General features: G+C 46.9%; 2 protein-coding genes across 10 annotated transcripts; one reads left to right on the top strand and one right to left on the bottom strand.

Moving 5' to 3' along the window:
• Positions 1-32272: 32272 nt before the first annotated feature.
• LOC120897993 (hemicentin-1-like) lies at positions 32273-131871 on the bottom strand. 9 transcript variants are annotated; one of them, XM_040303281.1, is made up of 12 exons: positions 131749-131871; positions 131609-131661; positions 98094-98977; positions 73493-73609; positions 61720-61920; positions 49148-49288; positions 48881-49012; positions 42675-42772; positions 41756-42136; positions 40694-40902; positions 39272-39330; positions 32273-38828 (listed from the first exon to the last, which is right to left on the bottom strand). In XM_040303281.1, the coding sequence occupies exons 3-12, from the start codon at positions 98455-98457 to the stop codon at positions 38698-38700; spliced, it is 1833 nt and encodes a 610-aa protein (XP_040159215.1). In that variant the 5' UTR covers positions 98458-98977; positions 131609-131661; positions 131749-131871; the 3' UTR covers positions 32273-38697. The 9 variants fall into 9 exon arrangements, with proteins under 9 accessions (XP_040159215.1, XP_040159223.1, XP_040159234.1 ...); XM_040303289.1 differs by having other exon boundaries at positions 131754-131871; XM_040303300.1 differs by having other exon boundaries at positions 98094-98974; positions 131754-131871.
• Positions 108663-111266, top strand: LOC120897980 (flocculation protein FLO11-like). The gene is made up of 3 exons (XM_040303254.1): positions 108663-108798; positions 108881-109130; positions 109197-111266. Exons 1-3 carry the CDS (start codon positions 108754-108756, stop codon positions 111149-111151), a joined length of 2250 nt encoding a protein of 749 aa, XP_040159188.1. The 5' UTR covers positions 108663-108753; the 3' UTR covers positions 111152-111266.
• Positions 131872-144179: the final 12308 nt, after the last annotated feature.

The following is a 144179-nucleotide window of genomic DNA, read 5'->3' as shown; positions in this document are numbered from 1 at the left end:
TTATTTGAATCTTTCTTTATTCTAGGTAGTAATTATTATTATCAACTGTCTTCTCGATTCTCGATTCTTTCCCCGAAGCCCTCATTCGTCTACTTCAATTGAGACGTAATCACAAGGGAAGTACTTGTCGATTCGAATAAAGCTTTAATAATGAATAATAGAGCTAGCTGTGGCTAATCAACCCGTCGTCATGGGCACAAAAATAGCCCAATATAATGTAGTTTTTCCCGGAAAAACTAAACCTACACAGACATATCATCCAAGTAGGTCTCTGTCGGAGGAATTGCTGTACATCCCCTGCTCCTATAGACGCTTTGATAAGGCAATGGTTCAACTACAACCTCCGTACACACGCAGCACCTCGGTTGAAAGTAAGTTGTTAGCAAGGATTTTGTTCCCTTCCGGTTTGTCCCCGTACCCGGCTGCAGATACAAGCACGGGACCGGGGACGATAAAAGCACGAACCAAAAACACGAGCATTATGGGTGTGGGGTGACCAGGGACAGGGATGGTGGTCTTCCAGCGGTGTGTAGTGACACGCTAAGGTCATAATTAAATACGACGAAATTTGATTTGACGACAGCAGGCCAAACTAATGGCGCTAACCAAACGCGCACCGGGCCCGTACACGCTAATAAGACAAGTGATGAATTTTTAATGAGATTCTAGCACCCCACCCGCAACTACCCGCAACCAAACGGACCGTGAGGTGTCGCCACAACCGTGCGGTCGTCTCTCGTGCTTTCGGTAACGGTGCCGGCCCGCAGCCGAAAAGGGCGCCGTCCGAGTCCTTTTGCATATTCCCGGCGGGTGCGCGGGTGCTGGAACCGCCCCGTCCAAGTGGTCGGTTGAGTCCGGGAAGCCCGGTCGGTGGTGTTTTGGTGGCAGTCAAAGTTTGCTCGTGAATATTAAAGCGAGGGAAAACAAGTTTCCGAGCAAGCGAGAGTGGTTTTGTGCACGAGGACACGCCGTTTTGGGGAGTGGAGAAGAAGGGTGGAAAGTTTATTCTGTTCGCTGTAGGGAAGGGATCCTTGTTTTTGATAAATATTATCAGATCCCACCATAATCAAGGATGATAATTTTATCATCTCCCCTGACGGTCCGTTCACCCCAATCGCCAGAGAGCCGGGGGCGGCAGACGGACGAAGCAGTCGCCTGACAAATCGAACTAATTGATCCGGCTAAGCGCGCTCGCGCTACGATGTGTGGCGGTGATTTCGGGCAGAATAATTATTGCATAGCAATGATCGATCGACTCCCGGCCTGGTGGCGGCGATGATTTTAATCCATTTCATTTCATCCTTCCGGTTGGGGTCGGAAGGGCGCGGCTGGTGGATGGCGGTGGTGGTCTGCCATTCGCAAATGGACACGCAAAGCTTAAACCAAGCCCAAGACAAGCAACCGCTGGCAAGACGGCGGTCCGAGGCGTAGCGAAACGTCGAACCGGACGTTGTTTCACAAAAGGGAAACATTAGTGTCAAAATTCATTTAGTCGACATGACAGCCGTATCATCCACAAAACCACCAGACACCGTCGGTTCGGGTGAGCTTTTGCCGTGCCCGATTCCTCACCACCGGGAGTCGCTTCCGTTTCCGCACCGGTACTGTACCACGCTGCCTTGCGCATTCATTTTGTTCCGGGCCTCCCTTCGGAATGAAGCTGAGAAATCGGAACGGTTCGCTTGTGACACTGCTGGTGGACACTCATTTGCAGGCCTGCGTGTTTGCGAGCGGAAGAACTCGCCAAGCATGGTTTGTGGTTTTTGTCTGGTGTTCGTGGGAATATTCTTACCCGTACGAATGAGAGGAGCGCAATCGAATGGAGAGGTCTGCGGATAAGCACGGTTTGCACAACGTGGGTATGATTTTCGAAGCGTGAAACATGAAGGTTCAGAACTGTATACACATTTTGGAATCTGAATATTATTTACTCAATTCTTGTTGGGTTCAACTATTTCTTTTGGATAAACATATTTTTAGTCACGCACTACTTTGCATGTTTTGCCTCTATCGGATGTCAATAAAAAATATTAAAAATTGGCGCTGAATTGGTGCGGTGAAAGTTCTGAAATTTTTCTTCTTTAAAGAGATAAAACAGAGACAACTTAAAAGTGTTCTTATTTATAACTTAATAAAGATTTTTTTTGTAATTTAATTATGTTATGTCCAAATAGTAAATCAAATAAAAAAGTCTAATTCAATCGGTCTAACCATTTAAATGGTTTAAATTTAAAGAAACACCTATATATTGAAAAGCTTTACCTTTTGTTGCGCTGTACGGTTTTGGGAACTGAGTCAGAAATCTTGCGAAAGTTATAACTTAATTGTTAATAAACTTTTAATAAAGTAGATGGACTTGATGGCCTCCAACATATCTGCCCGTGTTGATTAATGTGTTACAACCGTGCTTGAGATGATGTTTCCTGAAATAATAAAAAGCAAGAAGAAAATGCTTCGCACTCCACACTCCAGGCCACAGCTTTCCTCCCGCTTCTGCTGTCATGCCTTCGCGCGTTCTGTGCCCAGTATGACCACTAGCTCGAACGCTTTTTGCCATTTGCACGCCCATATTGCCTGCTCTCTCTCTCTCTCTCTCTCTCTCTCTCTCTATCTGCACACACTTAATGGGTTGTTTTCTTTGGACAGATCTTCATTATCCTTTCTGATTATGCGAAAAAGCTCACTTTGTGCCGTGTCTGCCTCATCAGCGCTGGTCCATTCGCTAGGGCTGCTGCTCTCGGTACCATCCATCATCTATTGGCTGTGGCATGTGTTTTTTTTGCTTCACATTCTCTCCTTTGCCTTTCTTACGTTCTCTTTCATTCCTTCCGAAGCTACTAGATACTGTGGATAATCCTTGAATTCTAGGATCGTTTTGCGGTTCGGTTCGATTACAAGCGGAGAGCGGGGCTAACCACAGTTCCCTGCACACCGGCAAGAGCGCTACCACTTGGCCGTTGGCTGCAAAAGTAAACGGAGCTGTATGATGCAGCATTTCTGTGGGTTATTTTTCTTCGCACCGGATGTAAGGTTAAGGTGCGGCAAACAAGAAAAACACTTTTTTAATGAACGCTTCCCTCCACCCGGATGGAGCGTTGGCTCGGGTTCGGTAATTTAATATGCTTTATGACAATATTTTCTCCCCTCTCGGCGTTCGCCGTGTAATGCTATTGTTTGCAAAATTCAACCAACCATCATCGACAAGCACGGGGAAAGGTGTTGTGGCTCATTGTTTTTTTTTGCTTGTTGGCTTGGTTTGCGCAGACTAGAAGCTTCACGGGTTTCGGCGTGTTGGCGTGTTTCTCAGCTAGAATAGACAACATCAACAATGTCGCGCCGCTGGCGTGCTGAAGGAAGGCGAACGCGTAAGAATGGCGATGGAAAATCGTTGAAAGGAATCGAAGTTTATAAGCAAGCCGGGTGCCGCGTGTGAGAGGGGGGAAAATGGAAACCACAGCACAATGTGCGAGCAGCGGTCGAACGATGGGAGCGTGGGACAGCACTGTTGACAACCGTGACAAGGTAATTGACAGGAACCGGTGTTAATGTCAGAAAATAAATTAAAAGGTATTAAAAATGTGTGTTAAGAGTTTTTGCTTCCGCATTCCGTTCGTTGGCTTTAGAGAGTCATGTAAGCAGCGTTGCTGGCAAAAAAACAGAAGAGGAGTGTTTTCATTGTGTTATGAAACATCATAATGAGGTATATCTATAACATTGTAATTTGCAGTTATTTTGTTACAACTGCGCTTACAGAAGGATGGCCAGAATTCAATATAAAAGCATGTTTCAATCACAATCTAAGATTTCCGATGAAAATCTCCTCGCAAATCAATTCATATATTATGTGTAACATTTTTCACTCTGTTTCTGTTGCCTTTGAGAAGGTACGCTTTGTTTCTCGTGTAAGTAATTATCGCTGGAATTGAGCAGCTAATGGAAGCACTTACATGATGAACATCAATATCATATCGAACGTTGGAATGGGGGTGTAGGCAACTTTTTCCACCTGCACCAAGGGTGGTAGCAATAAAATCAGAAAACCAATCTTCAGCTATCGGTTTGCAATCGGAATTACCTCTGAAGAGAAGGGACGAGTGGCATCGAGAAATAAATTCCCAAGAAGTTGTTGCCCTTTTCATCTTGCCCGGGGGAGGCGATACAGGCTGCGAGCAGGCACAAGGCACATAACTTGACGCTTTACAATTCTGCTACCTGATCTGGTTTGTCGTTTTTATTGCAACGAGCTGCAAAATGATGAGTTTCGTGAATGTGTTGGGGTTTTCCTGCTTGTACAGGAAAATTAAACGAACATAAAGAAACGGACGCAAAGAAGAAGAAAAAAAAAGACCGAGACATCGCCCCAGTAGGAAACGGTTAGTAATAAATTGAGCTATCACTTTGGCGAAACCTTTTGGTACACTTAAATTAATTAAATTTCTACACGATTATCTTTCACTTGTACAGATGCTGTGTTGAGGTGTAGGCTGGGTGTAGGTGGTTGGTTCCATCTTCGAGCGCTGTGCCCGTGTGTCTTTTCTACTGGAAATGGGCCAGTTTTGCTGACCAATCAGCAAAGCCGTTCATGGGACGGGTGGGCGCGCAGCACATTATCCACCTCGGCCGTGTTCCAACTGACCGTACCACACACGTAGACAGCCACGCAGGATCGTTATCTCGATCGTTTTTCTCTGTTTTTTTGTATGTTTCTTCTGTGAGCGCGTCCACCAACTGCCACCGGCAGGCATGTACGCTGGTCACATAAATACCCAAGTCCAGGATATTCCAGCGATTCGAAGTGACCGAACGATATAATTAAATTAGGAGTATAGTTCAGAAACGATCCCTTCAGTAATCTATATTATGGGGTGGTTTTTCCCAGCGAGGAGCGAGAGCTGAAATCAAGAACCTTTTTTGGGATACGTTTCCATGACGGGTGAGTCCTGCGAACGAACGGATAGAAAGGTGGACCTTTCGGACTGGGGGATGTGGACGAAAAGGGATGGAAGAATTTTACTTTACCGCAGCTGCTCCAACACACGGAGCAGGGGAAAAGATTTAAGAAATGCACACACTTACACACAACCGATAAAAAAAACCGATAAAAATCAATCGCCCCGAGAAACATGAGCCCCGAGCTCAGTGAGGTGGAAATTGTAACATTGGATTGCGATGCCATTTTTTGCACCTTACTGTTGAGTGTGTGTTTTGTTTTTAGCTAAGAAGCCGTTTTTCTTTGAGTCCTTTTCCGCGCCAGTTTTACTTGCTCGGTTTGCAATTGAATGGGTTTGTTGATCCCGGTCGAGGAGCTGTGGCTGAGTGAGAAGTGTCGGACGTACCTCAGTGCTTTCGTTGTACCCTGTTTCTCTTCTAGTGCGGCATGAATGCTGCAAGGTGCTACGATATTTCCTTTCTGAAATGGTGTAAGGGGTGCTCTTTTCTCGCCAAGGGTACCTCCGGCTGAAGTCACACAGTAAGCTAGGTTTCAGTTGATGGAAGTACCGCTTGTTTAGCCTCCGGTGAAACACTTTCCTCGTGTGAGCGAGAAAAAGGAAAGAAGTTAGCGCTGGTAGTTTTTTGTTTGTATTCTACGCTATTTAGGATATTGCCATTGACCGAACTGACCGATTTGGAGCCGCCAGCAAGGAAGGAGTGGAGGAAAGAGTGGCTTAAATGCGATTAAAATTTATTATACCATAAACAGTCAAACGTGGCTACGTGGCAGGGAAAGCAGCGGGACCTTTGATATCATTAGGAGCGCAATTTGTTGCGTGCTTGCTCGATGGATCGTTCGGATGATGCTCCCTCTTTTTGGATGCGTTTGATGCTTGAGTAGCTGCCCTGAAGGCAGTGATAGCTGTTTGGGCATATTTAAGCAGCAGATTAGCCGTGGAATCGTTGTCCGATCCGATGGCAGTTAGAAGGGATGGCTACGCAGATGCGATTATCCGTCGTAGTGTTTGATGTTATAGCTGGTCCGTTTAGGTTATGATGGGTCATGTTACGGTAAGGGTCAACAGCCGAGCAGTGAAAAATTAGTGTGCACATTTTCTACTCTAGTTTCTTGATAAGAATATTTGTATAAGGAGTTTCTGTTGTAAAATGGCAAAAACTTGATAGAAATGAAACATAAAACTTGAATGTGAAGTTTATATTTGTTTGAGTTTGTTTTGTTGGTCTTGCTCAATAAAGAGAAGTTTTTATGATCATATTTAATATTATTTAAAAGGCCTCTTCAATGCTTCAATCCTTCGAGGCAGTTATTGGACTTTTGGACACCGTGATTACAATAAGCCTTGTAAGCCAATCTTAACTAAAGCCTGTGTGCTTCCTTTTGTCTAAACGTTCAGGGGACATTTTTAATTAATGATCGACTTCGAATCCCTCACACAGTTTCTGCAGCGAAATAGCAAGATGAAAGTTCATTGCGCTGGATATTAAAAATGGCCACGATAAACAAGGCTCCAATTTTGTTAAATATAATTAGCGAAAGCAGTTTTCGCTTGAAGCCATACGGTTGCGTTGGTGACTTTTCTGACCATCTAATTGGGATGACTTGATTTTTTTTCTCCAACCAGAATGTTTGTCCTTCGTTTGTGCTGCAAGGCCCTTTCTTCAGTGTATCTTGACTGTGGAGTTTAAACGAAATCACTTTCACCACCACCACCAACAATATCAGCTGTTGTGATATTGGGTAGCGAAAAATAAAATTTAAAATTAGCATGATTGACCATCTTTTTCCAGGAAGAACCCATCTGTACATGTAAGAGTGTTTGTGACATATCCAGCAGGATGTTTGTGAGCCACACGGGTGGCAACAGTGAGTGTGGTTTTGGGGACTGTCGTTTGCGACCTTTAATTGAAACACTTCAAGTGTTTGCCAGCATGAGCAGGGAAAGGCTCGTGCCCAGATCGCGGCAATTTACAAATGCTTCCATCGAAAACAACCCATCTCCGCTCTCCTCGAGGGTCGGCTCTTCTGCATTAGGCAAAAAGCGTTTCAGCTGTGTGCGTACACTTGAGAAGTTAATTAGGCGAGGAATTTAATTTTACCAATTAGTTTCGTAGCCAATATCGCCAAGCTCCAAGAAATCACTTCAACCGTCAGCAGATGACGAACTGGTGATGGTGGTGGCGGTGGTACCGGCGAGTGGTGCAAGCACGAACAGCAGGGCAAGTCCCAGCTACCAGGGTGGCTGGGAAGCAACAGCAATCCTTTACTCAAGACGAAGAACGACGAAGAAGGTGAAGAATTGTAGTTTCGATCCGATTTTCCAAGAGTGCGCTCCGAGTTGTTAGATTGTAATTATGTAAAGTATTCATCGGTTGCGATGTTGCTGTGTTGGCTCGAATTCGGCGAAACAACCACCCGAAGACGGTTTCTTGTAGCAGGTTTTAGGGGTGCTTTTCCCCTACAGCAGTAGTGTTTGATTTTTCCTGCACGTCCTCAACGCGAAAGCTTCTTCACCGTGCAGCATCGAACCAGCCGTGATGCTCTGCGCCTAATCTCTGGCGTGAGGACCGGGAGGACTAAGGGCGGGAGGAAGAAATTACACAACGGCGGATGTGGGACGTTCACTTTTCCCGAAACGATTGGTGAGCAGCAGCAGGGCACTGGCACCGCTGGTGCGGAAAAGCCGTAAAATTATGAATTTGCCACCAGTTTTGCCGAGCGCTCGGGCTGGTTGGCGCCGGCTCAAGACGAATCGATCACAGCACAGTGGCGCCGGGAGGCGGAAAGCGTCAACATTAGCGGCGGCATGATAGCGGCAATAAATTTTGATCCTATTCATAAACGTGTTCCGGGATTTTGAAGAGTTCTTGTTGCGTCGCGTAAGCCGCCCTGAAATGGCTGTCGGCAGGAAATTGTTCCGATGAAGTGGCTCGACGATGGCGGTAGCGATGCTGATCGGTCTTCAAGATGGTTGGATGACTTGATTTTCGTTGGCTCGGAGCTAGGAGAATGGGAGGCAGGAGGGCAGGAGTTGTATTTAAGGATAAATCGTACACTCATCCACGTATTAAATTAAAGCATAGCTTTGAAGTACGAACCACGGTGCCTTTGCAACGCGTGTGGAATACGGAATTTGAACTTGCTAATTTGGCTTGGCATGATGAAGGAAAATTAACACGTTGACCAAATTACAGTTAAAGCTTACACTCGGAAGTGTTAAGTTGGTAAATGGAAGAAGTAAAGAGAGCCTTCAACCAATAACAAAATTAGCCAAAAATGTTTTCCCAACCTAGTGGAGTAAAAATGTTGGCAAATCAAAAAAATTTCTTTAGAGTACTTATTTGCATGCTTACTTATTAAGTGATTATTGCCCTCTGTAGGAGTATCCTTCGTCTGCAAATCCATTTTGCTGGTCTTAATGGCGGACAGCTATTGGCACCTTAATTTGGGATTATTACGTCCTTTCTACACTTGTGAGCTGCTCCATGGCTAGCCCTCTGGATTTCAAACCATCAGTTTGATCTTTGTCTCGATTATCTGGATTCCGAGCTTCTCTGCCACTTGGAAAGCTTGAGCTACATAGGAGAGTCGTAGACCAAAGATCATCAGAGTATGACAAGACTTGACTTATAGAAGAAGGCTCCCAAAGTCTCGACCATTGTGCCTCAGAAGGCTAGAATATAGTTATAGTATATAGTAGAATAGACGACCCTTTCCCCTACGCATAGACCCATGTTTAGATAGTTTGACTTGAACAGTAGTAACTTCACGTATAAATTTACGTACGATTTATAAGAAGGATTTTGTGCCTCTGTAAATTACACAACTTGACTTTTCAAGAGGTTTAATTTTGTAAAGGTAAAGAAAAGATGTAAAATAAATAAAGTAAAAAGATATACCAAAAGAACCTGTTTTTTTTATTCTATTTCCATTGTCTAAAGAAAAACTTTGATCAAAACTCATATTCTCTGGATTTAATTTCTTTTGCAATGCATTGTCTTTTTAAAGTGTCCATAACCACTAATGTACTGACCTTAACGCGCGAGACACAACGCACCGTGTCCAGATGGGCCTCAAGGGTTAGGCTAAGAGCGTTTTAATTTTAATGGTGTACTCAACCGATGCAAACAGCAAATCGGAAAAGCGTACCTGTGATGCTCTAGCTTCTTTCAATCTGTCCATCGCTAACCCTCATGACTGAAGGGTATAATTCCCCGTTGGGCATTGGGGAGTAAGGCGCACACAAAAAAAAAAAAAACTGTAAAAGAAACCATCTTGACCAACTTGCCGGCAGCTGGCAGTTCGCTCACCCTGCGGGATCTTTTTTGCCCCGCTTCAGGTGATCACAATCTCACTCGATTGTTTGCAGCCCGCGTGTGGGAGCGATAAAGAAAAGCACCCACCGGTGCAGAGCCGAAACGCAAGCCACGGTCGCTCGTGGTGTAAGCAGAACTGGGTATCACTTTCACTCCCAAGACTAGTGCGGCGAGGTGTTTCGGCAGTAACGAACGCACACTTTCCGCATGGAGCGCTTCAGTGAAATGTCTTTCCCTGTTTTGCACCGATTGGCCACTTGGCAGTTCTTCCCTGTACAGATGAGGGGAGGTTGGGGGGGGGGGCGGTAAAAGAATAGAAAAAGAAACGAACCATTTCGTGTGCAAAAAAAAGGATGGAGATTTAAATTCTTTCCCTTTCGCTTTTCTTCGCTCGATTTCCCTATCCCTTTGCTGACTTCTTTTCTCTGTACTGGCCAAAGACTTGATCCGTCGAGAAAAAGGAAGAGTGGGAGAGAGAGAGAGAAGGAAAAACGCGTCAAGAACAGCTAAAAGATGGTTTCGGTTATCGTCAGGTTCGTACACCCTGGAGGAATATTTTATTTGAATATCTTGTACGTGCTTTTCCAGCTAACGATTAGTTTTCTTTTAACGCGTTTTGCGCAGTTAATGCCCTCGGTGGGGTGGGCAGGTTCAACGGGTGGTGGCGGTGCTCGGCGAACGGTTTCGAGTTGTATTATTTCTGTACAAGCATTCAGCCCCGTATAGGTGTACAGGTGTGTGTGTGTGTATGTTGGGCGTGAGCTTTTTATTTCGCCACGTTTCCCTCGCATTGTTCACCGTTTCGATCAGATTGCGAGGGAACGCGGCCGGCGGCTAAACAAGAGAAAAGCCTGGTTTCTTTATCTTTCCCGAGCTTATATGCTGCGGGCGAAGCTCGTTCCGCGTTCGATGCGTTGGCGAAGGTGAAAGTCTTTGGGAAAAAAATCCCATCGAACCCCATTGCCGGAAACCCATTGCTGCCGTGTGAAAAATAAAGGTTCGAAAAACAGTTCTCAAAGTGAGCTTACAAAAAAAAAAAAAAAAAAAAAAGGTACGAGAAGCATTAACACTCTTCCTGTCCGAGAGAGAAAAAAAGGCACAGAAACTTAGGCTTGTTGGTCTTGTCAGCTGCATAACGAATGAAGCTTTTTCCACCTGGTAAGCAGGCGGTTCAAAGCTGCTGTTCCCGGGATTTACGGGACTCGCAAAGATATCGGTTCTGGAGGGAATGGCGGTGAATGTTTTCGATTGGTTTGACTTTTCACAATTCACAGCTCGATACAAGGCAACGAAATTTGCTTATCCCGCAGCTACCGTTTCAAGAAGGAAGCCATCTTTGTGTACGCCAACCAGAAACCTCTACCAATTTCTTTTTCCACGCCCCGGCTCCTCTCGTTTTGCCCTCCGACTGTGTGGCAAACGGAATGATTTATGTGCAGTATGAGGTAAGGATTTTCGGCTGGCTGATTGGTGCTGATTTACGATAATTGCGTGATAGCGATGATAAATTGAAGAGCCGCGAATATATTTCGTTTGCCGAAGATGGCACCCCGACATCCACCCGGAATGGCCCAGCGAAATGGCCCGGCAGGACGGAAAGGACTTTTGAACTTTTTACGTGAGTTCCAGCGCGTCGTGATTTCTGTTGCGTGTCGGGCAGGGGTGAATTGTTGCTTGTCGCATTGTTTGGTTCGGTTGTTCTGTGAGACGAGTGGGGGACTTTTTATTGGATAATATTTCCGGTAGTAAAAATAAAACCTGGGCGATGTGCAATCGTCATGCTTGTTGGTCGAGCTGGCACTGGTGGAGCATCCGCTAGTAATTGCTTTGTAATGTGCGTGAAATTAAATTTTATTGAACTATACCAAGGCAAAGAAAAAAGCTTTTGCTTGTCAGTGCGTTTGTTCAAATTTGTAATATGCTAACGACTAGCTAGTGTAACCTTATCGGGTGAAATTTGTGTACAATCACGCTGGCAACCTGAAACAAATGCAAAGTTTTTTGGCAAGCGTGTGCTTGTGGAATGGAAAATAAAAATGAAAAATGTGTCGAATCATTATGAAGCAATAAATTGAATCTATTTTTCTTTCCTTTCTACCTGCTTTTTTCCAACCTCTTCCAGCAAGAATTTTCTATGGGAATTGTTGCCGAAAGGGTTGCGTTTGTTGCCGAAGACAAATTACCACCCAAATAGAATTGAATGCTTGTGGGCCACCCCACTGAGTGGGAGATTCGGTAATAACGCATACCCACCCGCACACAAACCCACAAACACACAATCACCCACGTTCAATATTTACAAATCATCACCGAGCAAGCCTTTTTGGTCAAATCCAAATGGAACCTTTGACCGTGCTGACCACGGCTGCCAGCAAGGCAGCCACTCCCGTGCCCCCCCTTTATGCAAACTAATGGCAATGGCAAATGCGAAAGGGAAAAGGTTGAGCAGTTGAAACGAATAGCTGTAAATAAAATGTGACAAAAGGCAACGTGTGATCCTTCCTTTTCGAGAAGGGATGAGAGAAGTATTCAAGTTTGTGTGTGTGTGTGAGCTGAGTTTTATGTAAACAAATTTCAAAAGCCTTCTTCTTTTACCCCTCCAAATTGGACCGTAAGCATCGATTGATCTTGCCCGCTGTGACGTTGCCTCTTTCTTTCCGTCATTTCCAATTCCTTCGTGTATTGGCCAAACGACCGTACCGATGGTAAGGTGACATCTGCACGGCAGTGGCCATGGCGCACCATACCTTCACCCAATTGGTCATCCATATTTGGGGAAAAATGTAAACTCAATCGATTTACGTCGGTTCGTTACCTTTCATATTTCTCTCCGGGCAGCCCGCGCAGTGTAAGTCCCCTTTTAGGCCAATTCCGTTGAGATCGAGCAAAAAAAAAGGAGACGTTCACAATTTGCGTTTGGTCCGATCCAAAAAAAGAAGATGAAATTGTAGTTATGGAAGAATAAAAATACCGAAACGGGGCAAGATAAAAGCGGCATGGAGCTTCGGAGAGCCCTCCACTGCACTCGTTTCGTGGTATCGCTTAACCCTTTCGGCTTGTTTTATCTGCCCGGCCAGAGAAAAGGACCAAGAGGTGGGAGGGCTCTGGGTGGGGCGGTTGGTGGTGGGATGGCAAAGATAAATCCCCAGGTAACACTTATACCTTATTCAAAATTCACATATTTCCTTGTTTCCCCCCCCCCCTTTGGCAGCAATTCTTTGGCATGCTTTATATGAAGGTTTACTTTTAGCCCTGACCAACGTTCGAGGTTGGGGTTCGGTGAGGAGGGGGTTTTTGTTTGGTTGTGTGTGTGTGTGTGTGTGTGGGGCTAGTGCCAGGCAAAGGGTTGCGCAGGGAATCAAAATCCCCGAAGGCGTGAAGGAAAAGAATGGAACAAATGTTGCAACGATGGAATTTCTTAACCGGATCTTCTTCAAAAGCTTTCCACCGAGTGTTTGTCCCACTGCTCTCTTCCACCACGGACACGGTCGGTGAAACTTTTAGGGAAATCAGAAGACATGAAGGTGTGTGTGTGTGTGAGTGAACCTTTACCTCTATTTTCTTCTTCTTTGTAGACCCACAAAAAAGAGACGTGATTCTACAAATCGAATACTCTCGGTGATTATTCGTCCCGGCGGAGGCTTGCCGCTGATGATGAAGATGAGCTAATGGGGTGTGCTGGGCGGATTGGCGAAACAGGTGAACAACATTTATAACAAAAATATTTTCCGAATCCTCCACCTACTAGTCTCTCCCCCCATCAACCCATACACACACACACACACACACACACACACACACACACACACACACACACACACAAACACACACAAACAGGAAAGGATGAAATGGAACAGTGCTTCAGAAAGTGGTGCTTTAGCGCTTGTGAGCTTGAAGCTTCGAGCTCAACATTCCTTAATCACTCGCGGAATGCTCACCCGTCGGTTGCAAAAGTAAGTAATGCGTAGCTGTGGATGAAAAGTTATTTTGGTTTCCCTCCAGCTCCCTCCCTCCCCCCCACCCATTTGCAAGCGGTAGCAAGGGGCTGAATTTTTCTTGCCTGCTTACTAATTCTTTACACCACCGGGGAAAGTCCTCTACAATACCAAACATATTTGATATGCTTAACGGAACGAGAGAGACCGTGAGGGTGAGAGAGAGAGAGAGGGAGAGGGCATGAGAGAGGTGTGCTTCCGTGTGATTGTGTGAGTTTGTACATTTTGTGGAGGATTTTGTTTACCGCAACGCTTCAGCAACGAGTCACGCGGCAAGCTTATCATACGGTAGCAATCGTTTGGTGGAAAGGACGCGAGTGAGAGAGAGATGAAGTGAAATCCGTGTTGCGTACGTATCGTACTGAAGCGCAGGATTACTTTTGTCCCACCCCAACCGCTCCCACCATTGGAACGGGGTCGAAGGAAGGGCTACTTGAAGCACCAATTTGACTGCCGATGTTTGTCGTTCGTTTGAAAGCTCACCCTGATGGGCGTGTATTCTTTTCATTTTCATTTTAGCTATGGGTTGTTGTTTTTTTTTGCTCCTCTCAATAGCTGCCTCAAGAAGGAAACGTAGACATAATAAGCATTTCTTCGATGATACAACCGAAACAGATTTTTTCCTTCCCCGCCGCACAGTGCTGACTAATTTCGTACGAGAAAACGATCCGCCGGTACCCGGGAAACACAAAGCACACGCAAAAGATAGAGAACACAAGAAGAAAGAAAAAAACACGGATACAAATTAACGTTAATCCCGCTTGCCTGTGATGCTGATCGAGGCGGACGAGGATGCAAGGATTTGTGCCTGGGTGGCTTTGGACGTTGTTTCAGGGGAGCTGGGATGCAGGGAACAAATGTCACCAGCAAGGATCAGCGAGTCCATTTAAGAAGAGCACGGCTTCCGCATTCTAAGCTTGATAGGGAAGAGCCCGCAATGCATAATAATTTAAGGGATGTTTCGTTTCAGTTCATTTGCTTCTTACTGGTGGGTGTAGGGCCCACCAGTGCTAGATAATGTGGCGGTAGATGGAAGAATCCGATAAATTGGCTATCGATAGCATATTGCGTTTTGGATGAACAACTCCAATAAGCGAAAATCTGTGGCAGGGCTTTGAAGCATCTTTGGATTCAGTTTCTTTGTTTGTCGGTGTTCGGTGTGTTAATTCCTTTTTCCATTCATTAGTTTACACTGGAATCAAGACTACAAGTTGTCTGAGGAACTATTTGAATGAACTAATTTATTAACTTCTTATACATAAATTAGGTAAAAGTTTTGTTTTCTTTCATTCATTGACTTTCAAAACAATCCCTTTTGTGTTGCGATTGCATTATCATAAAACAAGCCATGAAGCTACCGCTCATCATGCTTCCACCGCACACAAATCGAAGACTGCCGCGAAAGCTACATTAATCATCGGCACTGGATCGTTGGCAAGGGAGGAGTAAAATAAGTCAGCAAACCGACGGTCGTTCTTACGCCGGTTACGGATAAGCAGAGAGCGAGAGAGCAAGCCTGTTACCATCCCCTTAAAATGGCAACATTGGTGCAGCCTATCTTGAATCTACCCAAATGCGGCATCTCATGGCTAAGGAGAGACTTTAGCCATAATCCTACCATTTGGCAGGCTCATGTTTGCGTTTTCCTCGGGCGTATTTTTTTCCTTTCCACCTCCTTTATTTGTTACTTCTCGCTCACTGGTAGCATTGTGGCGAGGAAAATATGAAAAAGTGTAAAATAAAACTCTGCAAAAGAAAAGAAATGGCAAAGGTTTTTGGTATCACACCAGCACGCCGGAAACGCCGCCCGTCTGAGAAGTTTCTCGTGTCAAAAGGTCTTTTGGCGATTTGTGCTGCCAGAGCTATAAGCAAATTTTGGATGCTCGGATTTGAAAGTGAGTAGAAGAAGCAGTGATAAACTGTGTCGTTGTTTTTTTCTCTCTCGTCTAGCTCAATTGAACCAAATAAATAAAAAAAAACAGCACATAATACAAAAGCTGAAAGATTTGTTAACCGTTTGCTCACTTTTTAGTCGTTAGTAGTGGATTGCGAAAAATTAATATCTGTTTCGGGGAATCTGCCGCTGTGGGTGAAAGTTTGCCGAAAGGAACAGATTGTTTCGCAAGACTCCTTAGGCGAGGGGGCAGATGGGTTTAAAACTGATTTGAAATACCTCTGCATGAAAGTTTTTCAACCGAAAGAGAAGGAGATGAGGGTTGGAAAAGGACGGTGAAGGGGTGCATTCGAATGTGAAGAGGTTACTGACTGCACGGTGCTTCTTCGCAAACTCAACGAGAGAGTATAAATCAACGCTTTTAAAACTCGTTCCGATTGTTATCTAAAGTAACAATGCTGAGTAAACAGTGCTCTTTGAATACCTTTCACTAGAAGCAATCCGTAGAGTGAGTTGGAGTTCTTCCATTTGCTATGAACTGACCTAAGAAATAGACAATTCTCACAATTTCATTACAATATAGTGTTTTGGCCGTGCTGCTGACTTCTAGTGTTTGTTTCACATTTCGGATGTTGTTTACTGGTGACAAATTTGTCTGTGCATTCAAACGGATCATCTTGACGCACACATCTAGTTAGGACAATCCAGCGTATCGTGCTTTTGAGCACCAACAGACACGCTGACCCTACGCTGGGGTGAATGAAATCAGCATGTAGCCGAATGAACAATCAACTCCTATAAATAGGAAGACAATGGGGGCAGCCGGCCGTAAGCGGAGCGTTTTTGTTGCTTGCTGACGCACAAACAAAAGAGCAATGTCTCTGTGTGTATGTCTGGTAGTGTTTTCACGTTCCATCGGTTGTATCCACCTTGGATACGTTCATCAGCATCCTGAGCTGCTGCATCACTTGTGCTAATGGAATTAATTTGCTAAAAAGTTCCCTCATCTTTGATACGCTGACTGTTTCTTGCCCGGGATGACAGTAAATTTCTGTTCGACTTCAGTGTCGCATTGCTCTGCTCACTGCTATTGCTGCTGCTGTTTGGTTTTCTTTAGTATAATGCAATTTAGGTGGGTTCATTACGGGGTAGAATATTTGCTAGAATTATTGTGCCCTTTTGGCATCGGTACTGAATGGGGCTGAACCTGGGGCACACACAATTTCAGACTGGTGAAATACTTGGACCATTCCATTCCCTCACCTCAGGGGGCCCCAGTTAGTGAAAGATGAAAAGTTTGACTTCAATGGTGAAATTGTTTTATCTGGGTTGCAAAATTGAATTGCTGCTTTTGCTGGTACCGGGCGCCACCGTAAAGCACTGTGCAGATACAGTCAATCTGCTTGTTCCGAAGCAATGCTTCGGCAGAATCTGTTATCAGTTTAGCTAAATTAAGTGAAGCTACTGGATCGAGATGCGGCCGGCAAAAAGTTGTCTGTTTCCCTGGAAGCATGGAAAGTGTGGCTTAGTTAGTACAAATGAAATCATTAAATTCATCTGCTAGTGCAAAAACAAATAAAGTGAACTGGCGCTTCAGTTAATTTAGAGCAGTAGTGAGAGGGTAGTGAGATACGCTTAATTATTTTCAAGTGTTGGGTTTTACCTGCTAAAAATGTGTTTTCCCCGGCAAAATCAAAGGTTCGAAAGGTACCACGAACCAGGCGCCTCCATTGCACTTGTAAGCCAAACGTTTGACCTCAGTGTCAGCACGTGCATCGAGTTGCAGTGGAAGGATGTAGATACAGGAGAGCAGCGAGGAAAAGTTTTGCGATGAAAGGTGGTAATGATGGATGCGACATGAGCAGGGACGGCAGTAAGCACGTGAAAAGCCCTGAGGTTTTCGAAAAGAAAGTTAGCCCCTATCAGTTACTAAACTTGTTCATTTCGATGAACGCTCCGCATGGTCTGCGGTTTGAAAGAGAGCCAGGTGAACAAGGTGAGATGCAATCAACAGCAAAAAAAAAAGATGAAAAAACTTCGTCAATCACGTGCTCCGCAAAGGTTCGTTCTACAGCAGTTCTACCAGGCGCCTCCAGTAGGATGTCAGTGCAACGCGCACCGTAATGCATGCATGAAAACCGCGAACTTATTCGAACCGAGTATCGCAACCACACACATACACAGACGCACCGGAATACATGTACTGCTTGCGGAAACCATTCACCATCATTGGCCCGATAAACCGTGTATCCGGTCCAGTGGGCTGACTGTTTTGCGTTGAGTGGGTTCGGGTTCGGAGTATGCGGATTTTCAGCACACGGATCTCCTATCTTTCTGGCGGGGTTTCCTTTGCACGCTGCCACACCGCTTGCTTCTTCATGATGAGGTAGAAAAAAAACATACACACCCATATAAACTCCGACAACCAGTATCGGATATAAATATCGCTCGAAAGCTTCCGTACACTCGAGCGAGGCGCCTGGTCGAAAATCGCTGAGCCCATGAAACGGCAAACTTATTACGTGCTAAAATATGGAGAAAATACAGTTAAAGATACACTGGCGCGGTCGCTTCGTTCGCACCGTTACACGGGATTTGCATTAGTTATGGGGGTAATGAAAGCATAAATTATGGATTTCATCTCCCACGTCAGAACCGTGGGCATAGGTTGTGTTCGCCGGCTTACCGGGCATTTTCTCGATGCCCCCAACCCTCACCCAACGCGGGTGAATGGTAGGCAGGGCGGGCGAAACGGCAATGGGTACGAAATGCTTTTGAACCGGCAGCACTCAGGGCGCTACAAATAAGGACGCGCTAAACACACACGCTCCAGCTTGGTACGAAGGCCGCAACTTTGCTTCCCAAAGCTCGCTCGCGAAAGGATTCGCGAAATGCATCCGAATTGGATGCTTCGGGTGGTGGGTTTCGGGGGGTTTGAAGCGCACGCTAAATTGAACATTTTAAGATGAGGCAAAATTCTACCTCTACGCTAAATTGAGTTATCCAATCAACACACTCGCGGGTAAAAGTGTTACGAAGCCGAAGCCGTGTGGCCGTCTGCTCTGCCGGCGTACACCTGTGCGAGGCTCGCTGGCATGTGTGCCGGCATGTCGGGCTCGCATCGAAACTTTCGCGAAGCTGTCTGAGAATGGCTAATGGTTTTTGGGTGGAATATGCTGAACGGTGTTTAGACGGTGGCATCAGATCCGCTTGTGCCGAAAGGGAAACTTGTTGCAGATCGTGATTCGGGGGAGGCGATGTTTTTGCAAATGAAGCCGAAAATAGTTAAACCTACTACTAGGCTAACTTTAAGCAAGGCAGAGGTCTGGTGGAATGGGAACGTGTGTTGATGCTTGCAGTTTGCCTTATTTGCTGCATAAACTGTGTTTAACATATAGGTAAGGTGAAGTGTATCTGCATTTTTTATATTTTATTTGGATTATTTGTTAGAAAATATTTTTTTTTTACAATTCTTTAAAGCATGATCAAATGAAAGTGTTTTTTGCAATGCATTTTTTGTGTGTGTGTGTGTGTGTGTGTGTGTGTGTTTTATTTAATTTTGAAACATAAAATATTTCATATGCTCTGCAATAGCACATTTAAAATTAAGAATTATAAAATTGCAATAAAAATCACATCATTTTATATGTTGTGATGATCAGCACGATTTGTACCTTACCTAACCATTTTCATCACCTTCAGTAGACAGTGGACTGTATGTATAAAAGCAATTACATTTTATACGATGAATGGAACCGAACGCTTGGCTTGTTCAGGCGTTATACAATTATGTTGTTAAGTGCGTTGTATGGAAAACAATGATTTTTTGCTTGTAATGAAAGCCCTCGCTGCCTACATTCAGCTCTTACATCGTCTTAAATTATATTTATTACAGCTGAACATTAAATGACGTCCTACGCTTTACCGTTTAATTGTGCAATTTAATATTAACCTCCTCCTTTCCCTGCCTGCAAGCTGGAACTATCGAATATTCCCGCCCAGCTCTCGCTTATTTGCATTTCGCTTATTTCCAGCCGCTTATTTGCATTTCACACTACCCGTCCAATTGAAAGCAAGGACATGGTTTCCCTTTTTTCCAAATTGATGAAAACTGAAAACTCACTTGAACATTCCCTCGCGAGCTCCTAACTATTGCAGTGCTCCGTGAAGGTGAAACACTGCTTTTTATGTGTGTGTGTGTGAAAGCGTTTTTTTTGCATTTCGAAAGGCGAAGCCTGTTCCACTTGGGTGATGATGAGAATTCATTTGCGCTCCTGCCACCGCTTCGCAAACTAGACAGCGGTTTCAGCGAACAACGAGCGCCCGAACCGAGCGTTTCAATAAAAGCCCACAAACCGTTCTCATCCTCATGTGGTGTAGATAGGGACCCACTTCGTTTCGTTTGTCGCCTTACTGTCTCTCTTTGCATGCCGCTTTTGCACTTGCCCACATCGGGGCACGATGAGAGTGGAAAATGGAAAGCTAAAATAAATTTAATTTTCATTTTAAGAGCACCGGAAAAGGTCCCGAAGATACGATTGAGACACTGGGGGTGAAATCCAAAATTGTAAGCTGTCAGCGGCGGTAGGCCTACGCCGAAGGAGCAGCTGACCGAAGAAGCCAGAACCGTACCGACCCTATCGTTTCGGTAAGCGGCCAGGGGAGGTGCCGCACACCGGCAGAAACGATTTGAAAGCTTTGTGACACTCGAAGGCAGTGGCAATAATCTGAACGGGTTGATGCCTTTTCCCGACAGCAGCCGGGCCAGCTCGCTAAACACGGTGCAGGCGGAAACGGAACCGGGCCTGGGCGGAATTGAACGTCCGTTGGCTGGGAAAGAAAAGTGAAGATGCTGTGCCCTCGTTGCTGGATCGAGTGACATGCAGCAAATGTGGGCACGGAAATGTGCTCGAGCTGGTCGCCCCCACCCGGGCAAAACTATCAAAGCGAATGGGCAAGCCTCGGCAGTGGGTTGCTGGTGCCAACTTGAGCGTCGAGCGCTGCAGCTGCGGCACTCCACACTCGACGACCATCTCCAAGGCGGCTGTTGGGTGTTGGAACGTCAGCGAGGGGTACGGCAAGGTATTCACAAAATCCTATCTTTCAGAAATAATTGAATTTTAATTGGCTGTTGTCTGAGATTTTAATTAAAATAAAATTCAATTTGAGCCAGCAAAATCGTTCGCTACTGTGAGTGAGGGAAACATCTTCCCGTAGAGAGTCCGTTGCATCGCATCGGTGCCAACTGAACAGGTGACATAGGATGGGTGTATGTGTGTGTGTGTGAGAGAGTGTTTGGCGTAGTAGAAAATAAATTGCTCTATCGATTCGTTAAAAAGGCATTGGTCTTGCCTGTCTTATTGGAAGGAATGTCCACCGATAATTTGCACCAGATTAATTTCGGAAGCAGATGAGCGTTGGTGTGCTTTGGCAGCATAGCGCGCGATGATATGCTACCAAAATGCAATGCAAAACACAGCGAAGAAGAAGAAAAAAAATGCAACAGTTTAATAAATCCAACAAACCATTACCTATTTGCTTGCTCACTTTTCACACCTTGCGGTTAGGTGACGGTGGCGCAGAGACGCGACTGTAAACCGTTTCGAACCACTTTTGCCCATTACTCGCTGATAGTATTGACTGAAACACGAACCGTCCCATTAGCGTTAATATGCCGAGCGAGCAAACAGTGAGTGGGGTAGCAAAACAGAGAGAGAAAGAGAGAGAGAAAAAAAACCCATGGATCCTCCATCATTCGCCCGCGAAACGCAGGGATGGCTTTCGGGACAGCCGACAAGCAGCCGTAAGCAAATGTGACGGCGGCATGCAATATTAGCATTATCATTACCGTTATTTAATCATTCTTATCAAAAAGCGACAGCAGACGACCGCAAACCATGCGCCCGTGGGCCCGTGATGGGTGACGGAAGCCCTGATGTCCTGGCACACGCACCTGCTGCTGCCCCCGTACGTGTGTGCACATGCTGTGGGAGATGGGCGTCGAAAAACGACCACCTCAGCACACTGGGGACGTGTTCGCGTCAACGTGGGTTGCTCGATGTCTTTTGTGTAAGTGCGTGTGTGGGTGTGTGTGTGTGTGTGTGTGTGTGTGGGTGGGAAGAGCTACAAAAGGGGTTGTGGTATGAAACATAAACTCCCTGCTTGGTAAGCGGTTTCAGGCGTGGAAGAGGTAAATTAGCTGCCGGAGACTGAGCACGTTAAGAGAAAGAAAGGCAAAGCTGTGTTGTGTGGATTGCATACTTTAAGGCAAACTTGGACAGTTAGGTGTTAGGAAGAAATATTTAGCACGCTCCTAAAGCTATACCTTATTCCCTGCAAAGCTTTACTTTTAAGAGTAGCTGTGCGCTTAAGAACAATTACATGAAGGACACTTTTTTTTAAACATTGGAAAAATCTGCACATTGCACACAGTTTTTCCATTCATTATTGTCGCTCGTAACCCACACTGCAAGTCAAACAGCGCAGTCCGGACATTCGTCATTCATCCGACCTGGTGTGGAGAGAGAAGCAGATATGGGGGAGATTGTCCATCCTTGTGGAAAAAAATCCACAGTCCACACCGATGGTCGGCAGTGTAGAGTGTACAGTGGCTTCACAAGCCGCGTAAATGACGTTCAACCATCACGCTCCGCACCACGGTCACATCACACCACCCGGCACCTCAACGGGGCTAAACGGAGCCGGGAAAATGTCACCCTCGGTCATTTGACTGACCCTAGCGACACTAGCACTCGTTCGTCCGCCACCAACCGGTGAGAAGTCGGTGGAAAATGTATGCTTTTTTGTTGCTGCTACGCGCCCTTCGTCACTCATTATCCCACCTGCCGGTTGCGCAACCCTCGTGCGCCATTTGTAATACGCTATAATTTATTCATCATTACAAAGGACATTCTGTGCGCGTTCTGTGCGGTCGGTCACCGTTTGGAGGTGGGGGAAGAGGTCCACGCCCGGACGGACGGATGTGAACGATATGCCCTTTTTGCAGGATGGTGAAGCCACGCCGCTGCACTGCATTGTTAGGAGTAGAAACGAAAGGGGTAAGCCACAAAATGGATGTGGATGGAGCAGCGAAAAAAAGCAAAGAATAAAAAAAAAAACAACTACCCCATCACAGTGCCAAGCTTTCCGCGGACCAGTTAGCGGGGAGCGACTTTAGCGACAGCGTTTCGGAAGCGCAAACAAATATCGCACATGATGGAGCCAGCAACCCTGGTAGTGTGTGCGTGAGTGTGTGTGTGTGGGAACGGGAATTCCGGACGGATATTTGAAGTATAAAAGAGAGGATTTTGATGCACTGCGGTGGCTGGCAGGGGACAGGAAACGGCACGGGAAAGTGGACGCAACCGAGCGCGCGCGCACACACAGTATGCAGTTAATCATAATTTCCTAACATTATTCATCGCGTACCATCGCGCACAGCACTCACACCATGTCGCCAGAATGTCAGGGCGTCTTCTGGGCGCCCCTTCCCTGCTGCCGTGTCCTCCTGTGCCTGCGTGTTGGTGCCTTTCGCATGAATGTCGCTGTCAGCTCAGGGCGCGTCCTGGGCGAACCGAGCCATTTTCTTGTTAGTGTCAACCGAGCGGATCCCGGATTGGATGCAGCGCTACCGCCGTAACGTCAACTTCAAAAACTGCACGTGAAGCTTTCCCAATATGACGCCCGCCCCAGAGATGTCCTTCGTTTGAACTTGCCGGGATGGCTTGGGGCGGCTGGCGAACTGGCTGCAGCTCCATCATCATCCATACGGGTGCCAACCAAGGGCGAGAGGAGGGAGAAGAGGCAAAAAGGGAAGATTGGGTGAATTTATTAAAACTTGTGTATATGACACAGCGCGCACGACACACTCGTGCGGATGGCGGATGCACTGCACCGTGCACCGCGCGCAGCATTCTGGTGCATGTCTGGACGCGGTTTCGGTTGATGGACTTTCAGTTCAAATAGAACGGATTAGGGTGGATTGTGCGGGATGATTAACGAAAGATGGAGTCGAGTTGACTCGTCAACTCGTGGCCTGTTTGAGGCTGGTGCTTTTCGCTAGGAAATGTAGCGCTTGCAAGTTAATTTCGAACGTATTGTGGGCAAGAGCAGGCACAGGGAAGAGTGCTTGGTACATAAAGCATTAGGATTTATCATGAAAATGGGCATCAATGTCCAGAATGTGTGCTCGGTACTTGGTTTAGATTGTTTGTTTTTCCCCTTGAAACCGGTCGGGCTGGTGTAGGTAAAGGTTTGAGAGTTTCTGCATGGTAAATAAGAACCTCCTGACAAGCTTGTATCAAGTTCAGCTTCAAGTGTTGTAGCACTTGCTCAGTGTCCGATTTTGTATTACCGAACAACCATTTTCGTAACACGCTCAAGACGTGAGTCAAGTGCATCCGATTGCTAGAAGCGAAGGAGAGTGGAAAAATGATTCACAAGAACCTTGCAGTAAGGCCATGGTCGCCATGGTAAGGCCATACACGAAGCTGCACAAACTATGATTCCCGGGGATTTGTATGAATATTTTAAAACCCTTTCATCCCATTCGGCAACACTATCGGGCCGGGCCCGATGCTTGTGTATCGGAGAAGTATTATCTTCAACAAGTTCAATCCCAGCCCACCCTCAACCCATCTTTCCCCACAAATACGCTTCCAGCGCTGCAAGTGGGTCGATCTGGAAATGGTTTCCGTTTTCGGGACGGAACAGCTTTCGGAATTTCTTTGCTTTTCCCTCGGCACTGCTGCTGCTGCTGCTGCTGTTTTCTTTGCCCCATTTCAGCAACGAAAGGCATCCGATGCAATTTCTGCACCATTTCATCGTATCATCATTTTCACGCAACCGGGTCGCAACGTCTTACCCGTGGTGGTGCTGAATTCCTTGCACAGCGAGCGTGCGGGCCGGGAGAGGGTGCGGGATTCTCTTCCGCTGGAAAAATGTCCACATGATTGCACATTCACCCTTACCATTGCTCCCTGTATCTAACACACACACACACACATACACACACACACACACACGAACACAGTTCGTTCCGCATTCTTCCTCCCCTTGTGTGTGGAGCCGTTTTCGGTGCCTCGTTACGGAGGCGGAATGAGCGAATGGGAATGGTTTCCGTGAGCGCTTTGTGTCCGAAGGCAAGGCGTCTAAAGGATCGTTAAAGTTCACTCGGCTGTTCAAACATGGCTCGACGCTGTGGACTGTGATCTATGGAGCCGGAGCTGGGTGAAGCTGGGTTGGCGGAGCGCTAGAAGGAAGCGTGCGTCCGGAGTAGTAATCTATTTATATTTGAACATCGGCAATATCTATACATGAGTGTATATGAATATGATGGGACCGTGCCCTTACATATTTGAATTCCATGCCCATGGGTGAAGTGGAGTGGGGCGGCTCGGGAGGTGTCTAATTTCTTCTCGTTGGAGTCGTGTCACTATTGCTGTTTCGGGTGACGTCAGCTTGGTGTGCTAGTTTATCATACCGCAGCAGATGAATAAATGAACTGACAATGACAAGCATGCGAGAAGACAGGAAAAGGGTCACCTTTAAAAAGAGCTTCATTATAGTGTCGGCAACCGCAATGGCTTTAAATTACAGCGATGTAAACAGATAAATTCGGCCGGTCTTGTGGTACAGTCTTCAACTCGTACGACTTAACAATTTGCCAGTCTTGGGTTCAAGCCTCGGATCGATCGTGCCTGCATACGTTGGGATAGTGATCGTGCTATGGACAATTAGTAAGACACTGAAAGCCAAGGCGACTAGTGGTACAGACAGGCCTTGACCGACAACGGTTGTTGAGCCAAAAAAGCAGAAATAAATAAATGTTACCAAGCTTCAAGGTAATGATCGAAATGTCGTGCTGTATTGTGTTGAAGATTATCTTTAATAAGCTATACAAAAAGATATTGGAGCAATACTTGCGGAATGATTAAAATTATTAAAATTATTATTATTACTATTAGAAAAATAATGGTGTTAGTCTAGTTTTGAATGGAATTGGTACACCAAGGGATCAAACTGAACATTTCGCTAGGTTTGCTAGGTGTGAACTATGCATGAAGTAGGAGTTGAAATACAAATAGATACTGAGAATGCTTTGTTGGCAGCAAGAACATACCAAAACCTGTGGTAAAAATTCAATTTCCATTTCGTTCTGTTTGATGCATCGCTTGGCACGCTGATGTACGAACCAACAACTATGGTGCAAATCCTTTTAGCGAAATAGATGACTTTCCCAAACGTTTCACTCCCGCGTGGAACAAAGATATCACAAAAGGAACTCAAGGTATAAGCTATATAAAAGAAAAGAAAGGAAAAACAAACTTTCTAAAGACGATACTTCATATTCCAGTCGCTTGTAAGATGTTTCACTAGCCCATTTCATAGTTTTTCAGCTGATAGCGCCGTTCCATTTGTGGCGCAGCATAAACCACCCAGCCACCGGTGCAGATGGAATGCATTTGTTTGACTCTCGTAGCAAATGTAGCAAAAGCAGCACGAAACAAAAAAAGAAGCGTGGAAAAAGTTAACACGAAACTACCACATCAAAAGTGCTCTCCATCTTCGGATCGCGGCAGACACTCCGCAGCAGCCATCGCGCATCCATCTTGCAGGCACCCGCTGCGTTTTCGGAAATTGATATGCCGTCAAAGACAACATCCAACCCGGGGCAGGGCACGTTTCGGAGCGCAGCAACAAGAATCAACACTTCCCGAGAAGAAAGAGCGTTCCGTTGCGCTTCGCATGTTGTTGGACGGATCGAATCGACGCCCTGAAAGCCGGGATCCGTCACCAGCGCCAGCCCGCCGAAATATGAAGTCGTCTTTCGTGAATCCACCATCGTTTCGGTTGTGGCGATGGTCGGGGTGGCAAGGTAATGTTGTTTTCGCAGAAATATTCAACATTTCATCAACACGGGGGTGTTTCCTGTGGTGCGAAAGCGTGAAACATTTCATAACATCATCAACCTGAATGTGGCGGTGCGCAAGGATAAACCGAGCGGAAAGACGATAGCGAGCGCGGAAGATGATCCGGAGGACAAGGCGATCTGCTCCACCCGCTTTATGGCAACCACCCACATACATACACACACACCCACTTGCTCTCGCTCGCTCCGTCTAATGTGTGCTTTTCGTTTACACACATTTGGATAATGTACAGCGCATAAAGGTTGTGCTTTCTAGTTGAGTTTTGCGTAAGAAACAAGCACACACACAGACAAAAAAAAACTTCAAGAAACGACACCCCACAGAGCAGTGGATTGAAGTTTTTCGTCGATAAAAGTGAACCGATGAACGTGTGCCGGTACGATGTTCGTCCTTCGAACTTCGCTGCGCTGCCAGAAACAATGGCACCATCGGGAACGGTACTATTTATGAGCATTGCCCGGGACCAGGGTAGATGGGGCAACAGAACTCTGGCAGTGTTCGAACACTCCTCGGTACTCCGGGGGGAGGGGCCGGGGCTGGTTCGAAAGGTTGAACGGGAGCAAGTTGGTAAAACGCTTCAAATTATGTTAAATTTTATGGCCATCTCTTCATCCTTCATTGAACCCGGCTTGGGTGGGGCGATGGGGGCTGTGGGTAGGATCACTTTCCATGTGTGCAAACACATTCCCTTTGCACACCTGTCCGCCGCAAAGTTTCGTTAACATGAGTTTCGGAGTTTGTGTCGGTTGTGCATGTGGGTGAGTCGAGAATGATAAGCGAATTCGCCCGCCGATATGCTGTGGGCCGAGCACGAGCTGGATGCATCTCAGCGCCCGGGGTTCGTCAATCCTGGGCCCTTCTCGACAGCAACCCGCCGGGCACCGGGAAAAGTGCGTTCGGATAAAGTTTTGCCCCGTGCGGGCTTGGTTTGCGTACTTTTTTCTCTGTCTCTCTCTTTCTCGCTTGTTAGTTGATTCTTTCCAACGACGAAAAAACGATCGAGCAAGGGGCTGGCGCGTTAGGATGCTGCTGGATGGTAAACATGCAACGAGGACGTTTTGTGCTGCACAGTCAAGCAGGCACAGACGCACACGCCTCCACACATAAGCATATGCTAATGCTATAAGATATTCAATTTCTCCCTTCTGAGCAGTAGCGCTGACGGTGTGTGGTTTCGGTTTCTTAAGCAATTCCGTGCACGATGCGGGGAGTGCCGCACTTGCAGGCATGCAGACGCCAACGCCCGACTAACGGGATGATCTTCCCATCCCGAAACAAGGATGGTTTGCATCTCGGTGGTGGTTTTCTTGGTCACTTAAGACGTGCGGACGATGCCCGGATTGTGCAAACGGTGAACGGTGGCTTATGGTGTTGCTGTGAGGCTGGCGCTGTTAAACAACGGTCTTTGTTTTCGTGTGAAGCTTCTTTTTTAAAAGAAGGTCCTTCTAGTAGCCTGTAGTGTACGGGCATTATGTTTGTGGCGATATCTAGCCAGTGAGGCAATGAGTAATGAAGGTGGTTAGTATGCAAGAAGCGCAAGATAGATTAGCTTTACATCTTAGAAGCTTTAGTTTGATTTTTGGGCCAATAAATGTTGCGGAAGTTGCTTTGATAGTGGGCAACAAAAAGTCTTTCAATAGTAAAGCGTCGAGAACAGAGCTTTAGATAACAACTATACGAAATACTGCTGTATTGAGCCAATGAGTAGCACTTTATATTAAGTATCTCAATTGTTTTATCAGTAACCAATCAATCGTGAGATTAACAGGTGATTCAACTCGTTTAGTTTCATTCAACATTTCCTTCAAAATCCCTTGCAATCCTCAAAAACCCGTCAATGCATCGTTTGTGCTTGTCGAAGCCATCACACTAGGAATGCCTTATCCGATTGTTCATGCACGCAATTCCAACCTCAAATCTGTCACTTGAGACCATTGGTGCGGCACCAAGGACGGGACGGGTCATCCAAGTTCGTCGACTGAAAATTGGGATGCCAACAAATCCTCGCTCATTGTTCGTGTGCTGGCCCGAGTTTCGCCGGAAGTTTTCAGATTAGCGCTAGAACCGGTCAAACGCAACCACTCGAAGGCAGACGAAAGTGGATAGGATGCACATATCAAAATGCGTCCATTAACCATACCCGGAATGCTGTGGGGCAAGAGCTAGTATGCCATCAAACTGCGCCACAACCGTGAGGTCATGTGCCTTTGCTACTGACCCGCAAACCACAAACCGAGCTTATGGCATTTGCAGCCGGAAAGCAAGTGCGCCACACACTTTCCCACGTGTGTGTGTGTGTGTGTGTGTGTGTGTGTGCATATGTGTGAGTTGTTTAGCAGAAGCAGAGAGCCCCACTGCACGGTGATGCAGGAGATACAGTGCGGTCGAGGGAATAGCGAAGAATGTCACTTTCGTGTCCTCTCAATCACAAGAACACAATTAACTCGGCGGACATAAATTCTGGAACCTCCCGAGCCAATGCGCGTCAGGCAACGTGCTATTTTCATTTATGATCCGCTTTCGCATCAAGCTTACGTGCTTTCCGGCCAGTATACTTTCACTCGCCCTGCCATACGCTGTGGGAGGCGAAGCAAGATTTCATTCGTCCCCTGCTCTTCCGTTATCTTCCACCCCCTTCCACGCGCTGTGTATATGTGTACCAAACCGTGACGGTCTGCTTCCGGTGCCGGCTTTTTGTTGCGTGCCGAAGGAAGATTCCATACTGTTGCCCGGGACTCGCTAAGAGCACCAGCACATAAGATGTGCTCTAAGTGGTTTCACCACGGTCGTCTTTACAGTGCCCGCGTCACGCACCACCCTCTCGGTCGGCTTACCTTGATCTCGGGGGCCCCGGTCTCTTCGGCTGGAAACGCGCCACAACCCAACATTTCTACCGTGGGCTGAGGCTTTATTTTATTTCGTCATACTTTGCTCACCGACGCTGGAAGCAAAACCTGCCACCGTCGCGGGGTGGTAGAAAAGAGTCCCTGGACACTCGTAGGCTTCTTAGCGGGGGGAAACAGCAACGAGGGTAGAGCGAAGAGGACCCATAAATTCTCGAGATGAAACGCGCTCAAGTGCGCGTACGCGGCAGGAAACAGATCTTACACGTTTTACGTGCCGGACCGTGTGCTTTTGCGTTGGTAGGGTGAGGTTGGGCTTTTTTTATGAGCGCTTAATTTTTCATTCGCCAGTGGAAAAGCGGCCTCGGTACCTGGTCCGTTGTGGCCGCTGCAGCCTGGCCCGGCTAGTTTGTGCGGTTGGAGCTGGGCGTGATGAACCGTTGCTGCGGAAGTGTGCCGATACCCGGACGTGGAAGTACGGTCCGGTGAGATCAATTTGAATTTCGATGAAATGGTGAGATTATCTGGGGATGGGTTGTGTGAGCTGTTCGGTACTATGGATGTGCTATCACCGTAGGTGACGTACGCGTATAAGTTTGAGAGGTAATTAAGGTCATATCCCAGCCACAGTACCACTGTGTGTACCAGTACTGTGTATCAAAGTTTATGCAAACCTGAGCGAATGTCTAACGTAGTATAGCACTCAAAAGTAGCATCATGCTGTAAACTGTATCATTTAAGGAGATATTTGTACTAAATAACGCCTAAAGTTATGCATTTGAATGTACATTTTAGTGCTTTTAGGCAGGAGTTGACGGTCAAAACTACACTATCTAATGCTACATTTTCGTTTTTGAATTGAATAGCATTAATACAGAAACTAACTGGATTGAACACATTACTGGGTTCGTTTTGCCGATACAGCCGAAACACCCTGCCAGCCCTTCAAGTGCGTTCTAGACATTTGTCCAAATGAAAACAAATGATACCGGCGCAATCCTTACGCGCCCGCGTAAGCACTCCGTGGGCTTTCGTATTTCATATTTTCAATTTCACTCTCGACGGCGCTTATGAAAATGAATGAAACTGGAAGCTCGCATTTATCAGCCGTAGATTACCAGCGGAGCTTCCGTGGGCGGTTTTTCTCTCAACGAAGTGGTTTATAAAATTTTCAAACCCAGAAAACCGAAAAAACGAAAGCAAAAACTCGGTGCGCCGTTTATCGCTACCGGGCCCTACCTGGGCCCCTCCAACACCTTGGCGAGCATAATCCATAATAATGTGCAAGAGGCTGGGATGGGCGGCAGCAATGCAAGGGGACCGGGCAGCGGTACAGGCACGGTAAAATCCGGTAAACGAGCGCCGACGGGAAGTACACGGACCGGCACAGCAACGCACGGGCGATAAAGCGCTCGGGCCGCTCTGCATTGTAAAGAACGGTAATCTCTTAAATAATTTGCTGAAATGTGACAGTCTTTACGATGCGACGCGTATGCTTGCGGGCCCGATGCTAGCAGCATGTGCCAGGGGATGATGGGGTGTGCGTGGAAGGTGAACGAAAAAACATGCGAACCAGGATGAGATTGTCAGTGTATGTGTGTGTGTGTGCGTATGCGTGTGTGGGTTCAGAAACAAGCATTCCGTTCCACTCATTCCTTTGTTGCCGGTTCGCCCGGCAGAAGGTGGTTGCGGTTGTTGAAGCGTTTCGTTTCCTGCCAGTCGTTATCACCCTTGAAAAAATTCACGACCATCCAGTGTGCCATGGATCACATTTCTCCGGGGTGCACCGACACTAGGGCGTTGGAAGGAGGCAGCAAAGGAAGGCGTAAAAAACATGCCTTTCTGTGGAGCGAAGTAGCACAACGAAAAAAAGCAGCCAACTGTTCATAAATTGTCTTTTGCTTAGTGGTGTCGCGGGAAGAAACTTGAAACCGAGATCAGAAGGTGAACGTGAAACAAGCGCTTCTAATACTTTGTATCATGCGAGAGCGCCTGAAGAAACAGTGGCACAGGTCCTTCGTGCTTAAAGACCGATTAACCCACGGGTACGCCGATGTTAAGTAGGGTTACTGATGATGGACAAACTTAGAAGCGGCTTTTTCCCCGTATGCATACAAAGCGTCCGCGGTTGGAGTGTCTTAGTGTTTGGAAGGATTCCTTTCTCCGCTGAAATCTCTTTTTTTTTGCAAGCAACACTAAACCACACCTGCAGCAAGGGTGCGGGATCTCGGGTAGTGTAAACCGGGTTTTATTTGTAAACCGCAATCATCAACGGCGTTGCGGCAACATATGGCGTAAATTTATCGAGCTAACGCAAGACCTCCATTGCGCACCAAAAAGGCTCCAGAACACAACGCCGATGTTGAGATGGGATGGTTTCATTTGTTTTAATTTGCGAACCCGAACCCGTCTGGCAGCCGTGCATCTTCCCGCGCACGTCGTACCGTGCGTTCTTTCCGTGCGCGCCAAACGACGCGATCGCACGCTACCGCCACACGATGGCGTTGGCGTCCCTGTTTTGGAACGGTTTACCTGCTGTTGGACGGAACGGAAGTTGCGTTAGATTTTTTGTGGCCCTCCAGCCCCGCTTGCTGCTGTGTCACCCGTGCTGCCAGAACTAGCTTTCTGAATTGAATTGCTAATTTTGGGGCACTTTTTGACGTGCGGACTCTAGCGCACACCATATGAGTAATGGATTGCAGGAGCGTGATGGGTGCCGGTTTTGAGAATAGAGAGGGGAGTGAATTAAATAAAATAGGAAGCCGGCGTTCTAATGAAATGGTGCGTGAGGCGTGCGTTTGATTAGTTTTGGCAGTTTTCGTCTTTTTGGCTAATTGATCGACGCGCAATCTTTGCGCTCGCCGCCAAAGGCAAAGGTTTTCGGTGCTAAATTCATGCCCCTTCATCGTGCCTGCCTTACCATACCCGGACCGATGGCTGTCGTGCATAATTAATTGTGAAGATATTTTCATCCGATATGCCACATGCAAATAAGTTTCTCAACCAAGCCCGCTCGAGCACGAACGTTTGTTTACACGGAAGTGAAATATATTAAAAAACTGTCAAATAAAGCTTTTGTGTTTAGTGAAATGAGTAATTCGTGCATAGAAGGCAAAAAAAGATTGTAAATTTAGCGAAAAAGAAGTTACGATATGATTGAAACTTTAATAAAACTTTACAGCTTTAACACAAAACAGTGGAATAAATTGCCGATAAATAGAACAATGAAAATTGGGAAAAAAACATAAACAAGAACAAGCGAATAATAAACTAATATAAATAAACATAAACGATGGCTCAAAACAATAGTAAACAGGATTGAACCAATACGAAGAGACATAACAAGTATCATGTTGTTTTTATTAGTTTTTATTGAATTTACTTTATTTCATCTGCTGGACAAAGTGTAGTTGTGTTTTTTTGTTTTTTTTTCATCTGCTTCTTCTCCTGTTACACATTAATGGGTTGTTCTGTTTGTTCGTTTGTGGGTCTTTGTTTTTAAATGTACGATTTTTTGTATTCCTTTATCCTTCTTTTTTTTTGACAAATACTTTCATAAACTGTTTTGACTTTCTTTCTGCCCTAAACTCGTTACGGCGCTTACTCTGCACTGAGATAAAGTGTTATCAATTACTCGGTATTCATGTGTGTGCTTTCGCTTTCATGCTGTTTTTTTACCATTTTTGCTGCGCACGTTTTGGCATTGCAGTATGATTTTTTTTTATTGCATGAATGCTTTTGATAGGTGAACGCAACCGCCGCAGGGAAGCTATCCTGTATATGGTTTTTTTCTTTTACACGCTGACTGCACTGCACCATCATCGTTACCTTGAGCTTGTTGGTTGGCTCTCTGCTGGGATTGGTTTCATACTTAATCTCTACACCTGTGCTTTTAGTTGTGTGCGAATATCATTGAAGAACGTTCGAGCTCGAACGAAACAGAGAGAAGGAGTGTGTGTGTGTGTGTGTTTGTGTATGTGTGTGTGTACAGAGTTCTGTTCTCTGGTTGCCTTTGCCGTATGCTTGCTTCTCTATCTGGATTATTTATGCTGCCCATGAAAATATTTTCCCTTTCTGTTTGCTCCTCCCCTATTTCCCATTCCTTGAAGACTGCGCAGTTTGCATTCCCGTGTAACATACATCTCGTTCTGTTGGTTTGGGTTTTGAATAAACTATTCGACACATTCGATAAGCTTTGCAAATGTACGCAGTGAGAATATTTTCGTCTTCGATCTTACCGGAGCTGTGCTTACAGCTTACAGCTATCGTACACCTGCCGCACTTTGCTAGGATAGCTGGCCTGGGTTTAGGTATGTGAGTGAGTGAGTGTGTTTGTGTGTGTGTAGATATATACAAAAAGTGCATCTAGAAGTTCACCAGCTTATCCTTCGGCTCAGCTATTTGCTACATTTGTGTCTGTCTTTGTTTTGTTTCAATTTACGTTACGTTTTTGTTTTCCATTCCTCCTCGAGTATGTGCGATTGGGGGTTTTCTTTGCATCGCACACACCGCAGCGGAATCATGTTTCGGTTTTGTTTTCGCTTTATTTAAATAGGTATCATAAAAAGTATAAGTCATCATATAAAGAATTGTTTGTTTTGTATCATTTTACTCATGTAGGTTTTGCTGACCTTTCCCCTCCATTTTTTTCGTTCGCTACTTTTGTTCGCAAGATTTTGCTCGAATCGGCTGCACCATGCCCCATACATAGTATGATTTCATTCCCTTTTCCTACTCCCTGCAGTGGGAAATGAAATATCCTTGGCATGGTGAGGCGTATCCTGGGCTGCTGTTAAGTTGGGAAAAGGAATATTCCATTGATTTCAGTTTTCCTCCCCCTATCGCACGATCTACTCTAGCGCCACGTGATTGAGTCTTGTTTGCTGCAATGAATCTCGTTGTGATTGGATGGTGACACCATGTGATTAAGCTAACATGACGCCCCGGACTGGTTTCTTTACACACACACTAAATACACTTAAGGAGGATGTGATTTTAAGAAGTACGCCCTTTCACTATAATTTTGGATGATCTTAACCTATACCGGGAAACAGAAGCACTGCAGGCGCTCATATTTTTTGACTAGCAGTTCGAGAGGCAGCCAGCCCGGGCACTAATGGAGTGTGTCCTGGTCGATCCTGTGTTTCTCCTCGGTTTAGCTATTACACTCTAAACATTTACATTTACTAGCACAGCAAACTGCACGCAGCAGGGGAGGGAAAAGACGCGAGACAGACGCGATCGAGCGCGATTGAGCTGGAGAGAGTGTGAACATGTTCGGTTTGCTTCCTATTCTGCCCCTGGGTGTGGGCAGGGGAGCATTCGATAAGGGAAGGTGTTGCCTGCGTTCCTTCTGCACCGCTAATGCACAGTTTTGCTAATGCGTGTCAACTACATAACCTGCTACGACTCCTATGCATTTGCTAGGGAAAGTAAATAAAATACATTTTCACATCCTTTCCGTGGGGGTAAATAAATATTCTTTCACAAATAGTAACACGACTCTCTTTTTGGGAGGGGGCTTGTGTCCACCTACTCAGGTGGGCGATGGTCAAGCATGATCAACACAGACAGGATACACATCTAAGGCGCTAGCAAATGTACAGAAACAGGTAGGGCGAAACGGTGTTTGGGGGGCCGTGCTATGACTTACAACAAATTCAGTTTCTGTTTTCCTAGTGTTTGCTTGCTTCATTCGCTTCATTAAACTATTCTCTATTCCGCTCGCAGAAGAAGATGGTTTCCGTTCGTTAGCACTGTGCCGCTTTAGTTCATGTAAACGGCTTGTCCTAACTTCTGCACTCATTTTGCCCATTAAATACCATCCTCTATCAGGGTATTACACACGCTTCCGTGAAAAGTTCCACCCGAACTGGACGCCCGCACCGGTCCGAGTAGTGGAACTTATTCTGCAGCACATTCACATCCATATTTACAGTAAGTGTTTCCCGCATGTCGGTGAGCTGCTGTGAAAGCTATGAAAATAACCCGTGCAAGATAAACTCAATCGTACGCGGAAACAAACGATACCCATTTGCGCTGCTCGAACGATCGGGATCCAGAAACCAGAAACAAATACTTTACAAACAGTTGCTAACCCGCGGCTTCACCCGCCCTCGTACCCTACCAATCGGTATGCAAATGGTGAACCAGCATCACCGCAAAACTTCCGCCTTCCGCCAGTCAAAACTTTGCGCAAAGAAAGCTTGGGCCCCCATTCTCCGGTGCCAGCTGACGGTGCGGGATTTGGCAGTTGCATTTTCGGTGCATGTGGTTTGTGAAAAGTGTGTGCTTGAAAACTTTTCACATTCACCCTCGCCCACAACAAGATTACGAAACGCGACGATGATGTGCATGATGAGATGCAGCCAGCACGATGATGATGTTGATGTTTCCTTTATCACCACCGCCAGACGCTTTTCTTCGATTTGTGGCATATATTTGAAGCACACAATAAAAAAACGACAACACTTCACCATAAAACTCAATGCTCTGACCACCCGCTTAGGTGCCGTTTTTGTGTGGTTCGAGCAAATGAAAACCACCACCACCACCAGTGGATTAGAAGTGGATGAAGTTTTGTCAGGTTTTCTTCCTTATTTGGAGGATGTTTTCTCGTGTTTCCACTTCCCGATTCGCTTTAGCCTTCACCGTAAACGGCGCACCAGCCTGAGGACCACTCAAGGGAGCTGTTGCTTGTCGGGCCCGAGTCGAGTTGAATGTTGGTGAAACTTTCCGCTCGGCCTTCGCCTCCGCAAGTGCTGCACCGCTCGCTCTAATCAATGTGGGCCTGAAGATAAACTCACGCCGCATAAAGAAAACCGCAACGGAACACACAGAGGGGCAAAGGGAAGTCAATCCCGTGCGGTGCTGTCTTGTATCTCGGTTAAGCCGAAACGCAAACGCACACACACATACGCTCGGTCGGTCGGTAAGCCCTGTTGCTTGACTGGCTCGTACAATCGGATAGCGTTGTGGATTGAACTGTCTAAAGGGGGCGCCAACCCGAGGGTTGAAAGAAAGGCGAGTGCATGCTCCTATCAACCATTCCAATTTGGACTCATCAAAAAGCCGGAGGGGGGAAACGGGACCAGAACAAAGCGCTTCCGGAACGCCAGCTTCACGCCAGCGACGCTTACTAGTGGCCTTAACAGAAGATGGTTCGCCAAGAAAGGTCGGCAAAGTTTTGTGCCACTGAGCACAGCTGTCCGGGAGAAGGGGAACGGTTTTGTTTGACTTCCAGATGTGAGTGGTAAGCCCGCCGTGAAACTCATTTGGGACCTGAGGATACGAACAGCTGCTGCTGCTGACCGTCGGCGAACAAGCTGCCGGAGCTGTAGCCTTCTGGTCTATTCCCAGTTGTGATGATGGGTCGTGCATCGCAATGAACGATCATGGGGAAGACATTAATGGTGCAAGATATTTGAAACGAGTTTGACGTATTTGACGGGCAAACTGGTAAAATCAACACCTTCGAATGATTGTTGATATAGCTTTGAAGGAAAGTTTCACTCCTGTTTGTTACACTGGAGATCCGGAATGAGCAGTTGAGACCCAACTGAGACTTGAAGTCAACTTAAATGTGTAAAATTCGTTTCACACACAAACAAACAAAAAACTGTAAACTTACAAACGGTACAAACGCCTTTTTCCACCGATTTATTTTTACGAGCGCAAATGCTGCACCGTCATAAAGTTCCACAGTTTTACCAATTACACCGGCTGTTGGCCGGCTGTCGCATGAATAGGTTCGCCCGGCTGGTTATTTCCCTACCAGCACGATAAAAGTAATGTACCCCTACCAGCGTACAGCGTAAGCTCAGCAACACAGCTGGATGCGCCTTTCCGTTCCGGCGGGAACGGTCCCAGTCCCGGAGTGCGGTCCGAGCTGCGACAAAAGAGTATTAGTTGAAGTTCGTTTCGTTGAATTTAATTACAAAATCCACCCCAATCAGCAAGGGGGAAGGTGGGTGGAATCGACACAAGCGCGTGATGCATATTTAGCATCCTTTTTGGGGTCAACTGCTGGGTCGATTTGCGGTGGCCATCCCCCTATCGGCCGCGTTCCTGACCGGCAGTATGGGAATGATTGTATTTTATGCACCTTTAATTGCTGGCCACCAAATATGCTTCGGCAACAAACGGGACCGGGGAGACCGAAACCGTCACAACAACAACAAAAAACGCGGCGATACAGATGACTATTTCCATATTCATAAGCTCATAATGGTTTGCATCCGCAAATGAGTGCCAGGAGGGGGCTAGTTTTTTTGAACAGCATTTGAAATGGAGCATCATAACAATAGAAAAAAAAACCCTTGGCCAGGCACCATTCTATTGAACCCTACAGGGAGATGGTATGTGTGTGTGTTACAAACAATGCTTAGGAATTATGTCCTCCGTTTAATGGCATGCATATCCTTTAATTGGACGCCCGAATGTATGCAATGTTTTGACACGATTCAGGACGGCGTCCATTCGAAAGTTTTGTGCAGCTTGTTGGCCTGGGGCATATCAATAGTCATTTTTACCCTAACGACGTTTAAATAATTGTACACTTGCACCATAGCGTGCCCTTTTGTTGTGCTCAATTGTGATTCGCGTGGCACTGTAGGCACCAGATCTGAAATGACAGCTTTTCACTTTTCCGGACGCAGCAATCATTCACACGAAATAAAAGCCCAACGAGCAGCCCTTGTCCCACGACTGCGGCGACTGGGAAGAGGAGCCACCGCACGCACGCCAACGGGAGTGTGATTTCAATTAAATTAATTTAATTTTTGCTCCTTACTTTTGTTCATCGCTCGCAATGGTTCGCTTGTTTTGCTTCTTGCTGTTGTTATCTTTTCCCTTCTTTTGTCATTCTGGCTCACCCGTCTGGTAGTTCATCATATCAGAGGTTTTTGCTATTTTTTGGAGTGCTTTTTGTTGAATTTTTCATTCGATAGCCGAGCAGAGAAGTGAGCGTTTGTTTTTTTTTTCTTTCTTTAACCTACTTCTTCTTTTTTGCGCGTCCTCTTGCCCGTCCCCGCTGGGGGAGGCGAATCGTAATAAATTATGGCCACCTGTGTGCGCGCAGTACTCGCGGGGCCATCAGCGGACGTGGCACCCGTCAGGTGTGCAAAAGGTCCTGACCACGATCGTCACCATGATCATCAACATCATTGCCATCATCGTCGTCGTCGTCGCGTAATTGTTGAAATTGCCATCTTTGCCCGGTGGCGTGGCCAGAGGTTTAATTTGAGTGGTTGTTTATTTTATCAGGGTAAATTAAATTTCATCCAAAAATATAGTCCTTCCAGCTTAATCAATTTCAGCCCGCGTGTTGGGAGTTTGGGGGTTTGTTGTTCTTTGCGTTCATACCTCTTCTGGTTTTTTTTTTCTTCATTGAGTCTGTCTGATATAAAATGTTGCTTGTTGCCGGGCGTATAGTAACGTATGGTTTGGTTTTTGCTACACAAAAAATAAATTTCCTTCTACCCAACTTTTCTCTTCTGTGCTTACAAAAGGTGGTGGTAGGTGAACTCGCTGCGCTCGATCGAACGTATAAATTCATAATGATTCTCCAAAAAACGGAGCCCATCGTTCAGGGGAAGTTCTCTAGCAACTGTACCGAAAAGGGAACCTAATTCGTGCTTGAAGTGTTGATGATAACTGAATTAGCTACGCAATCACAAATCAACCCTTCTCACCATCCCAGCGGGGCACCTTTCGCCGTGATGTTGCGTGCGCCGGTGATACGTCAATTAGGAGAAGGAGGGTCAACTTCAAAAGCTTACCAAACGGCACACGGCAACGAGCGCCAGCGCGCCCAGCAGGCATCGTATTTCACTCGCAAAGATGACGGACGCTCTGGAGGAGCTGTAGTGGGTGACACTCAGATCACGTATTTCGGTGTCTGCAACAAGAGAAAGAGAGAGAGTGAGAGAGAGAGAAAGTAAAATGTAGCAACAAATTAATTAAGTGATTTGCTTTTGTGTCCTTTCTTGAAGGGCTCCTTCCCTTTTTTTACGGCAAAATTGTAATCAGTTTCCATTGGAAATGGGTGAAGTATTTTGCATTTTTAAATTAAACACAATGGTTTTCGCCGGTGTGTTTACTGTACGGGAAATTACCCAGTACGCTTACAGATCAACAAACTTCTTCGCAGGCGAACAAACCAACCATAATCAATGGCACTGAAGCGCACTGTAAACACTTGTAAGAAGGGGTTCCTCTTGCCGTAAGTTCGTTTTTCGTACGAAAATCTCAAGTGTTTGCATCGACTAAAGGGAACGCCTCATCCCTCGGTGTACGGTGTGTTTTACCCCTGGATCGTGCAACATTGCCCAATCCACTTACCTGTGTTTGACGTGGTGAACAGAAAGCTCTCGGAAAAGTCGCTCCAACCGTACCGGTTCCTATCGACGGCGCGAGATGCAACCGTGCGGGATGAGTCGGCAAGATGTCCACCGCAGAGCCGAGTTGTCGAGCGAAGGCAAAGTGCGATTTTCCACCATCACCAGCACACCCGGTAGGTAATGGGTTTTAATCACGGTGGAAAATCGGTTCCAGCCAGCGTCCCGATTCGTAGCAAGAGCAAGTGAATAAAGGGGAGAATAAAACACAGAGAAAAAGATGGATTTACCGGGATGTGAGTTCATTAAAATAAATTTAATTTAAATTTCAATTTAAGAATATGTCACCCGGCAGCCCACGTCCCATCGCAGCGTGGAGTGCTTTATCCGCTTACGAGCCACTGGGAAGTCTGGAACAGATTCCCACCGGTAAGCGCGTTAGATGCTGTGTGGGAACATAAGGATTCTAGGGCTACCCCCCCCTGGGGGCAAACCATTCCGACTCGAAAGCGCATCTGCATCGTCAATCGTACAGAACGTTTCGCCCGTGCCGGGGCTTTGTATCGACGTCAAAGGAGTCCCGCAGGAGTGACACCATTATTAAAAATCGATTAGAAGCAATCAATTTTATTCACATGAAGAGCAACATCCAATCTCCCGCAGGCTGGATAGGGGTCCTTTTTTCTACCCTACAGGAGTAAGAAGATTAGCATCTTCGTACCGATGTCACTCGATCACGTGTTCGGACACGGTATGATATCCCTCAAGCTTAAGAAGCTAGCTGGAGCCAAACGCAAACATGAATATTGCCTGCAGGATTCACAGCAACGAGGGAAGTTAAGGGGACGATGGGAGAGCGAGAATTATGTTCTCCTGTTTTCGTACGACAAGATTGGATTTTCGATGTGCAAGCAACAGCTCGTGCACAGAGGCTTACGCTACGGGACGAGATCATTGGAGCGGCGTGTTTTTTTTTGGGTTGAGCCTGCAAGCCCAATGAAGCAGTCTTCAATTGTCAATTTTTGTGTGCCATTCCCGTGATGCGCTCGAGTGGTGCGAGGCTTTTAGAAATTGAGAAGCTAGGAGCTGCTACAGGAAGAGTTTTTGCAGTGGTGGGTAATGTTTGAAAGCAGAAACCATTAATTTTCTGCCATATCGAATCGTGTGCCCCGCTGTGGTGCGCTGTGGCAGGAATCGGATTATAAAAGCTAAAGCTCCGCACGATAGAAGCTCCTCGAAGGAAGATTTACCAAGAAAGGTTCTTACCAAGGTTCAGGTTTCGAAAGTATTGCAAGGCGCCACGGGAGGTGCAGTGGGGCGCAGGAGGGCAAGACGGGGCGGCTCGTAAAGGTGCACTCCACTCTAGTGTGTCCCGAAGGACCGAGCCGAGCCCGGGAAATCTGGATGATCACTCATCAATAATTACCTGGATTGTACCCGTGCCTCGTACTGCTGGTCCGGCTCGAGGCCCCGTATCAGGTAGCTCATGCCCTGCGTGTAGTGGTGGGAGTAGGGAAAGGCCGGCAGCACAATGTCCCGCCAGTCCGTCTTGGACCACTTGTGGTGCAGATTGTGGTAGCCATTGTTGTACGAGTAGCTATCGTACGAGTTGATTTTCCGGTTGTAGTCTAGCATCTGCCGAGCGTTAGTTGGGATTATTGTTGTGTGTGGCGGTGGCAGTATTGTGTGTAGATAGCCGTAGTTCCATGTTTGTGTGTGTGTGTGTGTGTATGTGTGTGTGTGTATTGGTACAGCAAGGCCGACCGCAACGTGCAGAAGTGACATCGTTTTTCGATTGGTATTCCGTGCGTAAAAATTGCGGGATTTGATGGCAAGATGAAGGTTGTCATGGTGATGTTGGTGTGAGTGAGTGTGAAGGGGTTTTTTTTTGGTGCCGTTCATTTTGTGCCACGTTTCGGAGGCCATATTCAACCGCAAATTTCCATCCAACGGCAGTGCGGCAGCAGGGTCGTTCCATGGGCAGCGTCACAGTGCCCCGATTTCAGCCAGCAGGATCCCCGAATGATGAATGTGACGCACAATGGAATCACACCGAGAACGAGAAAAATGAAAGAACCAGATGGGATTGAATTAATTCTTTCGCTTCCATGCCCTTTGCGGTTGTGGGGATGAGTGTGGATTGGCTAGAGGAGGCACTTGGAGCGGTTGGAGTTGGCCTATGGAAAATGTCATCTCCAATGGTAGATAGCAGCGGGAACCAACTTCGAACAAGATGAGTCGCACAGAGAAAGAGAAGGGAAGGAACCAGCGAGACAGACCGTACAAAAACACAATCCGATAACGATTGGAAAGCAAATTGAACTGACATTTATGATGACAGTATTATTGAATATGACAGTTCAGCTAGTAAGAGATGGAAAGCGCCTACGGTGTAGGCAATCACGTGCACAAAAAGGACGAGTTCTAGTCCATCCAAACAAGCCTGCTTCTTTGATTTCAAGTGTATCACCACTGGTTGCGTACTTACATTATCACCCGCATAGCTGTGGTGCAGTTTCCGGTTGTCCAGAAAGATGCCGTCGTGCGCTTGCAGCGTGTCCCCGTCCACCTGCCGGTAGTACAGCTTGAACTCCTCGATCGGCGAGTGCGAGTCGACGATCCAGGAGATGTTGTACTTGTCCTTCCACTGGCTGTTCGGTACGGAGCGGAAGACGGCCGTCTTCGGTTTGCCCGTCAGCGTCACCGTTTTGCGCGTCTTGCCCAGCTGGTTGTCCGCGATGCAGGAGTAGTTGCCAAAGTCCTGCGGGTGCACCTTCCGGATGATGAGCGTGTGGCGGGCGCCCCGGTTCTCGATCACGTGCCGCTCGGTTTGATCGATCTGCATCGTGTCCTTGTGCCACAGTACCTTCAGCGTGGTTAGAAAGGACCATGTTGTGAGTGGTGGCCAAGAGGCAGTGTCACAGAGAGGTAGGAAAAATTAGAGGGAGAGAGAGAGAGAGAGAGATAGAGAGAGAGAGAGAGAAAGAGAGAGAAACAGATAGCAAAGAGAGATGGTGGGAGAAGAAGAATAAAAAAAGTAAAAATAGTAAAAACAGTGGTTTAGCTAGCGTTGGGAAGCGTACAAAACGGGCAAGAGAGCGTTTTAAATTTGAAACTAAAATAAAAGTAAAGTGTTATAAAGTTCAACACAAAGAACTGCAGCATTACTCATTAACAGGGTACTCAACACTGGGCCCGTCTACTCTAATTGCATGCACACTTTCACAGAAAAAGTAAACAAACGTAAAAGCTCGCGTTTCGAGAAACATAACTGAAAAGGAAATAATAAATCCTGCCGATAAGCGTTAATGCCTTACAAGAACCATGTAAGCTAGTTAACGGAAAACAGCAAGCGCACCAAAGCGCTTGGAGACGCACTTGGAGAGCGGGCGCGGAAAACTACTTACTTCCGGTTGAGATTCACCGTGCACGATACACACGAGCATCGCTTCCTGGCCCTCGCCCGAGTATACGGTCGGATTCTCGACGCTTATCTCGGGTGGATCTGGAATGGTGGAAGAGGACGGGAAAGAGAGAGAGAGAGAGAGACAAAGAGAAGAAAAAACGAACAACATTAAAATACCATTGAACGGTGTGGTTTTGGTTCAAGAGTGAAACGATCATGCTGCAACGCGGACACATTCACGAAAACTACTGCTATAATAAACGCTTGTTTGCCTTCAATTGAACCACACACAAACACTCCCCCTCCGCCCTATGTTGGCTTTTAGTCGCTTTTATGAAGCATTAAAGCGGGCCCACGCTCCCCTGTGTCGGTTGCTGGTTGCTGGTGTCGAGTTTTCCGGACTACTTCAAACGAAATGCGCACTTAAACCGCAACAACAAGCAGCAGTGAGTGAAGGAAAATTGAATTTAATGCACGAAAATGCAAATGGCCAACCGCGGCAAGGGGGGCCAGCACGGTAAGAAACTTCACAAACCGCCACGGGAGCAGAAAACGGAAAAGGTGGAAACAATCAACCTTACCACTGGTGTATAATTAAATTAATTCTAAACTTGTGACTGTACTGCACTTCTACCGGACTGCGTACCTCATACGGAAGCCATGCCCGCGGGTGTATCTATGTATGTGTGTGTGCGTGTGTGTGTGCGCCGTTGGGGAGTTCCATGAAGTTTCCGGAAGTTCGTGCGGCGGCAGTACCACTCGCCAAGTGGCATCATCAGGAAGTCAAATGTCAAATGACGCTAACACCTCACGCTCACTTTCGCTCATTTCCCCCCCCAAACTAAGCTAAGCCGCTGGCAGGGTTTCCGTCGTCACCGTCGCCATCGGTGGAGGAAATACGAGACCATCGCATGGCTAATTGGCCGAAACTAAAACCCCAAACAGGCGAGGTCGGAAGGACAAAACCGCAGCATAGAGTGAGCTTCGGCGTGCAGAGGGACGCTCGGGGTGAAGGTGACGCGTGTGTTAGTTGCCTATTAACGGGACGGCAAGCTAATGCTCGTAAAAGTTTCATCCTGCTTTCTCCCCCCTATGGGGGTTCGTTCGCCTCCCCCACCCCCCCTGTTGTTTCGAAATGGCCACGTAGTCCGTGGTAGGTTTTCACAATGAGCCCGTGGTCAATAAGTTTCGCTCGGCGTGTCTATTCGACGTATAGTACGTGCACGTTTGGGGGGTTTTCCACATTTTCTCACTCGCTCGTCCTTATAGTTCGTTTTCCATACCCGTCCGAGAGTGAGAACGAGAACAATAGTAGAGGTCCCGACACTTCCCACGCCCGGGTAAATACGAATAGGAAATAGCATAATTTTATGCTGCTCCATAAAGGTAATGGACTTGTTCTCGGTGCCTTCTGTGCCTATTTTCCACCCCGGGGCGCTTAATTTTCTGTTTGTTTTTTTTTGTTGCCTTCATTCGCACCCTTGCTTAAATTTCCTCCCCCTCTTATGCGAGGAGAGGGTTAAAGTTAACCTTAAAGCAGAACAGACATAGACAAAGGCTCCGGGCCCGTAAATCTTTCCGAACAAAACGAGGCAAAAAAAACTCCCAACAAAAAAAGGAGTATTATAATTAGAGTGTACGAGTGCGTGCCAACAGGAAGTGCGTGGTTCGGCGAAATAAAGCGCCTGTGCTGCGTTTGATGGATGAAGGCCGAGAAAATGGTCACCGACAACGGCACCGGTTTCGGTTAAGAAATAGCTTTAAAAGCAAAAGGGTTCACGCTGCAAAGCTGGCCGGAAGCAAAAACACCATGCTGGATCAGTGCCAAACTTGTTCGCTCGCTTTTGCTTTTGCTGCCACTGTATCCAGCGATGCGATAAATCTGCTTTATTTTGAGTGAAAAAGTCGAGTGGTAGTCTTTATGGGTAGAATGAATGTAAATTTTATTCGAATAGGAAGTGATTTGTAGAAATTTCCTGCAAGGCTTTTGTTTCAGCATTAAATAGCGTCGGGTTTATGAGGGGTTTATAACACGCGCTGTACCATAAACTCAATTAAAGTTACATTAATGGGCAGAAAGCTCTTTTCAATGCAGCGAAGCAGCTTCCGCGTAAGCCGTCGTTCGACAAAGTAACCATTATAGTCCTCTGTACCGGTGGCAGTACAATGAACGATTGATTTACACACGTTTGCTGACCATCGTCCATAAGAGCATGAGTGTTTAATTCCTCTCACTGCACTTTCACTCTCTCTCTCTCTCTGTCTCTCTCTCTTTCGTGTCTTTTCAGACAACAATGTATGCAAATGCGTTGAAAAACCACATCAATTCGTGCCGAAATAAATTCAAAGTATTCAGCATGAATAGAGATTCCTAGCACCGAGAAACGATCCCACACGCGCATCCCCCGGGTGGCCAAACACAAACAAACGTTGAGGGTGTGAAACTTTACCCTGCCTGGCTTCCACCATATCGTGCCGAACCTTCCCCAACACCCAAAAGAGCCAGTCCGATTTTTATCTTAATTGCTAATCGCTGTGAACCCATCATCACATTACGGTGCCGGAATCATGGAGGCGAAATAATAAAATGTGAATAAAATAAAACGCTTACTCACGCACTCGCAGCAGCGTATGCCGTATGCGGGCCGGCACATAGACACCCGAGTCTTGCCTTGGACGAGCAAAAGGGGAGCAGCACACAGTGAAATCGACTTTCCGTGCCAAGAGCTCGTTACCACGCACCGCACGGAGCGATCCCTGCTAGATCTGTTCCTAAAAATTGACTCCCTGCTTATAAGTCCCATCACAACCTTCTCCTTTCCTTCAAATGAATGGAACGAGGATGGCGAAACATTGTGGGGCAAAGGAGCAATAGAAAGGCGGAAAAAGGTAGCAGCTGTCACTCGGATTTCAGCGCTTAATTTTACGCTTGTGCTATAATTCAAATCTACACCTGGTTCCCTTGGGTGCTGCAGACGGAGCAGACTGTGGGAATGATTGAGCCTGACGGGCAGGAAGAAAAAAAAACAACAAAAATGTAAGACAGAAACGCAGCAAAAAAAAAAAAGTTCCTCTGTCACGAACAAGGTCACCATGAAATACTTTCCTCTGCTTCAGTCGCTCTTCCGTGTGGTGTACGGCGACATCCCCAGGGGAATGTCGGGAAATTGCTGTCTTTTCACCTTGACGTAGTTAAATGGCGAAGCACCTCGCCGAGCGCTCCGGGTTGCGAACGTAAAGCCTATTTTCACACAGGCTCGATTTCACACAAAAGTAGCACCGTGGCCAGAAGAATGGTGTGCAAAAAAAAACAGCCAACCACTGACAGGAGCCATACCGGTTTGGGGGTTTGAGGGGGTCGAAATAAACGACTCGCCCGCACGGAAAGCCCATAAAAATTACAATTATTTGTTGTTTCATCATGAAAGTCGCATTTCAACCGGCTTTTCCCCCAGCTCGTCAGCTATTCGGACATTCAACAGCGGTGTAGTGGTGAGACCGTCCACTTGAGAGACGAGCGTGATTGGAATAAATGCTGTGCAGCTGTGTGCAGATGTGCAGGGAACACACAGTGTCGCTTACACACGCCAAAGCCGGCCAAAAGCCATTCATTAAACGTGTCTGGCGAGGCGTAAAATAAAAGCCTCCAGTAATGCAACGTGCCACTGAAAACTGCTCTTCGGTTTTTTTTATGTGCAACTGAATGTGAACTTGCTGTTGTGTTGCTTTGGGTTTGTTCCCGCAGCTTAGGCGAGCTTTAAAAAAGGGACACGGGTCCAATCGAACCGCACGAACGAAGACGATGAAGGGTCAAACTGTCGGATGATTATCGCTCCCCCCACACTCGCTGGAACACTCGTTTGAACTCGGTACGTGCCGCCATAATCTGTCATCATGTGGCTTCACCACCTCCCCCAACCCCCAGGGCTTTGCAGTTAGGGGCTCACTTATGCAGCACAATGCCGCGAGCATTTTCCAACCCCCTATTGCCCCACATCCGGTCAGTGGAAATTCCAATTTATTTTCACCTTATTTATCTTCGACGCTGCAACGTTTTTTTTTACCACTGTTCAACCTGTGTGTGTGTTGACGATCCTTTTCTAGTTGTCCACCACCCTGTGGAGGACTATGCTCATGCCCTCACGCCCATCCGACCGGTGGTGGTGTACGACGCGAACGACCTGCGTGAGAAGTAGTTTTTTTTGTATGTATGTGTTTGGTTTTCCCGGCGTCACGTTCACCGACGGGAACGGGTTGAAGATCGAATCGGCCTGTTCGTGTGTGTGTGTGTGTGTGCTTCTTTGTGTGCGCGAGGTAAGGGGAAAAATTTCGACCTATACTTTGGCGTTGTACCACTCCCAACCCGTCGGCCCCCGGCGCCAGGGAATGTCTCCGTGCGGGTTCGTGTGACCAGAGCCCATTCCGGGTGCAGGATTGCGAACAGTACACCCTTGGGAATGGAATCTCATTTATCACGAATGCCTTTCCGCACCTTCCGCACACGAACTGACCCCCGGTGCCACTCCGGTCACTGGGGAGCAAAAATAATGAAAGGGTTTTATCAACGTAGCTAGTTCCCTCGCTGTGTGTGTGTGTGTGTGTGTGTGTGTGCGTGGTACGGTCTGATTATGTGATAAATGCACGGTTTTGTTCCGAACCCGGGATTCCTTCGGCAAGGTGCAAGGGGTTTTGGGTTCGGGTCATCTTCAACCCGGGGCAGGACGAAAATTGCTGCCCAGGCCGGTAGCATTTGCATATGCAGATTAATACGGAACGCCATACCTGCAGTCAATGATGCTTGCGGGCGCTGCACGGATCCCCCCGGGGGAGCACCTTGTTAGGCACGCCGGGGGCTGATTTGTACTTGTGGCCGTGTGTCTTCAAAACTTTCCGACAGTGTGCCCGCACTGGTACAGTCCGATAGCTCTGACAGTCGCCGTCACAGTACTCACTCACGCTTTTGCGAAGAAGGTGAACAAAACACAACGAAAAAACAACTGCTAGCTAAACATTTAAATTCTGACATTTTTTTTTTGCGCACGCAACACGCAACGTCACGCTATTGGGCACGCGGACGCCGTTCGAGGCCGTTTGTCAAGTGCCCTGGGACGCGGCACTCTTCCGGACCCGACCGAAGGTATGATTTTAACGAGCGAGTGGTTTTTGCATTGCACCGGACGGAGTAACAAGCGCACGAACCGGCACATCACGCATAGCTGGACGCGTTAGAAGCTTAATGGGTGCTTGGCACACTCCCGGTTGGCGTTGCAACGGCAATCACTTTAAACAGCGTCTTGTTTGTTTCGTGTGCGATAATGGATGGGAAATGTATCGTCATGACTCTATTTGGTATCAAGCGGGCTACATCGCACGGTGCTAGGGAGCTGCCAAAACGCAACGCAATAACGCAACATGTTTACAATGTTTGCTTTTTCGTGGAGACATGGTCCGTTCGTTTAATAGCAAATCTTTTCTCGACTTTTCCACACCGAAAAACCTTCCTTTCATCAAAGTGAGCGAAAAAGTTACAAAAGCTTTCACAGAAATGAGTAGCAACAGTAGCGATCGGCGGTTCTAAAAGCACTGACAAACAAAGGACAAAATGAAGTTTTCCCCGGAACACGTCAGGTCAGAGCACGAAAAAACAGTCCCATCGTAGATTGCTCTCGTTGGAAGCGCGATGATGGTATTACAAGTTGCCACGTGCTCTATCAAGGAGATTGCACGTAGACTATTACAAGAAAAGAGCAGGACATTCATTTTCAGCACACAACCAATATCCTTGCAACGTCGCCGGCCGTCCAGCGAACGTCCACTGTCCGGCGTTCAAGGGCGATGATGAGATTGTTTCGCGGAACTACCGGAACATAAGGTTAGTTCTGGGTATTTGGCGAGTTATTTTAGTTTCCAAAAATAGGTGGAATAGGGGTGTTTTTGTTGTACCACGGGTATGTTGGTTGCCATGAAAATAGTTGACGAAGTTTGTGGGCGGTAATTGACACGGCTAGATTGCAGTGCAGATTTGCTGGGATCAGATGGAGTGCAGTTCACTAAACTACAGTTTTATCTGATGCTTAGTGCATGAGAAATCAGTGAAATGTTTGAATAATTGACCACTAATATTTGACAACAGTAATTTGAAATTTTTTCCCATTAAAACAACGCTTTGGAGGTTTGACATGGGACAACTTTTTAGACATTACTTACACAGTACATGCAGAATAATTTGGCTGGTTGCCACCTGCCCGACGCCATTGTTTGCGGTGCAGATGTACGTTCCGCCCTTGTGCCGGTCCATGTTTTCGATGACGTACACGGGATTGGTGAACTGTTCCTCGCCTACGGTGGTGTCAGATTTATGGGCCAGATCGGCAAATAAAAGAGAGAAAAGCACACGCAACGATAAGATTTCCTCGCCGTCTCTGGAAAGGTCAAAAGGGTTCAGAAAAAAACATAAACCATTAGAAGCCTTACCGTTCGGCAACAGATTGTTTTTCCGGGTCCAGGTGATGTTGGGCATCGGGTTGCCGGTGGCGGAGCACTCGAGCCGTACCGGGGAACCCTTCCGGACCTGCAGATGTCCCCCGGATGTGACGTGCGTAATTTTCGGTGGAACTGAAATACACAAAGATAGAATACAACAAAACAAGGTAAGGAAACATTCAAATGTCCATTGTAATAGTAACAAGAATGATATCTGAATAAACTCTGTAACGCTTTAACAGACGCATCCCTCCAATGCCGTTCCACTGGCCAGGCTGAAAGTTTTCATGGCAAACGTTTTTAATCTTTTGATCAAAAACGCAATCCTTCCCCGTTACCGTTCGATGGTTCCGGGTGCCTAGACATCCGGAACGCTTACTCTTTCACCCGGGCGCCCTCATGCACCACACCCGGTAGCCACGAAAGTGGAAATCAATTAAAGTGTAATTAAATTAAGAGTTGAATAAATTTGCTTCCTGCCCCTTGTTCGAGCCTCTACTACCCATGCGGGGCCATCGATCCCGCCAGGCAGGCTGGCTGGCTGGGGGTGAGGCAGGGGGGACTGGGTGGAAAACATTTACACCATTCGGAAAAGTCGGCCATCCATCGGTCGGAACCGACCGGCGAAAGTCAAAAAGCGCGTAATTTCCTTCCCATCGACCGGACGACTTTTCATTTCCTGCCGGTTCGCCATGCCGCTCGAGTTGAGTTTTCAAGTAATTAATTTCAAATTAAAGAGTGTTTGGGTTTTGCCCCGGCTGCCCGGCGTGGTCTATCTGCCGGCGATGGTGGCTGGGTGGTAAATGCTGAAAGGCTGAAAAACAACACACCAACACCAGCCAACATCGTGCGGGGAAAGCTTTCAAAGGCTTTGTCGAACATTTTCCAGCTGCGTGGTGTCGGGTTGGGTTTGGCGTTCGTGCGCCGCATTGGCCGTTTGTAGTAGTTCGTTTTGTGACTTTGGTTCGCGGCCTTTGGCCAGTGGCAATCGCCGGTTCGGCCAACTATTCTGAAACGTGCGAGGGGTTTTCCCCGTTGGCCAACTGTTTCCTGTTTGCCCGCTGCCAAATGTAGCGCTCCAGTGTCAGTGCAATTTGTTCTATTAATAACCTTTTGTTTCGTAATTCATTCGCACTGTTGGTTGTAATGTTTGGCGCACCGAAGGAAGGGTTTGCAGACCTGAACAGTGTGTTGCTCCCTTGCCAGCCCCGATCGGTTTCTTTCTACGCCATCGTTGGGCTGGCATCTTTGGCGGTGAAGCGTGTGCCAGAGACATAATTTGTTTTCAGCTTTACCGAGCGAACATTTCACGAGCCTGGCACAGTTTTAAAATAAAATGTAACGAGCAACATTTACAAACGCGAATTGGGTTGTCTGTGTGTGCGCTCGTGTTTATTTCCAAGAGCGGCGCCAAGCAGCGTTACGATGTTGGTAAAGAATAAACAGGATCGTTGATTTTATTTGTCCTGCAACCAGCTTCCAAGTGAGGTAACATTATGACGATGATGGTGCCTCCATTGCTCGCTGCTTTATGTATTGCAATGTGTATGTGTGCGTGTGTAGTGAATGTGTTGCTTTCTTTTGTTTCCGGTGCTACCGCCGTTCTTGATATTAATGTAACACCTAGCAGGTCGACATGGTCGTGTTTTTATCGGTACATTTAATGAAGAAACCGTGCCAAAATGCGGGACTGTTGGTGATAAAAGGTGCAAAAGAGCAGCGTACTGGCGTGACAGACTGTGTCAGAGTTCGGTTTTGGCATTCGAGAGGGAAGGGGGAAACTTTATGGATCATTTTCCAAACGAGCAGGGTTTGAGGTTTTCTTGCGTTAATGGAGCTGTTGCTGAAAAACCACAGAAATGCATGATACCGGTATTTCATCGCAAACGATGGCGAGATTCCAATGTTGGAGAATGTATCCTTCCATGTGTTTTGTTGTGTAGCTAGGAATACATAACTGCAGCATGGTATGAGCTTTCTTTTTGTACAAAGATGCTTCCATGCATTATTATTTTTCGGAATATGTTATCCATCCTAATCAAACCAAATATGGGGTTATTTTTTGCAATTTTGTGGTGCAAGGAATTTTGTTGTTGGTGGCATCTTACTAACTTGATGACACGTTGTGAGTTACAATTTTGATGTAAATCTATCGTATTTTAAACAATTTCAATAATTATCGAAATTACATCCGCAATTAAGGGGCTGTCATTGTGTTCCGCCTCTTCAATGTACCATTTTGAATCAACGTGAAGCTTAGGAAGAATCTGCTTACTTAGACATTTTCGTGCCAAATCCTTTAAACAATGATCCGTATCTAATCTTAAAGATAGCTTCATAGGAGAAAGTGTTCGAGTGAAATGTTTGACGTAAGCCACTGATATTCTTTAAAAAGTACTAAGATTTACAGTAGATTAGCCTAAGAATTCAACTGAATCTTCATGAGGATTGCATTAAATCAAGATGGTCTGGATATGGTGGTTGGTCCATAATCAATGGCCGGACACTCCTATACAAAGTCAATACCACGTAAAATGCTTGCTGAACAATGGTGTAAGGTTTATACTCTGCATTTCCATTAGTAAATTGATTGAGTTCAATAAAAACCGAGATATAATCTTTGTTGGTTTACTCATCTTGCCTCCCGTTTGCACGAGCTGTGTCTCCCTGCTGTGGAGCGTAAAATATTCAATAACAATCATACGTTCCATCACTCTCCAGGTGCCTTTGTTGCTGATAATCATAAATAGATAATGACGTTTTAATGCAACTAAAAGTACAGTAACTCCAAAGCAAACACACAGCTTACCACCGTGCAGGCATTCCATCTACCTAGTCTGGCTGTAATATTACCCCGAGGGTCAACCACACTGTATCACTTGTTCGTCCCACAAGCCGCAAAACATATTTTGTTGATTTTTCATTGACTCCCCAAACGCTAACGCAAACCGATCCGAGCGGGTGCGCGGAACTGTGTGGCCATGTGGTGGTGGGAAATTTATATCCATTACATGACTTTAGTGCCACCTCATTGCTCCCTGCATTTCCTCTCTCTCTTCGGTTCAGCTGCTAGGAGGTGGCTGGGCGGTCTGCGTTAGACAGCGACCGCACGATTGTAGATAATTTATACGGCTTTCTCCCCCTTGTTACATCCCGCCCGGGCCCGAAATGTCCGTCCCTGGTTGAGAAAAAAAAATACACACACACGGGCAGGAGCTGTGACTGCAATGCTACAAATATTTCATGCCACTGCCGATCCGATAATAATGATCCAAAATCGGGTGCGGGATTCGAACGGCACGTACGGAACCCGTGCGGGATTAAAGCGTTACAGCGTTACGAAGTAGCTTTTATTGGTTGGGTTTGCGGGCGCTTTCCTTTTACTGTGTTCGACCCGCGCGGTTGAATATGCAGAACAAATAACGAGCGCTTCTCCAACCGCAACTGATAACGAGATAATCAAAGAACAGGAGCGCTGAGCTTCCACCCCCGATTCCCCCATTTTCATGGGTCAGTAAAGCGGTGGTAAAGGTGCGAACGTCCACCCGCAAACCGGCCGCTGGGCCGAAACCGATAAAGAAGGGCCGAAAAATTCCAACTTTACGATGAATTGACGGAATTCTCCGAAGCGTTTGCACCTCTCGCTTTCTCTCTCACACACTCGCTTGATTGGACCTGAAGTACCGGTTCGTGAAATTTTGGACGGATCGTTAGCGTCCAGCAACCGTTTGCACGAAGCCAGCGCGGGATGAATCGTTCCGTTTTTGGAAATGTTTTATTTATTAGCTTCCCCGGTATGGTGATTTATTGGCAGCGAGGAGTTTGGGATTAGTTTTGCAGTCACATAAATCTCGTTCCCCCAGAGCCTCGGGGGCTGATCATGATTTTCTTTGCACCGGTTGCCGGGCTATCCGGCACTCCTATCACGGGCCCCCCGCGCTGCCAGCCAAAGCCAGCACCGAGCCAGGTAAGGGTGGGTGTATTTATGTGTCCACGGTGCCTGCACGGTCCCTGCTCCCCAGCATCGAGAGGGACACTGTGTACCGTGCAGGAGATTGGTACGGCAAAGCATGCAGAACATAAACATTGCCCACACAAACGGACTGGCTCACCCGTCGGTAGGGCGGTTGAGATTGCTTTCTCCTAACCGTTGCTATCAAGAAACCCCCCCCCCCCCCCTCTCAACCGGTTAGGGATGAGATTTTTCTTCATATGCTTCGATACGTTTCATTACTTGCTTTGCTGTCCCTTCCCGTATTGCTTGCCTGTAGCCTCCTTTGCCGCACTGTACCGTTCCCAGCTGACTGTTGCTGCTTGGGTGAGTGGTATTTTATTGGAAAATTAAGAGTCCTTTTTCTTGCCCGTTCCCTCGCCTAACAGGAACGCCTAGTACCTTGTTTATTATTGATTAGAATGGCATCCATAAACCTGGGGGAGATGGCAGTGCAGTTTAGCGACCGGTGGTGGCTTTATTGGCTGATTGGGTGTCCCTAATGTGAGCCAATAAAACTCACCGCGTGCTCTAGGCGCACCCTATGCAGTGCTCTGGTGGAGTGGGTGAGCTTGCTGGAGAGATTGTTTTAGCCGCACCGACCGGACCGGAACCAGTTGCCCCGTCCGGATACGGGGGAGAAAAATATGGCCCAGCACATGAATCTTTTACAACTCTCCTCCAGAACGAACAACTCGGTTTCTCGGGATGGTGGTGGTGTACGATTGACGATAAAATTGATTCACCTTGCGCCCCTTTTACATGTGTGTTGTAAAGTGCCCGTGCCCAAAGTTCCGTTGATCGCAATAAAAATCATGGCCACGGAAACAAACGGCCCCGAGCGAAAACATATGTTTCCCTACCTTCCTCCGCCGTGCAGGCGGCAATGAATGTGTGTGAGCAAATTTAATCTCCATTATCGTTAGGGGAAGGCGGGAAACTGATCCACCCTATCGGGGTGGCAAATATTTGCCCTCGGTGTCCACTATTGCATTGCTAATGCTTTTCAAACTCTGCGCTTTGTTTCATTTGCTATAGCTTTCGCCCTAGCCTGTTCTGTGTGACAGACGGTACTGCTGCTATCTTTTTTTTAAACGCAAACATTTGCATTCGCATGAAAGCGGCCAGTTATATCTCCAATTAGTTTATCAAAATGTAAATTTTTATGCTCTTCCACTGGTTTCACTTGGTGGCACAAATTCAAATAGAGAAGAGAAAAAAAGACAGCTGAAATTGCTGCAAGGTTTATGTGGCAGCCGTAAGAATGGTGCGGGCGCATATTTTTGTGCCGCACTGAGCGCGCCACGGAAGTGAACAATCGGAGCGTGAACAACGATGGCACGATGTGTCACATGTGAACCTCCCAACGGGGAACCGGCTGCGCCCCGAACATTCCCGGAGCGGGAGGATGTCCCCATTTTTTTTATTGTTGGTTTCGTTTTCTGCTCTATCTTCCTCTCATTTCCCTTTTGCTTGTTTTGTTAAGTCCTGTTTCTATTGTTGAGCGCGAGTTTTATCCCCTTCCCTGTGCGCTGAGTGAGCGAAGTGACAGCGCTGCTCCCGGTTTTCCGACCATTTCGAGCGATTGACTTTCCGGCTGGCGGCACGTTTCGAATTTTCGGTGCAGGTCCTAACCGTGCACCGGTTGGCTGCATAAAATCCGGGACGGGAGCTTGCACGATCAGGGAATGGATTTGAACTTTTAATTCGTTCGTTTTTGTGTGTGTCTGTGTGCTTGGGATGGTATCCCGTGTTCCCGTGTCGCTTGATTTGGAGCCTCTTGCGGCGTCGGACATTCGTATGGGGCAGCTGACCATCTGACTCTCCTTGCTTGCTTGCCCTGGTAGTTAGTGGGGCGCTGATAAATGCAAACGAGCTGAAGTTGAAGCTGGCAGTGACAATTGCACTGCATTTGGGTGCTTTTTTTGTTCCTTTTCTCGCTCTTGAAATGTGTGAAGAACGGAACCGAGGCGCAAGGGCTTCCGGAGTGCCCCGGGGCCCGAATGCATGCGGAGGGGTTTGTTCGCAATGAGTCTAAATTTTCCCATTGTTTCCACCCCGCTGTTCGTATGTGTGTGATCCGTGTTTTGTGTTGCTTGTTGCGTTGTGTGTGTGTGTGTGTTTTTTTTTTTGTACAATGCTCCTTTCCGCCTGGTGAGTGACCATTATTTGCTCCCGCCATTGGGGAAAAGCATACAGATTGGACTAGCGCGGTAGGACCGCTGCCACCCGGCTATCTTTTAGAGAAGAAGGGCAGCAAAAAAAAGCTCGACAAAAAAAAAACGCTGGTCGTTTATTTCCGACTTTTCCGAGGACATTTGTTTTGCACGATTCGCTCAGGCGCGAGGCGGGCGTGCTGGCAGAGTGGGGGAGAAATATGAATAGCGGAACATCGGTGGAAAGCGCTGCAACTGTCACGGTCTCGGCAATCGAGCGTGACTGGTTGGAAGCGTATGAACGGAGATGCAATTTTCTGCTTCCCCCTCAAGCACCCGCCGTTCCACAGGAGAGTGGTCGGCCGATTTCCGGTGCAGATACAATTTTTCGTACCATTCGTCGCGCGCTACCGGGGATCAGTTGATTTGACACGAATTGAGCAATGTGATTGTGTGTGCGATAGCTGAGTGTATGTGAGAGTTTTTTTTCTGCTTTCCAGCTGGTGTATTTAGTTTATTCTGTGGCCTCGGTGAAAATCGATTGCGAGTGTGGATTAGATGTCGAAGCAATTTATTGTTTTAGTGCAGATGTGCCCCTGTTTTGGGATGGAATGGAAATGCGTTAGACATTGGTTTGAAGGGTGAACATTTGTTCTTGGAGGTGTTATCGATCCTGCGACACACTGGATTTGAGCTACATCGATACTGAAATAGTCAGACAGGACAGAGAAGACCCAAACTGAGGTGGCAAGATTCTGCTTCGCTGTTTAAATATCAATTTTGTTTAAAATTACAATTTGAACAAAATGAAACGATTTGTCAAAATATGACAAAATTTTACACCACTATAATGTTTGTTAATAATTGATCCTCAAAGTACCTTGACAGGAGGTAATAATTCTTGTCTTATTTGAAGAGTTTCAACCTTCCCCAGTCTTGCTCACGCTAAACCAATTTTTGTTTCGCCATAACTTTGGTAATAACTCTATTTCATTTCCCTCCATCAACTGCTACTTTGCATCGTGATACACACCCACACACACCGACTGAAAGCCTTCGTTCCCGCTGTCATTTAAACACAATCTCCAAAATGACAGTAAGCCGACCAAAGAAAGTTGCAGCTAATTACTTTTATCAGATTTTACTTAACCCCACGGCGCTACTGCTGGATGGGGCTGGGAGAGGTGGCTCGATCCCTGATGGCACAATTATTCGCCTCAATGAACTGTACTGCGAATTTCCGCACAAAACTGTGAGGGAGGTTTCGCATCTTTATTGCTCAACTCCCTTTTTCCCTCCGCCCAGCAGAGACGCATGTGACACGTCACGTAGTTGGATTGTTCTGGGGCGGAAATAAATTCCACTTTTATCCATTTCCAACTATCCCGCAGCGATCTGGGACCATCCTCTCTACTTTTCCTGCCCACATTTCCTCCCTCCAACTGCTCTCTCGTACAGCCACATTTCACGGCCATCTCAGCATTCTGAATCGTAATCGTGCTAACACACACATACACACAGACACACACACGTACAGCGTACGACACTTGTGTTCTGAAAAGTTTATTATTTCCGGCATCAACCCCATCGAGCATAGTTTCGGCACGCGTGAAAAAAAAACTGCAAGCAGCAACAGAATATGTACGGGAACACACATTTCCTACCACCCCAGTACCGGCTCTCCCACAGGATGGAGAAACTAACACACTCAAACACACAACTAAAACGCGTTCCGCAAATCCCAAAGGAACTGTTGTCACGTTGGTGCTGGGCAAAAAGCCTCAGCCAAGGGAGTTTCGGCTCATGCTGAGCAAAAAGCACATAAAGCATCGCCACCGTTACAGCGCAGAAAGTTTCCATCCCACCTCGCTGCCTCCCCCTCCGGAACCGGTGCGGGTGGGGCAAATTCCGTTGCGAAGGCATTCCCGGGCTTGTTTTGGCACGGCACCGCTCAGCTGAAATCGCAAAATGTCGTCCGCTTTTCCGTTCTCAACAACACTACTGCCACGCTTTCCACCGTGCTACGGGCGGCAGTGCGGCATAAGTCATTCCGGTTGGCTCGTGGGATCGCCGAGGGGAGAGCCACTCACTGCCACCGCCAACCAACCAATCTTCCCCGTGAAGAATTCCCCGCCGCAACTGAGACGCACTGTGGCTTCCTCTACCTTCTCCACCAATTGCCACACCGTGTGTGCTTTTCCGAAGCATAAAAGAACTGAAAATAAAATAAACCCCCCGCGCCTGTGGGTGCGCCGATATGAGTGCGCTTCTGCTGGGATGATATAGGCGACCCGTATGTGTATTGGCCCTTTTGCACCACCGAAAAAGTCCTTAAACCGCTCATCCACTCGCCTGGCCCGGACAGCAGCAAGCAGAGGGAGGGAGCACGGAACTGAGTAGTCAAACTTTTCCGTCCCACACGTCCCACAATACGTCCGTACGTGTGTGTGTGTGTGTGTGTCAGCGAGTGTCCTCTCCGTCGCTTCCTGAGCCGGCGGAAATCTACTCTCGTGTGGAAGTTCATTTTCCTGCTGACTTCCGTTCTCTCCGTGGCCCAATCGACCACTTTCACCTCTTGGGTGCGGGCTGCGAGGAGAGTCCGAATGGTAGCGCATTGCGGAAAACGGCTTCTTGCGACGGTAATGGAGACGGGCGGTTAGGTGCTGGGTGCGAAAATGCGGTCAGCAGTGTGAGCAAAGCGAACGTGCACACATACATGCGTCAAGTACGTCGCCAAGTTAGTGTGTCGCAGGGAAGGTGAACGGAGAAAAACAAAATTATTTCCCAAAAAAGAAAACAAACTCTGATACGAAAAGAAAAAAAAAACGATGTGACAACGGACTGTCAAAGGAGGGGAGGAAACACCTCAACCCACGTCGGTCGGGCAAGGCGCAGGCGGGAAGCGAAATTTCGTCTCATTTCCCGCCCTACTTCCGGGCGGTTTTGTCGTCTTACTGTTGACCGACGGGGGTTTGGTTTTGCCAATTTGTTACGATTGGGAAATAAATGGATGCTTGGTGGGTGGCAAAAAACATTAAAGCAATGATCCCGGTTTCTTAAAGCGTATCAAAGTTCACTGGAAAGATTTAATCCATGACTTTGACTCTGTGACGTACTCAAATTTAAGCCCTCGTCAATACATTTTGAAGCAGGTGCAGTGACGGGCCAGAGCTTTGCTTAATTGAACCGTATTAGCGGGTTAATTAATGCCAACCAGGCATAACCGTTTGGGCATCATTTTCCAGGACATACACAACGCTCACGCTGGTCAAACATGCACGCAGCAGCTATAAAAGCGATCCGTTTTCCGATCGTCGTGTGGCAGAAGCATCATCAGCATCAGCGCTCGATTTCAATCGAAACTGCTCTACCGGCCAAATTTGGCTCATTCTAGGAGTTGTGATACCCACGACCTGTCACGGGTATACAGCAAGGGTGGTTGTATTGCAGCACTCGGTACTCGGATCGAAGCTGCCCGCTGTTGAGCTGACTTTGGACGAATGGCTGACTAATGATGCAGCGTTTTCATAGAAACGGCAATGCGGAACGCTTTGAACGGGTGCATTGATTTGACTCTTTAGCAAAACTCCAATTGCTGCGAGATTTGACTTCGTTATGAAAGGTACGCCTGTGTCGGTTGCTAGCAGTTGATCCGTACACGTTTTGCTAGCGCTACGTTGCCGCACGGGGTGGGGTCGATCGGTGATTTCGTATTGAAATGGATTACATTTTTTTTTCTTTTTTATTGAATACTGCTAAAAATCAATTCTCTAGAAATTTGCCTCTTAACATCAGCATCATACAAGCTGTTGCCTGTTTGATTTGAGGCGGTAAAAACAAATCCCAAAACGGTTACCCAGTATAGTTGAGCTTTTTTTGGTATGGGTGTGTGTGTGTTCATTTTTGTTGCCGTGCAATGTATGAACGTAATTTCACCAATGAAGCCAGTCGTTCGCTAATTGATAGAAAAATAACGATGCAAATGATGAATGGTACTAGAATGATTTGCCCACAGTCGATAATGGATGCAACGGTTTGCACTGAGGAGGAATTGCATGGAAGTAATTGAGATTTTCATATCGTTCGTTAGCGTACGACAGTAACGAGCAGTTGTGCAATTATGGCATCGTGAAGGTTAAGGTTACTACGAGCCGGTCTCGTAGTACAGTCGTCAACTCGTACGACTTAACAACATGCCCGTCATGGGTTCAACCCCCAAATTAACCATGCTGGCATTCGTAGAACTGACTATCCTGCTATGGGGGGTAACCCATAAGTCACTGAAAGCCATGCCCACAAGTGCTACAGGCAGGTCTTGACCGTTGTTGAGCAAAAAAAGAAGAAGAAGAAAGTTAAAATTAATTTACCTTCTCTAGTCCATTAATTGACAAAGCGACTCGATCAAAATTCTATGATCGGTGCAATTCAAACTGTCTGTGGATTGAACTAATCGGATTTTGAATTACGCCTGAAAGTATGCTTTGATAAAAGCAGCGTTTCAAATAGAGCAACTCAAATGCAGAGAACATCCTTCAACCCTAAGGCGGATGCTTTTCCCGCAACATCCTTGAAGTTTCCAATCCCACCAACTGTTTCCAGGAAATTGTAAATCCCCCTGTGCCGATGCCCACCATAGCACCCTCGCTGCTTTAGGCGCGGAATCAACCCAAACGGAACTCGACCAATAAATCCTGACACAGGATGGTTCCGCTCGGGGCCCCTGTCTGGCCCGGAGTGTGCGGAAGGGGGAAAGTTTTTTTCATTGTTACATCCCACATTCTACCCTTCGATCTACTCCTCTTCCTCCCTCCCCCCTACCCCCCGTTCACTGGAGATAACCCCCTTTACCCTGGAGCTAAAGTTGTTCCACCACGTGACACCTTCTAAGCGTTCACTTTGCCAAATGAAATCACTCAAAAAGATTTAATAACCTACGATTGTGCCGGTACGTGCGGTGAAAGTTGAAAGGTTGTCTCCGGATTTTTCTGATCTTGACAGTTTTCTTCCTTTTTTTCCTTTTGCTTTTCATGGCCATACCGCTGCCGCCGTCGTTTTGTGTGTCTTTCTCTTCGCTTCGCATTCCTTTTCCGATTACCAACTCTCGGAGAAAAGCATACCCGGGTCGATAAAGGACCCAAAATTTGTTCCTTCCCCGCTTCGGCAGCACGCGGGAACAGCAACCGCTGGTGGCAAAGATAAGGATGTGCACACGAGGGAGAAAATCGGTGACGCCGGCGAACAGGAAAAACCCGCCATAAATCAGCATGCGAGACAGCGAGTTTCTTTGCGAAAAGATTTTGTACCATCCTCCCTCCTCCCGATCCACCGCAATGGGTACACGGCGGTGTGTTTAGCGGTCGTATGGGGATGCTTCAAAATGCTACAGTAACGGTGTTGGGGCACGATTGGTGGATCGAACGCGAGCGCGAAGGATCTGCTTGGTGCTGGATTGGAAAATGGGAAACAGTTTTGCCCTTCGGGCACGAAAACGATCGATGATTCATCACGAGGGCTGTGCCATGTTTGGGCTTCGATAGGAAGAAAGTTTGTTGGGCCAAAGCGAACAAGTGCCACTGACACGCAGGCAATGATAATAATGGGCGTATCGTGTGGTAGAAGGACGTGGAGAAGTTAAGCGGAATGGATGGGTGTGCGAGAGATGATGTGTTGTAAAGATGATCGGAAGAGCTTATCTGCGATTTGTTCAAACAACTCACAAAAGAGCAGCAACTTTTTCATCCAACTGTTACGCTGTGTGTGTGTGTGTGGCGGCAAAGAGCGGCAAAAGCTGTTGTAGCAGGTTGATAATCGCCGATAGGAATGGGCGGTAGATTTGATATCGTGCGGAACGTGTCCGTGAAAGTGGAAACATTTTGTTAACATGGTGGAAGGGGGTGACTATGATAAAAAGTCACAGTTTGAAGCATAGCATCGCAAAGAAAAACAATTACTGCTGCAAGTACGGTTTATCCGCCAATGGGCTTACTAAGCGCCTGAAGCTATGCAATATAATACATTTTGTGATTTTTGGTGTAATTTGTGTCCCAAATAAATCAATCATTTGATTTCCAACAGCAAAACAGTTAATTAAAATTCGCATGAATGCTTAGCATACCAATGTGGTGAAAATACCAAGAATTCCAGTTGACAGTGCTGTCGTTAGTGGAACAAAATTAATGGCAAAGTGGTTGCAATCACATTACAAATCCTAATCGATTGACAAACCCATCTTCTCCTTGTTGAGTGGTACCACCAAACAAAACCACCCGTCAGACTTCCCTGTAAAATACTTGATTAACGTGAACCGCCGCTTCATTGGCCGCACTTGAGAGAAAGGCTTATAGTCTAAGCTCCAAAGCTGAAAGTTTCGCCCCGAGCGGCATTCATCGATGCGAAATAGTCTTGCTGTTACTTACCGAGAATTTCCACACTGTGCGTAATTTCCCGTGGATCCAGCATCGCTATCTGGCAGATGTAGTCGCCTGCATCCTGCGGCACCGCGTCGCGTATCTGCAGCGAGTAGCCGTTCACCAGCCGCACGCGCGGATCGGGAGTGACTTTGACCGAGCCGGCGGTCAGGATCGCGATGCCTCGCTTCCAGGCCAGCACGTACGTACCTGCAAGAGCGTGGGGAAAAGGGGTGAAAGCGTGAGTAAACGGAAATTTGATTAGCGTACTTTAGTGCGTTTGGGTCACTGGAAACGTGATCTATTGCAGGTGACCGATGATACATGTGATGAGTTCCGTTGTTTAGTATAGCCTAGCCCCCAAAAATCTCAGCTACAGCACACTGCACGAACACCATTAACCGGATCGGCCTACGCGGCCTACCCATTCATCCCACTCCAGTTCTTCGAAGCGTTATCGAAGGACGGCAATAAAGTGTAAGTTTTTATGAGTTCTTGTTAGCAATAAAACTGATAGCACGCACCCAAAACCATTCGCCCTACGGCAAACGGTGCTCGGCACGGAGAAAACGGTCGCCTTGTTTCGATTATTGTTCGTGGGTCCTCTCTGACGATTATTCTCCTTCCTGATTGTTACAGCCCTCCCAGGCACACTGCTCGGATTTCCGTCCCGATCGGACGTTGATCAAATGCCAGCAAAACAACGGCGACTACGCATCGGACATTGAGATCACGTTGGTTGGTCCGTACCCGCGTCCCAAAACATCAAACGATATCGGCCACACGCGTGCACCGGCAAAGGGCCCGTCGGACAGGGCCGCTCGCGAAAAACCGTAAATCCCTTGACGCGAAAAACGAACCTAATTAAAATTAATGAAGTCTTTCGCTATAAAATTACATGCAAAATTGATCCGAAAACCCAAAGTGTCGACATCTTGTGTTGAGGGTGGGGGGTGGGGGGGATGTGGAGGAGGCCTTTTTCTTTTCCACCCGCGCCGGCTAGCGCTTGTTCCATCGGGTCGTTAAATGAATGTCCGTACCGGGGAAACAAAAACTGGAAGATCCAAAGTGGCAAAAAAAGGGAAAACTGGACCCAACTGGTCGATGCAATGCTATTGCCAGCGGGTACTAGAACACACCAATGTTCGAGTTGTTTGTTAAACGGGCATACCGAGCTTGAGGGGCAGTGGAGAATTGCAGCGATGGTTCATTATTGTAGCCAGCTCGTTGAGAGTGTTCTAGCAGCTGACGTTGTTTTGTAATAGGTAATTTCGTCGGTTCGCGTTTCTTCGGTGGGTCACCCACGGTCTATGTGATAGCTGGCCAGTACCGGGTGGTGGCCATACTGGGAGGAGCTCTCCCAGTGCAAGTCACGCAGCGCTGCGGACCAATCACCCACTAACTCGTCCGGCAGTTCGCGCGATAATCTAAATGTTTATTCAGTTGAGACAAATTTTATTTTATTGCTCTCCGCTTTTATGGGAAATCCGGCCTACCCGGTCGACCGACCGTTCGTGGGTGGCATTTGGGCTGTTGGTGGTAGAACAGAAACCAAACAGAAGCAGAACTGATAGCGGGAAAGTGCTTTTGGGAAAGTGCGTAATGAAATCGGGCGAGGTACGTAAATGCTGTCAAATAGCCGTGGAGGACGGTGTAGCTTATCGAAGCGGTTATGTGAGTTGAAGTTGGTTCGCGCTGTTAACCGGGTTAAGATGAATGGGTTTTGGGTGGGCTTTCGGGAAGTCCAAAGACTTTAACGACTCATTAAACGGTGTCATAATGCTGTGTTCGTTTCGTTGCCTTATAGTGTATATTTTGAAATGGAAGTAACGATACATCTTTTAGTACCTTCTGGAAAGCCAAACATGTTTGATTCGAGTTTTCACAAATTAAAGCGTTGTTTGAGAGTTTTCAACATGATTTAATGCGCTTGGGAAATGTATTATCTTTAGGACACTGAACAAGTGGTCGAACTGAAGCTAGAAACGCAACTTTAGCTCCGAGATCATGCCCAGAGTCATCTGCACCTTGGCTTCCAATCAATCATCACACCGCATAACGCTCGCTTGTTTGTCATATGACCCAAAACCGGCGAGTCTTTATTGTTGTCCGGGCCTTTGATTTCATCCCTGCTCGTAGCCTTTCATGCTGGCATATTGTCTGTGCATGTGAAGAAATCGATACGTGCCCACGTTACCACGTCCTTGTCCCTTCGACATCCGGCGTGCATCAAACGAACGGCGGTCGGATGAGTTGCCGGCTCGGAAACAAATGTACACGCTCGGATGGACGCTGCCGTCCATCGTCTTTTGTTTTCCCACTGGGCGATGGAATGGGCCATGGCACGGTTGCGTACCGTTGCGCACCGTTGTTTTGCACGCCTGTCATTTTTGCGGTTCTTTCACATTTCGCCAAGCTTGTCAGCATCAGCCGAGCGGCGGGGAAAACGGACCTGACTTCCTCGCAAACTGCAAACGGCTGGCTATCATTTTCCGGTTTGCCTACCAGTGGCTTCAGCGTGCAGTCTTGCTGTGGCACCACCGTGCGCGTAAGACAGCCTCTCTAGCAGAGTAATGTGAGGTCATTCGGATTTTTTCAGCTGCCATTTCTCTTTACTGTTTCTCGCTCTCTCCATCACCATCCATTGCGGGAATGTGTGCATGGGAAAGCTTGCCGAACGTCCTGGTAGCTGTCGTGTCCGTGGTAAGCGGTCGGTCGATACGACGCAATCAGATTGAGGAGACGTCACACGTCCTGTTAGTATCCGACCCATTTGGAAGGCACCGTTGGGAGCTACACCTGTGGATGTGAAGAAATGTGTGCTGCACCACGCAATGGAAATGGTACGGCGGCACTGGAATCGGCACTGGAGCGCCGACCAGACACTGCACCGCGTGTACAACACATCCAATAAGGAATCTGCTTTTGACACAATTCAAATTGCGTCTCAAGCTACCGTTCATCCGGGAAAGGGGAGTGCTATGGGGGAAGCGTCCATTCGGAGTTGGTCGCTGTAACCGGGTCCTCACGCGGCCCAAACTCCCGCTCGAGCTGCCCCAAACCGAATCGATAAAATTTCAAAGCTACATGTTCAGCCGTCAATCCAGCCCCCGTACGTTCGCATGTAGCTCATCGGCGTCATCGGCGTTATTGACGGTGCGGTTTGGCTGTGCCTGTCGTTGATTGATTGTCATAAATAATTGTACCACGAGCTAGGGGTTGCGCACGGTCGTCGTCGTCGTCGTTTTGACCGGCACCGGGCAGAATCGATAAAAAAGGTCATTCCAATTTCGCGCTGGCACGGTGCAGTGCCAGCAGGAGGGACAGTGTCCTTTTGAATTATGAACAGAGCGCACGGTATTGCCATTGACGTCAAGGTAACGGCAAGGTTGGCCAAGGATGAGCCCGGAGAGTGGCAAAGAACGTGGGTTTATTAAAAAGGGATTATTAAATTGGACTGATCGTGGATACGTTTGGAATGGACCTTTTCGATGCGTCAACTTGATGGTGGACTGATGTGATGTGCGGATGCGATCCATCCTTGTCATTCTTGCAGCTACTGGATTGGACAGGAATTATTGAGGTTGATACATTTATTGCAAAATAATAATGTAGTAATGGACTTTCACTTTCGACCAATTCAGCACTCCCAACAAGACATCGTATTGCAGTTCAACTAACTCCATTCTAACCCAGCAAGTTATAGTGTCTATGACAGTTCGCCACACAGTTTTGTCGCACAATTGTTCTGCTGCCGATGGCTGCTTATAACCCATCATTACCATCTTCACTTCATCCCGTCCGTGCTCGGTTGTTGCACCTTTTCACCGAAAGTGTGTCGATCTGGCCTGTGGCAACCACGCGTCCTGCTCCCCCGCAGCGGGATATTGATTGAATTTGCAATCAAAATAAACTCGGCCACAGGGTCGGAAAGACTCCCGCCCCGGGTTGGGCCGACCATTCGATTCCACGACAGTTATCGCCTTCTGTGTGCGCTCGATGTCCAACTGTCAAAGCAAATCGATTAATGTCGTTAGCAATAGGTCAGGATCGGGGCGCATCAGGATCGGCCGTTCGCTCGGACGGAAAGGGGGAGCGTTCGTGGAAGGCAACAGGAAGCGGTTCGCCTCGGGCTTTGCAATCGGATGTGTATCTTTCCGCTGGCCCGGCTGTGGCTTGAGCCGTGTTTGCCCGTTGCGGGGATTTGATGAATGGCCGCTGATTACTGAGCATGCGGATGGTTGAAGTGTCGACCGGCTTGGCTGACCTTTGGCTCACGCTGCCATTTATAAAGTGTGCATCTCTCTCTCTTTCTCTCTCTCTATCTTTCTCTCTCTAGCTCTCACTGTATCATTCGCTTTCTCTATCTCGCTCGGCACACAGGTGTAACCATGTATCGGTAATGCAAAACATACCGTGAGTTCTTGGTACGGCCCCGGATCGTACATCACCTGTAGAGCACTGATTTATTCTCGTCTAATAAGTCGGGGACGGTGCTCGAATTGCAAACGAAAACAAGCAGGGCAAATTAATATTATTATACGGCCATGGTACGCCTGTTGGTGGTGGTGGTCGATGATAATAGATGGGCTCGGAGGTTAGATAGGTTAGCAAGCTCAACATTGTTGTATTGTAATTTTGCACAAACATAACACACACGGTGGGGGACGTTCGCGAGCCAGAATGTAACAAATAGAACGACGAAAATGGTTTTGTCGTAATCACAGTGGCTATTGAATTTCCTTCAGTGAGAAAAATAGTGCTGTAAGCTTCGAAACGACATCATTCGGATCGAGAAAAAGTTTGTAACGGCTGTAGCGTTATGCATTTAATGTACATTAGATGCAATTCTAACATGTAATTATATATACTATTCTCATGTTACTTAGATAGAGATAACGAAAGGTTTTTTTTCAGATTTTCAATTGCCAAAATTGAAATGAACGCTGCAACTGATTCCTCACACAAAAAGCACGAACATTCCGCCGCTGATCAATATGTTGCGGTGCTGCCAACATATTGTTTCGCTTAAAAAAAGCCAAACCTCGTCCTCACTTATTGATCGCGAATGGCGCTTTCTATTTTGTTACGCTTGACCGCAAACAAATTTTCACTTCCCGCTTTCCCACCGGTTCAGCGCGTTACAGCAAAACATTCCGCCATCGAGCCGCTGGCCTGTATCGTACCGTAGCTCTTTATTTTGCTTGTTTTGCCCAATGGTCAACCGGGCACAACAAGCGCACAGTAGCAGCTCAGAGGTGGAAGGGAACGGACGTGTTTCTCTTGCGTTGCAAAATAGTATCCGAATATTATAGCGATCACTCACTCACACCACTCTACCCGTCATGGGAAAGAGTAGGTCGCTGCGAGGGACAAAATCCCTAGCGTCATCCACGCTTAGTGTTGACACACTAATACAAAGTCGGAAGAGGCCAAACAATGAGAATAGCTTCGAGTTACTGGGTCAACTCGACAAAAACGAACCTCGTGCTAAACAAGCTGCTATCAATAATCAGAGTGCTCCAAACTCTAAATCGACAAAGCCTCCACCAATAACGGTTAACAGTACGTCAGTGGCGTATATACATAAGACCATTGTAAACGTCGGTGTAGTACGGTACACCACAAAACCAACCAGACATGGAACAATAGTGCAAGTCGATGAAGTAAAAGACTATAAAAAAGTGATCAACACATTCAAAGAAAGGAATGTAAGCTACCACTCATATCAACTAGAGGAAGACAAAACAACGAAAGTAGTTTTGCATGGTCTATTTGATCTACCAACCAACGAGGTGACAGAACTTCTTAAAGAAGAAAACATCTTCCCAGTGGAGGTAAAGAAACTCCCAATAAAGAACAAGAAGTACGACGAACACGCCGTATATATACTGCACTTCCCTAAAGGCACTGTAAGCCTTCAATTGCTAAAAAATATCAGAGCAGTCAATCATTGCCGAGTAAATTGGGAATACTTCTTAAGCAAACCAGGTCCCATGCAGTGCAAACGCTGTCAACTCTTCGGTCACGGTGCAGCTAACTGTAACCGTGCCAAAAAATGCTATCTATGTGCTGGTGAGCACGATTCGATCATCTGTCCACTAACAGCCGGGTCATCAGCAGGAGACGGACGAGTACCCGCACACAAACTCAAATGCGCAAACTGCGACGGCAATCACACCGCTAGATTCCACGAGTGCTCACAAAGACCGGTTCCCGTAGCCAAAAACACAACACACACAAACCGTAAGTTTGCACCATGCGCCACAGACTTTCCATCACTACCACAAAAACCTCCTCTTCAAGGATGGACTCAAAGGGTTCAAACTAATACAAACCAGCAACGATACGCTAACACTAACAACGACCTGTTCGACAGGACTGAAATCTTACCGATAATAGAAGAAGTTATTTGCAATCTCGCACCATGCAAATCGAAGCAAGAACAGTTGATGACAATTTTTGCCATCGTAACAAAATACTGCATGCCATCTAAATGATCAATGATGCTCTCAAAATATCATACTGGAATGCCAATAGTGTCCAAAACAAGCGTATTGAAATAGTAGATTACATAGAAAAATTTAATATAGACGTATTATTGATTAGTGAAACATACTTAAAGCCGAATATAAGTTTTTACATTCCTAATTATAAAGTGCATAGGTTTGATAGAATTACAGGAGATAAGGGCGGTGTAGCTATATTGATTAAAAATGAAATAAAACATAGGTTAATGAACTCTCTTAATCTTAAAGTGTTAGAAGCTATAGCAATCTCAATAGAAACACCAGGTGGAAATTTAACACTCATATCTGTATACAATCCGGGTGCAAACAAAAACTTGATAGCTTTCAAAAATGATGTTGGTAACCTAACTAGACACAATCAAAACTACATTATTTGCGGAGACCTGAATGCAAGACACAAATATTGGAATTGTTTATCTTCTAACTCAGCTGGAAAGGTCCTGTTTGATAAAATGCAAACTGGATTATTTTCGATACACTGGCCGAACTCCCCCACCTTTTATTCATCAGACCCCAAAAAGTCCCCTTCAACCTTGGACTTAATACTAACCAATATCTCACACAATATTTCTGACCCAAAAACTGTTACCCAACTATCATCAGATCATCTCCCAGTAGTCTTCAAAATCCTTCGTACTAAACCAATAGCCATACCAAACAGATCAATATTTAATTATAGAGCTGCCAACTGGGAGTCATTTCAGAACCACATAAACAATAACATAGATTTGACCGAACTAAACCTTCAAAGCATAAAACATCCTAAACAACTAGACCATATGATCAAAAATATTAATAACTATATAACTGAAGCTCATAATATTGCAGTACCAAGGATTAAGCCAAGCCTTTACAATATTCAAATCCCACAGTTTATAAAAGATTTAATTACAAGAAGAAACCTTATACGACGCAAATGGCAAAGACATAGAAAATGTAATAGTCTAAAACAAACATACACTAGCCTAAATGTAAGAATTCAATATGAACTAGATTTACTTCGTAATGATTCGTGGTCTCAGAATCTTATTAAGATTAACCAACATACAAATAACAACGACAAAATGTGGAAATTCGTTAAAATAGTTAAAAACAAACAAAGTTCTATGCCACCATTGAAAGTAGATAACAAAATTCACATATCACCTGAAGAAAAATGTGAATTAATTAAAAAGCAATTTGAATCTGCCCACAAAATTACAAACGATTTGATCAGTCCCATGGAAAATAAAGTAAATTCAACGGTTAGAAGATTCTTAAAAACTAATCGTTCGCTCAGCCTTGACAACACCTTATTGAGTTCTCCAGCAGAGCTAATGAAAATAACAAAAAATCTTCATAACAAGAAAGCCACTGGCACTGATATGATTAATAACAAATGTCTCAAAAAGCTTCCCATAAAGGCAATTATTTATTTGAATTTTATATTTAATGGTTGTTTCAAAATTGGATATTTCCCTACCCACTGGAAACAAGCCAAAATAATAGCTATCCCTAAAGCTGGTAAAGATAAATCCCTACCGGAAAGTTACCGTCCTATTAGTTTGCTAAGTAGTATAGGTAAAATATTTGAAAAGTTAATCGCGAACAGAATTCGAGTTCACACGGAAGCTCACAACATTATTCCTGCATCTCAATTTGGTTTTCAACCGTCCCTTTCAACAACACATCAGTTAGACAGACTCACCAAATCAATAAAGTACAATAGAACTACAAAAAAATCAACCGGAATGGTTCTTCTGGATAGTGAAAAAGCTTTTGATACCATATGGCATAAAGGTTTATTATTTAAGCTTATTTCTTATGGTTATCCAATTACGCTCATTAAACTTATTGAATCATTCCTATCCAACAGGAAAAACAAGGTTCACATTTCGAATACAACATCAAATAGCTTCACTCCTGTGGCAGGGGTGCCACAAGGTAGTATTCTTTCCCCCTTACTTTTCAACATATTTATTGCAGACATTCCTAAAATGAAAAATTGCACTCAATACTTATACGCAGATGACTTTGCTGTGACGAGTACTGCCAAACATCCAAAAACTATTATAAAATCACTCAACAAATCACTAGCCTTGTATAGCAAGTACTGTCGAGTTTGGAAGTTAAAAATTAATGGATCTAAAACAGAGGCCATATTCTTCACACGATATGTAAGTCATCGAAAAACTCCAAACAGCAATTTGATGATAGATGGTGTATCAGTGCCTTGGAGTAATAAAGTGAAATATTTAGGGGTACTCCTAGACAAACGTTTAACATTCAAGTATCATATCGAAAATGTAATAACGAAAGCTGAAAAAACAATTAAAATATTATACACATTCTTGCACAGGAAATCCAAGTTAAATCTAAAAAACAAGCTATTAATTTACTATTGTTTTATTAGACCATTGTTAATCTACGCTTGTCCAGTATGGAATAAGATTGCCAAAACACATTTAAAAAGCCTTCAAGTACTCCAAAATAAAGTACTAAAAATGATTGTTAACGTTCCACCTTGGTTTAGAACTTCAACTCTACATTCCTACACAAACACCGAATTACTAACTAGCATTATAATAAAACATAATTCAAAATATAGAGTTAAATGCAACAACAGCACCCGCCAGGTAATACGTGAATTAAACAGAATCTAGGAAGATTTTAGGTTAGTTATATTTAGTTAGATTGTAAGTTAGGATAGAATTAGATTAGAAACAAATTATTTTTGCAGGGGGTTTTTTATAAATTTTTCCCTCTAGAAAATTTAAAGGCATATAATTATCTAAAATACAAATCGGCAAAGCCAATAGAAAAATTAGTAAAACCAATGAGGAGAGTATGCATACGGACCCATTGTAAAAATGCACAATGTAATAACATTTTCATGTACAAACCAAACAATAAAGCTACTACTACTACTACTACTACAACAAGCGCACAACGGTGTATTGTTGCATATTAGCGTTGTGTGCGAGGGAAAATTTATTGCCTCCAGACACCAGCACGAACAGCGGATTCGATCGATTTCACTGGTTGGCACCGTTGCTTTGGTTTGCGCTGGTCAATGAATAATTTTTCCCCCCGCCTGGCCCATTTTCCTCTGAGTCTAAAGCAACGGCAGCAGTACCGTGTATGGGTGAGGCCGCTTGTTGCAGGAGAGCGCTGTTTTTAGTTTGGGGTAGAACGCGGCAGCGGACTGAATGTTTTGTACAACACCGCACAAAAGGAAAAACAAATATCTCCACCTCATCAATGTTGCAGCAGACTCGCGCACTGTCCCGCCGCCTCCCGTCACCGTCATCCTTCGTCACCAGTCAGAAGCCAACGACAGCTATGAATTCAAAAATATGACAAATTTCACCATCCCACCCACCGGGCACGGACGACAAACCGCACAAACCGGTGCCCGGTCGGTCCTTTCCGCCAGTTGAAACCAAACAAAATCAAACGAAACCATTCTTCCACAGCTTGAAGCCGATGGAGCAGGGAGGTGAAGGTTGGTCGTGGTTTTGAATTCCACCGTCGCTATAAATTTGCCATCCATAACGATGACATTAAATATTGATCGGTACCCGCAGGATCCCGCCCGCGGTGCAGGGCGAGGTTTTGGATTTGTGTGTCGAGGTGCTGTGGCTTTTTCACCCGGACCGTGGACATTTCTCACGCTCACACCGCACGGGAACGGGACGCGCGTCTTCAACGTCCCCGGAACGTCCCAGATAGCTGAGAAGAGTTGTAATTTATTTTCCATTTAACTGCACCATAAACAGTTCAATGGCATGGCGCTGTTTGCTGGGGCAAAGGGGTTTAAAGTTATAATGCTCAAACAATGCACTGGCGGGGTTCGGGGTTGGAGCCTCGACCCGATTGCCCGATTGATTTACTGCCCCAGCAATTGCTTTGTTTTATTGGCAGTCGGGTTGAGCTGTGTTTGCTTTAGTGACTGCTGTGGGGCAGACCAATTTTGGCAGACCGGTTTTGTGTGCGGCTTTAAAGCTAGCACAATGAGCAGTGAGCTTTGAGCTGCTGAAAGGTGAAACTGTGGCATAGGGATGGGTTTTGGTTTCTCAATTTGCCCAGCCCCATTCGTCGATTAATAAACAACGCTTCAGCCAACCAGGTTTCGGCATTTCTTTGCTGTGTTTTCGAGCAATTTGCTTTGCTTTTTTGTGTGTAAAACCTGAATGAGCCCCGTAAAAGAAATGAATTCTTGGTCCAAAAAATGGCTAAATAACCTGTTTGAGGGCGAACAGAAAGGGATCAAAAGATATCCTTGCCAAAAAATGGTTTAAACCCACTCTTTGTTTCAATCCAGCCGCACACAAAAACGCAAAAACAAAAGCCAACCCCGAAGAATGAATGCCTTTGGAGTGGAAATCCCATTTACAAATACAGCCCCTTTTCGGGCTTGGATCGCAAGAAAAATATGTTTCATAATGTAATAAAACCTCCAGCACGGACAGTCCGCGTACCCTCCGCTTTCTGCCAGCCCGTTTTGCTCCGTTTGATCATGTTTGAGAGATTGCGATTTTGTGTGTGTCTGGATTGTGCTCACCTTGCTTTAGTGTACCGCACGTAGCATCAACGCACTACCAGCACCAACAAAAAAAAAAAGGATTTTCCCCTTCCCAATCTCCCTTGGGATGGTTTCCCTTATCCTCCCGAGCGAATGTGCGCCTACGAGAACAAACGGCACAGCAGGAGCAGCTCACAAAAAAGAGGGATAAATCAATTTGTGTTTTATTTGGCTCAATTCTAAGCCTCACAGCATACCCTTGGCTTGGCGTACCCCGCATATGGGTTCGCTTGACCACTGCAGGTCTCATAAAACCCTACGTGAACGCGCTGGGCAGCATTGCCCGTGGAAGAGTTCTGGTACAAATTAGGCGGTTTGGAAGGACGAAGGTAGGGCCTCAGCCCTCAATAAGCTGTTTGGTGGTTGATCGCTTTTTTTTTTCTTTCGCAGTGGTTCTTTTCCGCCCTCTCGAACACGAAAAGGATGGCCCAACCGAGCACTCCTGTGGATAATTTCCACATAGTTATGGCTCCCCTGGGGAGGTCTCCCGCCCGTAGTGGAATAAAAAATAATCTAAGAAATGAATCGCCATTCGTTGGGGCGATTGGTGTGCCGCGTTGGGGAGAGCGGTGGAGTGAGGAATTTTTTGGGCGCAACGACTGCTCGAGAAGCTATGCTCGGTGCTTGAAGTGTGTGCATTGTCAGTGTGGCTGCGGCTGGAGGTTCAGGTTTCTGTTCTGCTCCTTACCTGGAGAGGCTACTTCGCAGGGCAGTGTAATCGTATCGCCGACAGCGAACTTGAATGCTTCCGATCTGGAGATGAATAGTGGTTCCGCTTTGTTGAGTATCTGACTAGCTGCTTCACCTGCGAAAGACATCGGGAAGAGTGAGGGAAACCCATTAGAACGTGATTGAAGGCGTCGGCGCTTAAAGTTCGTGTGCATGGTTTAAGGCACCTGCTTCACTTGCAGGTGTGTGTGTTCTTTTTGCTTCTTTCAAGTCAGGATTGGAACAAAACTTATCATTGCATTTTTAATATAACGAACAGATATTTAAGTTAACCACACCCTGCAGCTTGCGTGACCCATCCGAACTAAGGTTGAGAGAAAGAGAGATATGCTTTTCCTTAGATTGGCTTGTGCGGTGGGAAAAACTTTGCTTTCCATGCACTCTTTTGCTGAATAATTTATACACATTTTTAATTGGTGATATAAGAGGCTCTGAATAGCTTGCAATTGAGCTTGAAAAGCTCTCCACGGTCGTGTCGTTTTTCGTTTTCCGTTTCCATTCTGCCCAACTCAAGCACACTCGCTCCCCGGCTCTGTCTGGTGATACCTCCCCGAACAAAATCAGGCCATCAGAATTATCGTTCTTCTATCGCTTCTATTCTTAGCTCCGCTTTTGGCGTTTTCCTCAATTCCTCATCCCAATCCCGCACGAGGATAGTTTTTCCAACTTATGCACAAAACCGGAGCTGCACTAACGAAGGTGGTCATCGTTCGCCACGATGTTCTGGAGGTGGTGGCGAAGTGATGGAAGAAAGAAATGGGCACGAGAAAACTGGAAAACTTTTCCTTTTCTTCCTCCCTGAAACAGTAAAGCTTTCGGTGAGGTTCTGAAATCTGATGCAATATCCTTTGCCACCAGTATCGGCCCACATGCACCAGAGCCAGCTGTCCGGCAGTCCGGCCAGAAGGAAAAGCTAGAGCTAGAGGGTGAATAATAAATGGCACTTGGTGAAAATTATTCATCCGAGCGCATACTCCCTCCGCCGGGAAAGTTTTGGGCTCTCATATTAATTGGCCGGCTTAGTTTGGTGCCCGGTTGGCTTAGCTCAGGTCGGGGATGATTGGTGGGAAGTATGAGCAAGATTTAGCTGCTTGCTTTGTGGAGTTAGGTAGAAAAAAATACTGATACCGCTTTATGCATCTCTTTCAGCGTGTCCTGTAGGATTTAAAGTTTCACGTTTAATTCAATAAAAGCAAGTTAAAGTTCTTTTGCATTCGAATTTAATTTGAACTAATTTCTTAGAAAACATTGGTGACACGCGTATCAAAAAAAAACCAAATGAATACCATTTAACACCATCACAAAGCGGAGCTTCGTACCCCATAGTATCCAAGGACACCTGATACGGGAACCCACAGGAAATGTGGAATCATCGCATTGTTTTACGACACACACACACACCCTTCGTCAAGACATTTGCAAAAGATAAATCTATTTATAACCCGTTTAAGTTGGTTGATTTTGTAAAAGATCCCGGTCGGCCCTGGTTCCACAACCACAGTCTCGCATACGGCCAGCAACACACCACACCGTCTAATGTGCCGAGTCGTGCCGAGCACACGGTGAGCTTTGCCCGAAACCGCACCACAGATGCTTCCTCCAGAGCGGCAAGAAGACACGACGCGAAGCACAACACTTCATTGGCCTTGGCAGGCGAGTGTGGATTATAATTGTGTTTGCCATGCCATGACAGGTGGAGTTTTCCACCCGGTTTGACGCACCCGGGGTATCGGGTTGCTCACGAAGGCACCGGGATCAGGTTCATCGCTTTGAAGAGAAAACGCCGCACGCTGGTGAGTGGCCTGGTGAGCTATGCTCCGTTGTGGCAGCATCAGGCAGCAACATTACTGCGGGTCTGCGGATGTACCTGTTCCGGAAGGGTTTTACGAAACTGCCTGTCTGTGAAAAACGTCGCTTTCAGAACGCGTCCTAAATGCGTCCCCAACCTAGCCCCTGCTGTCTCGTCAGGCGTTGGAGGCAGTAGTGGTAAGCGCACAAATTACTTTACAGTGGCTTGCACCGCTTACATCGTTAACGGATTTCAACAGCAGGGCGATAAGCCTGCAGGTTCAAAAGGTTCGCTCATTCGAATGTAGGGAATTTGGAACGAAAGCTTCTTTTTTTCAGTGGTTTAGATTGCTTACTCATGCTCAGTACGTGCATGATTAATGGCAGTTTTAGGGTGATAAAATTGAAGACAAAACAATATCTATAAAGCAAACGTCAGCATGTTGCAATGGTTTTGAAACAATTGCATAATAGTGTGCTTATGTGTGATGATTTATCTTACATTTGCTTCTATGAAATCCATATCCAAACCGAAACAAACTCCCATTCAACAAACTATCTCCCAAAGGACCGTAGGATGTATGGTGCTTCAAAACCCTTTCTTTTCTATTTGCTTGAGACAACCCCACTCGGCTAACTTCATGGATTCCCTTTCCTTCAGGGTATTGCGAACCGTGTGAAGAGATTTGGTCCCCTTCTGCCAGCCGTGTTTGGTTTCTTGCCTCGATGCCGAAGATTGCAGAATTCAGAGTTTTTCCAAGAATTCCTTCACTCCGCAGCCCGTAGCCAGCGGGCATCATTTCCCATCAGACTGAAACGGGACAGGGCCATCGCGTCGGTACGCCGGTAGCATATGAAATGAGTGTCATAAATTTCAGAGCTCCCGTACTCAGGAGCCGTCCCAGTTGTTGCCCTTGGGGAATTGGCACCGAGTCGGTCGGTGTCGATTTTTTGGGATGGAGGTTTTTGAAGTTATACCACAGCCATGCACAGCCCGGATGATGTTTGTTGAGTTAAAGGGAGAACCATGCTAACCGCAAGAAGCAAATGAGCCACGAAGAATGTGAAATCGTTTTCACTTTCATCATGCCATCCCCACTCCCCTCGGGAGGAGTTGTTCGTGAGCTAATTTGGTGTCATTCTGTTTCGTAAAAAAAGAACGAGAAGGTAATCTAATTGCTGTTTGCTTTCAGTCACACGTGGAACGGTACTCCCTGCCATTCGTCTACCAACAAGTGCTCGAATGCAGCTGAAAATTGCTTTTCGGGCAATTAAAAATGAAAATTCTTCGTTTTCCATCGTTCATAAGACAGCACATCAAGCTCAGCATCGCTCAAACGATCCACCGTACCGTACTGATTGTGTCGGCTCGTGCAATCGACGCAAAAACAGTGACAACCATTAGCTGCCTCTTCCCGGGCTCCACATGAACATTCCGTAGGCAATAATCATTTCGCCCTTAATTGTAATCGTTTAACCGACAGTTCCGAGGAAAAACACGGCTCCCAGCGAAACAATCCCGCTCATGTGTCCCCCGGCTGGTTGTTTGCGAAATTATGCAAAGCGGGCTCTAAAAATAAACATACACACACACACACACACACATGCTGTGCCACACAATCGTAAGGCACGGCGGAAAAGCAACCCACCGAACCATTTGCTTTCGCTGCGTCTTATTATGTCCTGAAAAGAGCGCTTTAACATCGTTTGCTCGCACAGCCATATGGGCCCGGGCGCTATCGCTTTCACCATCTGCTGTCGATTGAAGCTGCTTTTAAAATGGGAAAACCATACACCCCCGGTCCACGGTGGGTGGGCAGGAGTGAGAGCGCATCAGAGTACTTCTGGGTGGGTGAAAGAAGATACTGGCACTGCGAGGCAAGGGATTAGCGTGCCTGTCAGGTCGAACAGGGGGAGGAGAACGGAAAATACTTTTCTAATTACAAAGGCAAACATTACCAACACGTGTGTATGTGTGCCTGGGTCTGTGTGTGTCTGTGAACCAGTACGCTTTAATGTGTGTGTGAACATTTTAAAAGCTTTTCGCTATTGAATTTTTGCTTTGTTGCTCGTCGTCCGCCCGGCGATGCCGTTGGCCATTCGATTTTAATCAACCAGATCGTTGTCCACCCTCCGACCATAGGAAAGCGTTTCAGCCAGGGTAGCGATAGCAGGGAGACACACACATACACACTTGCCGAGGCATGGCATGGAGAGAATTAAGCTTTTAACGAACCCGAAAGCTGACATAACCATTCGTAATGAGACATTTTCCTCGCTTCACCATTACGGGAATGCTGCCAGAGGGGGATAGAAATCCATAAGCGGCAAAAGCGCTTTGCAACATCAAACGATGCTGCATCACTTCAGTGACGGGAAATGGCTTTCGTTCGTGTTCGTTCTTTTTTTTTTACTTCTGCCTCTTGCACAACCATTGTCTACCAGCTTTCACCACCGCATTGCCTGACATTTAAAAAGTGTCGCCTGCGGCCCATACGCCAACTCCAAAGCCCATCATCATCAGCATCATCAGTATTATTACCCTCATCTGCGCTCCAGTCGTGAGACTAGCTGTCATTGGGCTGATGGGCAATATTGTGCGCGACAAATCCCGTGCACCCCTTTTTGCGCGAAGCTAAAGCGTTATCCTCCAACTCTCTCTCTCCTGATGTGTCTACTAAGGCCAGCCGGCACGGCAAGCGGATTGAATTTGCACAAAGTTAGCAGACCGTAACGCGCAGGCATATGGCCGCCATAGCCTTGTGTGCCACACGCCCGAATCAGTCGCCCGGAAGGAATCTCAGGCCCCGACTGAGAATTGAATCATGTCTGGAATTATGAAAATTTTATTAACCGCTTAAAATCTCTCTCACACACACACACACACACACACACACACACACACACACGGAGTTGTGGACACACGAGGCATCTAGAGGTGCAATTAAGATAAAAGCTGCGCGAAGCGGCCGATGCAAACACGGGCGCTATTTCAGATGCTCGCGAGAGTGGATTTTAATTGCATTAATACGACGGTTTATGCTGGCGATTATCAGCTTCAGCAGTAGCGATGAAAACGCCTGGATTAAAGCTTGCTCCACCCACCGATTGCCGTTTGGGGGTGGAATTGCGAAAAGCGATCAACATTTTTCCGCCAGCAACTAATTCGATGGAAGTTGTTAATGAGTCGCTAAAAAATGAGCTTGTGCGTGGTGGGTGTAATGCATTTTGCCAGCGGTTGGTTGCTAGTGCGTCGTAAAAATAGCGAGTTTTCTATACCTCAACACACGCACACACACAAACACACACAAGCACGGATCTGAGGGAAAAGTTATTTTCCTTCCCATTTTAGCGTAACCAAATTAATGCGAAGGCAGCGCAGGGTAGAGCGCAGGGGACGAAAAATAAAGAACTGTCAGGTTCATGTACGGTCGCTGCACCCGTCTGGCGTGACGGGTCGTGTCAACGATAAATCAGCCCGTAAACGAGCCTGTTTCTTGGCGCTTGCTCCCAGCCCATCCCATTCGTCGTGCAATATTGTTCACTGGCAGCCGGAAATCATCCCCATCCCTTGTCACCGGATAAGACGCTGGCATGGCGTGGCAAAGCATTGGGAAAAGCGTGAGGAGTTTATTCCGAGTTTCGCACATTCGGTGGCGGAGGACGAGGCGATGCCGGTGGCAGTAGCCGGATTCCGCAAAATGTGGTTATCGTTCACAAAGTTTAATTATCTCATAAATTCTACGATATAATAATAATAAGAAGCGCGAAAATCGTTCCCACCCCGCACCCCAAAAAAGATGGCAGCTAACAGTTGTGTGTATGCGCCCGATTTTTCTGCTCTTTTTCTTCCCGTTAAGGAGAGACGAGCGACGGGCCTTTTGTACGCGCATGAAGCATATTTTTATGCCTCCTTGACTCACACCCATACACACACCTCTGCTTTTCCTTATTCTGCCGTTGGCAGGTGTGGTTTTTCCGGACAAAACACGTAGCACCGCGCTCTGGAAGGGATGCTGTGAAGCACGGCGAATGCTGCCTGGGGGGTGACCGTAATGATAGGTTCCGTTTCCCGTTCCAACCCCCACGCCTGTTTGGGGTACTTTCGGGCCATGCCGCGAGCTCTGCTGCCATGCGGTATGAATTGCCTAACTTCATTATATTTTAAATCTTCCGGGCCGCCCGGAAATCTCTTCCGGCCAGATGGAGATGGGACAGCCGAAAAACGCCCGCTTGCATGCTGCTTCCCGCAGGCAAGCGCTGCTCAAGCCGCTTAATCCTCGCCCGAGTCGCTGATTTGTGTAAAAGTGAATGAATATTTAAATCTGTGGCTGTAAGCGTGAGGATTGGGAGGAGAATGGTGCTGAACGCGCTCGAGCCGCACTGCGAGCGTGTTGTGAAGTTGGGTGATAAGAAAAGTGTGATTAGTGTTGCGCGATCAGTGTAGGATTAGTGACTGATGAAGTTATTCTTGACTGCGATTGTTCGATAAGTAAAGAATAAAAATTGATTAATAATGTAAAAATCTTAAGGTTTATATCATAAAAGAAGTAGCAAATAAAGATATTAACCTTATAGTAAGCCACAAAATTTGCATAAAACAACCATTCTATAAGAACGGAATCAGACAAGTGCCCGTTAATTGTACTAAACACATTGCCGTTGCTTCTTCCACTTAACTGGCGTACCATTAACGTTATTTATTTCCAGTTTTCCAAATACTTTCCCACCTCCCCTCCAACCTTCCCTCATATCTGCTGGGTCAAGATGGATAGTGTGGTAACAGCGTCATTGCCGAAAGTTGTCTATTCAAATGGAAAATGGAAACAGACGCAAACTGTGCAAAGCTGCGGATTAGCCGGATTGCCGACATGAAAATGAAGTCAAAGCACCAACCCACCACCTTCCCTACTTCCTCCACCCCTTTTGTGGTATCGCGACTTCAGAATTCTGAAAGTAAAACAATAACAGCCCATCGGAAGCGCTTAAGCCCGGACCAAATGCGATGTAAAGCCAAGGGTGGATCAAGCGATATCAAAGAGCGTCTTGGTGGCGGTTACAATGAGCGCTTTAATGGCTTTTTTGGTGCCCGGTGGTTTCTGCCACCCTCGCTGGTGGTAGGAGAAGGATTGTTTTAAGTAGGATTTCGAAAAATCGACGAAAGTGGAGCATAGTTTGCGGAACAACAATAATTGCTCTACCGTTGCCGAAGCGGGCTCCTGCTTGTATTGCGGGCGATATTCTTCAATAATAAAACATCGACGACAACACTCTCGAAGTGAGTGCCGACCTAGCAAACCCGCGTTCCCGGGAAGAGGCTACCCATACCTGCCACTGATCTCGTTTCCCGTTTGGCGGAAGAGCGTTTCTATCTTCGTCTTCATCAGTAGACTGTGAATGGACGTGAGATGATTTCTTGAACTGTCCTGAGAAACCCTCACCAGCAAGAATTCGCTTCAAAAAGAAACGATCTTCTTGAAGTATTGTAACAATCAATTCTACAATAAGTGATTTCACTTCTGCTGGTTGTACAGATCTCGGACCCAAGCGGACGGCAACGGTGACTTACGCTTTACGGCAAGGTGAATCGAGCGGGATAGAATCGAAGCAGCAGAATCCACCCGCAGTACAAACCCGCATCGATTCGGGAAGATCCGATCAAAAGCTTGCTGGAGTTGAAGCTCACTCAGCAAACACGGCAGCAAAATAACGTTTGACTAAATTGGAATTGGTCCTTCAACTGCAGGCACTTGGGTTTTTGTGTGGCTGATTTCTGATGCAGCTTTCGCATCAACGTTTCATGAGTTGAATCAAATCAAAGGTTTTTGCTTGTGTGTTTGTCGTTTTTTTTTGTTGCCTGCTTGTTCACATCACGAGGAAGCAGTCGTAGGAAATGTTGGGTTTGGGAAAATACGGATAGGATTAGAAATGTTCCACAAGCATCAGATGGCAATTGCGAACGTATGGAAGAAAACATGTCTTGTCCGCAGTATTAAATCCGTTTGAACGACAAAACTCATATTTGTTTAGGTGAGTAGAAAAGCAATGAGGTATTTAATCATTGAAATATTCAACAAGGAGCAATAGTGACTCTATATTTCATCATCATTCTTAAACCGATTTTTGAACCGTTTGGTGTTTGAGGTTAACAATGTATCATCATTAGAGCCTCTTCCAAACTCAAGAGTAACAAGCATCCAAAACTCTTTAAATAAATTCTGTGAAGCAATGTGATATGTTATGTGTGAGGCAATGTATGTGATTTAAAATCTGTACATGAACGAGTCTTCCAATGGAAACGAGATGTGCAGGTCTTATTCGCGCTAACTCCGTCAAGTGTTTTAATTAAACATGTTAATTTCCTTCTAAATTCACGCACTGTCAGCGGTTAAATCTTTCTCCTAAGCTTCCGTGACCCACACTGTCAGCAGTATAATTATCTCACCGTTTTCACAACTGCAAGCAGGCAATGAATTTGAAATCCCCCATTTCATTATTCATTATTTATTTCACACATTTGCTGTTCTTCGCTGTTGCGCTATTCGCTCCACCCGAACGCAAATGGGCTGCGGACGCTAAACTCCCAAACATCAGAAAATGGAGATCATAAGAATGAGGGGGCCCCGTTAGGGTGGGAAGCAGGGAAACAGCAGTAGCCAGGTGGGGAGGGAGAGAAAAAAAGGAGACCACACAGGCAAATCAAAAACAAGTGGACTAATTTTAATCGCATGTCACGACCCGGTGCCCGGTAGGCAAAACCGTGTCACGTTCTAATTGAAACAAAATATTCAAATGAAGCAACCACTTTTTCCCAGACGCACACGTGCAACCGCGTACACGCGTACACAGACACTCATACGGTATGCTAATTTGGATTGCTTTGAGAGGTATCTTCTTAGTGGGGAGGAAAAAATAAACCAGGGGAATGCTGGTGGGTGTGTTTTTCATATAAATTAAATTGCTGAACATGCTTCGTTCGCATACTAGTTGCTGAATCTGCGATTCGTTATGGTTATTTTTTCTTTTGGTTTCCTTTCGCAAACAAACCCAACATGCAGGAATAAAAGTGAACGCCGTAATAATAAAATAAAACTATTACAATTGTCGCATAAAGAAAAATATCCTGCATGATGTACACCACCCTGATGGTGTATTTTCACAACAAACTGAACTAAAACAACCAAAACTCTCCGTTCAACATTAAAAACCTGCCTTAACGAAGTGAAACCACAATCGGTCTCAACGATTTAAGACACCCTCCCCCCTTACCATGCTTCCCGCTGTTTATGGCCCACTGCAAACCATGAATGTTTCAGTATTAAATTCTACGTGGCTTACTGATTGCATCGCGGGATGCATCCTTCCTCTCCGCTCGCCGGCACTCGGCCACCAGGCGGGAAGAAATTTAAACGCAATGAAATATTTATATTCACGCCACGGGTCAGCAGATCGGTGCGGGTGGATTGAGCGGAGCAAAGTGGAGGAGTAAATTTAATTTACCATCCCCCACATCCGTGGCATGTTTCGGAAAGGGCAACGACAACAGGGCATCACAGAGAGCAGAGTGCAAAAAAAAAACCCACCCAGCGTAAAGGGACCGGGCATTAAAAGTGGCCTGGAAAGGCTGAAAGGTGAAAAGAAAATCGCAAAAACACTGCATCGGAAATGTATGCACCGTGATTGCGGGGTGAGAGGTGGATGACCGGTGGTTTTTTTTTTAATTTTTTCATTTTTACAGTAACATCAGCGATAAATCATGCATATTCATGGCATTTAATCAATTTATGATGCACGGCTTGCGCGGTCCGACCACACGTTGTGATAATTATAGCAATTAATATTGTTTTCATTGGCCTTCTACTCATACACCGTCACCCTACGCTCCATGGACAATTGGCTGTGCATCAGTGCACATTTCCGATGCATTCCAAACGGAGAGAGTTTGTGGAACATATTAATCGGCCGAAATGGGTTAACTCGTTGGTACTGGCGAGCTATCAATCCAGTTACAGCAAAGGACAACCGCTGGTCCATCGTGCCATCGGCAATAGTAAACTGAAGAGTCGAATCAACAAAAGTGCTGTTGCTATTCACTTGCTATTGCTTGAGAGAGTTCGATTGGGTGGTGAATGGTAGCGTAAGAATAGGAAGTGCCAAAATGGTAGGGACACGTTCAGTGTGACACAAGCACAACCCAAATCACGAAATGGAAACCGGCAAACACTGGTTGCGAAAATTCTATTACCAGCCAAACACCGCACACACATACACACATCTAGTCCCATCTGACGACAATTCAATTTGGTTCTGGCGGGTTTGTGTAAGCGAAAAAGGACGACCGACAAAACCCACGACCACATTAACCCAACTGCTGCGAGGAGTGGTTGTGCAGATAAGGCCAGCTTCACTATCGGGAGCTAGCCCAAGTGCGTTCGGTTTTCGTTTTCACTCATCCGCCCGTCCTCTTCTTTCGTTGCTGGTCCTTGCTCGCTCGCCGCATTGCTCTCAGTTCAGAGGAAGAGTAAGCTACTTCAAAACATGTGGCACTTAAAGTAACGAAGAAACCGTGGAACAAATATCACCACCACGGTAACGGAAAGCTCGTAGAGCCTGCTTTGCTGCAGTATGGATTAGGGTTGAACATCATCCAACCAGTGTGGGAAGCGTTGTCTTGCGTGCCAGCGAAACAAAACCCACCACGAGACTCGATCGGTTCAGCATCGCGAAGCGGTTCGTTTCGATCGAGCGCTCGGCATTCTACGTCGTTGGCTAGAGGATTATTTGCCCGCAATCACTTTCGCATCTTTGATTCTGAAATTCAATCTAGCGATGGAGCTCAGGCTCCGTCCGGTGGAGGGTATTGCTTCTGCATCAGTTGCTTCTGTTTATCTCTGCTGAGGTAGGAGCAGTGGGTTCTTTTCTTCTCTTGCGCTCCAGTACGGCCAAGGTAGTGAACGGCCAATTCGTCTCACACCCACCGTCATAATGTTCAATTTATCATCATACCGAGTGGTGCTGGAGAAAGGTTCTTTAAAAGTTTATTAGTTTTGACTTTCTTTCTCGATTTTTGTTGCAATCCATACCGGTCGGATAGCAGGTGAAGAAGGAATTTATAATACTTATATTTCTTTGTTAAGCGAAGGAAATAAATTAATTGATTTCTTTCCAGTTTCTTAGCGACCACAATGGAGCTGCAGTTGTAGCAATTGCATTCGCCAGGCAATCACAGCTTACCAGGTCGTTGCAAACAAGTGCTACAATATGGCCGCTGCTTTGTCGGGCTCGGGTCGAGCACCTCCCTCCCGGGCCGTTAGCTAACGGCACGCTAGCAGCGATAGATTAAGTTTACTTCATAAATACTTTCACTCGTCCAGCATTGTGCGTCCAGTAAAAAAAAAACAAACTTGTGTAAAGGGAGGGCAGGGAAAAGCAATCTTCACAATCTCCTGTATCGCTTGATGCCTTGTTAAAACTTTTCCAATAAAGAAAAACGGTAGCAAAGTGGAGTGAAATGGCAGCATCAAGCAACAATGGACAGCAAGAAGAAGAAGAAGAAAATAGTAACAGTGTGCGATGCGAAACGGCAACTACATCTGATACCGTTTCTCGACAGTTGTTGTTCGTTCGGCAATCGAACCGAGCGGAGAAATTGCCAGCCCTGGCATCTCGGTTCGTCCAGCAGCTGCACCACTAGAGCGAGGCAAAGCCGCAAGCAACCGATGAGTGGAAGTTTTGTTCGACTTGTCTATCCGGTTCCGACTACTTAAGCGGACCGCATTCGACTCGGGCTACATGTGGACGGAGACGATTACTGCTCGAAGTTTACGGCTCGTGCTGGCCGTGGCAACGTGGCACCAGCGGTAACTTGCTGAAAGACTCGATTACTTTACGTCCTTTCAGCATCTTCGATCGGACCGATTGAGGCGCGTGGGAGAAACTTTCTCGAACACAGCTTTCAATGGGCCGTTATTTATTTTTGCTCACAGGTTATCGCTCTTTCTCCTTCTATGCTCTGTCTCTCGCACTCTCCTGGAGGGAGGGTTCCGCCTTGCTTTTGCATGGTGTGATCGATGCTAATTATTGGTCATTTATCTGCAACACAGCAGCAAATTTGCTGGAAATGGTAAGGCGTGAGGATGGGCTTATCATTAATAAGAGCCATCATTAGCGCAGGTATGATTTTCCCAGGAATGTATATTTCAGCTTCTGATGAATTATTTTTATCACGTCCTATTCTAGCGAACATGAGGTTGTAGGAAGTTCAATGAATCATTGAAGTATCTGTTGATCTATTACCTTACTGCAGAAATAACTTGATACCGTGAAAATAACCTGCCAATATGAGCTTTTTCATATTTGTTATAAGTTCACTTTGGGCTTATTACGATATTGTTTTCAACAACAAAGAAATAACTTTACTAAAAAGGAAAGGAAGCCAAGCCAAACTAAACTGAAACAAAATTATAAAATGAATCAAAACTTCCCTGCATCACATCCGAGGGCACAAAATGTCACCGTAAATGTCAATCGCTAATGCAAAAGCTTCACCAGCGGTCACTCAGCAGTAGGGCTTCCCTCTGCCACTCCGACTTTCGCAGCCCATTGTTTCACAATTTCAAGAATTTTAACAACCATCGGGAACACTTTCCCCCAGGCCCGTTCATTCCGCCGTCCGTCCAACACAAACAAAAAGGGCAAAGGGCGTAGAGCCGTGGCCCATTTGCAGATGTTTTAACGCCACCCGACATGGTCGGGTACACGAAACAATCGATGCTAAATAGCGCTAAAATCAGCAAGCACCTACCCGCTTCGTCCACAGCCCACCAGCCGAGTGGGCCTTGGGGTGCAATTTCATTGTCATGTTTAATGGTGCAATCTTTGCGCGAAACTTTGCCCAATTGTTTTGGCAGCCGTAATGTGTAGATCTGGCAAAGAGGACGCCAGGCAGGGATCCTCTCCTCTGCACATGAAGTTAGCAGTTAATGGGAAAAATGAGGGGCCAAGAATTTGCCGCTACTTGCGCAAGTTTCAAGTGATCTCATAATTGATAAACGAATTTGTTCTCATTTATTCCCCGACCGTGCAGGGTTCGTATTTTGTGCTTGCTTTTTTGTTTTATACCACCGAGTGGCAGAGAACTTGGCAGTGCGCCGTGCCATTGCTTGTCGTGCCTGTTGGGGATGAGTTATTTTTCATTTTCCAAATAGTTATGCCTCTCTATGTCGGGCTCATAAATTTTATCCCCCATCGAGTTCACTCATCTCTTTCCCTTCTCCATTCCCGTACGGTAAGGGCTTTGACAAAGTTGGATTACAAAGTTAGCATTAGCAAGCGTAGTACTGGGTAGATATGTCAAGAATGTTGCTGCAGTTTGGCTTCACCACCGTGGGACAGAGTGTTCTCCGAAAATGCATCATCCTGATGACTTTCCACTCGCACTTGGTTCGGTTTTCAATTTCCCTGAGCACATAATACCTCTTAAGCAAGCGAGCCAGAAAATATGTTCAAGATATGGGAAATCTGCATCCACGGTTGCATCTCTTCTTCTTGGCTCATGGTTCCCCCTAGCTGGTGGCGAGGATTTAGTACCAAACCCTCTACTATTTATCTCGGCCTCGGGATGCGGAGCTTAAAACATTGTCGAACTTTTCGTTTTGTAATCCATCCCGGTGCAGGTACGAGCGGTTCCCTTCAGTGGAGAGCAAAAATTGAATTACAACTGCTTCCGGACAAACAAAAACATATTTACATACTAAATTTGATATTTTATGCAAATGCGTACGTCTGTGTACTAGCAATAGTCAAAAGGACGGTACCATCAAAGTGCACACGACGACGACGACGAAGGTTGCTCGTTGCATCACAAAAAGGGCAACGGTTAGTATGAAGTCTCATCCCATGACACCGTAATAAGGTCAAAGATGGAAAGGTTCATCGTGTGAATGCTCACTATCGCAAAAAGGGATTCGGGTGAGCCAATTTGCATGTAATTTCAATTCTTCCTCCTAGTATCATGGATCAATCGAAATTGGGGGCCTTCTGGGGACAGGAGCACGGCGTAGAAGTTCCTTTTCGTACCGTTTGCTCAGTAGGGTCTGCCGTAGCGGTGACGAGGGTGTTGTTGGTAATGCTGATAATAATTGACGATGAGCTAAGATGCGGACGAGACCTGCAATCTAAACCGCAAAGCACGCCCGCAGTCCTGAAGTTGAAAAAGGAAATGCTCAGTTGCTTTTCCCCCCTCCCAGTTCCAATCGGTTCGCGCCAAGAATTTCAAACAGTGGGAAAGAGCGAAAAATTCCATCGCACCAAATAATGCCAACAATTCCCTAGTGGCAGTCGAAAGACCAATTCCCCCCAAGACTCGGCCGAACGATACAACAATGAAGCTCCTTCAGGGGATCGATCAGGGGATGGAGAAGGTGATGAAAACTATTCAGAAGAATGGTCATATTGCTTGAAACGCCAGGGCCGTCATTCCAATCGAGCTCTTGCGAAGGAGTTCGCAAATGGAACTACACGTGATCGTGATAAATTGTGAAGCACACACACACCAACAGGAGTAGAAAATGGCAACGAAGATTGATGTTCCCGAGGCCGACCGGACAGCTGGCAGCGGAAGTCCTAGTACAACAACAATAACAGCAGCAGCAAAAACTAAAAAAAGAAACACATCCAAATGGAGCAAAGTGAAAAGTGGGAATCGAAAAGGATAAAGACATGGTCAAGGAAAGCGGTTCGGAAAATGGATGATCGAAAGATAGGACGCAAGCGGTCGCCGTCTTTAGCAGTTGCTGGTAGTCGCCTTTGTCAATGTTCCCCGGAGCTAGGTCGCAAAAACCCGTGTGCAGGGAGCTGCAATAAACGAGCGATCCCAGCTGAAGTGAATGAAAAAATGCTTTATCACTTAATTAAGATCATAAATGGACGACCTGGGTGGAGCACAGGGAGGGTGGGATGCAGGGCAGGCAGGAGTAAAGGGAAAAAAAGAATACCGTTCGACGACCGGTTTGACGACGGGTCACAGCGATGATGGCCGCAGCCGGCGGGCGAAATGTGCCGAACGAGGCGAGAGAAGCATTTTAAATTAAATTCCACTCGCATTTAACAGATAAGATGGAAACCACCGCGGGGATGGGAGCGAAATAGAAAGGAGCAAAAACGAAAACTACTTCATCACAAAGATGGTGAGTGGGAGGGGGGGGAGGGGGTTGGTCGTGGTCATCTAACCGAACTGACGATTGGCGAGATGCCCGAAAATGTATTTCCACGAGCTGAAGGAAAATGATTCCTCAGCACACATACACACGAGCGTGCGCCCGCGCTCGGTGACACAATCACGCTGGCATGCTGAAGATTTCGGCAACAAAGCAAAATCTTTCACCGGCAACGCGAGTCAACGGGGTTGAACACGAACGGAGTCGCCAGCTATTTCAGTGTCCTGCAAATGGGGTTCCTTAAGATCGGTGTGGAAGTTTTGCCTTTTTATTTTTGTCTTTCTCCGGCGAACAGCAAAACGAAAAACCAACCCTCCAGTGAGGGGAATGAGGAGGAAAGGAAATCATTGAACCGGACATCATGCCAACGGGCTCGAAATGGGTTCGCGTTGGCAAGGCGCTACTTGCTTCTTTTGTTGTGTGTGCTCGAGTGAAGGGATACGATGTGCCTTCATAACAGGCAATCGCACAAGGGGAAGCCCAGCGTGTTTCTTCGGAAACTTGCCGGTTCCAGGCGTTGCCAAAGGAGGCAGGTACTTGGATTCGCTCGACTTAGGTTCCCGATGGGAATGGGTGTGTTCCGTACAAACGCTATTGAGCCGGGGTGTGAAGGGTGCACTTGGCTTGGATTGTCATTTCTAAAGGGTTTTCCGCGCTACGTAGCGTTATGTGGTAGTTTGAAGTATTTACGAACAGCAAACAAGCATCGAAGTACGAGCTGAGGAAAGCACAAAGAAGGATAATGTTACAAATTATCTTTCACTTACATGTACCGTTGTCAGCACGTCTAAATTTAGCACATCGGCGTAGAAAACTGTGATTGACAGCCTTCACACAGTGCATTCAGCCAAAGCGGGATTAAATTCTCGTTACGGCGCGCGAATCATGCTCATCTTTCTCGTCCTGGCTAAATCCGATGTCGATCTCGATGATTGTGATGTCTTCATCACAATGGCTACTGCTCTGTAACTACATCTCCACCATCAAGAGTGGACCTGTTCGCTGGTCAACAGTTACTGGGCACGCTAAGTGGAAAAAAGCGTGTGAAATCTGTCAGTTTCCCACCGTCCGACGATCTGTAATCTTATCAGATGCGTTCCAAGAAATTCGAGGAGGGGCACTAGGGTATTCGTCGGTCAGTCTGTGTTCATTTCACGCCGCAGCAACTGAAGAGATTGACAGTTGTATTCGGCAGAATGTTGTAATTGATCGGACAACGAGCCTGTTTGCAGCCGTGTGTTGACAGACGGGGAAGAAAGTATCCTAATGAAAAAACACATCCATCTTGCAAAGGGCAAAAGGCAACATTAAACATTTGTAAGCTGTCATACTACACGCCCATCCATGAAAACAATGCTCAATAAATCATTATTTCCCATCAGCTTGATGGTTCAGATGGGTCTTCAGATGAATCAGGGTTGAAGCGAAAATATCTGTATCTGTAAAACTTTTCTTTTTTTTAATACTAAGGATATTAGTGTCGACTTAGGACAACGACCAATGCTGAGAAACAAGAACCGGACGGGCGAACTAGTCCCGTGTATAAAATAACTCGTTTCGATGCAAACTTTCGCCCCGACACTATCTGCAATCTAAAGTTTTCGCCCGCTTTTGCCCTTTCCCAACGTCTTCCATTCGCTGGCTTTGGTTGATGGTGCTGCTGCGGCTGCTGTTGCTGATGATAAACTTGTGACAACCGTAGCGACATTGGAGCATGATTAGATAACGGAACGTTACACCGACCGAACTTCAGTTTCTCTATTGCATAATTCTTCCATAAAGCTGTTTATCTTTGGCTGTCGTTTGTTCGTTTTGTTTTCGTTTTTAAGAAGAAACATTCGAGGCTTACGCTTTGTTTCGCCTCTTAACGCTACTCCTAGTGTTTGAATTTTCTTGTTCGGTTTTATTAACAAGTTTGCTCTCACAAGCAGCGCTGTAGTTGCTTTTGCTTTTAAATTAGTATTTTCATTACGCGAAGCTTCCCACTCCCAGCCGGCCAAGGATTACAAAACGAATTCGTCCGCGCCGCCAAACAACATTCGCGCTTGACCACTTCATCCTGCTCATAATGGGCCACAAATTCCACTTTATCATCCCACCTCACTAAGACATCAATGACCGGTGGACAACGGCGCGGGGATAACATTTCCGGTAGCACAAGCCACGTCCGGCATCGGGGACACAATAAATTGAATTATGGTCCGCAAGATGGCACCACGGTTCCGTCCACCCGGCCTCGAAAGTGTAATCCCACACCAAAGATTACGCGCTAAATGGTGGATCATTTTTCATCTCACTTAACCACAGAATGTGTGTGTGTGTCCGCGAACGAAATCCGAGCCCTCTCTTGTCCCTGACCACTCTTTCCGGCCGGTCATCTCTTCCCATTGAGAAGTTTCTCATCGCGTCGGTGATTGTGTGGTTTGGGGGACAGCTTTTTGCTTGACCGGTCGGACCCGGTCGCTAATCGTGTACGGCCCAAAAACTTCCCGAGTCATACCAGCGGCGTGTAAACATCATCATTACGACGATAATCGTATCGGATGACACGAGACCGGCCTACTAGCCCTTGTGTACGATACCATCGGGGAGGGGTAAATACAACAAAAAAAGTAAAGAAAACGGAAAACGACAACGACATGGTGGCATTGCAATATCCCCACCCAACTGGCCATATGTCGTAAGGGATATCAAGACATGAAACCGTCGGACACGCTTGTAATGATTCATTTATTAACTCCGCCGGTCCTTCCGGTTGGAGCCAGTTCCGCGTTCCCTTGTATGAGCCAGCGAGTGTGTGAGTGTGTGTCTGTTTATCCGCATGTATGAGAACCTAAAAGCAGTCACCACTATCGGAGCCATTGCCTCAGCTCGGGCTGGGAGTGAGTTTTCGCTTCGCTACGTATTCGCTGTCCCAGCAGCAAAAGTTTCACATTTTCATCATCATCACCATTATCATTATCATTGGCATGATTGCAACAATCCGCAGTGCTGCTTTTGCTCCTCTGGATTCGAGTGTATATGTGTGTGTGTGTCTTCTCTCTTTCGTTCCACTGCACTTACTCCCTGTTTCCCTTCAATCTGGCTCGGTGTCGTTAATGTTGCCGTAGCGCCGTACGGGGGTTTCGGTAGCGTTGTAGCATTTTGTCAACCACTTTGGCTCAAAAGTGGACGCTTTGGCGAAGGGTGAAAAGAATACATAGGAAAGGAACGAAAAATTGTGCTCAAGGCGTGAAAATAAAACGGTGAAAAGCAAACTTTCCACACCGGCACCGGTAACCGTTACGTCCCGGGACGACTCCCATGAGGCGTGGGCTACACAATTTGCTCACGAATTTGTTTGACTAGGACACGGGCCCTTGTGTGCGGGCGGACCGGGGAAAAAAATGCGGAGAGCAGGGAGCAGATTGTTGGCCACCTTTTGCTACTTATGTAATTATCGTTCACCGTAAAAGCGATGTTTTTTGGGGAAAGATTTTTTTCCAGCTGCTTGGGGGAGAAAATAGTGGAAAAATGCTGTAGCGTGAAACAACAGCAAACCCGGCCGGTCAATTTGTTCAAGTCGCCATGAAAATGACATTTCCACTGCGAAAGCCGGGGCGGGGTAGCAAACATCTTTTTTCTTCCCCTTCATCGCCGCTCTCTCTCTCTCTGTCTGTCGCTCGCTCCATGCTATCCTTAGCGCTTGACAATATGGTTTGTGCGACCCGCACGTGCCTAGCAGCGCTCCGGGACGGAAATCATCCGTCATCGCTCGAAGGGTTCGCTTGGGCAGGCGGCGAACGTCCGGCAGGAAAAAGCTAACCGTGCCAACAAAAAAAAAAGAAGGAAAGAAAGCAAGCCCCTTCGGTACATTAATTTATGTTAGCCACGGCAAGGAATGTGACACGAAGCGAAGAACCTTCCCCCCATGGAGCACCTACCTGACCACGGCTACCGAGCGTGTGCTTTATTTCCTTTTCGTGCGTCCGTGTTTGTCGTCGAAAAACGTCCCAAAATTGGCGAAAAAATGAGAACGTCTTCTGCCACCGTGGGGAAGGCTACCGAATGGAAATGGAACGCCGTCCCAGTCATCATGATTCGTTTTTGGCCAACCCAACGAAGAAGTAGCAGAGGGATAGGTTTCTCTCTGTTTGTGTTTCGTTTTTATTTCTTTTTTTTTGTATCGTCTTCTCCCGGGAGGGAAGGAAAGTGATCGTTTCTCGGGCTGCCTTGAGAGCTACCACAGATACAGCATTCCCATGTGGCCACCTTGCTTTGCTACACTCACCTTCACGCACACACGTACACGCGTGGAGGGGAAGGGGGAGGCCAACGAAGGGCCAACAGCCCGAAAATGGGAAAATGGGAAGGATGGTTTTCACGTTTTATTTCCTAATAAACTTTCGCCAATGAAACATAACCGGTGGTACGTGATTCGCTTTTCGGTGGGAGGTGGGGCGGGACCGCTTTTACTGCTTTATTTTTAATGAGATGGGTGGGTGCCGAAAGGGAAGGTTCGTGCGGGACGCTGTGGCACCGTGGCTGTCCTGTGCACATTAAAAACCATCATGCTCCGGGCGGGCACGTACGCGAAAATGATTCGCGCGAAGGGTGACACCGAACACATAAAGCATATGGGAGTGCCGCCACTTTCCCAGGGGAAAAGGTGAGCTAAAAAGCTTTCTCTACGTAGAAGAGGAAGAGGAAGAAGAAGAAATTTGCACCACCGACACACCTTTACACTTTGCTGTCTCGGTTAACGGCAGCCGAAGCGGCGTGGTGTGAAGCGATAAAGAAATAAGAAAAAAAAAACGGCTGCTGTACACAACCCACACACACAAAATGTTTGAAAATATTTTAAGCACCAGTGTTCCCCCGTTTCCCCGGCGACATGATAAGCGGTTAGGCGTAACATAAATCGGTCCACTTGCTTCGCGATACGCGCACGCACACGCGTCAGCATTCTTCCGCGAAGGTTCGAGCGGGGGGCGAATGTTTAAAGCAATGGCATTTTAAGCGTAAATTACAATGCAAACCATTATGCGAAGGTGCTTCGCCTACATCCTCCCCCTTTGTGCATACGCCTGCACCGCCTGCCTGCTACACCGTGCAGGCAAGTTTGTGTGTCGTTAAACATATTGCTCATTGCAATTAAATTATCGAGGTAACCTTCGGTAGCATAAATTCAGCGACGAAATCACATTTGCTCGGAGTGCGAATTTCTGGAACTCGCTGCCGCTCAAACGGTTCGGTATAATTAAATGTATTAAAGGCAGATTCATGCTAACACCGATCAATATCCTCGATCAACGCACAAACACATAAACACACACACACGCTGAAACAGCACACTAGTTGACGTCTTGTGAGATGTTGATTATGCGCAAGGTGAAATGCAATTATTCACTTCCCACACGGTCGTGTCGTGTGTTGACCGTGTGCTCGATCGGCAGGTGTAAATTTCCCATTCCCGCGTACCTGCGTGGGTGTTGGGCGGGTGGGAGTGGGTCGCATTTGCATCTCTTATCGCATCTTCCTTATCGCAAGCGCTGCAGGCATAGCTGACCACAACTAAGACGATGACGATGACGACGACGGTTGACGATAACGAGGAAGTGAAACGGATTACTCTGGGTGCTGCAAAATGCGTTATCGTGGCAGTGCAAGCTGCACCTTACGGCTGCGGGTGTACCGTGCGACAGTATTGACACACATCTACACCGTGAGTGGTGGTTTACGGTTCGATGCATTGATTGAAGCCATGCTCAGGCACCTGCCATGCGAGCAACGCGCTCGGTTGTTTATTGGATGCACTTTAATCCTGTGCGACAGTGAGTAGCCTCTTAGCCAGCAGACTGTAAAGCAATCGATTGTGATAGTTGATGTTTTGATATGCTTTTTTTTCTTCAAAACGTCCTTGCAATATGTTTTAAATCCCGCTTGAAAGAGCGCTTCCTTTCATCGCGGCATATGTATGAAGCTTCAGGATGGTCCGTATGGTTTACCATTCCCTTCGAACAGACCTTTCAGCAGCAGCTCGAAACCATTCAGCACGGACCGAAAATGGACGCTCAGCGGTAGAACAAATTTCCGGGTAGTCAAGGGCAGAGTGCGGTTGCCAAGGGGCAACCGGTAATTACGGAAGCCGCAGCTTCACCGTTCTGCAACCCAGCACGGCATAAAATATTCATATGCAATTAAGTAACGGTAGCAAACCATTCATTTACCGGCATTTCATCCCGTCTCGCTTCATTCCCGGGGATGCAGCATGGTCCACCATGTTAGCTCTCGCCGCTACCGGCCAGGATGCGTTTTTGAAGGCATTTCGGTTGCTGCTCCGCCCAGGCATACTGGGCATATCCCGTGAAACGTGATGCAGCACTACTCACTGCGGTGAATGCTTAGCATCCAGCACGGAAAGGGAATCAATTAAAAGCACATCCCATATTCCCGAAACGGTCGCTAATCTGCTACTCGGATGGGGGGGGGGGGTTTCCCCGTCTCGCTTGGGATGCTTTTACAAACGTCAGCATCAATCAGCGGAGCGAACCTTTGCTGTGGGAGCAGATCTGCCCGCTTTCCTTCTTCTTACCCCGGACGTTGGAGTGTAGGGATGCGTGTGAATGTGTGTCTTGTTTGTCTGCTGCCGCGTGGATGATCGCCTGCCAGAGAATGGGTCGGGTGCGTTTTGGCACGCATCAATATTGCAAACGGTGTTTGAGGCGGTGAATAATTACCGGGTCGTAAATCTCACACTTTGAATGCTGGCACGAAACCCACGTGAACACACATGCCCTGAGCTGGAGTGTGTATGTGTGTGACTCTTTTGAGGAGATGCTGGCTGACAGTTGACGACATGAGTGATACGAGTAGTTTGCAAATAGTCCACCCAATAGCTCATTAGGAAATGATGCAATCTTCCAAAGATGTTGAGAAGATGGTGAAAATGAAACTGTCCAAGGTTCACAATGAAAACTCGAACTTCAAAGCTTTTAAAATAAATTTTATAACAAATAATTCTATGATCCTACATGTTAATCTACTCTCGCGTATTGTATGACCTTGCATCTTAGAAAAAATAACAACGTTGAACAGGATTGTTGTGTATGGCAGGATAACTGCACTATATGCTATCGGACTTTTTGACCACGTTCTTACTATAGTTTTCAATCGCAGCACACTATTTCGTAGTCCATCAGTATAACTTCACTGATGTATTTGACTACAACAAACGAACTCGGTGCTTCTAACAGCAAGTTGTTTTGTTTGTTTAGAACATCTGTTTTATTTTTTCTGAAGATATATACAATGTTTTTTGAAAATAAACAACTAAAGGCCACAATCAGCTGATCGAATACAGCATCTTCATTATTCAAGTACGTTAATTTCATATGTTACGTGCACATGCATTACTTAAATGGTTCTCAAAAACCACAACACCCAAGAAATGTTGTATTATAACATGATATATTGTTAAATAGTTGAAACGATAAAGCAGTAAGTTGTCAACTTAAATTGACCACATCCCTTTCGTCAGACGATCTGCAAATGGTGTGCTGTTCTGCTTTAAGTAAAGATTCAATCTTGCGTCATCAACAATCATTTCCAAGATGGGCATTCGACACAGATTATACTAGGGCAAGTTTCTGCCCACGTACTAAGGGCATAAAACTAATTCGCCGGATCCGAACAACCCACTTGGGAAAAGTTTAATGCTCACACACACACACACACACACACACACACACACACTTGGTAAAGTTCAAAGAAACATGGCGATGAGCGTGAACATTGGCAGAAAAGAAGGAGAGTCTGCAAACTGTAGACAGCAGACGCGTTAGCTTGAAGGCACTGAAAACGCAGCGCCATTTAATTGCACCCCGCGAAACGAACCGTAACGATTTGCAGCGAAAAGTTGGGTTACAGCAGTACATGCAACGTGACGATTAAAACGTGTCGCCCTCGGTGCGCACTTGCCACAAACCAGATTAACTTTTCACGCTTGCTTTACCGAGACTCCGGTTGCCAGATTGGCACCGGTCCCGTGTGGGTGACGTCTCGAACGGAGAGGTAAAATTAAAAACTCATTAAATATCTTCGCTGTGATCATACTCATCAATCTCCTAATTGAATGAGCACAGTTTCCTTGTGCGCAACGTGTGCGCATGAAGATGCTTCGGTAGGCCACCTTCAGATGGCGCCGCGTGATGGATGGGCGTCGGCAAAAAAGGCGCGTCTGGATGTGGGGGAAAAGACATTTGTTGCCGAGCTGGTTCTAATGCGCCACCACACTCACACATACACGCATATAAACTGTGCTAATATAAAGCCAAACTCCCGTGAACTCGCCCACTTCAACCTTCATTTTACACTGCTCAACCAGACATACGCTTCATTCCTAGCCGTTCCATAGTGTGTGTGTATGTGTGTGGGTTGTGCAAAATCACGACAGCAGCGGCCATGTGAATGAGCGATGTTGAATTGAATATTAGTCACCGGGTGGCAGGCCGCGAAATAGCGCCGCGGCTGATATCACTAACGACACTGTCATAAAATATTCGGGACAAATTCACGTCCATCAAGGTGTCAGGGCGCGAAATCACTTGCCCAACCAACCCAATTCATCGCCATAACCAACAGTCGGTTTGGTCCGACGGTGGGAGATCGGAGTGGAAGGGTGTATAACATTCCGCCTGAAAGGGTTATGAATGTGAATTCAAAGGACTCCCTCGTGATCGCATCACTCACGCCGCACTAGCGTTTGTTCAACCACCTCCCCCGTCCCGCCCGGTGCGGCCTGGTTAAACGGCATGTGATGACAGTTTTGATGCAAACGAGCCAAACGCGAATTAGTGCGATGAATGGCGTCGGTGGCATCGGGCCAGCCAGCACGATTGGGAGTCTCGAGGGTGGCATTGTGTCAAAATTTATGGCAAACCGTTTGTGGCGGTCGCTTTTTGGCATGTGTCAAAGCTGGTTAATTTTGATGTGGCGCGATGATGGGCCACTATTTTTTTTACGGCAAAATAATTGCTTTTGCATGTCGGCAAGTGATATGGGGCTGTTTGCCGATTCGATTGGATTCGGTGCGGATGAGTTGATGGACTTAATTGGATGGGAGCTTTTTCTATTAAATGGGATACAAGTTGAGGAATCGAATCCATTCCATTGTTAGCGTTGGAAGCCTTCAGGATTTAAAGACTAACAAGTTAAACAAAGCCCTAACAGGTGGTAGAGATGTATCAGCTGGTACTGCTGTGCGCCTGAATCTATGCAACCAACTCGGCCGTTGCAGTTGTTTAAGCTTGTTAAAAGTTTCTTCATCGTGTTTGATGTTAATATCGTTCGTTGCACGAGCCAGTGTTAACAAGCCGTCGAGTGTATCTATTAATGATCGTCTATAAATGTGTTTCCATCAACTAACCCGTCAGTTACTGTCCCTCCTAACCCGTATAGCTTGAGCTGCTCGCATACGGTTTGCCAATTACACCGTACATCCAACCGGCCGAACAAACAAGCCAGCCACCGTGTACATCATTTAATCATACACCGGCGTAGAAAGATGCCACTTACCTATTCTAATATTTACAAGCATGTGTGTCAGCAGCACGGCAGCGACTAGCAACAGGTGCAGGTGGGACCGGGGATGGTAGATGGTCCTTCCGCGAATTTTCCACCGGCTCGCCGCACTGTCTGTGCAGGCCGGCTCGGGTGCGGAAGGCTTCGTACTGCGCGTGCCATGTTCGTGTGCCTGTTCGTCCTCCACCTCCTCACCAGCACTGCCGTTGATTCTGCTCTGCGCTCCGCTCCATCCGCTGTCCGTTGCTGCCGGTGCCGCCCCACGACCATCCTGAGCCGTCGGGTCTTCCTCCACTGGTTCGCACACTGCCGGCGCGGCGGAAGCGGCCCCGAACCACCGGCGGTTGTAAACTTCCATCCTGCCGCGTGCCACGCCCCGACTCGCCCGAGAATGGATTATTTATGCTGCGCACCTGCTTTCGGTTTACCTGCACGACCGGCGAACGTCACCTCACCTCGGCTATTAACGGGGTCCGTGATTTGTTACCTTTTTCACCCACTGATTTGGTGCGTTTTGCCGCTCGCCACTAATGTAAATGTAAGCATTTGTTGTGACGTGCTGTGAATGGCGGGGAGGAAGAAGGGAGACCGGCTCAAACGGTCATAAAACTTACTAACTGCGAGCGGCACGAGGGAAATCGTTTTGTGCCCGGTACACTATTAGCCTATCGTCGTCACACGCGCTGGGGAGGAAAAAAATCAGCAAACACTTCAATCACTGTGTAACACTTCTATTTTGGCCTAGCAAATCAACATTCCTACTCACTGCACACCCACAAACACACGCACACACGCACACAAACACAAATCAGCTAGCGCTTTGGCCCGGTACTTCCGAAGCCCGTCGCAACATCGAAGTGGAAATCCATCACCATCTGCTGGAAAAAGAAAGACGTTGATAATCCAAATGGGGTGTGAATGGCACACAGCCTCGGGCTGTGTAATTCAAGGTGAATTCCGCACATAAACACTATTCGCCAGCGGTCGGTGGGGGTGAGGTTTGTTTTAGTCTTAAACAAACTACTCACGCACACGGACAATCCGTCGGGCAACAAGGGTAACAACAAATCTCCGCTCACGCTGAAGGCACTGCGCCAAACCGCCGTTTGCCTCACCCGGACCACGAGTTTAACGACCAAGAATTAATGTTTCTGTGTGCGACGGTCGTTGCGAGGGCGTTGGCGCATTTGTCGTGCCTGCTGCCCGTTTTCCCCTCATCAGCACTGAGAAGGGTTTTTGGTGATGTTATTCACGCGCCAGCAAATCTAATTGCTCTACTCGTTACAATCCATTTCACATAAAGTTTCCCCGCGGCAAGGTGGAAAGCGTCGATGCGGGGAGCAGGAAAGGGGAGCACAATGACTAAGCTAGCAAAGGGAGAAGGGAAGGGAGAAGAAAAATACCAACCAAAAAACGAACAAAAAACAAAAGGTTTTTGCTTCAGCACTTTTGAGCCCTTCTCCGTTTTGGATCCTTTCGTCCTTATTTGCCTTCCGTCGCATCGTTGCTCGCTGTAGCCTGCTGGCAGGGAGCTTGCGCTGGCTGTGCGATTTTTCCACCCTTCAGCACAGTACGCTGCGCGCAAAAAATGAGATCATTTTTGGTTGAAAATTTCATTCGTGCGCGATTTTGCCGCAGGCCACACGGAAAACAAAACGGAGTGGTACAAACCACCGAAAAAAAAAACAACTAGAAAAGGCGAGCGAAAGGAAATCAGCCAACCCGGTCCAGATTTTTCTCACATCATAATTGGTTTTCCTCGGTTTGCTTTCGGGTTGCGCGGGGCCTGGTCGATGGGGGGGGGGGGGGGGAGGGTACGGTGCCCTGTGAGTGTGTGTTTGTGCTCTGCTTCTTCACGTTGGCTGCAACTCGCTGTTAGTGCCCGGTTGCAGATCGACCCGCTCATATCAACCGCTCAACGTCCAAGCGCAAATGGTCTGGAATGAAAGAAAGAGTAAGAAGGTAGAATAGAATAGATGAGTTGAAAAGCGTATGAGCAGCACACACATACACACAAATGCACACAAAAAAGCGCCGAAAGAATGAAACCAAGCTGAACAAAACATCCGTCTTTGAACAAAAAAAAAAAGATAGAATAAAAGTTTCAAAAACTGGTAGAGAAAGCAAAATACATTCTCCGCACCGTATCGACGAGGAAGCTGGAGGAAGAAGGAAGCAAAACTTCTCTACCCGATCCTCGTCTTTGCCATCTTGCCCACCAAAAAAGAACCAAACACGATGGGTCTATTTTTCACCATCAAAGTTCAGTGCCGGGAACCGAGAATGCAATCCCGTACCAAAGGAAGAGCGATGAAAATTGAAATTCAATTTTTATATCCATGCTCGTGACGGCTTGCCACAAGGATTGGATGGTGCTTGCCTTTTTTTTCTCTCTCTCTCTTAGTTTCTATCTAGCGCGCGTGTTTTCTAGCTTCAATTTTGGTAGGAGAATGTGTCGGAGAACAAGGTTTGTGTTTCCTTCCTTCACAAACCTGTAGAAATCACTGAAAGGGAAACCACCGAAAAGCGATTACGAGGGTACGTGACGGTGACAAGGGTCAGTGATTAAATTTGTCAACTTTAAGATGAAACCTGCAACCCACCCTCTTGCGGGCGCAGGTGACCGGCCGTATCTGACCCGTGCTGTCGGTATTAGCGATAATTTTTAGATCAAAACACGTTTTTTTCACGATTTGAGATTTTTAGTGTGTGGACGGCTACCATGAAGTAAGGTTTTGTTTTCTATTAGCATACTTTCTGGGCGTTTTTGGTACGCAACATCATGCATGTTAGGGTAAACGCCTAGAAGTATGCTATTCTAATTACAAAAGGCCTTTCATGAATGAACCAAGTAGTAGGATAGAAAATTTTCATTATAGCTCGTAGCTGCACTTTCGTTTGGATTTATGCTTTGGATCGATCACCGTGGCCTGGCTCATCGATTTTCTCTAGAGCGCCTTTCAGCGTGCTTCAGCACCCAACAAAATACACACAGGCACATAAACACACACACATACACTCATCTCAACCTTTGCCATCTCAGTTGTGAGCTGTGTTCCTGTGCCTGGTGTTTGAAAGCAACATCAACAAACACCTTTCAAGCGTCAGAGAACAACACACCCATACACACGCACAACGGCTCGAACTTTCTCGTATCGGGCCAGGGCCAGAGCATCTTGCCGCATCCCGGCTGGAGGGTTAATGGAGGATTCGGTTGTACCGGGTGTTCCCGCGTGAGCCTCCCTCTTCTTAGTAACAGTGCAGCATCCACTCAACCATCGCTCAATGACGTCGTCGTCGTTGTCGTCGTCGTCATGCAGTTTGTTGTTGTACAACGCTTCCGCTTCGTAAGCCTGCCCACTGATGCCTGTGCAAAGTTGGGTCTTAGAACTGGCAGCAGCAGACTGCAGCACTGCAGCCACTCACCCATGGGTTTCTTCCTTTCTTCCCTCCCTACCCGGGACCAGTGGCCCACCGTCGGAAGCACAAAGCGTTGAACTGTGGCCTATCTCTCCTGCCCGTTGTGCTAAGACGTTGCTAGCTGCACTTGTTGTGATGATAAATATTTTGTTGTCGCTTCCGGTTCGGCCATCGCACACCTCCAGCAGAACGTTTGCACAGAGCGTACAGCTGGGGTATCAACAACCTCCGGGGAAGTGTGCTGCTTCTCGTGATACGGCTACGTCTCATTACGGTAGCGTTTGCTCACGAGCAATGAAACCGACCGTCTAATGTTTTTGGCAAAACAAAAACACTTCAACAAATGGTGGAGGAGATCGTTTTTGTATCGTTTGTATCGTCGCTTTTATTGTGACACTCGCATACACATGCACATATACATGCCCGGGTAAGTTTGAGGCGTGTGACAATGTTTTTGGAGGAAATGATACACTCGTTGCAGGCAGGACAGGAGAACACACCAGCACGCTGAGGCGGAATGAAGGAAAGAAAGCGACGGCTGACGAATGTTTTGATAAGCCGGAAAAGCAACGCATTCTAAACTTGTGAAACATTCTCGAAAGTTATCCGGTTGGAAGGTTTTATGATCCCCGCTTACCAGACGGCCCGGGAAGTGGTGGTCAGATTTATTCCACACTTTGGCTTCCCCAAAGTAGCAGCGTGTCCTGCTGGCAAACATGTGTGTACGTGTCTTTGCGAGCGTGTGTGTGCTGAAAAAGCCATTTCAAAAATAAAATGGAAGATCACACACACACTCACGCCATGATATGGCACCGAACCGAAGGTTCGTGATTTATGTACTGGAAGAAGGTCGTTATCTTACGATGGGGATTAATTTGTGTCAATAAAAAAGAAACGGTTCGGCGCTGACGCTCGCTCGGAGGCGTTCGCTTTCTAGCCGGCTCTACATCTACAGTCGGAACCACTTTCGGAAGGATGAAGCTGACCAGCACACATGCTTGCACGAAAGGGTCAGCATAATTGTACCCACCAGGGAGCCATTCGTTCGTACCCAGCCCGACGGTTGCCCGGCCCCTATTGGATGGATGGGTATATTTTCATGCTGGAAATTTGTGACCATAAAGCTGCTTCAAAGACAAGCGCGCTGCTTGCAAGAACCCTTGCCGCAGCTGGTAGCTCAGTTGCAGCAATTTTTCTAAAATAAAATCCTCTTCGTGGGATGATGTTACCGAGAGTAGGATGAAAGAAAAAAAACCCCTCTTTGATTGATATTTATTTCATTTACTCCACCCGTCACATAATAAAAATCCCCACAGCAAAATGCGAACAAAACGGGCCATGATGACGCAAATCTTTTCTTCGCTTTTTGCTGTCTGTTCAATTTTAACCCCTTCTGTGCGGGCGCACGACGTCATTTTTCATTTTGTTGCTCCCAAAAAAGTGCACACACACACACATACAGAGAGACAGAAATAAAAACAAAAATTCCACGCGAAACAGGCTCCTTTAAGAAGCCGTGTTCCGCCACAAAACATGCTGCAAAACAGGGCGAACATCGAAATCGAAGGTATCTGACGCCTGACGTCTTGCGCGCACCGGACGAAGGATAATTGCAAACAAAAATTAGTAGGTCAAGAATCTCACGGACCTTCGGGAAGGTTCGGAAAGGGAGTGGGAGAAGCAGCAGCAGCAGGCGTGGGTCCATCGTTCTAATGTTTCATTTTCCGCCGCTCGATTCCACCTCGTTTCGATCTCGGGCTCAGTACGGGTCAGCATACAGCAGCAGCAGCCACAGACGACGTCACAAATATGGCCACGGAAGCGTGGGAGAGCGGCTTATAATTAATTGAATTTGTTAAAGCGGAAAAGCGCTTTTGTTCAAATGGATGTTTTTGTGCTGAAGGTTTTTTTTTGTTCTTCAACTTCCGCTCGGTCGAATTTTTCCGTTTTTTTTGGGTCGGTTTCCTTCTCACGAGCGAATACGGATCTCCCTCATCGAGCTGCTCGAAGTGCTAGTGTTTTCACGCTGGTACACGACACGGGATGGAAAAATTGTACCGTGAAGTGGAACGTTTTTTATTCTCCTCTCGCTTTTGTTAATGTTTGCGTAATAATCATTTTGTGTTGGTTTTTGTTATAAGCGGAGATACTAATATACTGAAACGGGATAGAACTGGAGTGGAAATCTTTTAGGGGATTTAAAGGGGCTACTGACGGAAGAATCGTTAGTGAAGAGCGATAAAAAATAAGATTCAGTGATTAGTTTTATGTAGGTTATATCCTTCACTTTTATTGTGTGAAGTGTTCACCTGGGGTCCCTTGATCCGATTTATAGTCTATTACCTATGTTTATGTTTTTAGGAATGTTTGTAACAATACGATCATGAGTTCATCTTCAATAACATTCGCCAAGTTTCTACAAATTTTCACAGATTTAATTTAAAGGCAATTAATTACAGGACAATACAACCACATACTCCATTGTCCGTGCATTATCGTTCCCAGTCGGCAACCATAAGACAAAACCATGGTGAAGTGATATTTTCCCTCGAGGTATTGACGAATATCACGGAATAAAGCATCGCTAGTTGCGTTGTAAGCGTTCGGCAGGATTTTCCCTTCCCCAAGGCCATCGCGGTGAAGTTTGCTGGCGAGTCCAACCCCACCATTAGCTTGATTTCCCCCGAGAACTAATTACATTACGGTGTGAAGTGGAGCGCAAAATAAAAGTATGATCCAAAGCGTGCGGTTTTGGTCTGCGCTTGCAAAATCCTTCCTCACATGTGTGCTCTCCTTCACACGCACACACACATACACCCTAGTGTAGACCATACGCAAACACAAACGATCGCACACTTTGTGCATTCCTAAAAAGCATGCTTTACCGACAAAAATGGGATTATCGACCGGATTGTCATTGTGTGTGGAAATCCTATTGGAATGTTGATTATTCGCCCCATTTGGCTCTCAGTTATGTTAAATTCGTTGACCAATTTCACAAACACAGACACACTTACATACGTGTATTAGCGGACACAGAGATAGCTTTTGTGTAAGTTAATTGTAAATTATACAATAAAATTGATGGTATTTGAAAGGGCTAGTGGTTTCCACCATGATGGAATTTCTCAATATACAGTCTCGATTGAACATTCTTACGTTGGAATTTCCATTAGCACTTATTGATTGCAAACATTTCCGCTTCTCGCCCAGCCACTTTCTGTCTCCGACACAATCACACACGGTGTCTTATTTTTTTTTTACAAAATCAGAATATGAAAAATAATTCTTCTGGGCGTGGGTTTTGACCAGCTGCATTATGGAAGCCTCCTCGAATAACCAACACCGTGGCTTCCATTGTGCGTGTTAGTGGGAGTACGACAAAATGCCAATGCACGAATCTGTTGCTCTTGCGGGCGAGGCTATTCGCAGGGAAAAGAAGTGAGTGAAAAGGGCATTTTAAAACCTTAAAGCCCTTCTTGACCCAGCTGTGGCTTCGGGAAGGCAACAAAAAAGGGATCCGTTGTTTTTATCCGATCCAGTAAAAGACGTTCCATTGCCGTTACGCTTGCAAAATGGGACAGTCGTTTCGAAACGTAAACTGCTTCGCAAGCAGCAAATTCGTAAAATTTTATTGTTTACCGATAAACCGCAACAACCATAACTTTTCCATTGTCTGGTAAGCGTGTGTGTGTGTGTGTATGTCTGTGTGTTGGAGATCGAGGACGACAGTTTTATGCCATTTTCATGTTCGAGAATTTTGGAACGAGTTTGCCAAGCCGAGAGACAAAGACAGATAGGAAGAGAAGACCCCATTTTCAGTATGGGGAGTGCAACAAAAGAAGCGTTTGGAGAAGTGTGAGTAATTTTTTTAAGTGCATTTTTCTTCCATCATTTATGCTGAGTGAGGCAAATGTAGCCTTCGAGGAACATGGGGCTGGTTACGAAATGGATTGGATGTATCGCAGGAGCCTGCTGGCAGCTTGAGTCAGATGAACCATAATTTCACTCATCGAGGTTTTCTCAGCTCGGACCGAATATCGGGCCCGGAAAGGAGTTACAGAGGAGGTTAGGAGGAGGAGGAGGTTCCAATCGATACATTAGGTTTATGTGAATATGAATCGTTTGTTTGTTTAGTGACCTTTTCTGAAGAAATATATCCCATTGGACTCGAATCGAAATGAAATATACTGTTTATTTTCACTATCTAGCTTACGATGGCAGTTTTCGGAAGCAAGATCAATCAATATTTCTATTTAAACATCTCATTTGTGCAAAACCCATATTTCTGATTTGTGCCGTAGAGCTGGGCGCCTAAAAGTCAGCACAACGCACGACAAAACGTTCTTTTCGTGCTTTTTCAAACTTTACATGTGGTTTCATTGCAAAGGAAGAGCTCAAATTTTGAAAACGTTGCCATTTCGCTATAATAAACAAAAAAGCAAAGTAACTACTGGAAATCTGCCCCACATGGTATGTAACTAATGTTTCAAACGCACCGAACAGTTGTGATACTGATTTGCTCGTTATGTCGGGTAGCTAGACAAGCAGCGGACCGTAATTCAATCATCATGTTTTCGAACCAGATTCTGAATTACAAAGAACATCCGAAAACAAGAGCCGACCATGCCGGGTGTGTATGTGTGCAGCGTGTGCAGCACATTCAAACAAACCGCCAAAGAGACACCGATTCCGAAGCGATAGCCCGATCGATCGTTGATTGCACTCAAACAGTAAACTTCTGTTCAGCAGCTACTACAGCTACTTCCTGCGAGCGGTTGCATTTGCACAGACGTCGTGCTGCACAGTTACTGCACAACCAATGCATCTGGTAAACTCCACACACATCCAGCGGGGATCGCAGTCTGAGAAATCGAACGGTGTGCAATTGGTATGACGGCAATCACGAGCTGGTTCACTGTTCACGATGAAGAATCGTGTCGACAGGTTGGTGGAAATAGTAAAAAAGGGTTGTGATTTCGGATTTCTCGTTCCGTCCCGATTCCCCCATCTCTAGTGGGATAAACTCTTACGATGGCGGTTCGTTTACTCATCGGAAGTATCATGCACCTGAATGTAAGTGCTCGGTACACGTTTTGTGGGCGAGTTGGTGTAGAGTCGAGTTAGGTAAGCCCCGTTTTGTGTCGTTGGCGCTTGTAAGGACACATAATCAATCCCCATCGTGAGACACGATAGAGAAAAGGTAGCAAAAACAAAAAAAAAAAAAACAGACAAGCTTAAATTGTCTGACGAGCGTTCGAAACCGCCCAACAACATCTCCGGGGTGGCATTTCAACTCGTACCAGTGTACTCGGAATGTGATACAAGAAGGAGTGACGCGACGGAACAGAGCTGAATTTCAAATTAGATCGAATGACAAGCGATTGTTTGAATTGGATTTTGCCAGATGAGTTTCATGACTGTTGGGCATAAGGAAGAAGAGGTTCCTTTGCCTTCTTCTGCTTGTGTTTTCCTTGATCATGCTCTTCAGTTTCATTCCAGTTCCATTCGCATTCGCTCAATTCATTCCCGAAGGCTTTAAGATCCGTTTAAATCATTTTCCGACGCACCCCAAACACCATTGCAGTCCAATTTCTCAGGAACATCAGCTTCATCAACCAATAGTAAGGAACAATCTCCCCTCACCACCTCCACCCACATTTCCAATTTAATACTCGCGAAACATTCCTGCAAGTGTCGCATTTGGAATTTCTTTGCGAAAAACTTTTCTCGCATCATTACTCAAAAACCCGCCCCACAAAAAGGGTAAAACACTTTCCGCTTTTTTGCCGGTTCTCGCGAGCGTCCCGATGTGAACGAAAAAGGATGTGACCGATTTTCGCTTACTCAGCTAAAATACTTTCCACTCGAGCGTGTCGTTTGCACCGGCTTTCGAAAGCAGTCCCGGTAGGTTCTCGGGGCAGTTTATTTAACTTGCTCATCATCGATATTTTCCACCGCGTTGATTCTGGGCCACACTGGGCCCGAAACCCTTCAAACCCGGAATCCACTGCCCCCGGGGGGTTCGAGGTGTTTTCAGGGGTTTCATAGACACAGACGCCAACGATGCGTTTCAGGCCGGTTTGAGTAGGACAATAGAATAGTTACAGCGCTCCGAATGGGTTGGAAAACCCCGGTCGGATGGACGGAACGGTCTATTTTTACCGTTTCGCCAACTGCTAAACGGAGCACTTCCATTAAACTATTGGCAAAGTGTGGGAACTGTAGTCGCCGTGAGCAGAAAGCCCGGTACCCGTTAGTCCTCGGGTTTTTGCAACCGATTCCGATGAAATGGAGTGAAAGCAAATCGATTTCCAGACTCCCCCGGTTCCGCTTCACCGGCTGCTGGGCGTATTTTTCCGCTCCAAAGGAAAGATTCGAAGCGATTGTCACTTATTTACGTTATACTCCCATTGGGGAGCGGGGATCAGATAGCGCAAGACTCATTTCTTTGCTCTCAAGATTTTAAGAATTCCTAATAAGATTGTGTCCCAAGCAATTCGAATCCGGCCCCTTTTACAATGCGTAGATAATCAAAAATACCGACGAAATTGATTTCATCTTCCTTTGTAGTGAAACAGATTTGTTATGATTTGATTATAAGCTTTCAGAGGCGGTTCTCACATCCAATTCATTACCTTCAGTAACCGGATGAGAAGATGCACAGCTAGAGATTAGGAGATTATTGTGAGAGTGTGCCATTTTCTTGGAATGGAGCAGTTGGGGATGAAAGCCGATCTAGCATAATGGCTTATTTTCTGTACACTCTTCAGAAATGATAGCCGATAAAAAGGCAGAATTCTACTTTCCAATATCTGTCACATCTCATCTTGAATGCCATACCGGCCCTGCGGCAGTTTCCATCAGTCTTGGGCTCGGCAATTGAGTCATCTGTTCTCGAACACCTGCAGAGAGATTAGAGGGAAGATTTCACAACCAAACAATGGATAGTTCCGCTCCGTTGCACTAACTGAAACGTTTTATCTCGGTAGTAGTAGCAGCAAGGTTCGTGTAGCAAACTATCACCAGGCCCTTATCTGCCACCAAGTTAAGCCCGCGTGGATGGCCCTGGATTAAGTTTCCGAGAAGACGGCGCAACGATTGGGGTGGCAGGAAGTTGCAACAGCGCGCTTAAATAAGCACGACCTAGACCCGGCCAGCATCAGTAACGAAACGACCCCGAGCCCACAGTCAAGTTTTTGGGATCTGGACTTCAACAACGACCGCGTGCAGAATGGATTTTGTGTTCAGGGTGTTCTTTTTGCAGTTCGTGCTATTCGTAAGTGTTCGGTGGGGCGGGATGGCGTGTTAGTGTCTTGAACTATAGGCAGTTTCTGCTGCTCTCTGTTTATCTGCTACAGGGTTTGCTGGTGTCAGGTGTACGACCGCAAACCGGAGGAACCGACTGCCACGGCAAGGACTACCTGTGTCTGGACGATGTCCGATTTCAACTTTGTGTAGACTATGGTGACGGGAAACCGACGACCGTTAACGATGAGGTGCAGCTCTGCCCGGCCGGGACGTTCTGCAGCAACAGTGGACAGTTTGAGTGTGACTCGTTCGTAGCACTGTCGACCACTGCTGAGCCACACGTTAATGTGGAAGTGGAAGGTAAGTGGAGGGCTTACAATTCAGCACAGAAGAAACCATTTGATTGATATTTTGTTTTAATATCAGCTACGGCACAGCCAGAGTATGAAGAGCTCGTTACAGATGAACCATTGGTAGTAGAAGAGGAGACAGAAGAGCCAGAAGAGGCATCTGCACCAGCGAGCGAGCCAGCAGCAAACGAACAAGCGGAGGAACAAAACACAACGGTTGCACCCGAATCTTCAACGGTAGCCGTAGAAGTGGAGACTAACGAGGTTCCGCAAGAAGAAGCGGCTGCACCATCGGAAGACACCGAATTACCGGAACAGTCGGAAACAACCGTACCGGCGGAAGAATCTGCACCATCAACATCGGTCCCCGAAGCAGAGACAACGGCACAATCAACCAATGCGGAAGTGGAACAGTCCCCCGCTGAAACGGAATTGCCGGAAGAAAACAATTCGCCGGCAGTAGAAGAATCAACCACCTTAGCGCCACCATCGGAAGGCGTATCCGGACAGGAATCAGTTGCAACGGAAGCAGCCGAGGTAGAAGCCAGCGGAAACACGGAATCGGCTGTAGCGACGGAACAGACGGAAGCTTCGGAACCGGACTCGACTACTCAGCAGCAAGTGGAGGAACAATCGTCCACGGACGCTTCCGAAGCTGTCACGACGGAAGAAAGTGTACAGTCCGAACAATCGACGGAGGGCGTAGCTGCTGAGACCGAAGTCTCGCAGGACGCTTCTACAGCCGCAGCTCCAGAAGCACCAGAGCAGGTAGAAACCGAGACACCGGTGGAAGTTCCGGAAGAAACCGAAGCACCTGTTCTCCCAGAGGCAGAAGAGGAAACAGGTTCCGAAACGGTACCATCAGAGCCTGAGGTGGAAGCTGAAGTTGAGGAAGTAACCTCGGAAGCACCCGTGGAACCTGAAGCTTCGGAATCGACACCAGCATCGCCTGTGGAGACTGAGGCTCCGGAAGTTAGCTCCGAACCATCGGTAGAGCCCGAAGCGTCTGAGCCCACTTCTCAACCGGCTGAGGAATCGGAGAATCCTGAATCTCCCGTCGTACCATCGGAGGAACCAGAGGCTGCTGAACCCACCGGCACCGAGGCACCAGAGACTCCTGAAGCCACCTCTGCACCCGAAACAACTGCAGCTGTAACCGAGGCCGAAACAACGTCAACCGCACCCACCACAACCGCCACCGAGGAGGACAACTCAGCGTCCAACGGAGGAGAGTCGGGCTCGAACGAAGGCTCCAACGCATCGCCAGACTCTACCGAGGCTCCGTCGGCCGAATCGGGCGCGGAATCGAACGAGGCTAGCACCGTCCACCCGCAAGCACCCGGATCGGGCGAGTTTGTGTGTCCGGCTGCCGGTCGCTTCGCCAATCCGACCGACTGTCACAAATACTACGTCTGCTTCTGGCTGCCCTTCGGACTGTACAGTCTCGAGCAGAACTGTTTGGCCGGGTACGCGTACAATCCGTCGCTGGAACGCTGCACGGCCGACCAGAGCGTTTGCTTCCCCGGGGAGTTCACGTGCATGGGCCCGGGTCGGTTCCCCGATCCGGCCGATCCGACCTCGTACTTCTGGTGCGTGTGGAACATGTTCGGTGGCTACCTCCAGTACAAGATGCAGTGCCCGATGGGCCAGGTGTACAATGCGTTCCGCGGACGGTGTGCCTTTGCGGTGGCGGGACGTTCGTTGCCGTTTGATGAGCTGGACGATGAGCTAGCGGCGGCTGAAGTTGCCGAGGAGTCGCACCCAGCGGAAGTCGATAGTGCAGTGGAGCCGGTGGAACCGGAGGTTGAGCCCGTCGCCCCGGTAGCTGAGGAGCAACCGAAGCTGAAGGTAAAGTTCCAGTGTCTGGAGGAGGGCACCTTTGCCGATCCGAACAACTGCGGTCGCTACTTCGTCTGCACGCTCAAGAAGCTGGACAAGTTCAAGAAGAGCAAGTTCAAGTGCGCTGCCGGCGAGCGGTTCGATCCGCTGATGGGCATGTGCGTTCCCGACCTAGATGCGTTGTGCGAGTAGTGCGCAAGCGGATGGCAGCCCCAGTTAAACGCGCGGTGTAGTTTCAATGGTTTCGTACACGAATAAAGTATTTATCAATTTATTTTCAACCCAGGCAAGTTAGAAAAAACAGCGACAAATCTGATTGTTTGGCTGATTGCCGCAAACCACTTGATGACAGGCTGTTGCAGTTTGGAGGGCATTCGGCCGTGAGCTGAGCGCATTGTTGTTGTTCACCGTAAACAAGCAGATGTGCCGAACAACTCAATTTGTAACTGTTCGCCTCAATTAATCGATTATCCGACCGAGGGCATGTTTCAGTGCAACAATTTCGTCAGGTGATTACGCGCAAATGGCAAACATTAATTTTACGCCACATTTGCGACTGATTGAGAGCGAATGGAGCGGCAACCAATGCCTGAGGTTAGAGTGTTAGATAAAAGTGATAAAACTTCAAACACTTCTAATCCTCGCCCAGCTCAGCCCCTCGAGCACCCACCTCGTAAACCCCCACTCGGGAGAGTATGGTGTGATAAAAGTGCACTTGCAAATGACACCACAATTGCAATCACTCACCCGGAAGTGTTGCCACCAACGAGCGTGTGAACGTGTGTACACTCACGGTATGTGCGGGAGCGATGGAAAACAAAAATCGTGCACCGTGCTCCACGCGTTCAAAGTTCTAGCGGTGTGCAAACATTCAGGCGCAGTGTCAGCGCCACCGCGTGCAGTGGATAAATATTTGATGAAGCGTGTTTTTAATTAATTTTAATGGAAACAAAATAACCTCAATCTATCGGATGACAATTATTGGACCGGTGTTCGTGTGGGCGATGTGTTTTTTTCCTCGTTCTCACCCACCTCACGATTGATTGTGTATTTTATCGCCGGGGCGGACTCGCTGCTTACGCATGTTCCCGTCGCCTGTTGTAGCGCTGTTGTTTTAACATGTTTTCCGCTGCTCAGTTTGTTCACCCGGTTTGTGTCGGTTTTTTCTTATCGCCCCAATCGCTGCTCTTTCCGATAACTTTCTTTTTGTTTATGTGTGTGTGTGTGTTTTTTTTTATCAGACATGCCCATCAGCGGGCGTTGGAATTTAAAACGAACAATAAAACGTTAAATTGATTGCCTACAATAATCACGCAACGCATATGCATAGCGATGGTGAAATGTAGCATAAAACCCCCCCGTTATAACGAATAAAAAAACCCCAACAGCCAATTAGATGCTCGGTAAACATTTTCCCACGGCGCGATTGTAAAGTTCATGTTTACTGCACTGGTGTTATCGTACTGCCGCCAGCACACATACCACATTCGCGGCCCTGCAAAGGGATGCGCGTTGATTGTCCCCGACACCTACGGGACACCCGAAACTCCACTCCACAGTGTGGCGGTACTACATAGGGTTCCATCAAATCAACTACCCATCGACACCATCGCGCACGCTACGGTCCCTGCGGCTGTGCTTTGTCTGGGAAAAACAAAATCCAATCAAAACATCATAATTCGCGCCCCGCCGAATCCTCAATCTCCCGGCGTGGGTAGAGCTCGCGTTGGAATTGTTTTTGCCTTCCTCCGAATAGACCATCCCATTGTAAAGGGCAGGGAATGGTGTAAGGAGGTGATGTACGGGGCTATATAATCCCACACGACCAAAGGAACGCGACGAAACTTTGGCACACCGAATTGTATCTCCGCGCGCTGGGGCTGGGGATTTCTGATGAAGGATTGAAAGAACGAATCCGTTCAACCGTGCACGCGCCGTACGCCGTACGAGAAAAAAAAAAACACCTCCACCACCCTTTTTCGGTTCTCGGTTGCCCGGTTACATCCCTGCTTAAAAGGATCAACGAAGGGACAATTGCGGTGTACCGGTGCGCACACGAGCAAGCCAAAATACAAATGTTAAATAAATCATTCAAACTTTAGCGACGGTGAAATTCAATTACGATTCATCTCGGGGATACAATCACTTTTACACACACACACACGGTGGGATGAAGCAATCTGGCGAGGTGTTTTGCCATCGCAATGTGAAGGCAGCTAAGGCGAAGAGGGTGGGATTGATGAAAATAAATAATATTTTACATCACTTTCGTGGAAGTACTAGGGCTTTTACCCTTTTCCATTTGATTCAAGCCATCATTGTTTAGTATTATTTAAACGGTATAGATATTTGCTTTTTTAAATAGAATTGGATCGTATTTAGGTTTACGTACAATATCTCAAACTCTATCAAACTAAATACATAAAACAAACTTGTTGGGTTTAGAAACTGCTAAAAGTATGAACCATTGCCTGCATTTAGGCGCAAACGGTTATATGGATGATTATACAGCCCTTTTTCATACTATTTTATGCTAAATTTTGTTCTACATTTAATACCTTCCCAGCTTATCCACTGAATCCACTATTCAACAGTAGCATATACCCAACTGGTTGATTTGTCTGAAACCTATCTCACTGTGCGCGTCGTTTTTTTTGTATGATGGCAAAGCGATACCGTGGTAAAACGAAACGGTTGCCGAAGGGTTTGTGTTATCTTTCTCCGAGCGTCCACAGGAAATCCCCGGATAATGCTAGTTACGGTGGTGTAGCTAGCGGCATAACCATCGTTCCGTGTTTTCCTACCCGTCAGCCATGAAATATGATTTGTTTGTGCGAGTGCTCCCGTGGTGGCTCTTTGTTTGTAAGCCACTTCGACAAAAAGGTCATGAATAGGGGGGGGGGGGGAGGCATAAAATCTAATTGAAAGACAACGGTTAACGCAAGCAAATCCCTTCCCCAAGGGTAACACGAATGCCCTTTCCAATCGTAATTATTTCGGGAAAATCGTTTCATCCTTTAAACGATAGTTTAGTTGAAAACGATTTAAAATAACACAAACGGTGCAGCAAAGCAATATGTAGTCGACCGCAAGAAACTCCGAGGAGAAGTATCATCAATACATTTTCAATTCATGCGTTTTGACGTCGTGCGTGACTCCACAAGAGCAAGTTGACCTTTCCGCAGAACACTTTGTCATATTTGAATGCCCTTCCTTACGGTTCAGTAACAGGAATCCGATGATGTTTCAGCGGCTTCCGATCGATATGCCGGCGTGTCTGCTTGCGTCAGCAGTGCCATTCTCTCGCCGAAGAGCCTGTGTCGTCTTACAGGGACACGAGGGACGCACGGCCACGAATCAGTGGCCGCGGGGACGGCACCAGAGAAAAGCTGTTCCCAGTTGCCAAAGCAAACAAAGCGTGCTACGGGATGGGGAAAAAGCCGAGCAAGAAGCGGTCGAAGTGACACCGCATACCGCACAAAGTGGAACAACAAATAGACGGATTTGCTTAGCACACGCACCAACGCACACACACAAACACATCGGGGCAAAAGCGCGAGCATAAGTCAACAATGCGAACGACGATTGAAGACGCTCCCGAATGCGGTCACGGCCTTAAACCACAGCCACAAGACGGAGATGCGCGGCACCGTTTCCGTTGGAGGGTATTTGCTTTTCTCGGGACTTTTTCTTTTTTCTCGCTCTCACTTTTCTCCATAAGTGTGCGTGTGTGTGTGTGGCTTTTTGTCCTCTTTTAGAATTTTTCGCACACTGGATTACACACCGTACGGCACTCTATGGCACTTGGTGTGGCCGTGGGCTGTGTATTCTTTCTATTCCTGGAAGCAGGACACAATCATCCGGCTGTGCGGCGGCACCCTAGCGACCGCCAGCTTGATTAGAAACGCATTTCGCTTCCCTGGACGCCTCCCGATGGATACGCCAATCATCTGCCGGGGGGAACGGTCGACCGAGCGGAAGCGGAAACGGATACATAAGCGGAAAACCTGTCTTCCGGTGGTGATGGTGGTGCTGTTTTCCCCCAAGCCAGGGAGCAAGCATTGAAAAAAAAGGACGAAGTAAAAATGATACACTCGCACAGTCACACCCGATGGTGCGGGTCGGTGCGGAAGCCATTCCCTGCAGGGCAACAGGCATACGGGCCCCATGCAGGCGCGCGCGTTTGCGTGTGTGTGTGTGTGTGTGTGTCTAAGGCATTGTGCTTCATTGTTTGTTTAGTGAGTGCCTCTCAAATTCAGCGATGTGTAACTGAAATTGGATTATGGTGAAGGACTCCCGCCCTGGCACTTGTACGCCCACACGGTTCGCTCGCTGGTAGGCCACTACCCCCTCGACCAGAGTGACCCGTCGCTTCCGAACGCTGAATAATGCATGGACTGGGAGTATGAAAATATAATTTTATTTCCGCCCCTTCGATACAAACACACACACGCGCCCATGCACAAAAACTGAGCGTACGAGTTGGCAAACGGCTTAGTAGCTGAACGAGTTTTCCAGCTACCATAGGGAATAGGATGGCAGGGGCAGAGGTTTTCGGGTTGTTTTGGAATATTGTGGAAGCAGGAGCAGGAGCAAACCGCAAAATTTGTCACATTTGCCACGTCGAAAAGGGGTCGAGGGCACTTATGGGGTCACACACTTCCCGGAAGAAGCAGAAGAGCAACGACGGTCAGTCGAGAAGGAGCGGCACGAGCGGGAGGCTAGTGGCTGCGAAGTTTGATGAGCTTTGGTGCCGGGCAGTAGTACCACGATGGTGGAAAGTTTGTGATGCAAAAAGGTGTGCGCGTGTGAGTGTCGTTTATGTGGGGCGAAAATGGCTTACCACCCAAGCGGGAAAAGTTTGTGGCTGCAAAGCCATTCCGAAGCGGAATCGAGGTTGCCCAACAGCGACCGGTTGGATGTATGGCTGTGCTTCTCCGAATGGTTCCATGTGCGAATGCAGAAAGGGATGCAGCAAAGATTTTGGCTAGCAGGTGTGGTAAAGTGTCTTATCATATTTGATAACGATTTCAATTATTCATGGGTATGTGTGTTTGTGCTCAATTCCATCATACTTGAGGTAGTGTTTTCAGCGAATTTTCCACTGCCTGAGCCAAATAATTCAAGCGCTTTGGGATTCATCCGTGTTTATTCCGCATATTTTACATATTCACTTCCAAGCGCCTGAATGTTTACTATGTATTTACGTCTGATTCAAAGAAAAAAGATTACATTAATCGAGTCATAACTTCTCGAACAAATGTATCTCGCCGATTAGACAAAGCAAGATTAACACACACTCGATATCCTTTTGTCGATGTCGAGTACGTGTCGCCTCCTCCATGGACGGTCTATTTCTCGGTAGTGTTAGTCTCGTTCGCCGCTCAGTTCTCAGCACTGACGCTGTCCCTTTGCAGCCAACACCACACGATCAATCGTTCGCTGGAACTCCCAACCCTTCCCACCATCCATCAAAACTTATTCAATTTCGGTCATTAGGGTGAAATGAAACGTTTTGACAAGCGGCAACCGGATGCGACCCGTTTTTTCGGACGGGGATCCGAACCGATTCGGCACGACGAAATGAGAACGAAAGGCCACAGAGGACGCGGAGTCGTATCATCTTATCGGTACCCGAAATTGCTTCCATCAATCAAATTATACGCGAGTGATCCCGAAATCATCATAAATTAAACCCCATTTGCCCGCTGTCCACGGCACAGTGAAATTACGCACATGGTTGCGTTCGGTAGGGCGCTAGGACATGTCCTGGCCAGCCAGCAATGGGGACCTTACATTTAGCACCCCTTTTTACCGATTCCTCTGTCGGATGGGGGAGAGACAGCAGAAGTTCACCATCGATGCAAGAAAGCAATCGCTCTGCTCGTTTCTGCCACATTCCGGACGCAAGAAAACGGCGTGCAACGCTCCCGAAGGGAAGGCCGGTTTCTTTTTCTTTCCATCCCCCCCTCCCGGAGTGCCCGGAACTCCCCCAGTGCCCTACGGGAGGGGTCAAAAGTTCACTGCTCTTTGCACGACGCCGGGCCGGGTGTACGGCTGATAGGGAAAACGTGCTGGTTCCGTTCCATTTCCACGCCGATACTCGGGGCTCGGCACTGACTTTAGCGGGCTTTACCGACAAACGATGAGAAATGGTCAGCGGTGCACAAATGGGGGATCAGCAAGAGAAGAGTCGGCGGGGCTGGGCCCTAGGATGGACACCGAAAAAGCAACCATCATGCGCGTAGCACTAACCGGAAAACAACCAGACCGGCAAATATGTTTATGTTGCCAATATACACGCTCGTAAATATTTTCTGTACGATTTTCCGTCCCGGCCGGCGCTCGGTAGAAACAAAAGCGGGTTGACGAGAGTGGCAACCTGGGAAACAGGGGACAGCGAGGGCTACATTCTGGTCACCCTCCACCGCTTCCACAGCGATGGGTTTTCCCCTCGATGGTGCCGCATGTGTGTCGGAAAATCCCTCCCATGTGTGGGTTTGTGGGTTTGGTAAGTTAGTGCGATATAAAATGAACTGCGCGCAGCGTCGCTGCGGACTGGACTGGTTGGCGGTGAGTTGTATGCGTACGGTCCAAAAACCCCCTGGCACAACACATATCGACCCGCTGCCCCAGTGCGCCAGTAAGCCCGACCGATACAAAAAAACAACGAAATGCTTCCCGGAAATGCGATGCAATCTCGAGATAAAACAACTGCAAACCCGATCCACTTGCGCCATCGAAGGGCGAGTAATCCACTACCGCGCCGGAACGGAACGCACTGACCGAGCGCCAACGAAATGGAAGGAGAGCGAGCATTACCATAAATTTGCTGTCTAGATTTTCGCACTTTGCCATTCAACGTGCCACCGGTTGCGGGTTGCGGCAGCACGAATATGGAGGTGGGCTGTACTGTGAAGGATGGCTCGGATTTCGAATCCGTTTCTTGCAGCAGCAATTTGAGCTTTGTGCAGTCCGTCCCCGTCGTTGTCACTGTGTTGTCGTGCAACCATCGATATAGCCGCCTTCGACTGGGTTGGTGCGACATTCTTCGCTTGGATCAGCAGTTTCAGCAGCCGAGCGTTTCATTTTCACGCCGAAATAGCATCCCAAGATGCCGTTCGATTCGAACGTTCCTACTTCGTGCGAGGGTCCGTGCGATCCGCCCGGTTTGCGTCCTGTTTCGGCTGAGGCGGCTTTGTGTGGTGTGGGGTGGCTGTTTTCTTTTTCTTTCTTTTTGCTTCCCATTCCCCTTCCCCTGTGTTGTGCCGTGTGCGAAAACGGGAAAGCAAAAGGTCTTTTATTTTATTCGCATTTTCACTTTATGAATTCGTTTCCTTCCGAACGGAACGATATTTTGACTTCCGGTCCATTGCCCGGCCCGGTTTGCCGTGAAAGGAAAGAAAAGCAACAACAACGACACGAAAAAATCCCCCATGCACAAACACACTGCTCGGGCTAGCGGACTGGCTCTATTGGGTTGGTGGCTTTGCTATAAAATAAAATGGAATTACTTTATATGGGCTACACTATAAAGCCGCCCGAGCAACCGGGTGGCAGAACCGATATGGTGGGGGATGGTTTTATTGATTGAATTTTACCCTTCCTAGGGGTGAACGTACGTACTGCCCCACATTTGCGCCAACATTTTCGCCTACGTTCGCCTGTACGTTTACGGCGCGCGTGTGAGTACGATTCGGTACACAAACGTACACACACGCACACAGGCCCATAATTCTCGGTTCACATCCCGACGGACGACACGGGCGTGATCTAACTGATGGAAGGAAATTAGATTTCGGCGTGGGCATTTTACGACTAAGTGGCCTCCCCCGGTCCCGGCACACGGTACAGCTATACACATGTGTGCGTTAGCGTGTGTTTGGATTGTTGGTCCAAAAGGAAGCTGTGACCCTCCAAAAAAAAAAAAAAAACTTGATAAAAAAATGTAATCAGCGGTTGTAAGAAAAGGCTCGCAACACGAAATCAGATCGATTTGGGGTTCTGTTTGCGAAAACCCGATTACGCGCTTCGAGTGCCATTGGGAGGTGGGAAAATCGGCTTTAGAGTGGAAAAATACCCCGCCAAAGTAGTAATCGGCAGGGCTGGCGTTCGAAAATCGCTTCAAGATAAAGCTTAAAAGCGACCCCACCTCAGCCAGCTCAGCTTAATGGTGTGATAATCAGATCCTCCCGCCACTGAGTGGGAGTTTAAGGCTGCACAGGCTGCTCACTTCACTTTTGGGTCAGCCGGATTTGCTTCGAGCGATGGCGGCGATAGTACGCTCGTCGTTCGAGTACGATTTCGAAAATTTCGTTTCACATTCAACTGCAACTGCTGCTCCCGGGAGGCTCAGCATAAATGGAATCTATACTTATCGGCTTTGTTTCGTGCTGAAAGGTACGCTTGCTAGCGCTGCCCGCAAGGTGGAGCAGGTCCGTGTTGGACCTGTTGCTGTGCGGCTATATGATTTCCATCGTTTTTGCCATTCTAATCCACTGACAGTGGGGACGGGAGCGTGCTGTTTTTTTTCTACGAACGCCGAAATGGGTACCAAAATTCCGAACATTGCGTTTCGCAAATCCCTAAAGGCATTCACTTCTGACACACACACACACACACGCGCGCATCACAAATCAGAGCCCTCTGCAGCAGGCAAACAATGAAGCTGCATTAATGAGCTTCGAGTGCTCCACGCCATTTTCCGAACATGTGTCCCTCCCAAAGCCGAACGCACCTTGATAAGCGAAGTCATTATCGGACGACGGCAGGACGGTGCGATCGCAAATGCCATCCATCTATCATCAGCCCAGCCGCCCAGGGAACCCCTTAATGGAGGTCCAACCGTCGCGTTGATGCGCACGGCGCACGCTGGCCGACGCGCTCGGGACGGTAATTAATATTTCATAATGCAGACGACTGGTCTGCGCGCATCTGTCTGTCAGTTCATCGTTCGTTCATTAGCCGAACTTTGATTGATTTACTGGGGCCGCCGGTCGTGCCTCGCGCTCAAAGACACCGGCGCTGATAACGGATGACACACGGTACGGCACGGTCTTCATCATCATCGTCGCCATCATCATTATCATCACCGAAGGCAGCAGCAATAGTAGCAGATCACGGAGGCGTGAAGGCTTTCAGCGTTGTATTAAAGCTAACGTGAGATCCCTTCTCTCTGGCAGTGCTTTTACTTTGTTTTCCGTGCAGCATTCGCTCTGGTTGGGAGATTTGTTACCACCATCAGCAACAGCAGCAGGAAGGAAAGAATTTTGCACCACAAGCCGGGCGGAACAAAGTGTACGAAACTTGCTGAACCGCAAAACTCTGCTGTTTAAGGCTTAAGCTTTTCCGTGCTCGGGCTTTTCCGAACCGGGGTTCGCGGCAAGCAAGGCTTACGGGCTAATGGCTTTCACCGTGGCTGGTTTCGTGCAGCTTTGGAAGCTTTTTGCTGTACATACACATGCACATACATACACAAAAAGGCAGGATAGCGTCCCGTGACCGTGATGTAACCCAACTCGGTGCATTGTTTCGTACACAGAAGCACACATACACGACGAAACGTGCCCGAACGAGCAAGATGGCCATGGCTGCATCTTGCTCGAGATTAATTAATAAACCAGGCAAAAGCGGCGGGCGTAGTGGCTTCGTCATTTATATCTCTCGCTTTGCTGCGGTACGCTTTCTGAGTTTGTTTTGTCTATTTCATAATGCATAATGCCAGCAAACAACAGTGGGAAAAAATATGCATGTATCACTCACCTAAAATTCTGCACGATGGAAAGAATGAGATGAATCACTCTGCTGAGCTTGCAGGAGAAAGAGGAGCGGACAACATGTATACATTTTGGGCAATTTTGTCTTGGGCCCGCGCACGGTGCGATTCATTTCCTTTCTCCGGTTCCTAAATCAACATCGGCGTTAATGGCCGCCGGCTGGCAGGCGGTTGGGTAACGAAGCTTTAGTAATGTAACCGTGCCATTTTTCCCGAGGCAAATATACTGCCATTATAGCGAGGGATATTTTTTTTGTCACAGTTGTAGAAGCTTTCAGTTCATAGAAATGAGACAGAAAGGAGCGAGAGAAACCAAAGGGGAATAATAATAAAGTCGTTCAGAATGCAAACAGTGCAGTTATGAAATGGAAACAGGCTTTGCTGTTACCCAAGGAGATGTATGTTTGACAGTTTGCATACTTTGAGGCGCATTACAGATTGTTCCTGTGATGAACACTAAAGAAATCGTACTGCTTTCAGTATTTCCGAATCTTTCACACACTTTAATCGAACGTTTGCGAAACTTTTCCCCGCAACTATGCTTGACCACATCACGTCCGGCGCCCAGAGTACTTCGAAAGTGGAATATGCTTTACCAACGGAGAAAAGAGAGAAAAAAGATTCAAACGAACTACCAATTTGACCACTGAAAAAACCACCGCTTCTCACTTTCTGCTGCTCCGTTACCAGACCGCCGCTTCCCTCCCAGCACCACCGTATCGGTTGAAACTTTCCTAATTTGTTGCACAACTGGCTCAACTTAAGCATTCACTAAAATTCTTGCTTATTAGTTCGGGGCGTTCGGGGTCTCCGAAAGTTGTCATGCCCTTTTTAGCCTCCACCGCTACGAACGATTGAGGACGGTGGAGCAGCAGACCTTCCCCTTCTCGGTAAGCAAAACCTCGACGAAGAGCGACTAACCGTTGCTTGCCGACCACTTTGCTCCGACGCGGCAATATGGTGGTGGGATATTCATTTCGTTACGATTCAATAAAGTCCGAGCTGGTCGGTGCTGGACGCAGCAAAACTTTGTCCTCCCTCACTTACGGGCCAAAGCTTTCCCTCCGTACACAGCGCCTTCCCCCGAGACGTGTTGGTTGTTTGTCGGTGGCGCCTGTCTTGGGAACTTTTCGCTTTGAAACAAGCGGTCTTTTCTGCTCTCTCTCTCTCGCCCTACTCCTGCATTTTCCACCTGCTGTACCGTTGACCATGGTTTGAAATTAATTTGAATTTTTGCTTCGCCAAAGTAGCCACTCACACACTCTAGAGGGGAAAAAGTAGTTCAACAGTCTTGCCTTCACGTAGGACGAAGCGAACTAGCTGGGGTTTTTGGCCATCGAATATTCTTATCTACCGACACACACCCAAACTGCCTCCGTCTATCCTGTTTCCGATCTAGCTTCGAACGGTGCGTCGATCAATCAAGCACAGAATCGGCCCCGATAGACGTGGCTCCATCTGGGCTAGCAATTTAAAGCGAATTTTGCTGTGTGCTTTTTTTCCTGCACCATCGTCCAGACGATTAGCTCGTGGGCGTCTAGGGTGCTTTTTGATAAAGTTGGCTTCGCTGGTAAGATTGTGTATCGTTTTTTTTTTTGCAGATCGCAGGTGGGAAGATGAATTCCAAGAAACATAATGACCGGAAGCAGCAAAAAATAAATATATTGCCGAAAAGCTTCCACCCCACAATCGAACCAAATCGAATCGATCAATCAACGTGTACAGAGTTTGTGCGTTGATAGGACCCGGGGAGAAAAGCACTCTTGTTGATTCGCTGCTTTACCCTACAACAGGTGTACTTTCCAATCAACTTCCAATCGACATCCCTGGGTAAATGTGTACCCCACACACACACACACACACACACACACACACACCGATCAACACATCTCCGACCACCCCCGAAACAACGTTGATGAGCTACTGGCCGGCCCCAAGCTGATTGCTTTACGGTGCGTGTTAATTGAATATATTTTCCAGCCTCCCGTTCCGTTTGCTCCAGCTGTTTTTTGGGGGGCGAAGTTCGACATCGATATTGGATGGATTGGCTTCCTTCCCTCAAAACATCTTCCACCCCAAACAGGATGGTGCGCTTAAAAAAGGTAAAACAAAATGGGAAGCTTTCCGTTTCGGTTATTTGGAAACAGGGAACACGTGAAACGGACGGAAAAAAGGTACAGTAAAAAGTTTCACGCTAATCGATGTATTGCTGCGGAACACATTGAACCGCGCTACAACACGCGTTACGTGGTTGTTTTTCCTTTTTCCCCGTGTCTTTTCTCGCTTCTCTTTCGTCGGTCTACCGCCCCATCGCATTTGCCTGCTTCCTGCGATACATTTTCGGGTCCCAGCATCGAATGATTAATGAGGTACGGTGCTGTAAATTTATATATAAAATTAAAATTGATTGATTACATCAAACACCGCCGACAGCGTTTTGGGGCGGGCGCGACCGGGAAAGAAGGGCAAGGCAAACGGCAAACGTGGAAAAAGCTCGCACAAGGCATGTGCCGCAATTGACTACATGGGTAGCACAATTTTCCTGAGCTCGTGCTTTCCCCAACCACAAGCGAAACATGCCACACAAAAAAGGCGAGAGTCGAGGACACCGGCTGATGCTTGTTCGCAAGGGGAAACGGACGCAACGAGAAAGATGCCTGCCTGATTGTTGATGGTTGATGGGAAAATAGCAACTTCCCCAGCAGAAGTTCTCAGCTCACCCTCTACGTGCCTTCCTCCGAAGCGATTTTAACGCCCACCGGTGTGATGTTTTATGTTTCTCTGCCGCTGTTTGGTTTGATGTTCGCCCCCTTTTTTGTCTGTGCGTGTCTGCGGTGTCGCTGTTGTACGGATGAAGGATGCAAAAACACAACCCCACAAAGGCGGGACGTTATCGATCACAACAAACATTTTTGTCCAATCTGAACACAGCCCCCTTTTGCAAGAGGAGCAAAAAAAGCTGAGTGTTTTAAAAAAAATGGACCACCCGTTAAAGAACGATTCTGCCGCCCCAACGATCGGATGTGGGTTGGGGGAAAAAGTGTGAGAAGAAAAAAGCGCACGGCACGCATGTAGATGCTACAACGCTCATGGTGCAATGCGTGAATGTTTTTCTCTTCCGGAAACATACACATCCACACTTCCACTAGCCATCGCTCCACTCCGCGGAAAACCATCGGATAGGGTGATATTTATGTTTGATATACGATGACATCTTTCCCCGCTCTGTCTCTAGACGCTAACGGAAAGCGGCCAGGAACGGCAACGCAGCGACACGCTGCACCTGGGCCGATGGGGGCCTGTTGATGCATGTGCCTGTTGACCAGCGTGGAACAGGAACAGGCACAGCAGTGTCGATCACAGACCGATCCGCGTTTTGCTCAGTTGCGTTTTAAGCCCGGTTACATCCGCCAGCGACACATCATGCTGCGGGCATCCAGCCGCTGTTGCGGCCGTGTGTACACACGCTCGCATTATCTGGCGAACAAACAGCACCGAATCGTAATGCCGGTTCGTGTTTAATCGCCGGCCTGGTGAGTAAATCGCTGCAACTGCGCTTTGTCCGGAAATATGGAATACATCAGAGTGTATGTTTGTGTGAGGGATGCACCAAACAGGCAAAACAAAACAAAAATATTAAAGGAACCGAAGTAAAGGGAAGTTGTGAGTTCCAGCGGCAAGGGAACCGTTGGTGGGGAAGTTTTAACATGCGAAATGTTTCCCCCATCGCCTGGACGGTGCTATTTATCCGGCACCAGCTGGCAAAACTAGGTGCTCATTGGTGTTCCGGCTGCTGATTGAGATTTCATACGAATGGGGATTAAATGCAAAATATTTGTCGGGCGGTTTTTGCTGCACCTTCTGAACGACGGGAGCTGTGCGGCGCCAGGATTATGCGGCCGATGAGCGATTACAGATGCATGAGGGAGGACTGGGATGGAATGTAGGAAACATTGTTTCAATTTATTGCGATTAGAAATTGTTACAATATTACGCATAGAACCACAACCACATCCAGATAATGTAAACACGTCGGATTGTACGTAAAAATGCGACTGTAATGTAATTTAGTTACCTAGTTTCCACATTTTAAACCTGCAAAATAAACCTGCAAACCTTTGGAATTCGTGGCATTGCCTGTAACAAAGTAGCCAATTTTGATTAGGAATTTATGTCATAAGACTATTTTAAAATAAGTTTATATAAGACTTGATATTGAATGAATTGTCACTTTATATTATTGGGACCCTTTCCGTTTTAAGTTCGTAGGCTGAAATTTCAGCCTGTCAGCTGTTTGCATTGTATAGCAGTTTTCGAGCAGCTATCTACGTGGGTATAATGTACAGGCGGGCTTATCCCAAGGTATATGAATTGATAAGGCTTATATCTATCGCTTCTGCTTCTGAATGAAGATTTTAAGAGTGTTTTGAGTATTCGTCAAGCCTCCAGAAAGCTCGTTGGAGCAAAAGTTTTCACTCGTTCTGTCAAAAAGTGATATTCAAATTTGGTTATAAAAAAATGCTATGAGACCACCTGGACTACATGCACTTTGATTCCAGATTCGATCACCTGATTTATTTAATGCACCTTGGGATAAATGTAAGCAAAACCGTGTTTTCGAGCAGGTACTCGAATCTAATTCTAGCTTTTAGGCTAGAATAATCTAGGCTGAAAATTGCAGGCTAGTTTTGTGTGCGGTTTTGAATGGAGTGTTTACATGATTTCAGCCTCCAACTGTCAAATTCCATACAAAAAAACTGACTAGGATCGTGAAGGGCCCCATTATTTGGTTTTGTGCTTGAGTGTTCAACAATTCGGGGTAAACCTGCCAATAGTGGTTGTAGAGCACTAAAACATTTGCCATACCATATATTAGAAGACATTAATCGTTGAAGTTATGAAATGTTTACTGATTTTATGCAAAGGAATCAACAGTAGAATTGTAGCCTTCTTTTTATAAACGTCCGAAAACTCCAATCTTTTGCTTAATGTTTGTTTGAATTTTATAGTATAGAATTCTTGTTTCATTAACACAGTATATGTATTCTACCAATAAATGTGTATTATCCCCAAATGTAATTAAATGTACGTGATATACACACTTAACCATTTTCTCTTGTATAGCATTAATAGGTACAGAAAATATACACGTTCATACATAATCTCTATAATGAAAAAAAACATCATGATATGTTTGAGCACTCGTATTGTTTTCACAGAAACAAGCACCAGAATTACATTCAATGTTATCATTTCACCACAAAAAGGCAAAAATCGCCCTGGATATCTGAGTAAAAAAACGACGTAAAATCACAATAGACTGAAGCCATTATAAAAACTCAGCACTACATTCAGCATTTTCGTCATTTAAAATCATGAAAACAAGTAAATAACGTAGAAATTCGATATCACGGCAGTAAGCAATGCAGCTCAATTCTTTTGCTTCTATTTGGCGTAACGCCCTATGCGGACATGCCGGCCTATACAGGCTGCTATTTAACTCAGTTCCATTCCAATTGCATCCTGTTTACATGACTACTAACAATACAGGAGTACAATACCTTAACTAACGAAACAATACCATTGTTATGGGTTCATCAGAGCTGTCAGGAAAAATGTATTGCTTTCGATAATGAGTAGTATTCAATGGTAACATGAGAAGTGTTTGAAAATGTATAGTGCATTTAAATCATAATATGTCGACGTATGCATACCTTTTTTCTTTTGTTAAGCATTGTTTTGAATTAAAACAAAATCTGTACCGACACAAATTGCACCGTACTTTAATCCCATCAAAATATTGCCAATTATTTTGTATTGTTGTGTTGATCAATGTGTCAGTTGAAACAAAATCCATCGTAGTTTAAAACTCTCAGTAAATTCATTCCTTTTGTTTCCCTCCATAACTAACCACAGTCTGCCCTGAAGGAAAATGCTTTCATCGATGCTTTCAATGCCTCGAAAACAAGAGAATATGGAGGATACGAGTATCACTAGCATCGTTGAATCGGATGCCCATGTACGACATAGCGCGCAACAGCATGCCACAACATGCCAACCACGTCATCATAATATTCATACACGGCACAGGTTACACTCGCGCCTGGCGGGTGTAGCGTTTTGTCCTGCTGCCAAAAGCTGCTTCCTTCAACACACCTCCTGCCCTAGCCTTGATTGAATCGCAACTGTGGCGAAGAATCTCTACCGAAATTGTACCATAACCATGCTGCCATTCTCAGTATAACCGTTAGGGCGTCTTTATGCTTGATTTAAGCAAGCAGCAGCACCACCGGCGCGATGTCTTTGTGTTGCGTGCAAACTAACCCATCGCAACTCCAAAACAAAAACAACAAAACCACTCCCGTACGTCATCGCGACCGTCTTGAGGCAGCGTCATAGTTGTTACACCGAACCACTTCACCCTGCAAGTAGTGAGATGGCACAGGAACACTCCTCACAGAAAGCCTCGAGCCATCGCGCCAAGCCGCACGCGATGAAGCAGCACGGCAGAGGACAACTTTTGCCGAAGCTCGCCTACAAGCAACGTAGCACTGTGTGTATATTCTCAACATGTCCGCCCAAGTTGGGCGCAACCTAGGTCGCCCACACTCCTCGCCCCTCCCAAATACAGCCTCCAGCACTTGCGAGGCACTTTTTCCCGATTACGTCCCTGCGACCGAAAACGTTCGCTACGAAGCACACGGCGTGCGGCGGCCGGATGCTTGGCAGTTTGTTGATTCACGAAGGCTGATGATTTTAAATGTCAATTTTCAATTAGCATCGTCGCAGTCTGCTCAGGCTTCCCTCGTTGAGCCGGGGCGCCGTCTTCACTTAGCGTGTTATCTTTGCGCTGCTGCGGAGTGGGTTGGGTAAGAAAACCCATTTTCTCACGTTCGCGAGATAACACGATACGAATGGTAAGTGGCACGGTGGGTGAACTGTGATGCCTTCGTTCCCATTACAACTACACGTGCCTTAGATTTGATGCCAGTAGCGCCATGATAGATATCGGTGTTGGAGCATGCCCTTGTACCGGCGGTAATGATGCGTGTCGAGATTCAAGACACTGTTTGTCTCTAATTATTGTTCACCTGTAGCGGAAACCGGTGGCAAGAGAAGGTACCGATGTAAAAAGTAAGAAATGTTGATTCCTTCAAATCATACTTCAATTTGTTTAAAAGCTTATGCAAAGTGGGCGCTTTTCGTCTTCCGAAAGTGGTTACATAAAACAATACGCAACCGAGAGGAGGCGAGAGAGAGAGAGAGAGAGAGAGAGAGAGAGCGCCTCAGGCTTTGTAACTTGCTTGCATAAATTTATCCTTAAAAGCCTTCCTACACATCCCGGGCACTAAAGTGCGCTCCAACGAAAAGAGTGCAACATTTTATGGCTCTCGCGTCCATACCCCAAAAACGCGCGCCAATCCAATCCATTGTTCAACGTTGAGGGATAGCAAAAATGGCGAAAGCAAACGGCAAATCGGTCACCGGTGAAGCCAATTCGTGAGCACACTGAGCTGCCTGTGGTGTTCTGTTGATTTTACGGCCAAAGTTGATGGCTTCCTTGGTCGTCGCGAGGCAGCAAAACAACAAGTTGCAGGCGGAGCAATCATCATCTTAAACGCGTCTCCTCGCTTAGCCCGTAGCCGATGGCTTTTTGATTTTTCAGCGACTCAACACCGGCCCCACTGTGTAGGAGTGTGCTTTGAGTGTGTATGTGTGTGTGTGTGTCCCGCATTTGGCATTTTCGCTGCTTGCTCAGGTGAACTTTTTGGCCCGTTCTTCTCCGCCAACCGGACCGCCATCGCTATCTGTCCCGTCGTTCCGGCTGTGTTTCCGACTTAAAGGCAATCTGTTTAAACTTTTGCCTTTCCCCCATTGCCCAAACAATCAAGGCGCGCAATGATGGAGCAAAGTTATTTGCTCCTTCTCTTTTTTTTTTTGTACGTGCGCCTGTTTGTTTGTTGTTCAGCGCTTCGGGAAGCCGCTTTGCAAGTGAAATTGAGCGATTAGTGGAGGAGGATCGGAACATGCCAGTAACGAATTGACTTTCGCTCGGCGCACAACGCCGCTTTGTAAATATGCGGGGCTGTGTCACGAGAGAAAGGCAGAGATAGAGAGAGAGAGAGAGAGAGAGAGAGAGAGAGAGAGAGAGAGATAAATCTTTCCCGTTTAATGCTAATGAAGACAGTTTTCGCAACGTGTCAAGCAGGTTGGTAGAGGATCTACGAAAATAGAACCATTCTCTCGTTCGCCAAGCGTCCAGCCAACAACAGGTGCCAGATTGAAGTATGCAATCCGCACCACGCGCTGGCACGTTTTCATTGCTCCAGTTAAAACGACCGCCTTCCCCCAAAAACAAGATCTATTTTAACGCACCGCTTCCGGTTGAGTTGAGTGGAAAGCGGTGTAATTTTAGCCTAACCTTCCGCGAATCGTTGTGCAGCAGAGCAACAACAAAAACCAAAGCAAAATTAACCCGATTGGAACCGGTTTATGAAACTTTGTTTAAATTTTTAGGAAAAGTGTCACCCCCATACCCATAGCTCCAAACCATGCTCAAGCTATTTTGAGACGCATATTTGACTGATCTTGTAAGGAGAAAATTGTTTCTGCCCGTTGATTCAATCGAACAGCTCACGGTGTTTGTATACTAACCTTTTTTTGCTCGCAATTTTCCACCCTGCGGTCTGCCGATGGCGATGACTTTTTGTCGCTGCGGGCACCGGAAATCAAATCTCCGCGTTACAGATTGTCCCCCTTCTTTCGAGGAAAACGCTGCCGCTGGCATATCGCCTCGATCGCCCCTCGGTTGAAGCGCTATCGAACGCAGGCTGGCAGGCTTCAAAAGTGCAAAAACGCTCCAAGCAGGGGATGAAGGAACGCAAATTTGACGGTACGGATAGTAAACTAAAACAAAACGGCAACGGACCGTAAACGCGACCGAAACACAAACACAAGCGTAAAAGAAAGTGCCACGCACTAACGAACAGGGCTACTGGGCAGCAAATCGTTGGGGAGGAGGGACAGGAAGCTTGAGGCCGTTTTCCCCCTTTTCCTTGAAGCTTTCGAATTCAACGAGGACGATAGGCAGGGAGACGGGGTGGAGCCGGCGCGGCTCGCAAAAATTCACCCGCGCGCACACGCACTAAACGGGGGGCACTTTTGTTTATGCTAACGATCTTGGTGACCGAGCCACACAGAGCCACACGCAAAATGGCACAATCGCTCGCGCAACAATTTGTGCGTGTTAGTTGAGGGAGGGACGAGAGGGAAGGGGACAGCTTGCAAGCAACAGCAACCGCTTTACTGCGATGAAATTTTACACTCCACTGCGTGTCTTACAGTTTTCGAACGTTTCTGTTTTTTTTTGTTGCTGTGCGCTGCGGGGCCGACGCGAAGGCACGCGACCGCACACAACAGAGAGAGATGGGGACTCGGGTCCCTGTTTGAGCTGTTTTCTTTTAATTTGGGTTCCACTTTTCACTTCAAACATTTCTTTTGTTTTTTTTTTACACCCACCACCACAAATGGTCCGTGCGGCAAGTTATTATCATCATTACGGAGCGACGGCGCAACAGCACGCAGACACAGCGAGGCGCGGGGATGTACTGTGTTCTTCTCCAAAAACGGATGGTGTCGTTTTAAGTGTGCTTAATGGTTTTCGGCAAGTTATTTGCTTTCACTTTGCCGAGCAAACCGCGCCAAGCCACGGCTGTTTTCCAGTGTTTTCTGGCGGCATTTTGTTCCCCGGGTTCCACACGCAACTGGGACTGCTCACCTCGTGCTTGGTTTGGTTGAATGTTCTGCCGATGCATGTTTTATTCACCCGCCAGTTGCGAAGCGTGTTGTTTTGTCGGAAATTTATTGTAATATCATGCCCGTATCATGCCCCACCTCGACAAAGCAAACTTGGAAGGAAAGTGATTCTTCTTCCCGGTCCTGCAGCGCTTGGGACTGATTTATATGAAAATTGCTTTACACGGGCGGGTGCACGGTGCGAAGGTCGCCGCTGGCCGTGGAGCTGGAGTGTTGACAGATTTTCCACGTGCGTTGGAAAATGGGGTTCACTTATTCACTTCACGCGACGGGTCCCACGCTCGTCGTCAACACCACCATGGCATGGTCGGCGACCGCAGGACACGTTCCTTCCATAAATCACGCACAGCACAAACACACACACATACACACACACGCCCTCTCGCAACACATCCTGATAAATTTGGTTTGCGTTGCAAAAAAGGGTCTTGCGGCCCTGGCCCTCTCTCGCATTGCGCGTAACGCGTTTTCCTCGCGGTGCCGAGGGTCGGTGGCTTTCGCGCGGGCTGTGTTTTTGGTGGCGGAAAGCGCACGGAGCAGATGAATTATGAACTACCGGAAAAGCACTAGCAGACGAGATTTACACACTCTCGCACTCGCAAACTCACACACACACGCACAATCAAGTATGGAATATGGTACAAAGAAAATGATTTTCATCACCGCTTCAGACTCGATTTCCATCCGTAAATATTCCACTTTCCTTTGGCGCGAAGCAACTACCTTTCTGCGTGTTTTTCTTTTTCTACTCCACCCCGCCCAGTGCCCAGCCCTCATTCGTGCACGCAAACGGTACCATTTTTTCGGGTGAAAGGCAAAACAAATCCCCCCAGCCCACCTTGCTTTGCCAAACCGAAGCAACACTTTGCTTAATCACTTAATCCGTATTATTCCTGTGCCCGAGTAGAGAGTACCGCCCACCGCCCTTGCGCCCTGTCGCCTGCCGTGTCAGTTTGTGCCGTGTTAGCGTTTGCTAGCATGCGACTTTGGGCTAGGGTTGTTCGCTGTATCGCACACACTCTTTTCACCGTTTACCACACACACACACACACACTTACCGGCACTGTTCAGCTCGTTACCGTGTTCGGGGAAAATCGGCTTACTAGCTACCCTACCAAGAGCGATGATACATTAGAACGAGCAAAGGATAGTGGATGAGACGCCACAGCGGGCGCACTTTATGGCAAGGAACGCGTACCACACCGTTGGCCAACAGTGGACCGTGTCCGAAGCGGGGCCAGAACGGGGCCGTCCTGAAAAAATGGCTTTCGCTTTGCACTGACCGCACTGACGCGGGCGGAACCGTATCGGCGAACGTTTCGACGTCAACTGACAGCTGGTGGAGGAAAAACAACCCACTGCCACTGGCCCGTGTCGGGTACGCGTTGTTCCCGAAGGGAAGAGATTTTTCCGACCACGGCACGATGTGCTGTGTGTGTGTGTGTGGCACACGCGTGTGACGTGAGCGTCCACTGCCGAGGTGAAAACGGAGCACGCGAGAGAGCGAAACGCTTCACGCGCTGGAATTTTGCTTCTGCGAAAGCCGAAGTCTGCGAATTGCGAGGCGGGCGGAAAATGAGCGCTTCGGAAAATGTGCGCATGCCGTTCGGGAAGCGTTTGCCTGCGCTTCGCTTGTTTTGGTTCATCCGCAATGTGTAGGAAGATGAATCGGAATGGTGAACGATTCATTCCTTGCTGTTCGAAAAAGGGGAAAGTAAACGGTCGATTTTGATAAGGGTTGCATCAATCTTGAACCCATGTATTATCTTATCTTTTGTTCTGTAGTGTGTAAAATGGAAAAGCTTTTTACGAAAGGCAGAGAATCGTAACGAGTTGAAATAATATGCCGTTAATGCACATGAATGCAACGCTCGGGGTATTCTTTCGAGGTAACATTTAATATAAATTAATCACCCACTTTTATCTGCAGCTCAGCATCATTATAGCCACCGTGCGTGCGGTTAAGAACAGCAACTGGCGCCACTCGGTGCGCTCTCCCTTTCTCTCTTAATCCGATGTTCCCATTGAACACACCGCAAATCCTCCCATCAACACCGAGCCCGGCAGCGAAAGAAAGCATCCGCATCACAGCTGGGAGTCGCAAAAAAATTCCCCACACTATCTCATTCCTTTAAATGATATTCGCTCATCCCCGCCGGCTTTCGCGGCTTATCGCTCAACCGGACGTGGAGCGTGGAGTGGGACCTATTTTTGTATACCGAACACGAGTAAATAATTTCAATCACAGCTTGCAATCTGATAAAGCAAACAAGCCGTCGCCTGTCCTTTCACCCACTGCTTGCGTACTACACTGCAGCTATCGCCATGCCAGCAGCGGCCATAAAACACGCGACGAAAGCAAACACACACGCGCGCACGCCCACCACCATCGGTGCAGTGCGAACGCAAACGCATGCATCATATATTTTATAATTCAATAAATAAGCTTTAAATCCCTGCATAGTGTAAGCAACGGGGGGCAGTGGGAAGAGGAGAGGTGTTTTTGTGTTCTTTTTCTGTGTGTCTCTCCTCGCCGCCACCAGCGGTACTTAACGCGTCGGTTTTTTTGGTGAGCTAACGCCGATCACACATTGATCATTATCGGTGGATTTTCATTGGCGGGGTGGCGTCCACCGTCCTCCTCCCTAGCTCCCTCCCTCCCTCACTGGTGCTGATTGGTGGCCGCTTTTTATTGCCATTCTGCATGCGATAAAGCTTTGTTTGATCATCGCACAAGTAGATCGGTAATGTACCCCGTGTCACATTCTACAGGCGGGGCGACGGCGTGCGATGGAGCAGCCTGGTGTTTTATGGAGGAACAAAACAAAAACTGCTCGAAGCTTAAACAATCAATCGGTGCAGTGTTTATGTCTGAGGAAAGTGTTTGAAAAAGTTGTAAAATGTTGGCCCCAAGTGATAAAATCACGCCCATTTGCGCTTAACGAGTTGCAATCACATTTTATTGCATACATTTAGGCGTATTTTCGAGATTTGCTTTTGCGCTTCATCAAAATAATATTTTTCCTCTTCGCCCTCGTACATGCACTCCATAAATGCATGGGTTTTCCCGCTTGCCCAGTACATTCAATCAAATTCCGAAGCACTGCTAGAAATTGAATTTAGTTTAAATTGCATCGCAAACAAAGCGCCGTCCGACAGCAACCAGCGAACGTTCTATTGTGGCTCGAGTTGCACACACATCGCATGCCCGCACCGACACACTATCGCTTTCTTTATTTTTCTCTCCTCCGCACGATGTTTAACAAACTAAACCCACTGACTGACATCGATGAGCTTGGTTTGCCGCGCACCGAACCGCCTCGTGCCCAGCATTAGAGAATCAGCTCCAACCACAGTGGCGGCGAAACCACAAATGGCGAGCATTGTTCACAACACGACGCTACACAAAAAAACACACACACACTTTCAATCACTCACCACAGCCTAAATCGGTGCGTTAACGCGTGCTACCCGCTGAGCGATGTTGGCTAAATAAAACGCGTGCAAACAAAGCGGCAGCAAACGCACCGAAGGCACACCACCACCCGATGGTAACAACCCCGGCACCCGTTGACGGCGATGCTGCGATGGGTTTTGTTTATTCGAACCGTGCTTTTGGTGTGCTCTCTTTCTTGTTTGATACGCTTTTTTTTTGACGACGGGCTGATGCAATGGTTTGATGTGCGGCAGTTGCAAAGTTACACGCGAAATCAAACACCAATCCTGGCGCCCTCCCACTGTACCGCCGCGCAAGGAAACGGTGCGGCTGGGTATTATTGTTTGGGCAAATAATATTTTCCACAGTCAATTTCACTGTCAAAACGTTGTTCGGTCGATTGGACGAAGTATTGGAAACGGTGGTTTCAGGTTGGGCCTGTGCCTAAACGATTCTACAACGCGCATGATGAGTGTATGTGTGTGTGCGTAATCAATGATGGTAGTGGTTTTTGCATGAAAAGTAAATGGGCAGTGTTTTCAACCTCATTTTACACGTTCAATGGCCATTGTTGTCTTCACTCAGTTAGTTTAGTTTATTATTGAACATACAACACAATACAAAATAATTTGCAGGGCTGGGATCAGAAAATCAGAACCTGACTTATCCTGCTGAGCTCTATCCCAATCGGATAAGATGGGCGAGCGAGTTTATCATCCATGTACGGCTCCTGCCGACCGACAATAAACGCGTTAACATTATCAACTCCTGCCCGAATCCGATGCGTCCGCTTTGGCTTGAAATAAAACCAAACCCTCCCGAAGCTGGCGTGCACGAATCAACGGGCTTTTGAGGGGGGAAAAACTTTTCCCAAATTCCTTCTCAATCCTCGGTCGAGCAAAGGCGGCAAAGAAATAAAACCCGTTTGCAACTCGCTTTCTCGCTCCCCGGCTACCGGGGATATCTCGTCCGGAATGCTAACAGTACCCGGAGCAATAAATTCTTGCCTCTATCCGAAATCGTTTAATAGCTAGCGTTTTCTTCCCTCTCCTAGCGCTCTCCCATTTTTTCCACCTTCCCTCCTCCTCGAGTGGCGGGTGGAAAAACTGGCTAACAAACACCAACCGGCTTTACGGAAAGCGTCAATGATTTTCGGCTTTGATTTCACCTCAAAAATGCGCCGGGACGGGAAACGCAACTAACGGCTAAGCGGGATAAATCACGCCCGCAAAACAAAGCCTTAAAACATGCGAAACATTTCGGCTGCTAGCGTTCTTTTTTAGGTTTGGTGTGTATGATTGTGTGTGTTTTTTTTCCTTCTTGTTATTTCGTCTTTTATTTCCAAGTCCGTTCCTCCCCAAGACAAGCTCGGCACCGCCGCCGCTAATCGCACCGTGGCTTTATGTTTAGCCGAACAAATTTTCACTGCCAACATGAATCATAAGCAACTTTCGATTTCATTTTTACTGCCCCTTCCGCACCCGTCTGCCACCGTTTGATGCTTTCGCTGCTCGCCATCTTCAGCTACCCTGTGCCCATTTCGGTATGTTTCGTCTTAATCCATAAAAGCAAAGGCCGCAAGGGGCGAGTGAAAAATTCACCGCCAAAGAAACGTTTGAATGGTTTTGGCTGGGAAGGCTAAAAAGGTAGTAAAACAATAAAATGTGTACTTTTTTTTATGCTGCTGCTGTTGCTGCCAAAGCATAACTCTTCGAAAAAGTGCGTGCAAGGAAATGATTGAATGCCTCTGGTGGTGGCCTGAAAACGGGGAAGAGTGCGGTGGAGCTGGAATTTGTTTCCATCGATTCCAAAACGCACCAACAATCCAGCTAAGCAGCGGCAGAGCGAAATTTGAGTTGTTGCTGCTTCCACCATTTGTTGCCCGCCAGGCTCGTTAGCGACGCCGTATCATTCGTCGAAGCAAAACACAGAGTTACAGATCGGCTCCAATCTAGCCGTCCAACGGAAAGACAATCGCGACAAACGGTAACCCCCTTTCCGCCGCGCGTACGTTTGCCGCCTTTTTGTCCTCATCGCAGGGTGTCATTGTCTCAAAACATTTCCTTTCGGAGCCGTTTTTCTTTCTGCCAGCAATTACCAATTTATTTTTATGATGCAATAAACACATTATGCGCTCTCTCACGCACACACACGCGCACACAGACCGACATTCCGTTTGCACTCTTTGCTTGGAGGGTTTGATTTAACCGAAGATGAAAAAATGCGCCTCCCCTTTAGGTGCTTTACATAAATCCTATCATTTTCTTGTTTGTTTTTTTTTTTTTGTTTGTAAAAGTTTACTCCTTAGCTGCTGCTGTGGAATGTTTGTGAAACGTTCTCCTATCTGCGATCCCTGCTTGGAGCGGCACAATTTCGTGCGACTTGCTGTTTACGACAATTTGTCATCGCGATGGTGTTTGTTGTGATATGGCAACCGCTTGGTGTAGCGTTTTACAGTGTCCGGAAAATGACACAACTCTTATGTCGCAACAAGTAAAGTTATGGGAAAGTTTCAAATTTAAAAAGCACCGACAGCAACAACAACAACACCTAAATCTCATTTACAAATTTCCCGCCCGGTCGGGCAACCGTCCCCCCCCAAATTCAACGCTGCATAATGAAGTTTGCTTCAACGCTGCGATCTTGCTGTTGTTGTTTTTTTGTTATCAATTTTTTTTTTGGTTTGCTACACCCGCCCGCTTGTCCAATTTTGTCGCGACTGCTCGAACTGAACAAATAACTTGTCGTCTGTGTTTGGTTTTTTTTTCTTTTTCTTCCAGGGAGCTTTGTTTTTCCTTCACATCCGGCTGGTGCAAAGTTTAAATCGACTTCGCTGCTTCGCCATAATGATAAAGTCATTGCAAATGAGCCATTAATGTTTCACCTACCGTAAAACCGTTCCGATGGGATGGATTTGGGGCGGCCTTATCTTCCGGTGCGGTGTGCGTGTGTGTGTGTTGTTTTTTTTTGTCTTTTTAATTTTTCCCTCCAATGGAACGACTTCACTATAGATTCGGAAAAAAGGTAAAGTGCTCAAAACAAGTGCTTAGAAAACAGTACTGGTAGAAAGAAAAACAGCGTGTAGAAGACGCTTTATTGTCGCTAAGAACGCAAACACCAAACACCAAGAAGAAGCCGAAAACGAGCGAGTGAGAGAAAATAAACCAAGCACAGGGCGGAAATGGAGCTTAAACATAACCTATAAAAATTGAAAACCTTCCCCGAGAAACGGCGCGTTCTTGAACCTGCTGTCGCCTGCCCCCCGCGTGACGCAAACGGTGCACGTGAGTGTGCTACACATACTTTTTAGTATTATTACTATTATTTTTGCCACCTTGTCCCGCTCCGTTCATGCTGCCGCTCCCCTCATGCTCTCCGCTCGTTCAATGGGTATGTTACGCCCCGAATGGGGCACGTTGTTGGTGTGTTATTTTATTATCATTGTTATTATTATGCTAACACACTCGCAACGTCCAACCCATGCCTCCCCCACGCCACCGTGTGACACATCACTTCCACTCACCCAACCCACCGTTTTCGCCACTTTATTGCATCGAAAGTGACGACAATAAACTCCCGTCGGTAAAGTTGTTTAGTACATGAATTTTCAATATTTTCCACATCACCCGATGCGACTTGGTTGGGTGGAGGTTGGAGGTTGGGGGTTATGCGACTTGGGGGGGGGGGGGGGGAGGTTGCCTGTGGTTACAGGGGTCGGTGCCTTCTTCAACCACATAAGTGCTCCGTTCAGCATCGGTTTGCTTCGGTTGCGTTGTTTTGGTGTGCAACATTCGTTATGTTTCTTTCGTTTTTTGCGCGCTCTCTCTCTCTCTCTCCTTTCCCTTTATTTTGGCAGTCATTTGAAACCGCGACACACACACACACACACACATTCGTGGATGGTGTAATTTTTACGCGAGGGTCGTAATAGCCGTTTCAGGTAAGTGCATGGTGTTCACAGATCGATTTCAGGTAAGGTAGATGGTTAGATGGCAGCGTTTGAAGGAAGATGCTCTGTGCTGCGACGACTTGAGCGGAGACAAATTCTAGGGGGAAGAAGATGGGAATCTCGTCACGTAAAAACAATATCTCGGGATCAAATCGATCGTTTCTGGTGGTCTATTTTACTTCCATTTTGCTCTAAAAACATGACGCCGTAACGGAACAGTTCGGGCGGGTATGAGTCGCCCCGCTGAAAGCGTGTAGTATCATACAAACATAAAAATGTTTCACGAGATAGGTTTAAAATAATTCCGAAATCGGCTAAATCTTGACAAAATGGTTTGCTAAGCTCGTGTTTTGACGGTGTTGTCACCGATCTCAATTGTCACAATGAACTAAATATCGATTTAATTATTGTACTTGCCCCTATCCGGTAGTCGATCTGTCCTCCGTATATGTTGTTTACCTCGTGCAAGAGAAGCTTAGATTATTTTTTAAATTGGTGTAGATGCAGCAACTATTCTACATTCAGAAGCAACATAATGCAAGTTTATGCGATGTTTAAAGCATCCTAGTTTTCCTTATCATCTTGTGATGAATTTGCCATCCCATCTCTACCGATCCATGTATGTCTTACTTCTCATTTCTAGAATGGAAAAGATAAATATTGGAATTCAATTGTAAAAGGAACTAGTGCCAATGATGAAGGAGTCCATATGGACCAAGTTCAGTATAAATCCTCTCCAGACAGGAAGCCAGATGCATTTGTGATGTTTGCAAAAACAACTTGAGCTAAGTGCTGCAGCGGTGGAAGCGCCTTATTAATGTAGTTACAAGTAATTGTTTCCTTACTAAATAAATCCTTATTCCCGGACGTAGTTTGATAAAGTAAAATAGTATCAAAAAGCTGCCACTGTTTTATGCTATAAAGAAACAAAAATTAGCAATAACGCACTTACGTTGGAACATGGAAATAAATGCATTGCAGAAAGAGTAGTAGAATGCGAAAAGGTAATGCATACCTCAGAACACACACATTCCCTTAAAACAAATGCAAAATAGGATTAAAAAGTGCATCGGAAATCTATTCCATCCGTTGCAAGCTAATGGACGGAATGGAAGCAAATTAATACGTCGAACAGGTTTCCAGCGTATGACTGCCTGATCGGCTTCTATCTCAGCGCCTAGTAAGCTGATAAACATTCGAGCAAAATGTATGGTTAAAAGCCATAAATTAATGGCGGATTGCTCTGACTGACTATACTGGCAACCGCTGGAAGGAAGCTTTCTGTAAAAATGGTTTTTATTTCAATACTAATGCAAGTCCTGAATAGATTATCCTCCATTCAAAGCGTATCCTTTACTCGATGCTTTTATGCTTCACTGCTGTAACTCATCCCAATTCAAATAAAAAGCAGTTAATTTGCTTGTCGCATTCCATTAGCGTCGGTGGTTAGTGGTATACGGAGCGTGCATTTTCTTTCTTGCTTTTCCAATGTTCATACGAAACCCATCCATAGTTTTGAATCCAACCACGTTCGGCTATTATTTGTCGCTTTCATCCCTGCAAAGCACCTACCAAAAAGTTTTATTTTGATGGATATTCGTGTTTATTGATTTGCTGTTGGTCTTTCCACCCCGCTCCCAATCAAAAGGATTATGCAAATCAGTCCGAAGTTTAGCGTTTTGCCTTTTAAGCATAGCAAGCGACTCCTGCAAAACAAGCCGCAACTAGACAGTGAATGCGTGCCAACGCCACATTAAATGCGGTGATTCGGCTCCAGCGAAATGGCAACCAAACTAGACTGGGGTGCAGATTGAAAATTTTACAACCATTACTCCGCAAACGGAACAAATCGCTGCTACAATGCCACCCAACCAACCAACCAACCGACTAACCGACCAGAACGCTACATAAATCTCGTCAATCATCAAATCGAGATTTATTCTACCGAGACACAGTGTGCAGTGTGTATATTTTATGAGCGCAAAGTGATGGGGCTTCATGGCGTCTCTCGTTCGGTGTTTCATCGATGTTTTCCCTTTGGCCTGGGGGTAAAAGTGCACTTTCGCCATCTTTGCTCGCGAGTTGACCGAACGGTAGGGCAGCAAAAGTGTCATGAATAAATCAGCTATAATAAAAATCACGCCAGAATTAGGAGACCATAAATACGCGTCTTTATCGCGGCGTTGTCTGCAACCGATTGGTCGTGAATCGAAAACCGGGCGAAGCTTCTCGTTTAGCTGTAACGAGGTTAAGGAATACATTCACCCTAATCGTAAGAAATTTTTTACCAACGAGCTTCTAAGAACTGTTCACATAATGCTCAACCTAGCATCGCTTTTGGTGGAAACGAAACTCAAACAATTCCTTTGAAGCGGAAAAATAAAATTCGAAACATAATAAAATACGAGAAAGAGTTCCCGGTAGAGTGTAATTGTGTTGCAGTAGAAAAAGCAAGGAAAAACTTTTTTTCCCCAACTTTGCACCCACTGTGAAGGTAAAGCAGCTGAATGGCGAGCCTTCTTTTTGTCAACTCATCGCGTCGCTGCTTCCTTCCCAAATCAACACCACGAAGCACATGGTTTGAATCGATCATTGCCGGAAAAAGTTGGCAGGCGCCAATGAATGCCCGCTGAAAGCCCCGAAACATGGAGAGTCACAAAAGCCCCTGCTTCGAAAAACAAGGCCAACGATCTAATGGCAAATTTTTGCAATGCATTACTTAATATTTTAACCACTCGTTACAAGTTCGCATTGGTCACCACGGAGCAGTCAATTTTTCCCCATCGTCATCGTGTGGCCTCGATGACGCTCGCTCCAAACCTCGGCGTCACACCATTTCCGTGGCAAAAAGTTTCGCTCTACACCAGCCACACAATACAGGTATTATGCTAAAATGTGCAACTTTGTTCGCTACCCATTGCGCGAATGTCACCCTACCGGCTTGCTACTGATGAAGCACGTTCCGCGAAAGTTATTAAAGAAAAGCTGCTTCGATTGGGCAAGACGGGAGCGGGAGGGGACTGCCAACCACTGCTTCTTTCCTTTCCAACTACTTGCTACCGAGGAAGCCCGCACGTGTCCCCTCGGGGGTACGGCTGTTCGCCTATTTTTCTTCCAACACTGCATTTTCTCAATCAAGTCGAGCTTTTGTCCGCGGCTCGCATTGTAGCTGACTGGCAAGCCCTCGACCGCTTTGTGGAGGAGAAGTCTTTCTTCGCGTTGCCGAGGCGGTGGGATCCTTTTGAGGGCTGCAAAATTCAATCATAATTGTTCGGCGATGCCGTTTCACATAAAAGCTCCCGGCAGGTGGGAACAATCGTTGCGCCCGAGCATGCACCCATTATTCCGGATTCCGGCTGGTTACGCCACACACGCACACAAAGGCCTGTGTCAATGTGTGAGGCAATTTTGAAATATCCGTTTCGTACGTATGGGAAAGTTAAATGAAGGCAATGCTTCATACAAACCACCAAAGAATCGGTTGCAAGTTAAACAAGAAGCGATCCGATGTTGTACATGAGAAGCTTAGTGAAGGATGACGGTTCGCGTGCCCTTTCATTTGAGAGAGAGAGAGAGAGAGAGAGAGAGAGAGCGAGAGAGAGAGAGAGAGATAGAGAGAGAGAGAGTCAAGCAAAACCACAGCCGCCAATGGTTTGCCGAACCCAGTTTGCCAACAAACTAATCGGATTGTGACAAATGACCACGCGGATGGGCAATGGCTACCGCTAACCGATTCGATTTAACGTCAATTCATTTCCCAATTTTGGCATGTTTCGCTTCCGGCGCGCGTACTACAGCCCCTGGTCAACCGAGACAAAATTGAGAAAATTGATGGATGGTGTGGAGAAAAAAACAGCAACGAGAAAATGGACACCGATAAAGCCGGGAGAGAAGTAGGGCGGGACTAATCCGATGCTAATCCGTGCCCAACGGCATCCCGCGACGGCAAATCGAACAGGGCGTTCGTTTGCTTCAAAACAATGGAATAGCGGTCGTTATACCGGTTAAATACTCCTTACTCCGGTCCGTGCCATGGTAATGGTCGCACACGGCATCATCTGTCCAGGACGCGAAAAGAAGCCCCAATGAGTAAGGGAAAAAAACTACCCCGTGACCGTTGAGAGTTTTCTGTGTGGCTGCATGCGATCGAATCGGTTCCGGCGTTCGCAAAACGACAGAAAAAAATACAATACCATGCACACTCCTTGGGCAGGTGGATGGTTGAGTTTCACTTGCCAGAAACGTTCGATGCAGCTGACGTGTTCAGGTTCAGCAAGGTAACTACTGTTGGAAGGAAATCGAGCAACACAAAGCTCGTTGTTGCGGCTTAAGCCTTAAAGGGATGCGGCAACAACAGTGTAGAGATTAATTTACAACATGCAAAACGTTGCTTCGAATGCATTACTTTGAATGGTTCAGTTACGGTAGATTCGATTCGAACCTTCTTAATAATTGTTAAAAATCATATCGGAAGGCATAACAAGCAGCAACAAGCAGCAATTTGCATACCTTCAGGCGTTTAGCAGCTTTCATCAGTCAGTATAAAAACGGATTGGTGTCTTTAACTGCATTTTCAATGTTCTTAAACTAATTAAATAAGTAAATTAAGCATTTACATTGCCCTTTTACAAATCAAAACAGCGTTTTATTCGATTTCCCTCGACAAAAAGCTTCATTTCATCTACTCACCCCGGGTTGATTTAGTACGTCCATTTGATGTGTGTGAGTGAGTGTGATTCATCAGGTGCTTCATTTGAGCACCTGGTCGAGCATAAATCCTGCCTTACTTGACAACCGAAGCGCAGCTAAATTTGCACCGGATTTTTCCCGCACCGCGCGCCATCGATCTGCAAGTGCAGCTTTTCTGCACCCCTTGGTTGCTCGAGCGGGTGTGGGGAGGAGGCGTTCGGCGCCCCAGACCAGCCGTGGGATGCAAACAGAAAATCCCGGAATCCTTTCACAACAGGAAGATAATTACTCGTAATCGCTTGCAGCCGTTTCTGCCCGGGTGCAACCGGGTGCGATGCAGCTTTCACCACCCCGGAGTGTGCAGTGAGAAAGGAGAGTTACTGTCTGTACAGAGGGAAATAGAATCCTGTAATGTGCCGGTGTCTATAGAAATAGGGGCAACGGATCGTTGTATCGCTGTAGAAATGGAGCAACGTTCATGCTCGTTTCTTCCATTCCCTGCGTGTAAAGTGAAGTTTCAAGAAATGGTTCAGCTTCCGTCGACATTGGTGCGAGGGGAACGACGGTGTAGCAATGGGGAAGGGCGCTGATAAAATCCTCTCTCTGTGCGCGATGAAACGATACGCGTTTTTTTTGCGAGCTTCCAGCAATTTTTTGTCTCCCACCCTAAACTACCAAAGCTCACACAATGTTCTGCGCGTGCGACGATAGTTCGTCGTTAGTTACGACTTTTTCCGTACTTGATTTTCTTCTCGATTTCCCTTCCGTTGCTTTCGCCTTTCCCCATCAGCCAGTGAAAGAAGGGACGAGGTTTTTAAGAAATTTACTGCACTTCTTTGCCCCAACGCTCGGGCTCCACTACCCACTGGTGCGTTTTTCCTCCGTACGCGCTGGGAACTATCGGAGCGTTCGCGCACAGAGGGGGGCCCTAATGAGATAACACAAGCAATGATAATGATCGTTCTTTTCTCCCCCGGTTTTCGTCCGACCGCGCTCGGGTAGAGGCTGTCGTGTCGTCAAGGGAAACGAACCATGTTCCATTTTCCCATCAAGCTTTTCGCGCGACTTACGCCGGCTCGAGCTCGGGACGAGAAGGATTTTAATGAGCCTTGAACGGTGAAAAGTCACGGCAACATATCGAAACCATTTGACGGCGGGACGGCCTCACGCACCCATCCGCACACACACAGCCATTCAACAAGATGCATAATTTACAATGACCATTGCCGGGAGCGGTTCCCTTCGGTTTGACAGTGACGAGTGGCTGCATTAATGAAAGTTGGCCGCATATTTTACGGTGTCGGAACTTTGCAACCCAGCTCGCTTTACGGTAGTCATTAGCGCCTAGAAGAAGGAATCCAAGGACACACCCACACACAGAGAGAGAAGGGGCGCGTATTTGATTTGTCGTAACGAGTGTTTGAAGTTGTACCGAGCGAGCGCTGGACGGAAGCTGACATCCAACTAATCGGTGGCCAATTTCCGGAGCGGGAGTGAATCCACAGACGGCAGACGATGCTGTTTGTGTACGGCAAACGACAAATTAAGTTTTGCG

The sequence above is a fragment of the Anopheles arabiensis genome, chromosome 2 (genome assembly GCF_016920715.1).
Source record: "Anopheles arabiensis isolate DONGOLA chromosome 2, AaraD3, whole genome shotgun sequence".
Classification (NCBI taxonomy): domain Eukaryota; kingdom Metazoa; phylum Arthropoda; class Insecta; order Diptera; family Culicidae; genus Anopheles; species Anopheles arabiensis.
Note: the sequence above shows the minus strand (reverse complement) of the source record. Positions and strands in the feature narration are given on the sequence as shown.

What these genes read in the sequence shown, in the direction of transcription:
- LOC120897993 (XM_040303263.1), bottom strand. Translation starts at nt 98,457, where the DNA reads ATGGAAGTTTACAACCGCCGGTGGTTCGGGGCCGCTTCCGCCGCGCCG. An exon ending in AAACAATCTGTTGCCGAACG is followed by an intron (nt 49,013 to 49,147) that starts GTAAGGCTTCTA and finishes ACACCACCGTAG; the next exon opens with GCGAGGAACAGTTCACCAAT. An exon ending in GTTCACCACGTCAAACACAG is followed by an intron (nt 38,829 to 39,271) that starts GTAAGTGGATTG and finishes CTCTTGTTGCAG; the next exon opens with ACACCGAAATACGTGATCTG.
- LOC120897980 (XM_040303254.1), top strand. Translation starts at nt 108,754, where the DNA reads ATGGATTTTGTGTTCAGGGTGTTCTTTTTGCAGTTCGTGCTATTC. An exon ending in TTTTGCAGTTCGTGCTATTC is followed by an intron (nt 108,799 to 108,880) that starts GTAAGTGTTCGG and finishes TATCTGCTACAG; the next exon opens with GGTTTGCTGGTGTCAGGTGT. An exon ending in CGTTAATGTGGAAGTGGAAG is followed by an intron (nt 109,131 to 109,196) that starts GTAAGTGGAGGG and finishes TTTTAATATCAG; the next exon opens with CTACGGCACAGCCAGAGTAT.